The sequence below is a fragment of the Grampus griseus genome (genome assembly GCF_964374135.1).
Source record: "Grampus griseus genome assembly, chromosome: 1".
NCBI classification, from domain to species: Eukaryota; Metazoa; Chordata; class Mammalia; order Artiodactyla; family Delphinidae; genus Grampus; species Grampus griseus.
In genome coordinates, this window is record NC_139017.1 from 51,235,424 (window position 1) to 51,379,602 (window position 144,179).

General features: G+C 39.9%; 1 protein-coding gene and 1 pseudogene across 2 annotated transcripts; both read right to left on the bottom strand.

Moving 5' to 3' along the window:
- Positions 1–28,031: 28,031 nt before the first annotated feature.
- Positions 28,032–28,748, bottom strand: LOC309836538 (riboflavin kinase-like; annotated as a pseudogene). The gene has a single exon. The product of its transcript is annotated as a riboflavin kinase-like (transcript).
- Positions 28,749–34,235: 5,487 nt separating this feature from the next.
- On the bottom strand, positions 34,236–73,510 carry DPT (dermatopontin). Its single transcript, XM_082676623.1, has 4 exons — positions 73,145–73,510; positions 51,209–51,334; positions 38,994–39,101; positions 34,236–35,386 (listed from the first exon to the last, which is right to left on the bottom strand). Exons 1-4 carry the CDS (start codon positions 73,447–73,449, stop codon positions 35,320–35,322), a joined length of 606 nt encoding a protein of 201 aa, XP_082532749.1. The 5' UTR covers positions 73,450–73,510; the 3' UTR covers positions 34,236–35,319.
- Positions 73,511–144,179: the final 70,669 nt, after the last annotated feature.

Genomic DNA, 144,179 nt, shown 5'->3' on the forward strand with positions numbered 1-144,179 from the left:
AGTGAAAAGTGGCAAAAATAATGTAAGTGATACTTCTTTGCTGTTCATTATATTCTTTTATGAACAGAATCATAAAATGTGCATTTCTGTACATGGCTTTATGCAGATATATTTTCTATCAAATTTGGCAGTCAAATATATTCATTTTGAAAGTTAATATTTTTACCATATAAAGGGCTGTAAAAGCCAGGGAGAATTAAATACTTCATTCAGATTCATTTCACTATGATATAATCTGTTTTATGGGTCAACTTGCATAGGATAGAGTAAAAAGTTATTTAATTAAACACTTATCTAGGTGTTGTAGAAGTATTTTGTAGATGTGATTAACATCTACAATCAGTTGACTTTAAAGAAGATTGTCAGGGCTTCCCTGGTGGTGCAATGGGTAAGAATCCACCTGCCAATGCAGGGGACATGGGTGGGTTTGAGCCTTGGTCCAGGAAGATCCCACATGCCACGGAGCAACAAAGCCCATGCACCAAAACTACTGAGCCTGCGAGCCTAGGGCCTGTGCTCTGCAACAAGAGAAGCCACTGCAATGAGAAGCCCACACACTGCAAGGAACAGTAGCCCACCCTTGCCACAACTAGAGAAAAGCCCACAGGCAGCAACAAAGACCCAATGCAGCCAAAAATAAAATAAATTAAAAACAACATAACAAAAAAACACCATTCACTTAAAAATAAATAAATAAAGAAGATTGTCCCTGATAATCTGGTGGGCCTCATCTAATCAGTTGAAAGCCCTCATGTGCAAAACTGAGATTTCCATGAAGTAGAAGAAATTCTGCCTGTAAACTGCAGTGTCAGTTCCTGCCTTAGAGTCTCCAATCAGCTGCCCTGACCTACAGACCAGACTTGCCTGACCCTACTATCACAGAAACCATTTCTTGAAATGTCTTTCTCTCTCTCTCTCTCTCTCTCTCTCTCTCTCTCTCTCTCTCTCTCTCTCTCCCCATCTCATTCTCTCTCTTCTGGTTCTGTCTTTCTGCTAGAACCCTTACTGATACAGATCTTTTGGATACTGGGAAGTGGGGTGTTGCTTTAACAAATACCTACAAATATGGAAGTGGCTTTGGAATTGGGTAATGAGTAGAAACTAGAAGAATATTGAGAAGCATGATAGAAAATGTTTAGACTGCCTTGAAGAGACAATTAGCAGAAATATGAAAGTCAAGAGCAGAGGGCACAGAGCAAAGCAAGAAGAACCACAATCCTGCAGCCTGTGGAACAAAAACCACATTCACAGAAAGATAGACAAAATGAAAAGGCAGAGGGCTATGTACCAGATGAAGGAACAAGATAAAATCCCAGAAAAACAACTAAATGAAGTGCAGATAGGCAACCTTCCAGAAAAATAATTCAGAATAATGATAGTGAAGATGATCCAGGACCTCGCAAAAAGAATGGAGGCAAAGATCGAGAAGGTGCAAGAAATGTTTAACAAACACCTAGAAGAATTAAAGAACAAACAAACAGAGATGAACAATACAATAACTGAAATGAAAACTACACTAGAAAGAATCAATAGCAGAAAAACTGAGGCAGAAGAATGGACAACTGACCAGGAAGACGGAATGGTGGCATTCAATGCTGTGGAACAGATTAAAGAAAAAAGAATGAAAAGAAATGAAGACAGCCTAAGAGACTTCTGGGACAACATTAAATGCAACAACATTCGCATTATAGAGGTCCCAGAAGGAGAAGAGAGAGAGAAAGGACACGAGAAAATATTTGAAGAGATTATAGTGAAAAACTTCCCTAACGTGGGAAAGGAAATAGCTACCCAAGTTCAGGAGGCACAGTGAGACCCATACAGGATAAACCCAAGGAGAAACACGCCAAGACACACAGTAATCAAATTGGCAAAAATGAAAGACCAAGAAAAATTATTGAAAGCAGCAAGGGAAAAATAACAAATAACATTCAAGGGAAGTCCCATAAGGTTAACAGCTGATTTCTCAGCAGAAACTCTACAAGCCAGAAGGGAGTAGCATGATATACTTAAAGTGATGAAAGGGAAGAACCTACAACCAAGATTACTCTACCCAGCAAGGATCTCATTCAGATACAATGGAGAAATCTAAAGCTTTACAGAGAAGCAAAAGCTACGAGAATTCAGCACCACGAAACCAGCTCTACAACAAATGTTAAAGGAACTTCTCTAAGTGGGAAACACAAAAGAAGAAAAGGGCCTACAAAACCAAACCCAAAACAATTAAGAAAATGGTCATAGGAACATACATATCGATAATTACCTTAAACATAAATGGATTAAATTCTCCAAACAAAAGACACAGGCTTGCTGAATGGATACAAAAACAAGACCCATATATGTGCTGTCAACAAGAGACCCACTTCAGACCTAGGGACACATACAGGCTGAAAGTGAGGGGATGGAAAAAGGTATTCCATGCAAATGGAAAATCAAAAGAAAGCTGGAGTAGCTATACTCATATCAGATAAAATAGACTTTAAAATAAGAAAAGTTACAAGAAACAAGGAAGAACATGACATAATGATCAAGGGATCAATTCAAAAAGAAGATATAAGAATTATAAATATATATGCACTCAACATAGGAGCACCTCAATACACAAAGCAACTGCTAACAGCTATAAAAGAGGAAATCTACAGTAACACAATAATAGTGGGGGACTTTAACACCTCACTTACACCAATAGACAAATCATCCAAAATGAAAATAAAGAAAGAGAAGCTTTAAATGACACAATAGACCAGATAGACTTAATTGATATTTATAGGACATTCCATCCAAAACCAGCAGATTACACTTTCTTCTCAAGCGCACATGGAACATTCTCCAGGATAGATCACATCTTGGGTCACAAATCAAGCCTTGGTAAATTTAAGAAAATTGAAATCATATCAAGCATCTTTTCTGACCACAACGCTATGAGAATAGAAATGAATTACAGGGAAAAAACGTAAAAAACACAAACACATTGAGGCTAAACAATACGTTACTAAATAACCAAGAGATCACTGGAGAAATCAAAGAGGAAATCAACAAATACCTGGAGACAAATGACAATGAAAACACTACAATCCAAAACCTATGAGATGCAGCAAAAGCAGTTCTAAGAGGGAAGTTTATAGCTCTACAAGCCTACCTCAAGAAACAAGAAACATCTCAAGTAAACAATCTAACCCTACAGCTAAAGGAACTAGAGAAAGAAGAACAAACAAAATCCAAAGTTATTAAGGTAGCAGAAGGAAAGAAATCATAAAGATAGAGCAGAAATAAATGAAATAGAAACAAAGAAAACAATAGCAAAGATCAATAAAACTAAAAGCTGGTTCTTTGAGAAGATAAACAAAATTGATAAACCATTAGCCAGACTCATCAAGAAAAAGAGAGAAAGGACTCAAATCAATAAAATTAGAAATGAAAAAGAAGTTACAACAGACACCACAGAAATACAAAGCATCTTAAGAAACTACTGCAAGCAATGCTATGCCAATAAAATGGACAACCTGGAAGAAATGGACAAATTCTAAGAAAGGTATAACCTTCCTAGACTGAACCAGGAAGAAACAGAAAATATGAAGTGACCAATCACAAGTCTTGAAATTGAAACTGTGATTAAAAATCTTCCAACAAACAAAAGACCAGGACAAGATGGCTTCACAGGTGAATTCTATCAAACATTTAGAGAAGAGCTAACACCCATCCTTCTCAACCTCTTCCAAAAAATTGTAGAGGAAGGAACACTCCCAAACTCACTCATTCTATGAGGCCACCATCACCCTAAAAACAAAACCAGACAAAGAAACTACAAAAAAAGAAAATTACAGACCAATATCACTGGTGAATATAGATGCAAAAATCCTCAGCAAAATACTAGCAAACAGAATGCAACAACACATTACAAGGATCATACACCATGATCAAGTGGGATTTATCCCAGGGATGCAAGAATTCTTCAATATACGCAAATCAATCAATGTGATACACCATATTAACAAATTCAAGAATATGATATCTCAATAGATGCAGAAAAAGCTTTTGACAAAATTCAACACCGATTTATGAAAAAATCTCTTCAGAAAGTGGGCAGAGAGGGAACCTACCTCAACATAATAAAGGCCATATATGACAAACCCACAGCAAACATCATTCTCAATAGTGAAAAACCAGAAGCATTTCCTCTAAGATCAGGAACTAGACAAGGATGTCCACTCTCACCACTATTATTCAACATAGTTTTGGAAGTCCTAGCCATGGCAATTAGAGAAGAAAAAGAAATAAAAGGAATGCAAATTGGAAAAGAAGAAGTCAAACTGTCACTGTTTGCAGATGACATGATACTATACGTAGAGAATCCTAAAGATGCCACCAGAAAACTACTAGAGCTAATTAATGAATTTGCTAAAGTTGAAGGATACAAAATTAATGCACAGAAATCTGTTGCATTCCTATACACTAATGATGCAAATTCTGAAAGAGGAATTATGGAAACACTCCCATTTACCATTGTAACAAAAAGAATAAAATACCTAGGAATAAACCTACCTAGGGAGACAAAAGACCTGTATGCAAAAAACTGTGACACTGATGAAAGAAATTAAAGATGATACCAACAGATTTAGTGATATACCATGTTCTTGGATTGGAAGAATCAATATTGTGAAAATGACTATACTATCCAAAGCAATCTACAGATTCAATGCAATCCTTATCAAACTACCAACGACATTTTTCACAGAACTAGAACAATAAATTTCACAATTTGTATGGAAACACAAAAGACCCCAAATAGCCAAAGCAATCTTGAGAAAGAAAAACAGAGCTGAAGGAATCAGGTTTCCTGACTTCAGACTATACTACAAACCTACAGTAATCAAGACAGTATGGTACTGGCACAAAAACAGAAATATAGATCAATGGAACAGGATAGAAAGCCCAGAGATAAACCCATGCACATATGGTCACCTTATTTTTGATAAAGGAGGAAAGAATATACAATGGAGAAAAGAGAGCCTCTTCAATAAGTGGTGCTGGGAAAACTGGACAGCTACATGTAAAAGAATGAAATTAGAACACTTCCTAACACCATACACAAAAATAAACTCAAAATGGATTAAAGACCTAAATGTAAGGCCAAACACTATAAAACTCTTAGAGGAAAACATTTGCAAAACACTCCATGACATAAATCACAGGAAGATCCTTTTTGACCCATATCCTAGAGAAATGGAAATAGAAACAAAAATAAACAAATGGTTCCTAATGAAACTTAGAAGCTTTTGCACAGCAAAGGAAGCCATAAACAAGACAAAAAGACAACCCTCAGAATGGGAGAAAATACTTGCAAACGAAGCAACTGACAATGGATTAATCTCCAAAATATACAAGCAGTTCATGCAGCTCAATATCAATAAAACAAACAACCGAATCCAAAAATGGGCAGAAGACCTAAATAGACATTTCTCCAAAGAAGATATACAGATTGCCAACAAACACATGAAAGGATGCTCAATGTCACTAATAATTAGAGAAATGCAAATCAAAACTACTATGAGGTATCACCTTACACCAGTCAGAATGGCCATCATCAAAATATCTACAAACAATAAATGCTGGAGAGGGTGTGGAGAAAAGGGAACCCTCTTGCGCTGTTGGTGGGAATGTAAATTGATACAGCCACTAGGGAGGATGGTATGGAGGTTCCTTAAAAGACTAAAAATAGAACTACCATACGACCCAGCAATCCCACCACTGGGCATATACCCTGGGAAAACCACAATTCAAAAAGAGTCATGTACCACAATGTTTATTGCAGCTCTATTTACAATAGCCAGGACATGGAAGCAACCTACGTCTCCATTGAGAGATGAATGGATAAAGAAGATGTGGCACATATATACAGTGGAATATTACTCAGCCATAAAAAGAAATGAAACTGAGTTATATGTAGTTAGGTGGATGGACCTAGAGACTGTCGTACAGAGTGAAGTTAAGTCAGAAAGAGAAAAACGAATACCATATGCTAACACATATACATGGAATCTAAAGTAAAAAAAAAAAAAAAGATTCTGAAGTACCTAGGGACTGGACAAGAATAAAAATGTAGGCATAGAGAATGGACTTGAGGGCACCCGGAGGGAGAAGGGTAAGCTGAGACGAAGTGAGAAAGCGGCATGGACATATATATACTACCAAATGTAAAACCGATAGCTAGTGGGAAGCAGCCGCATAGCACAGGGAGATGAGCTTGGTGCTTTGTGTCCACCTAGAGGTGTGGGTTAGGGAGGATGCGAGCGAGACTCAAGTGGGAGGAGATATGGGGTTATATGTATATGTATTGTTGAAATACTTTGTTATACAGCAGAAGCTAACACACCCTTGTAAAGCAATTATACTCCAATAAAGATGTTAAAAAAATTAAAAATATTAAAGAAAAGAAATAATGGCTGAGAACTTCCCAAATCTGGGGAGAGATTTGAATATCCAAGTTCATGAAGCACATACGACAGAAATAAAATGAACTTAAAAAGATCGTCTCCAAGACACATTATAATAAATTTCCAAACTCAAAGGCAAAAAGAGAATCTTAAACGCAGAAAGAGAAAAAAAAATTTAAAAGCTTGTAACTTACAAGGGAACTCCCATAGGCTATCAGTGGATTTCTCAGCAGAGGTTTTACAAGTTGTCAGAGAGTGGGATGGTATATTCAAAGTGCTGAAAGAAAAAAAATTGCCATTAAAAATACTTTAACTTGTAAAGCTACCCTTCAGAAATGAAGGAGAGATAAGGACTTTTCCAGAAAAACAAAAGTTGAGGATTTTCATCACTAGAGCTTCCTAACAAGAAATGTTGAAAGGAGTTCTTCAGGCTGAACTAAAAAGACACTACTTAGTAACATGAATCATATGAAAATATATGACACACTGGTAAAGGTAAATATATAGTTAAATTCAGAATACTCTAATACTGTAATATGATGGAGTACTAACCACATAACTCCAGTATAAAGGTTAAAAAACAAGACTTAAAAATAACTATACTATTAAAAATTAACTATTAAGCTACGATAATTTGTTAATGGACAAAAAATATAAAAGAGGTAAATTGTGACATCAAAAACATAAAAGGGCAGGGGAATAAGAGGGTAGAGTACTTGTATGTGATCAAATTCAGTTTTTATCAGGGTAAAATAAACTGTTTTATCTATAAGACGTTTTATGGTTGCTGGGGTGGAAGAAATGGGGGGTTGTTGGTCAAAGGGTTTAAACTTTCAGTTACAAATTGGATACATTCTGAGGGCTTAATGTACAGCATGATGATTATAGTTAATAATACTGTATTATATACTTTAAAGTTGCTAAGACATAGATCTTGAATGTTCTTGCCACAAAAAAACATAACTATGTGATATGATTGAGATGTTACCCAATGCTATTTTGTACTCATTTTGCATAATATAAATATATTCAATTAACACACTGCATACCTTAAATTTACACAATGATATTTGTCAATTCTATCTCAGTAAAGCTGGGGAAAAACCCATTCATATACAAATAGGTACAAAGAGGGGAATAATTAAATGAATTACGATTAGTCATATGATGCACCATAAAAAATGGCTCAAATCATGGAGGATTCACTTCCAAGTTTAGTCACATGGTTGCTGTCTGGCCTCAGTGTCTCATTACTTGGTCCTCTCTATATTCACCTTCAAATCCTTCTAACATGGCTTATGTGTTCCTTCTGAATGAATGATTCAAGAGGGAGAAAGCAAGACAAAATACTCAAGCTGAAAGCCACAATCTTTTTATAACCTAATTCTCAGGATTAACACACTACCAGTACTGCAATATTTTACTCATTAGAAGTGAGTCCAGTCCACACTCAAGGGGAAGGTATTAAACCTCCACTTCTTAAAAGGAAGGTTATCAACAATTTTCTGCACTTGTTTTTTAAACTACCACATTCACATAATCTGCTGAAAGGAGACCATACAAAGATGTTAAAATATTGGGCTGACATAAAATATTTTTCTATGGCCCACAACAATAATAGTCATCTTTTAAAGACATGTCTAAGAGGGCTATCTTCTTTCATTTCCATAAAGTAAAATATCTCTTTAAGTGCTTCTGCATATTTAGAGAAAAGAGAAAATTGATGAAAAACTTTCATTATAAAAGCCACAGTTTCACAGATAGGAAATCATTACTTCTTCTAGCAGTGTTTTGTACAAGGTATATACATTTAGTAGGAAGATCTTTCCATTTTCTTCGGTAAGAAGTAAAGTTTACATTTTCACAGTCTGCCAAACATGCAGGTACATGAGCAAAGTCTAGTTTGTGTTTGGATAAGATGTCAACAATCTTTTTTTAAAAACATTTTCTGTGGTTTACATAATTCAAAAAGACACATGCAGGCTTCCCTGGTGGTGCAGTGGTTGAGAGTCCGCCTGCCGATTCAGGGGACGCGGGTTCGTGCCCCGGTCTGGGAAGATCCCACATGCCGCGGAGCAGGAATAGATTCCTGTATTCTAGATTCTAGATTCCACATATATACGTTAATATACGATATTTGTTTTTCTCTTTCTGGCTTACTTCACTCTGTATGACAGATTCTAGGTCCATCCACATCTCTACAAATGACCCAGTTTCATTCCTTTTTATGGCTGAGTAATAGTCCATTGTATATATGTACCACATCTTCTTTATCTGTTCATCTATCATTGGACATTAGGTTGTTTCCATGTCCTGGCTATTGTAAATAGTGCTGCCATGAACATTGGGGTACATGTGACTAATTATTAGAGAAATGTAAATCAAAACTACAGTAAGGTATCACCTCACACTGTTCAGAATGGCCATCATGAAAAAATCTGCAAACAACAAATGCTGGAGAGGGTGTGGGGAAAAGGGAACCCTCTTGCCCTGTTTGTGGGAATGTAAATTGGTGTAGCCACTATGGAGAACAGTATGGAGGTTCCTTAAAAAACTAAAAAGAGAACTACCATACGACCCAGCAATCCCACTACTGGGCATATACCTTGAGAAAACCATAATTCAAAAGGTACTGTAATCATTCTTATTTTCATTATCGGTACTCAGGAAACAGGGTGACAACAGTCACAATGTGAAAAAATTTAACTAGCTCTATATTGATACAAAGCACAATTGTTGATCCATAGGCAAAGTAAAAAATGGACTGTTAATTCTTATGATTACCATGCTCTTAAGTTGCACACTTAAGTGTTATTACATGGAGCAATGCAACAGAGGATGACCCATTATTGTGAACTCCAAATATGTAACCTAACCCTGAAGGTGAATGTAGGGTTCCGCCATTGGGAGGTGATTAGGACACAAGGGTCCTGCCTCTTGAATGGGATTAGTGCCCTTATAAAAGATGTCCAAGACGGGCTTCCCTGGTGGCGCAGTGGTTGAGAGTCTGCCTGCCGATGCAGGGGACGCGGGTTCGTGCCCCGGTCCAGGAGGATCCCACATGCCGCGGAGCGGCTGGGCCCGTGAGCCATGGTCGCTGAGCCTGCGCATCCGGAGCCTGTGCTCCGCAACGGGAGAGGCCACGACAGTGAGAGGCCTGCATACCACAAAAAAAAAAAAAAAAAAAAAGATGTCCAAGAGAGTTCTTTTGCAATTTTCTGCTATGTGAGGACACAGCCAAAATGCACCATCTATGAAGCAGAAAGTTGGATCTCACCGGACACTGAATCTGCCCATGCCGTGATCCTGGAATTCTGGTCTCCAGAACTGTGAGAAATTAATTTCTGTTGTTTATAAGCTACCCAATCTATGGTATTTTGTTAGAGCAGCACAGACTGAGAGAGAGATCATGGCAAAAAGCAGCAACAGTCACTATAGAAGGCACATAATGTGTTGCTTTCAATTGACACAAAAAACAGTGTTACTTTCAGCCCTGTGTTTTTGGTCACTGTATGGGTTCTGTACTTTTTCCCTAACTTTCCACACCTATGGCCATTTGGACTTTCTGCTTACTGGGGAAGAGTTTCTCCAGACAGGAGACTTTCAATGTTAAAACTGGATAATCCTGGGCAAACTGGGATGGTTGGTCATCCTACATTACAAAGAAGTCCCTATACTCCAAAAAAAAAAAAAAAAATCAAAGTTATTGCCTGGTTGATAAATACACACTGTGAGACCCTTTTTCCAATTTGGCATAACTACCTCTGCTCACCGAGATTCTGCCACAGGTTTCCCAAAGGATACCTTTCTCTCTCCACTCTGTTTCTCCTTTTCCCTCTCAGCACACTTTAAGCTGGCCATTCACTTAGAAGTAAATTAAAGATGTGTTAGTGAGCTTCACAACAGAAAGGAGAAATTGAGGCAGTTGTCTGGACAGTCTAGACAAAGAGGTTTGTTAATGTTGGCAACTTGAAACTAGGCAGAGGTGAGCATGGGCCATGAATAATCTGATCATTGCCATCTTCCATATATTTGGATACATGCAAAAGAAGGAGTTTGTCCTGAGCTAGAGCTGTCTGTGAAATGCTCCAATCGAGGCCAACAAGGAAAACAGGCTCTCTCCCTCAGGAGTGTTATTCAATATAAGAAGCTCTGGCTAGACCTCTTAAGAATCATCTTTGTTCTTCACTTCCCTGTACCTTTCATGGAATTCTTTATTTCTTAAGGGTCTGCCTACAAGTGGTCCTCACCACTCATCTCTAGAAATGAACTTCCCTTATTTCATTACTGATGAGGTCCCAATCCCATCTCTCCGCTTAAGGGCCTGAGTCAGGATGGAATGTGTTATGAGACACCTGGTTGGCTATAAAAATGTTTCTCCAAAACTTTGAACACTTCTATGAAAACAAAACAAAGCAATCTAAAACAACAACAAAAAGCAATCTATTCCCTGAATAATATTTCAGCCACACTGAATGACACCGTGACCTATGAGCATGTTTGTGGAACACAAAAGTACCTGCAGGGATGGCAAATGGAGTCTGGCTCAAATGGAAAGAGAAGATGCTGTCTAGCAAGGCTCGAAGGTTGTGACCTCCCTCATCCCCATGATACGAGGCTGCTCAGGCTAATGCAGCATGCATGCAACTTTCACAGAGAGGAAGAGCTGCTGTGCCTAGGTGGAATGGTTTTCCTTCGACATTGGGAGATTTTCAGTTTAGTAGTGGCGACAGAGGTGGAAATATCCAGAGCTGCCAGCTAGAACTCAGGACAATGTAGAAAAAAAATGTTGGGGTTATTAAAACCATATTTTACCCAGATGTCGGTAATGGAGACAAGATCTCACACAGCCCAGCAGTGCTTTTCTTGGTGCTGCCTGGAATCCCAGCCCCTGGCATTGCAAAAATGCTAAAGAAGGCCTATTAATTTGCTGCCAGGGATGTACTTGGTGCCAGGCAAGGATTCTTGCTTCTGCCTTTCTCAGCTTTTTTAATTTGCTTAGCAGTGGTTTTCAAACCAAGCTCCTACAGGGAACATTCCATGTTCCATGTCTGAAATGTTTAGCGCTGAAGTGTTCTGTCACTAAAATAGAATAATGGAGGTTACATCCCAATTCACAGAGAAAACAAAATTACAGAATAGCTATCCAATTTTAGCTGTTTCTCTCATAAATGTTTGGCGACCTTTCAACATCTGAATGGACAAGTATCTCATGAAAAAGAAAAAGTAATATTTGTTAAGATGATTGAAAACATCTCTTGGAATCCTCACTCATGTGGGCAAGTTAATCCACTGCTCTAAAGCTTCAGTTGGTTTTACCATCAGTAAAATGGGGATATAAAACTTAGCTCACTGGGTAGTTATATTAAACTAGATAATATGTTAGATAATATCTGTAAAGACCTTAGTATAGTTATCTTGGACAAGTTACAGACTCAAAAAATATTCATCATTTTTAAAAGAGATATGGGTACTTGAAAATATGAAATGTAATCCTCTAGTAAAATATTTTTTCCTAGTTTGTGTGACAGAATTAGTACTTGGGTGAGAATTTCATTGTGTTTGGTTTCACTGAATTTTCTATTCAACCATGCAGTCAACCTCACTGAATATGTTTTCTTATGCATTTGCCAATGTTTCCATCTTTTTCTAGGAAGATAGAAATCCTGTGCTAAGATCTTAATTTTGGATTCCATCTTTTTGTTTCTCTTCAATTATTTTGTCATTCCTTTCTGGTGTTAAAAAAGAGAAAACCAGCCCAAGGTGGAGTTGTTCATGCTAAGTTCCATGTCACCAGACTGAGACTTAATTATAGTTTCGGGTTTTCCAGGGATGAAATCTGTCAATCAAAAATTGCCTGATCAGCACTAGTTAGGTAAACTGCCTGATAGACCTCTACCATCCCCTAAAGGAAAGTAACTTTGCAATAACCAATGCACTATTTTGCCTAGTGTAACTTCCTTGTTGCATTCTGCCTATGAAAGTCTTTCATTTTGTACAACTTATCAGAGCTCCTTTCTATCTGCCAGATTGGATACTGCCCAATTTGTATCAATTTTTGCTCAATAAACTCAAACATTTTAAATATGCCTCAGTTTATCTTTTAACACTGGTCTCAGCTCAGGAGTGGCTCAACTAAGGGGTGAGTTTTCCCTTAGTTTAATCTCTCCAGATGCCCATATCTGCACCCAGCTCGTGTGCCTCTTTCACAAATTTTTGCCTCAGCACTGTCTACCCTCCACCTCTGCTATGTATGACTCCATCCAATAGGTCTCACCTAATTGGCTCTAAATCTACATTATCCTGATTTTTTCGGTTATCTTTTGTATACATACCTTCTCTATGACTAGATTATGAGATTCTTAAGGTTAGGATTACTATATATTTATTTATTTATTGTTAATCCTTGTAGCTCCTAGCAGAGTGTGGGACCCACACTTGGTACTCAACGAATACTTGCTTTCAAACTCTTTCTTATTCAAAGCTGAAAGCATTTAGGGGGTCTGAAAAGAAGGATTTCCTCAGGCAATCTTGAATGGCAGATCAGAATGTAAAATTAATACTAATAACAATATCAGCATTTGGTATTTATAGTATGTTTTATCATATCTAAGTTGACCCTCACAACAACTCATTGAGGCAGGGAGGAATTATTATAGTTATCTTCATCTTACAGAGAAAGACTTTAACTCATGAGGATTGAGTTACTTTTCCAAAGTTGTGCAGATTGAACATTGCAGAGGCAGAATGAGAACCAGGTAACCTGACTCTGTATCCCATACTCTCCCAATGGTGCTGAGCTGTTATCTTCCCAACCCAATTGATGAAATATTTCCCTACAAAATCTCTTCTATATCAGTACATCTGAACCAAGGCATGAGGAGTCATACTTTGCCCTAGAAACAAGAGCTCTCATTGTAAAGAAATTCTTTTTCTGCTTTTCTTTTCTGAACTAAATTTACGTAAGACTTGTGGTCTTGGTTAGGGGTGGATTGTTTTCATTTTAAGTTAAAATATTGCCCTTTAGAGAAAATGGTTGTCTTGGAATTTAGCACCTACACCAAGTGTCCAAGCTTGGAAGTCAGGACAAGGTAGAATGCAGCCAACAGGTGCCCAGGGGGCATCTCAGTAGCTGTAGTCCAGCACAAAGCTGTTGAAGGCAAAGAGGTTGTTACTCGTGAGGTACACTTAGGAGGTCTCTCTTGTTGTGCTATTTCAAAATCATCCCTAATAAAGCTGGTTCCTTGAGGAAGCAGGGGTACACCCTAGGGCAAAAGAATGCCCATACATACAGGAGTTGGATGAAAGCTGAACATTTGCCTCAAACATTTGACACTGTCTTCCCATCAAGAAAAAAAATGTGAAACTGGAAGTCCCAAAAGATTCCCTTCATAGCAATTCAGATTAATAGTTTAAGGCACACTTATAATGTCATAGAAAAGTGGAGAATTCTGTGAAAATTTAATAATTATGTAATGCTCGTCATAGCAATAATAACACATTCAGCAGTGTATTAAAAATTAAACAAATAATATGGTATTGTGTGAGAGTATAGAGATATGAAAGAAACCAGAAGAGACTAATGTGAATATTCTTGAGTAGCCAAAGTGAATTTTTTTAGAACATCTAATTGCCAAAATTCAGTTTTAATGAGGGCATGGTGCTGTTTACAAACAGGAATCCAGCGTATTGTATGTCATAACACTGAAAGAATGAGGTAATACTAAGCTTGGCCAAAAACTATGGTTTTGTTTCACTCTTAAATGGTTTAACCATTGTGCTTAAATCACCCAGTTAAATAAATCAGATATATTGTTTGTTTCTTCATTGCCCTGATTGGTTGCTTGATGGAACAGTTCAGTCATAATGGCTGAATTATGGCAAAATTGGTGCCCATAAATACGGTCTAGAGAGGATTATATTCTTTTTAGATTGGAAAACACAGTATAGATTTCCTTGTCCAATGTTTGTAATCAACTATACTTTTACAAGTATCGTCTATAAAATCTCATGCTGGAAGGAATTTGGAAGGACCAATGATACTTTTTGGCAAAATTTGACATTTGCCTCTTGCACAGTGCTGGAAAGAGCTTGGGCTTTGGAATCAGAAGTCTTGAGTTCAAGTCTTAGTCCTATCTCATGTAACTATGTAAATTCAGTCAAGTCCCAATCTCTGGGTGTCTACTTCCTCATTTGTAAAATAGGGGCAATAATACCTACCACACAGGTCTGTAGAAGAGCTATATGGTTGTTATTTTTTCCATTTGTATTATTTTTAGATTCCGCATATAAATAATATCATTTAGAAATGATATGTATTAATGATACATATTACTAAATGATTTAGTATTTATCTTTTTCTGTCTGACTTACTTCACTAAGTATAATATTCCCTAGGTCCATTCATGCTGCTGCAAAAGGCAATATTTCATTCCTTTTTATGGCTGAATAATATTCAATTATATATATATACACATATCTTCTTAAGCCAATTGTCTTTTGATGAACACTTGGGTTGTTTCCGTGTCTTGGCTATGGCAAATAGTGCTGCTATGAACACTGGGGTCCATGTACCTTTTTGAATTAGAGTTTTTGTTTTTTTCCTGGGTATATACCCAGGAGTGGGATTGCTGGATCATATGATAGCTCTATTTTTAGTTTTTAAAGGAACCTCCCTACTGTTTTCCATAGTGGCTGCACAAACTTACATTCCTACTAGCAGTGTAGGAGGGTTCACTTTTCTCCACACCCTCCCCAGAATTTATTGTTTGTAGACTTTTTGATGATGGCCATTCTGACAGGTGTGAGGTGACACCTCATTGTGGTTTTGATGTGCATTTCTCTAATAATTAGTGATGTTGAGCATCTTTTCATGTACCTGTTGGCCATCTGTATGTCTTCTTTGGAAAAGTGTCTATTTAGGTCTTCTGACCATTTTTTGATTGGGTTCTTTGTTTTTTTGATATGGAGTTATATGATGTGTTTGTATATTTTGGAGATTAACCCCTTGTTGGCTGTGTCATTTGCAAATATTTTCTCCCATTCCATAGATTGTTTTTTCATTTTGTTGATGGTTTCCTTTGCTGTCCAAAAGCTTTTAAGTTTCATTATGTCCCATTTGTTTATTTTTGTTTTTATTTCTTTTGCCTTGGGAGGCTGATCTAAGTAAATATTGCTATGGTTTATGTCAGAGTATATTTTGCCTATACTCTCTTCTAGGAGTTTTATGGTGTCATGTCTTATATTTAGGTCTTTAAATCATTTTGAGTTTATCTTTGTATATGGTGTGAGAGAGTGTTCTAATTTCATTGATTTACATGTAGCTGTCCAGGTTATTTGTTATGTTTGCATTCTTTGGTAATAAGCATGAATAGAATACACATGACTGGGACCAAACTAGCCCTTGGATCTGGAGATGAATTTGCACTGGACTCTTAGTTTCAATGCATACTTGATAGATGAATAAAGAGACAAACCAATGAAGCATATATTGACTGTCAAATCCTGTAAAAGATTTTTTTTCTATTCCCAGCTATCCAAATCCTTTCCACTTCCTCCGTTAAGCTTTCAGTGATTGCCTCCTTTCATCAGATCTGCAGTGGTCAGCTTCTGCGTTTTGAATTTATATATTATCTTTTATTGCTCTTGGGTATCTTTTTTCTATCCAAATAAAATGAGCTGCTTGAGTGTTGTTATTTCATTATTCCCCCACTGCAACCAAAAGGGTGCTGTCCCCACAAGATGTTTTTAATACATACGTGCTGACCAATGGACTGGAACCTTGCCTGATGATGGGGGACATTGTGTGGTGGCAAACAGTGGCACAGAGCATGTAATGGAATGCAATCTGCTGCTGTGCATACTAACCGATAAATGCGATGATGTTAACGTTACATGTGGTTATTTTGAAAATGCATATTAAAAACGTCTTGCTTTATAAAATTCATTGCATTTTATGAAGATTATCTGTACTTTTATTTGTTACTTTTATGGTATAATCAAATTTCAATTTGTACCAGAGTATTGTCTTCAGTTGAAAACTTTGGTGAGAAATACAAGTCCCCTACCATTCTGGGATACATTAAATTTAAAGTCTCCTGGAAGTTCTGATCTTTGTTCAAAAGTTTGCTTTGTTTTGCAACACTTTTCCTGCCATCTAACTACTCTGTCTGTTGTCAGGTAATATTAATTCAACACCCATTGGTGAACACCTGCTATAGGTCATAAACTGTAGTAGCTACCAAGGATTCAGAGATAAATATGACACAATCCCTGTCCTCAAGGATTTTACTGTCTGAGGGTGGGAATATCATTTTAAATAGTTACCATAAAGCATTGTGGCAAAGGCAGTGATGGTTCTGTACACAGTATTGTATGATCCCCCATGAAGACCTCCTAACCAGCCTGGGAGAGATCAAGGAAGGCAAGGAATGGGGAGACAAGAAGCAGAGGACAATCCCATGGAAGACAGTGATGCTTTATTAGGAAATGGAACTTAAACCCATGCACTATAGGGAGCATAGAAAGCAAGAGTTAAAGATCACTATGTTAGATCACTTTCCCAGCCATGTGTAAGTGAAATTTGAAGGAGGCAAGTCAGAATGGAGATAAGGAGACCAAATAGAAAAATGTTGCAGTAGTTTGGAAAAGAGATGATGAGTACTGGTTGTAGTTATTTTTCATGGAACTGTAGACTGTCTGGTGTTGGAAGGTACTTCTTTCATAGTTTAAATATTTATATAGTTAATAGTTAATAAACACCTACTGTATGTGGGACAGTGGGTACATAGGGACAAAGAGAACATTTAGTCTTTGTCAAAACAGGAAAAATGCAAAAGTATGACAAATGCTGTGAAGTAGGTATAGTTAGGTATTATGGCAGCACCAGTGAAGGACTACTAACTCACCCTGGGGAATCAGGGGTACAGCACTGTGAGACAGCCAGGGAAAGAAGGTGCAGGTACAGAGGAATCCAGGAAATATAAGAATGGGAAATAATATATAAAAGATACAAAGTCATAGAGGGACATGTCATGTTCTCTTCAGGGAAATGTGAATAATTCTGCATGGCTGGAGCAGAATTACACCCGAGGGGCACAGTGTGAAAGAATATATGTCACTGGTAGGAATATGTTTAGGAATCATGTGAAGATTTTAAGCAAGGACAAAACATATTAGATTTATGTTTGGAAAAATCTTCTTCCAGCAGATGGATAGATTTCAAAAGAAAACTGTAGCTAAGGAGACTGTGAGGCAATGATAAGGGTTTAAATAAATGTAGTAGTTGGAGATTAAATAAAATAGGTCAAATCCAAGAATTGCCCAGGAGGCAAAAATTATAACTGATGATTCCATAGTACTGGGAGCAAATGTGAATGTATGGCCCCCACTCAAGAGGAATGCAGGAAAAACCAGGATTTACTAAAAACAAGGAGGAGGCGAGGTATGAGTCTATGAAAATGATGGAAAATGTATGTTTATTTATTTTCTTTTTTTGAGCCATGGGATAGAAGTTCTAAGAGCTTAGGTAGTATAAACGTTTGGGGATGTGAGAATGAAAGCAATAGTGAGATAATATGATTAGGAGAATATGAATAAAGAGTATGGGAGAGAAGAGATAAATAAAGGGGCTGCCACTGAGGGCATTAGCCAAGAATAATCAACTGATTAAGCCATTCATTCACTCAACAAATACGTTTTGATCTCCTACAATGTACTAAGTACTCTGCTAGGTGTTGGGAATACAGTAATGGGCCATGTTTACCAGGGGAAGACTGACTGGCTTTATAGTTTCAGATGTTGAGTTGATTTGGTACTCTTGCTGGCTGAGGCCTCAAGTGGGGAGAGAAAGAATGAAATTAGTGGTCCACGGCATCACCTACAAAGAGCAGCATAGTGCAGTCTACATTACAATACTCATGCACTGGACTCAGCCAGGTCTGAGTCGGCTCTGATGTGTAGGGTATGTGGCCTTGAAAAAGTAATTCAATTTCTCTGTTGTTTTTCTTGTTTATAGAATGAGAATAATGATAGCCACCTTGTAAGTCTACTATGAGTATTCAAATGAGGTGCATTTAAGGGCTAAGTACCCAGCTCAGAGTATGTACAAAATAATTGTTATCATCATCACAATTTGGTACCTATATTTACAGCCACATGTAAATCAAAGACTTGGTTACCTCAGGACATGGAGACCGACTCTGAATTCACTGAGGCCTGTGTGGGCTGACGTGACACGTAAGGTCAAAGGCAGCTTCTTTAAGGACGACTGACTTCACGTGCAAGGACCTCAAAATTGCCACTACTGTTAATTTGCTTATTTTCTACTTTTCTTTTAGCAAGTGAGATCTTTACAATGTTTGATGGAGCTGGGACACTTTATTCTACTTCTTTAGATTAGGGGTCCAAATTCCTTCACTGGGATTAAAGCTAATAAAAATAATTTATATTTCTATTGAATAGGTTGTGATTACCAAATTCTAGTGATCAATTCGGTTTATGATGCAGGTAACCTTCATCCTTCACGATAATGTTGGAAAAGAGCCTCATGATAATGTTGGAAAGAACCTCTCTTCTCATGGAAAAAGAGCCTCATGAGAAGAGCTTTGATATCAGTCCAACACAGTTATCAGTCTGCTAACACACTGGGTATCCTGGGGTTTAATCAACTGAAGAGAACAGTAGTACTTATTAAGCATGATGATTCTCTAGGCAGAAATCTTCCCAGGGCACATGTGGCAAAGAAAAATGAGGCTGTGACTCTGTGTGGAGCTGAAATAATTGGGGAGGCTGGGGGACCAAGCAAAGATAATTATTGTCTCAGTTGTCAGAATAATCCTGCTTACTTGGGTTAGATTGAGCTTATGGAATTGAAGGTTTGTGATGTAGGAGTCATTTTAGAAGGCAGACAACAAAGAGTTATTGTAACTACAGGAGATGTTGAATCTGTTCCTGATTTTACTATGATGGGTAAAGTCTACAGTAATATGAAAAAGTAGAATAGTAATGCTATGATTTTCAGACCACTCATTTGGCTTTTTAGACCTCCAACCACGTTTCTCCACTTACTGTACAATGTATCTCTCTCTCCAAGGGTAATATGTAAAATATTGGAATACATCTGTAAATCTTTTCTTTATATTGTACAACATTCAGCTATGGAAAAATAAAACACAGAGTCTAAAAACTTTCTGTCTCCTTACTCTCACTGGAAACCCTTGACTCCAGGTTGACACAGCAGAGAGAAACTGGGTTTTGCAAACAGCCTGACTTGGGTTCCAAGTCCACTCTCACTAGCTGTGTGACCTTGGGCAAGTTACGTTCTATTTCAGAAACCCTTGAACCCATCTAAAAAATGACAGTAAGCAAGCCTACCTAGAGTAGCTGCAAGTGTTAAATAGGAAAGCCTGTTAGAGAGGAAAGCCTGTTAGAGCACAGAGTTCAAGGGCCTGAATCACCCTTTCATTTAACCTCACTAAACCACTGAACAGGGACCTGGGAGTGTACATAACTAATATCCCAGGCCTTGAATTCTAGATCCAACTTTGCCACTTATTCATGGAGTGTCCTTGAGCAAGTCGTTTACCTCAGTGGGCTCCAGCCTTCCATGGGTAAGAGGTAAGAATTGGACTAATGGGCCCCAGGGTTTCCCTCAGCTCCTTGAGAAGCACCTCACTTCCATATGTATGCCCAGACAATCTCCACTATTGGCTTGACTCTTACTCTTTTTTCACTTGTCCCAATGTCTTCTATTTCATCAGCCCATAGTGATCCTCCTACCTCTGCAATAGCATGAGATTTCCTGGGTGTATCACTCACCGTACCCTTGATTGTCACCCACTGGGCACTTGATTATAAGCAGCCTTCTTTTAATTTTTAAACTTTCTTGAATTTTAGGTCTTGGCTCCTTATCTAAAACAAAAATCTTCCTGAAGAAAGGAGTCTGTGTGTGTGTGTGTTTTGCTGTTTTTTGTTTTTTTTTTAATAACATCATTTGGTCAAGATTTACTTCAAGGTCTGAAAATATTGACTAATCGAAAATGGTCCCACTGCAGTTTCTTATAATATATAAATACTTAATAAAAAACTTTAAAAAATGTAGACACTATTAACTAATTCCTAAACCACACACTATAGGTTTTTCAAAAGCAATAGTAATTTAACAAAATGTAAGGTGACAACACAATATCAAAGAATTTTCACACCTAATTAGGACAGAATCAGCAGCAAGGTACTCGAACAAACACAAATCTTTTTTACACTTTCCATGTTCATTTTTAACTTTGTTTCATAGAGCCACTGATAATTGAGGCTTCTTTCAAGTATAGGATTTCTAACATTAAATTACATTTTCTAAGTATTTCTATAGAGGATAAATGAAAAGAACACATAGTACATTGTTTGCCGTAAATTCACACATCAAAAATTCAACGCAATCCAGCTGAATTTATTGCTGCTTCCCCCTTCTCCAAAGTTAGCTTTAGATGTTTTTCTAAATATTATATAAACTGTTTTGTTAAAATCAGTTCTCTCATTTATACGGATTAGGGGAAAATGGTTTTATAAAGAGTTATCTTTAAAATTAGCTTCTAGATAGCACTCTTTAGCCTTAAATTACATTGTGCACACACAACTACAACAGTTTGCATTTGCTCAGGAACATATAATCACATTAAAAACAAATAACTTTGTATTTCATAGTCTAGTTGGCTTTTCAATAGTTTTCCTAAGGGGGAAACAAGTATTTTGTGTTGTTTAAGAAACTGATACATATATAAATGAACTGCTAGGTGCTCATTTAAACTTTGAGGAAACCTAAACATGAAGTTTTGGGTGTTTTTTCCAAAATGTAAGAGCTATGCACTTGAGTGCTGCCAAAGGTCTGCAGAGAGAAAGATGCTGTTGTGCGGAGGTGAAGGGAATGACAACCACATGCACAGAAAGATAGACAAAATGAAAAGGCAGAGAACTACGTACCAGATGAAAGAACAAGATAAAACCCCAGAAAAACAACTAAATGAAGTGGAGATAGGCAACCGTCCAGAAAAAGATTTCAGGATAATGATAATGAAGATGATCCAGGACCTCAGAAAAAGAATGGACGCAAAGATTGAGAAGATGCAAGAAATGTTAAACAAAGATCTAGAGGATTAAAGAGCAAACACATAGAAGAATTAAAGAACAAACAAACAGAGAAGAACAATACAATAACTGAAAAGAAAAATACACTAGAAGTAATCAATAGCAGAATAACTGAGGCAGAAGAACGTATAAGTGACTTGGCATACAGGATGGTGGAATTCTCTGCTGCAGAACGGAACAAAGAGAAGAGAATGAAAAGAAATGAAAACAGACTAAGAGACCTCTGGGACAATATTAAATGCAAAAACATTCACATTATAGGGGTCCCAAAAGGAGGAGGGAGAGAAAGGACCTGAGAAAATATATAAAGAGGTTATAGTCGAAAACTTCCCTAACATGGGAAACGAAATACCCACACAAGTCCAGGAAGCACAGAGAGTCCCAGGCAGGATAAACCAAAGAGAAACATGCTGAGATGCATAGCAATCAAATTAACAAAAATTAAAGACAAAGAAAAATTATTGAAAGCAACAAAGGAAAAATGACAAATAACATACAAGGGAACTCCCATAAGGTTAATAGCTGATTTCTCAGCAGAAACTCTACAAGCCAGAATGGAGAGGCATGATATATTTAAAGTGATGAAAGGGAAGAACCTACAACCAAGATTACTCTACCCGGCAAGGATCTCATTCAGATTTGATGTAGAAATCAAAAGCTTTACAGACAAGCAAAAGCTAAGAGAATTCAGCACCACCAAACTAGCTCTACATCAAATGCTAAAGGAACTTCTCTAAGTGGGAAACACAGAGAAGAAAAGGACCTACAAAAACAAACACATAACCATTAAGAAAATGGGAATAGGAACATACATATTGATAATTACCTTAAACGTGAATGGATTAAATGCTCCAACCAAAAGACACACGCTCGCTGAATGGATGCAAAAACAAGACCCATATATATGCTGTCTACAAGAGACCCACTTCAGACCTAGGGACACATACAGACTGAAAGTGAGGGGATGGAAAAAGATATTCTATGCAAATGGAAACCAAAAGAAAGCTGGAGTAGCAATACTCATATCAGATAAAATAGACTTTAAAATACAGAATGTTACAAGAGACAAAGAAGGACACTAAACAATGATCAAGGGATCAATCCAAGAAGAAAATATAGCAATTATAAATATATATGCACCCAACATAGGAACACCTCAATAAATAAGGCAACTGCTAAAAGCTATAAAAGAGGAAATTGAAGGTAACATAATAATAGTGGGGAACTTTAACACCTCACTTATACCTATGGACAGATCATCCAGACAGAAAATTAATAAGGAAACACAGGCTTTAAATGACACAACAGACCAGATAGATTTAATTGGTATTTATAGGACATTCCATCCAAAAACAACAGATTACACCTTCTCAAGGGCACACGGATCATTCTCCAGGATAGATCACATGTTGGGTCACAAATCAGGCCTCGGTAAATTTAAGAAACGTGAAATCATAGCAAGCATCTTTTCTAAATGTAACACTATGAGATTAGAAATCAATTACAGGGGAAAAAACGTAAAAAACACAAACACATTGAGGCTAAACAATACGTTACTAAATAACCAAGAGATCACTGAAGAAATCAAAGAGGAAATCAAAAAATACCTAGAGACAAATGGCAATGAAAACACGACGATCCAAAATCTATGGGATACAGCAAAAGCAGTTCTAAGAGGGAAGTTTATAGCAATACAATCCTACCTCAAGAAACAAGAAAAATCTCAAATAAACAATCTAAACTTGCACCTAACAGAACTAGAGAAAGAAGAACAAACAAAACCCAGAGTTAGTAGAAGGAAAGAAATCATACAGATCAGAGCAGAAATAAATGAAATAGAAGCAATGGCAAAGATCAATAAAACTAAAAGCTGGTTCTTTGAGAAGATAAACAAAATTGATAAATCTTTAGCCAGACTCATCAAGAAAAAGAGGAACAGGACTCAAGTCAATAAAACTAGAAATAAAAAGAAGAAGTTACTATGGATACCACAGAAATACAAAGCATCATAAGAGGCTACTACAAGCAACTCTCTGCCAACAAAATGGAAAATCTGGAAGAAATGGACAAATTCTTAGAGAGGTATAATCTTTCAAGACTGAACCAGGAAGAAATAGAAAATATGAACAGAAGAATCACAAGTAATGAAATTGAACCTGTGATTAAAAATCTTCCAAGAAACAAAAGTCAAGGACCAGATGGCTTCACAGGTGAATTATATCAAACATTTAGAGAAGAGCTAACACCCATCCTTCTCAAAATCTTCCCAAAAAATGCAGAGGAAAGAACACTCCCAAACTCCTACTACAAGGCCACCATCACCTTGATACCAATACCAGAGAAAGATACTACAAAAAAAGAAAATTACAGACCAATGTCACTGATGAGTATAGATACAAAAATCCTCAACAAAATACTAGCAAACATAATCCAACAGCACATTAAAAGGGTCATAAATTATGATCAAGTGGGGTTTATCCCAGGAATGCAAGGATTATTCAATACACGCAAATCAATCAATGTGATACACCATATTAACAAGTTGAAGAATAAAAACCATATGATCATCTCCATAGATGCAGAAAAAGCTTCTGACAAAATTCAACACCAATTTATGAAAAACACTCTCCAGAAAGTGGGCATAGAGGGAACCTACCTCAACATAATAAAGGCCATATATGACAAACCCACAGCAAATATCACTCTCAATGGTGAAAAACTGAAAGCATTTCCTCTAAGATCAGGAACAAGACAAGGATGTCCACTCTCACCACTATTATTCAACATAGGTTTGGAAGTCTTAGCCATGGAAAACAGAGAAGAAAAAGAAATAAAAGAATACAAACAGGAAAAGAAGAAGTCAAACTGTCACTGTTTTCTGATGATATGATACTATACATAGAGAAACCTAAAGATGCCCCAGAACACTACTAGAGCTAATCAATAAATTTGGTAAAGTAGCAGGAAACAAAAGTAATGCACAGAAATCTCTTGCATTCCTGTACACTAACAACAAAAGATCAGAAAGAGAAATTAAGGAAACAGTCCCATTCACCATTGCAACTAAAAGAATAAAATACCTAGGAATAAACCTAGCTAAGGAGGTAAACGACCTGTACTCAGAAAAGTATAAGACACTAATGAAAGAAATCAAAGATGACACAAACAGATGGGGAGATATACCATGTTCTTGGATTGGAAGAATCAATATTGTGAAAATGACTATACTGACCAAAGCAATCTACAGATTCAATGTAATCTCTATCAAATTGCCAGTGGCATTTTTACAGAACTAGAACAAAAAAAGTCTTAAAATTTGTATGGAGACACAAAAGACCCCGAATAACAAAAGCTGTCGTGAGGGAAAAGAACAGAGCTGGAAGAATCAGACTCCCTGACTTTATGCTACAAAGCTACAGTAATCAAGACAATATGGTACTGGCACAAAAATAGAAATATAGATCATTGGAACAGGATAGAAAGCCCAGAGATAAACCCACACACCTTTCATCAACTAATTTATGACAAAGGAGGCAAGGATATACAATGGAGAAAAGACAGTCTCTTCAATAAGTGGTGCTGGGAGAACAGGACAGCTACATGTAAAAGAATGAAATTAGAACACTCCTTAACACCATACACAAAAGTAAACTTGAAATGGATTCAAAACCTAAATGTAAGACCAGACACTATAAAACTCTTAGAGGAAAACATAGGAAGAACACTCTTTGACATAAAACACAGCAAGATCTTTTTTGACCCACCTCCTAGAGTAATGGAAATAAAAACAAAAATAAATAAATGGGACCTAATGAAACTTAAAAGCTTTTGCAAAGCAAATGAAACTACAAACAAGATGAAAAGACAACCCTCATAATGGGAGAAAATATTTGCAAATGAATCAATGGACAAAGGGTTAATCTCCAAAATATATAAACAGCTCATGCAGCTCAATATTAAAGAAACATACAACCCAATCCAAAAATGGGCAGAAGACCTAAATAGACATTTCTCCAAAGAAGACATACAGATGGCCAAGAAGCACATGAAAAACTGCTCAACATCACTAATTATTAGAGAAATTCAAATCAAAACTACAATGAGGTATCACCTCATGCCAGTTAGAATGGGCATCATCAGCAAATGTACAAACAACAAATGCTGGAGAGGGTGTGGAGAAAAGGGAACCCTCTTGCACTGTTGGTGGGAATGTAAATTGATACAGCCACTATGGAGAACAGTATGGAGGTTCCTTAAAAAACTAAAAATAGAACTACCATACGACCCAGCAATCCCACTACTGGGCATATACCCTGAGAAAACCATAATTCAAAAAGAGTCATGTACCAAAATGTTCATTGCAGCTGTATTTACAATAGCCAGGACATGGAAGCAACCTAAGTGTCCATCAACAGATGAATGGATAAAGATGTGGCACATATATACAATGGAATATTACTCAGCCATAAAAAGAAACAAAATTGAGTTATTTATAGTGAGGTGGATGGACCTAGAGTCTGTCATACAGAGTGATGTAAGTCAGAAAGAGAAAAACAAATACCGTATGCTGACACACATATATAGAATCTAAGAAAAAAAAAAAAAGGTTATGAAGTACCTAGGAGTAAGACTGGAATAAAGACATAGACCTATTGGAGCATGGACTTGAGGATATGGGGAGGGGGAAGGGTAAGCTGTGACAAAGTGAGACAGTGACATGGACATATATACACTACCAAACAAAATAGATAGCTAATGGGAAGCAGCTGCATAACACAGGAAAATCAGCTAGGTGGTTTGTGACCGCTTAGAGGGGTGGGATAGGGAGGGGGGAGGAAGGGAGACGCAAGAAGGAAGAGCTATTGGAACATATGTATATGTATAACTGATTCACTTTGTTATAAAGCAGAAACTAACACACCATTGTAAAGCAATTATACTCCAATAAAGATGTTAAAAACAAAAAGAAAACAACAAAAAGACACAGGCACCCCAATGTTCATTGCAGCACTATTTACAACAACCAGGTCATGGAAGTAACCTAAATACCTATCAACAGACGAATGGATAAAGAAGATGTGGTACATACATACAATGGAATATTACTCAGACATAAAATGAATGAAATTGGGTCATTTGTAGAGACATGGATGCATCTAGAGACTGTCATACAGAGTGAAGTAAGTCAGAAAAAGAAAAACAAATACCGTATATTAACGCATATATGTGGAACTTAGAAAAATGATACAGATGAACCGGTTCACAGGGTAGAAATAGAGACACGTATATAGAAAACAAACATAAGGACACCAAGGGGGGAAAGTGGCGGGGGGTGGTGGTGGAATGAACTGGGAGTTTGGGACTGACATATATACACTAATATGTACAAAATAGATAACTAATAAGAACTTGCTGTATAAAAAAATAAATAAAATAAAATTCACACACAAAAAAAGTGAAAAGATTCTGAGAATGGGACAGGACCCAATCCCTTAATGGCTAAATAAATTATGATTCTCAAAGTAATTAATTAATAAAAATGGATGTGAAATCTACAAAAAAGAGCGATATGCATTTAATCGCTGTTTATATAGTGAAGGGATGGGATGGCACATACAGACGCAGATGAAACTCTACATTTTGTAAATGTCGAGTTGTAGGATATTCTAAATGGAAAAACTGACACTGACAATTGTTTACAGGAAGCAAAGGTTAAGAAAAATGTTGAAGAATATCTACTCTTAAAAAGAGAGACGTGTTATACGACACAAAAATGAGACCTAGAGATTCGAAAAACGCTCATTTTACTGTTTTAAAAGAAAAACAAAAAAATAATAGGCACAGAGTGTAGACCAATTAAAACTGAGGCAGCTGTAACAAAAATGGAACACAGTACAGTGATTTGAGCCCTTAAAGGAAATGACTAATTAAAATGAAATTTCGCAAGTCTACATGTCTATAATAATATATAAATGCACAAAATATTAAAAATACGAAGTCTGGATCTTTCCCCTTAGGTTTGTAATAAACTGTCAAACTTCTGCTTAATATAGTTGCTTTTATAAGCCTTCTGATTAGTAAAGCATGCTATGCAGGTACATGCACGTTAGAATTTTACCATGAGAATTATAGTTCTCATCTCAAACTAATGACTTGCCTGTTACCCATATTTATATATATTTCTTTTCCATTATAAAACACTTAAGACCTTTCTAGTGGTACATTTTAATCAACATATATAAAACAGAATCTTGATTTTTAAAATGAACCTTTTTAGTACTGTAACATGATGGGTTTAATTGAACAGTTGGAACATAATATGGTAACATTAAACTGTTTAAACTAATTCACAGCTGTAGGAAAATGTTTGATTTTTAAAATACAACCAAGATGAGACTGTAGAGTTATGAGCAGTAAAATATTAGAGAACAGTGAATGAATAAATAAAATGCTTTTCCATCAGTGGCCATTCATTATTTTGCTTTTAGGAACCGGGAAGAAATTGTTTTCTTTGAGTTTCAAATGTTCTGGTAACTCTAGTCGTTTCTTGGCTTCCTCAATATCACCTTGAATTGCTGAATCAAAGAATCAAAGTTCTCTTCTGGTCTGAGGTGGCCAACAATGGCCACATTAAGAATTTCCCCATAGAAGTCCTCTTTGAAAGTATGCATGATATGAGTTTCCCTGGACTTTTTTGTATTCTTGTAGTATGGGTTCCATCCTATGCTCACCACCGTCTTACGGACGACTCCACTTCCAACACCGGCCCAACCATGATAAATGCCAGTGGATACATCAGCTGGAATATTATCTACTACTTGTTCAGGAAACTTAGCTGTAGGGATGCCCGGCTGCTTGGAGCCGCGACCGAAGCCCCGCACCACTTGGCCGCGGCAGAAGTACGGCAGGTGCCTCATGACGTCTTCCGCTCGGGGTGCGGGCTGCGGTCCAGTCCGCGCGTCCGGCGGCGTCGCCGTCGAGGCGGTGCCCGGACCCCCCGGACCAGCCGGGGGATACGGGCTGGAGCTGTGCCGGCCGGCCGACCCGGCGAGCACACGGGCTCACAGCCGGCCGAGCCGCGCGGACCACACGCTGCGGCGAGACCCTCACGCCGCTGACCGAACGGAAGGTGCCGGGCGCCGCAGAGGCTGCATCTGGGCTCCGGAACGCCGGCGATCGCGGAAGTAAGTCAGGAGTGTGTTTTATGCTTTGTGGCTTCCTTCAGTTTGTTTCAGGAACAAAGTAGGTGATTAATGATACCTTGTTGGAGTAACAGTCAACATTAAATGCACAACAGCACAGATGTGTGAGATTATGGATTTAGAACAAGCAATGGCGCCATTCTGGGAAGGGCTGAGCCTGATGCCCTGCCCCAATAATCCACTCATCCACATCTTTCCATCTTTTTCTATCCGTCTGCAAGGACTTTTATCAAGGCTTACCTACGCAAGTGGAGAACTAAGCCTGCCTTCTCTCTGAATTTCTGGGAAGTCCTTCTCCAACTTGAACTGTGCTGTTTTACACTGTGAGAGATTTTCAATTCCTTTTTCCTGGGAGCAATGGGCAGAACTAATTTGCATGACATTCTGCGGTCTCGGTAGGGGACAGGCAGGTATGACTCAGAGCCTGTTTGATTTCCAAAACGTCTTTCCGAGGGGTTATGGCTAATGAGCTCACCTTTGAGTCTGCCAACAAAAGAGGCCCAAGGAGACACCCAGGTTAGTTGAAATCCACCAGTCTCAGAGAGGGAAGATGTGGCACACCAGCACGGCTTATGAATGCCTGCCAAGCAACCTTATAAACAGGAAACGCTGACTCTGAGAAACTGGCTTCACCGCTTCAGTCCAGCTTATCACCAGCTAATCCCACAAGTAACTCTTAGTGGGAATAACCAGGAAAAACAAGGGTCATAAAGTCTGTATTCATGAAATTTTAATCTGTGTTAGCATCAGTCTTAGGGCTCTACTTTTATTTATTCATCAAATATTTGTTGTATCGGGGATGCATCAAACAAAAATCACTGCCCTCCCACCCCCCTAGAACTCATATGCTGTTATAAGACTCAAAAAGCATCCAAATTCATACAGAGTTACACCAGTTTACCAACCTGAGCCCCTTTGCCCCTCAGCCCCCAGTCTCTTCAGGGCTTAGTTAACTAGGCTCTATCTCATGTGCAACAAATACTTAGCCCTGTTTTGCTGCTCAGATATTGATTTCAATATGGTTGAAAAGGTCATAAAAACACCAAAATTCACATTCTGGTCATTAGTGCGGTAACACACTTTCTGAACATGTGCCAATTGTGACTCGTGTGTTTTCCAACTCCCTCATCATTAGTGAGTAGCTCTGTAAAGGATGAAATTGATGATTACCTAATGATGCTGGGGAAAGAGCAGGAGATAGCATTAACCCCCCTCAAAACCACAGCAGCAGCATCATACCATGCCTCTTAATAGAACTACACAATTTTCAAAGTACATTTACTCATGTTTTCAATTATGGATTGCTTAGAGCTTTGGTAGGTTTTCCCAATAAAAACTGAAAACCAACTAGAAATCCAGATTAATTTTAAAACATATGTCTTGGATGTCCACTATGTGTAAAACACCTTGCCAGGCACTAAAAACCTACAAATGAACCAAAGAGGCAGGACCCCTGCCCTCATGAGAGTGAAAACAAAGACGTGGAGTACTGAGGGAGCCAGGGAGGGACCCTGAACCAGTCTTAGAAAGCACTGGAAGTTTTCTGGGGAAGCTGAGCCCATGCTTGGCCCTGAAGGGCAAGTTAGACTTTGGTGAGTGGAGGAGTTTAAAATATTAGTTTCTCATTGGCCGTATGACAGAATGAACATCTGTTCCATTGTCTCTGGGGATGGTGAGAGACGTTGGAAAGAGCAGGTAATTCTGCATATTAAATTATAATTCACTAGGTGGCCGGTTAGATGAAAGAGTCTGGTTTTATAATCTTTCTTTCCATGAAGTCACCATATGCTCACCTTTCAGCTGTAACACGGTCCTGGGGCTGAAATGCTTGGCATCTGGTGACCGTTTTTGTTCCATAAGATTAAAATTACTTTTTTAAAAAAATTATAAACACAATCAATGGGAATTGTTTTTTAAAGTTGGGAAAAGCAGAAAAGTATAAAAAAGAACAGAGAAATAAACAGTAATGCTACAACTCAGAGAATTCAGAGAATATAGGAATTTACATTTTTTAAAAGAGATTTCTATTCAACATTTTTCACTGATACAGATACTCATTCATTCACACAGACAACTGGGCTCCTTCCGGGTGCATTGGGAATAGGAGAAGAAGGAGGTCACAAATGGTACATTTCCAGTACTTAGCAAGGCACAGCGGAATCTAATAAATAGGTTTTAAAATACATAGGTAGTGTTGGTTGGTTTTTAGTTTTTAGGAGATGGTGGTTATTTCATCCTGTGAAAAGTTTAAGTTCCATGAAAATCTGTGCTATGCGTGAATACATTATTATTTAAAATGACTTTTTGAGGTAGGTGTGTTTTCTTATCCTTGCTTTACAAAGGAATAAGTTGATAAAATATATTCATTTCACTTACCTAAATGACTCTGGCTTCCAGAATGGTAACTAGGCTCTGGTACTACTTCTTAACACAGTGGTTTAACTTCAGAGAGCTAAACAGAAGCGCTAAACAGGTTTAATTAAAATTGATGGAAGCTTTGTAAGATTTTCCTTTTTTCTTTTCTTTGATTTTCTTTGTAAGAGTGGACTCTATTGACTCTATGGCCTTTGCTTGTGTTGGCCACCTTGATATGCATCCCTGTTTGGACGAGCAACCTTTTCCTTCATTAATAGGGGGAGAAGAATCTGGAAGTGTAAGAAGAGAATCAAGTAGGTTGGAAGCTAGATGGAGGACCAGCTAGAGAGAGGGAAAACCCCTGACTACATGATGGACAATAAAAAAAAAAAAATGGCAGAAGGAAATGTCTAAATTTTTAAGTTTTTTTGTTTTGTTTGAGTTTGTACATTCATTAATGCTTTTATGAGAATACATTCCTCTGAAGGGACTAAAAAAAAAATGTTGAGTTTCTGGTCTGGGTCAAAGCCGTTGATGGTAAAGATAATATATGTGGATGAACACCCAGGATGGAGAGAAAACTTCCCAGGCCCTGGTATTGTGCATATGAGAAGAATGGAGGAGCAGAGACAGGAGTTGATAAATTCCCTCTCCCTAGATTTCTAGGAGGCCCCAGCTGCAATCTGAGTTCTAGATAGATATAAAAATTGCAATGAATATGCATAACTAGTTTATGGTGCTGATGTGAGCACATCCTTAGGGTGTACAGTACATCCTTAGGGCATTATGACTGCATGTTGTGCCTCCCAGACACCTTGGTGACATCAGTGTTTCCCAGGGAACCTTTCCTAAGCGTATACATCTTTTTATGCCTTCCATGATGTTGTTTCTCTTGCCTGAAATGCCACTTTCCCTTTTCCCACCCTAACCTCTCACCACTCTCTATTGAAACGATACCTATTCTTGACTTATCAATCTGGACTGTAATGATTTGTTTGCTTGTCTGACTCCCTTAGTTTATAATCCTCTGGAATGTAGGAACTGTGCCTAGTACAGGGGTTAATATATAATAAGAACTTAATAATTTATTGATTCAGTGACTGAATATGAATAAACAAATAAATAAATGAATGAGAGCAAAACTTAAGTGCCACCTCTTTTATGAATTTTCCTATTCTTTATCTCTACTAATATCCAGCTTACCTGAGGAACATTTTTTCTAATATATACTAATAATATTCCATTCCTCTTACTACATTTATTGGGTACTTATTATGTATAATAAGTAAGTACATATAATAAGTATAATAAGACACTGTGAGATTGCATTTAATCCTTACAACAACCCCATGATGTGGGTACTATTATTGTCTTTACTGGTAAGGAAATAGAGTCTCAGGGAAGGTAGGTGACTGAGTCAAGGTCATGCAGCTGATAAGGGACGGAACCAGGATTTGTGCCCAGACAGTTGGACTCCAGAGCCCACACTTTTCCCACTCACCTCACAAGTTCTCCTGGTCCTTCAGGGCTAACCATAGGCTTGGCTTCCTCAGGAAACTTTGCTGCACTTGTGTCTCAATTGTCTATTTTCTCATCTCTCCCTACCAGACTGTAGACCCTGTGAGGCAGGAATCATGTCTCTTTTCTTCCCATTTTATGTGATCACCATCTTGTGAAGTTATTGGAAAAGGGATTCCTGTTCGTACCAGGCAGATGAAGAAAGGGCGGGCCCGGGGATTTGTCTAGCATTGCACAGCCACTTTCTGTCAGAGCCGAGGTTAGGACCTAGGTTTTCAACTCTCATCCCAGGCTTCTTCTCTGGAAGAAAATGCCTTAGCAAAGCCCTTTGTAAACAATTTGGGGCAGATGATAGCATTTACGGAATTCTAGGATTGCAAGAAAACACAATGATTACCTAGATAAATGTCCTCCTAGAGTGGAGAGGTAGCTCATCCAAGGTTGTGGACAAGTAAGTAGAAAGATTGGAGTAATGAGAGCACAGAGAGAGAACTTGCAGTCAAAAGATCTGGGATTTAGCCCCAGTCTGGCACCCAGTTCTTACTGACTGACATAATAGAAAGTATAAATTATTCAGGTTTGAACCAAGTTGATAATGTCTTTACTGTTATTGTCCTTGGCCTATATGCAAAAACAGCTTCTCTCATAGTTTTTCTCTCCATTTATTCTACTTGGCACAGACACTTATTGGATTGCTTTATTATTTTTTTCCTCGACTTGTGCTGTCTGGCAGTCTTCTGGACTGCTTCTCCCAGCTGCATCTCTCCAACCTCAGCCCTGGTGAGGTGCAACACCCCCTACACACCTTTGGTTTTCATCATAGCTGCTAAGTCAGCCCGTCTGTGTTGCTTGCCTCCCTTCCAGCTGTGTTCCACACACCCAACTAAGTCCATTTCCTGGCTGCCATCCTGACCCAGAGCTGCAATTGCTAAAATATTAATGATGCCCATTGTGAAACAACACTGTGAAGCTTGCTGTAAAGTAACATTGCCAGAGAGGTGGAAACAATGAAATGGAAGAAATAAAGCGAAACCATAATATGAAAGAGGGCCTCAGCATTAAGGCAAAGGAGGACATATCCTTAGCTCTGCCTTCCTCTTCCTAATACCAGGATCTCACTGTGGGAAATGCAGCATCACTGGCTGAGATTCACTATCTTGGCCACCTAGATGGCTTGCATAACAAGGTGGGTGACCCCTGTGGTTTTGCTTGGCTGCCTGCTCTCCTGGGTCCCCTGAGAGAGAAAAGAAGGGAAGGGCAGCATAGACCTGAAAAGAAAAGGCCAACTGTATGGGTAAAGGAAATAGGGGCTCCCTGTGGTTAAAAAGCATTGGTGTGAGGAGGATTTAAAGGCAGAGAAATGTGATTCCACCCTTTGTCCAATCCTTAATGGAATCACTTAGCCCTTTATAGTTTACGTATTGGATTTCTTAACCATATTCTGTCATTATCGTTATTGTATTCCTGGTGCCATGCATGGTACTTGGCACAATCACAACGCTAAGCTGTATTTTCTGAATGGATGGATGAATAATCAGAAAGGGGAGTGAAGCGAGAAAAAAGCTGACCCTTAACATTTGCAGCATAGTAAATGTTAATATGTTTATTCCTTTTATGACAAAGAGAGTGAAAAGGGCTGGGGACAGAGACATCACAGGAGGAGGAAAGATAATGCCACCTCTGCAAAAGACACTCCTAAACTACACATAGAAGAGAAGGAGACCCCCCAGGACAGGCCTTCCCATCCAGAATATTGAGACCAATCCGAGTGAGTTTTCCAGAGCTCTCACAGCTACAGGACGTATGCCAGCCTTTCCAGGTGCCAGTGAGTCAAACCCCTTTTTCAGTTTTCCAAAGCACCCTGACCACACTCCCTTTCCCTCCAGGTTCCTAATTTGAGTTCCATTCTCTGACCTCTCTCTTCTTTCTTGTTTTTGTCTTACTTGAAACAGATTCCCACAGGTTCCTCTGGTTCCGATGCTCATTTTCATTACTGGGTGTGCTAGTAGTCTTCTTCCGATTTAGGAAATTCTTCTAATCCTCAGTCTTTCAGCCCCCAAACTCTTCCACCTCCCCATTTCACCTCACAGTCTCCTCCCTCCTGGAGCACGGAGCTCTGTAGGTGAACTTCTAGGCAACCATGGCTCATGTGGTGGGGGAGAGTGGAAGCATGTCCCCTGAAGGCAGAAGGTCTGTTCTAGGTGAGGACCCTAGGTTTCCTTCAGACAGTCATAGCTGCAGACCTTCCTTCCCCTTCCTCAGTTTCTGCCCCTTCACTCCACTACTGAACCTGTTCACAGACACTGCTCAGCAACAGGCAGCTTATTGGGTAGTAAAAGCAGCAGCAAGGCTGTGACAGGTGCTCCAGCAGCCAGGCTTCTTTTTCAGGCTGTGAGCATGCACACAGAATACATGGTGTGCAACAGAGCCATTGTCACTCATATAAAATCGTTGCTATGGAACTTGTTGAAAGTGAGAAACTGTGGATTTTATTATAAGTGTGATACTAGTCAGAAGGGCCCAGATAGCCGGCATAGCAACTATCAACCAGCTCAGGGAGAAGAAAAGAGAGCGGTAGAAACCATTTAGGAGTCCCAACTGATGTTAACATAAGTGGACATCCTCAGGTCTCCTGGCCCCTTTCCCTTCACCCAGATTGGTAGGTTGCAAATCTAAACATTTTCAAATTCGCAGTTGTAGTCAGTCATCCGGCACATTATGAACTTCCACTGGCGATCCCTGTGGGGAGAGAGTCAGAGAGCTAACGTCAGTGAGAAAAGACACCTTAGGAAAAACCACTGCTAAGAGTAAAGGAGTGAAAAACCTTTGGAGCATTTAGGGCCAACTAATTTCACTTTCCTCTCAGAAGACACATCTATGAAGTCACTAGAAAACCTACAAGTAATCGTCTATGAGGTCAGGAGTCCTGGACACCGCCTCACCTAGTTCAAGTTGCACCTAGGAGGGGACTAGCTAGGTCACTGGCATGTCGAGGTCCTGTTTATCACCAGTGATCAGTTCACCACTGCTCTGTCTCAAAGGGACCTCTTGGACATATAGGTTAACAACTTGTAATAAAAGCATTTATTCAACATTGTCTCCATTTCACGGTAAAGAATCTTCTCTTACCTAGGCCATCCATCTGCTCATTCTTTCTTTTCCTAAATACCTATCATGTGCTACGCTCCATGCTATGCCCTGTGTGTTCCCCTTCAGAAGACACTATCATAGGGAAATGAAGGGAGGGGAAACAACTCTAAAACCCGTAAAGTGAAAAAGAAAATGCCTGCCATTCTTGTATAACAAATTGAATTGAGTATTTGTTTAAATGGTCAGGCATGGGTATGAGAGGACATAGAATTGCTCAATTTTGAAATAACATGGTGTGGATACATTTCAAGGAATGTTCTTTGCTAAGGGCTAGCCTAAGTTCTTTGTTCACCCATTTAACAAAAAATTTTTGAGATCCTACTCTGCACAGCACTTTTCTGGTCTGATTTTGTTTAACAATGTTAACAGTGATGGTATTGACAATTGTAACTACTATTTGCTGAGTCCTCCAATCTATCCAGCATTGCACTAGATGTTTTACATATTTTTTCATTTAATCCTCATGATAAGTCATTGTTAAGGTGAAGAAGCAGACTCAGAGAAATAAGTGGCCTTCATTAACATAATTAGGTGACAATTTCAGGTTCCAAGTTTGTTGAACTCAAATCTTCCTCTTTATCTTATATCAGAATGCCTCCATAACTTGATACCCATAATCCCATCGAGGACATGGGCTGTCACATCCTTCGCAAAGTCTTGATGAAGGGCAAAAAGAAAGAGTCATTCCATATACGATCACACAAATGCTTCCCAAGCACAGTGAGGTCATTCAACTTTAGAATATCCTTCTTCCTTTTCAATCTGAAAGGCCTCTTCCCAGATCAGTTTCTCTAAAACACCAACAGTGGTAAGATCTCCATCCATCTGGAAGGGGGGCTGACTACTCTCAGTTCTGGGAGATAACAGCAGCTATGGTACATGCTGCTCAAACAGCCTAAGGCAGGCTTTCTCATTTGAGTCTGCTGCTCCAGCTTCTTTGTGTAGAGTTATTGGGCATAGGGTCCTCCAGTACAGATCTTTAAGAGCCTGGATAACCAACTATTTATTAGTATTTATTCCTGCAGTTGGCAACAGAGGACATGGCTTGTTTTAGATGGAGGTTAGAAAATTGGTAGCATGCATATTTATCAAATGAATTTTATTACTGTAGACAAGTCTTATTTATCTCTGTGCCAACAGACACAGGTAAATGAGATCTTCAGCCAGGCATTCACGCTACTCTTTTACGAGGCTTTTAATTGATGCTAAGCAAAGTGTAGACTACTTGGTTGTAAAAGAATCAAGGTACCCAAATCAGGCTTAGTCGCTGATTTCTTTCCTGGACAGTGGTGCTCAAGCAGGGGCAGTTTTGCTCCCCAGGGTTCGTTGTTGCTGTTGTCACAACTATGGGTGGGGGTTGCTACTGCCAGCCAGTGTGTAGGGGCCAGGTGCTGCTGAACATCTAGACTGCACAGGAAAGGCTCCTGCAACAAAGAAGTATCTGGCCCCAGTTGTCGGTAGTGCCCCAGATGAGCAACTCCATTCCAGGAGGAAACCACTACGATTTGCATGTAGAGGAAAAGCTCCTGCCCAGTGAGTCCTGTGCACTGACAATATTTATCCAAGGTAGTGGCCTCAGCCTCTTTTAGCAGAATGGAAGAAATCGAAGTTGTGGACCTTTAAGCCACTGATTGTTAGTGACAGTAGCAAAATTACATGGGTATATTCATTTTAAACAAATGCATGACATAGTATCTCAGTTTTCCAAGATTTTGAGTTAAACCACATAACTGAAAATTTCCAAGCCAAGCAGTTGGACATTTTAACTGCCAAAATGTACTTATTTGCTGGAAATTTTGGATGGCATGCTTTCTTTACTGTATTCCTTCCTGCCTTCTTAAGGAGGAAATGCAGAACTAATTTTCATGATGACTTGGAGACAACATTAGGAATATTGAGCTCTCTGCTATAATGTTATCCAGTGCTGCCTGTTGGGGATACACACTCCTGCTAAATGTCACCGGGCTTCCATAGTCTTTGAGTTCTTAGGTCTTTCCTTTTCTTTCTTTCTTTTTCTTAAGTATGTTTTTGTGTGTGTCACATCATTCAGCTATTTCTTCTCACTGGTGAAGTGAGTCTCATTCTAAGTAATATCTTCCCTCTTTATTTTTTAATTTGCCCCTTCTAGAAAATAGTAACTAAGCTAGATAAAAACATATCTAAAATACAAATAATTAATGTGTGAGAACTAAGAAGTTCTCCTATGAGCAAATGTAAGCGTTTTTGTTCATGGAGCCGGCAACACGTATTGTGTCTTTTCAGAGCTACTTCATGGGTTTTTTTTTCTGTTTTATTTTTCTTTTTTTAAATTAAGGATTGTATCAGTTGTATTGTATTGTATTGTATCAGTTAGGTGTGATATCATTGCACTCAAAAGCATAAATATACACAAAACATAAGTCACACTCAAATTTGTCAATCTATTATTTAATGAGTTAGGTTTTGTCCTATTTGAAAAATATTTATTGCTAACTTTTCAGGAATTCATTTGCTGTGTAAAGTGATGATCACCTGACTAAAAGTAGACAGATCAACCTTTTAACACCTGAATTTATTCATGTCTCTTTATTAGTAGGGAGAAGAATTTTTATTTTCTTCTTCTTGTTTTGTTTTGATGTATTCAATATTTGTGATAAGATTGGGAGCTGATTGTGAGAGCAAACAGATTTAAAAAATTAGTGTCGTTTTCTTTTCCGTTATTTAAATTCTCCTTTTTTATTTCTAAATAAGGTTGGTAAGTTTTGTGTGTTTCTCCCCTCCAGCCCCCTCTCCTTCTTTTCTCTCTCTCTTCCCACAACCCAAAGTGGGGACCATATGGAGAAATGGCATTGGAGAGGGTTCATTTTGACAGTGGGTACTCTTTCAATCATTTTTGTACTCTCTTCCTAATGTTTGGTAAGGAAAAATGCTCTTTGAAATTGAATACAGGGAAAAGCTTAGAACATCATGGAATACCAAGTTGGGAATTTCCTGCTCTGAGCAAGCTGGAACACAACCTCATCTCCAAGGGTGAGCTGCTCCATGAAATGGGTTCAATTCTCATTGCTTTCCACTATCCCATCAATCTCTCAGTTAATCTTAGACCAAGTAAGAAACTCAAATAGGGAAAACCCCAGATCCAGGTTCCTGCAGGCATGATCCTTGGTGTGGAGCTAATTCCTGACCTCGCTAACCCTAGCCCATGGTGAAGGCTCACCTTTCCACTGGAGAGAAAGTGGTTGTTGCTCCTCGTATATAGTAATCATAATTGTAGGAAATCATGTCCATTTCCTCACCATAGTGGCCTGGATATTCTGTTGTCAGCCTATGTGGGAAGAACAAAAGGTTAGAGGGAAAAGATAAAACTATTATTGCTGGAGGCAAACAGGAGCAAACAAGAGACATACTATAAAGGAGAGATGGAGTTTGAACGTTATGGGAGACCCAAACCAGAGGTGGATGGCCTCCACCAAGCTATTCCAGGCTGCAAAATGATGGACAGCTTCCTTGCACTTCTCATATTCCTTCTTGCCGTTAAATTATACACTGAAAAAGATGTAGATAACTCCTCAGGCCTCGAGGAAATATTGATTAATATCAATATTAATCCATTCCATTCAAGTCCACTAGAACCACGTTTTCAAACTGTGGATTGTGACTTAGTTGCAGATCATGAAATTAATTTAATTGGTTAGTACCAGATGAACTTTAAAAAAAGAAGAAACAGAATAGAAAATATCAGAGACTGCATTGTACACACTAAAGATAAGTTCTTGGGTGTGTGTGTAAAAACTTTGTTTCAAGTATATATGCATGTTTGTATTTATATGATGTTTGTATTGTGTAATAGTTTAATATGCATTTTTTATTGTGAGTCATGATCTAAAAGGTGTTTGAAAAATATTAAAGTAAAAGGTAAGCTGTACAAGGGTGGTCTTTACCTAGTCTGCCATTGTTTCTTTGGCGCCTAAAACAGTTCCTGGTACCTAGTAAGTATTTGCTGAATAAATAAATAGCCTTGGGAGAGTCATTTAATCTCAGTTTCCTGGTCTATAGAAGAATGAAAGCTACCTTATAGGTTTGTCATTGGCAGTAATACAAATATGTGTGACACATGGTAGGAGTTGAATTATTAGAAGAAATTTTGTTTCTTCTTCCTCCTTCTCCTTTCCTTCTTTCTCCAAAATTACGTCAATCCTGGGCCTCTCTCTGAAGAGGTTCATTGTGGTCCACCCTGGAATAAATCTTGAATTTCCTGGTTCTTATAAGGCTAAACCACTGGGGCTCTTGAAGACCAAAATAGTCCTTTCAGTATGATGCAGGTTCCCCAAAGTCTTCATCTGCATCCCCAAGGCTGCTTGGGAAACAAATAGTGAGTGTTAGTAATTTAATGTGATTTGGGGTCATTGTATGTTGATGATAGAAACATCTCTCCCTGTGTAGTCCTAATACTGCAAGATTGTCATGAAATCTTAAAAAGATTGATTTATAAACTGGAAGGTCTCCCAAGAGAATCTCAGTGCTTAGATGCAACAAGATCAATGGTTAGCTCAGGGTAACCTGGGTTAGCCAGAGCCCTAAAAATTCACTGTCTTTGTTCATAACCATCCCTTTTCCCACATTATGCAGTTGTCCTTGTTCTCTGATTTTTCTCTTCTTAAGACATAAGCATGCTCTATCAGGATGCCAGACCCAACATGTTCATGAAAGGAAATAAGGCTAATGCAGAAGTCTATTTTGTGCTTCTAAAGAGACCCAGAACAGGGGCTTTATCTTTCTAATGAAAATGTTAAATGACTCATAAGTGGACCTAATAGGTTGTCATTTGGATTCCATTGGTTTATGATCCCTGAGGATCCTAACAAGTGCTAGATTCAAGTTTACCCAAAGAAAGAGGGATTGGTTGAGAATGTGGATAATGCAAATTAGGATTAAAAGAGATGGAGTAGGAGGTGTTTTTCTTGCATCAGGAAGCACAAAGTATTTTCCAGAACTTTTAGAGCATTCTTTAGATACAGTGTATAAAAGTTAATTGCCAAACATTTTAATACCTGCTGAGGCAAAATCTACACAAGGCAATACTGCATTAGGCTAAATCCAATTGCCAAAACTATTGGAAATAATTAGGCTAGTCTTCTATTTAAGTCTTTACTGATCTACCTTCAGATGATTTGGATAGTTAAATACATTTGGAATAAGTGGGAAAGAGGCTTGCATTTTAAAAAAATCATGACATTTTAAGCTTCAAAGGGGGACAAAAGTCATCCAACGCTTTCTCCAACGAGCATTCCCTATTGCTTCATTTTTGGAGGTGATCAGACCAAAGGGTCTGCTGTTCAACTGGGAGATTTCTCTGTGGGGGACTGCTGTTCAGTGAATTTCTAGAATGCCCTGGAGAAGGTATTATGCATGCTTATTTGTGTATTTCCATCTTGATCCCAGGCAAGTTTTTGTTTTTGCTTCATTTCTGGGGTTTGGTGTTGTTTTGTTTTAGTTATAAAATCATGAGATAAAGTTTAGACTATCTTACAGAATCCTAGATTAAAGAGGCTAGGGAAGGAGTTTGGATATTGATAGAAATTATCCCTACTTTATGAAACTGAAAATACAGAGGGAGAAAGGCCCCTTTCCTCCCCTTTGGGAGGAAAGTGAACCTCCCAAACACCATTCATAGAGGGAGCTGCTGTTTCAATACGGTCCAGGATTCTGAATTTTAGAACCAGACAGATGTGTCTCCGTTTAGTTCGTGATGACATCATGCACACACAAAATATTCTAATAAGTGAAAGCCCTAGTAATGGCTCCTCAGAGGAAAAAAAGAATTTAAACTTTCAGAACTAGGTATTGGGACAAGGGCATAGGGACTTGTCGGGAAATTAAGAGACTACAGGGAAGCAGAAGATCAGCGTTTCATAAGCTATGGCAATGAGCTTCCAGAGGGAGAGAGGGGGAGAGTTCAGTGTGGTTCCAGATTCCTTGTGAATTACCAGGTCACTTCAGGCAGCTTTTTGGCAAAACACACATCATACTGAGCATTGCCGTACATTCCTAGGCCAATTACAACAATCAAACAAGCCTTCAGCTTGGCAAGATGAAGGGAAAGTTCAGTCAGAAAGGTGTCTTTATTCAATTTACTGAAATGAGTCTATTACTGAAGCTCTTCTATCAGGAGCCTTACATACCCCTTTACAAAGAAGTACATATGTGTGTGTATGTGTTCCTCCTATCACTTTTAGATGAGTGACTATTGGGGTACAATTCCTCGCTTTACATTACTTTTTATGCCCTATGCAGGCAAGATGAGAGAGACAGAAAGTTGTTCCAAAGCTAAGTGAGAACTTGATAACATAGAACCACTTGTACAGCTTCTTGTATTAGATAAGGTTGAAGGAGATGGAAAGAAATTAGTTATGAACTGAAGAGAGCCCATACAAATGGAAGGGATTTTTAAGACTGATATAGGATTTTCTCGTCTAAGGTTATTAAAGCTCTGAAATTATCTGTAGATCCAACTAGAATCAATAAATGATTTCTCTCCAATACGTTACCACTAACTGAACTGCAGCTGATAGATGGCATTCTCCTTTGCTGTGAGAATAGGACATATCACAGAGCTTACTCAGATATATGTTATCACATTCATTTTAAAAAGGGGAGTAGAGATAGAATTTAGTTAGCTAAAGAGGACAATTTTACTTTTTGTCGGAGGTTTGCTTAAGAAATTATGCGGTTTTTAATAGTTAAAGGGTTTTGACTCTATTCTTTAACAGAAAGTGACTCAGTATAAGATTTTAACAAACTTCACCTTTATTATTGATTACTGAGACTTGAATATAAAGTCAGACTTCATAGCACCAGCATCTATCTGTTACTTGTCTGACCTGCTGGTAGGTAGGACAGCTGGATTATTTGGGGTCATCCTAGAGGCTCCACTTTCAGGCCATGCACCCCACTGGAGTGCACATGAACAAATGGGGCCATGTCGCATGACCCAAAGTCAGCTAGTGTCACATCCTCAACCTTATCCCACTTCGTGAAATGCCAGAGAGGCACACACTACAGACTCCTACTGTAAAAACTGGAAGAAAACTCAGCACTTACAAGTTAACAAACCAGAAGGGGGTACCTGAGGAAGCCATACTTCAGCATTTTTAAAGACAAGAGGAAACAATGTTTTCCATCCCATTGTTAAGAGCTCAGCCCATGCTCAAACAACATTTCAGAGAAGCTTCTTCTGGTCAGTCCAATCTCTAGTTCTGTTTTGCTCCTATTTTCTCCACTTCCTAATTAACACCTCATTTAAAATATCACATTCTAATGTTCTATTACTTGTTAGCACCACATATTTAGCATCTGATTAAAAACAGAATACTGTATAGCATCTTGTTTCACGATGATGATCAATACAGTGAACTCTTTGAGGGGTCATTGGTACATGGAGGTCATATACACCTTTATGATCTAGTTCAGCAGTGGGCATGGAGGAGAAATTCAACATTTATAGACTTGATGTGTTGAAGCTGGCCTACATTCTGCATCCAGCCAAAAAGAAGATGCCCCTTTCTGACAGGAAAATCATTGAGAAATGTCTTAAATAAACAGAATCTGTTTGTGATCAATCCTCTTGCATAATAAATGCTTTTCTAGGTAAGCTACAAGAAATGAGAAAACTTTAGGTTAGGCTAATTTGCCAGTTGTCTGGCACCCGCAATAGGTGCTGTACCAGAACCTGTTTGAATTACTTTTGCAAAAATGCGAAAAGTAAAACCCAATTGCACTTATGCATAAAGGAAAGCAACCTCAAGGGAACAGTCACCCTGGCTTCTACTGCAAAGAGCTGGGGAAAGTGGTCAAGTGAGACTAAATGACTCTGTAGTCACCAAAGTGCCCTTCTCTACAGAGAGACCCTGAACTCTGGGGGTATGAGAAAGAATGCAGTATGTTCATGTCTGTCCACTTGTGGCGGATTTTGGAGATCTATATATCAAACGGTTCAAATATGTATCACAACATGGGGAACACAGTTCCAGAGATATCTGTGACTTAAATTAGAAGAGGAAAGTCCCTAAGTATTTTCCAAATTATTCTCTTAGAACTGAGTTTCCAGCTCGCTGTCCAAGCTCAGGGCTGGTCAGCAAACACATTTGTTTTGATTCATGCTGGCTTTCACTGGCCAACTTACATCATGGTTGCCATGGTCCTGCAATCAGTGGGGGCAACTCCATCTGCAACATCTCCCCTTCAGCAAAAATAACCACTTTCTTCTCTGTTTTCACTACTGGGTGCCTACTGTATTGTTACCTAATACTTCACCTGTCCAGGTCTTATTTCCTTATCAACACTCAGAGAGCTCAGTTCTCTGCAAAGAACATGGGATTGGGAAGCAGATAGACCTGTTGGAATTGAGTTCAGTACTTTGAACAAGTCGCAATTTCTGCACCTCAATTCTCTTATCTGTGTCATAGTATCATGAGTTGCATGCATAAGAAATAAACGAGGCACAAGCCTCTTAGATAGCCTCATCCACCAGAGGGCAGCCAGCAGAAGCAAGGAGAATTACATTCCTGCAGCCTGTGGAAGGAAAACCACATTCACAAAAGATACACAAAGTGAAAAGGCAGAGGACTATGTACCAGAGGAAGGAACAAGATAAACCCCAGAAAAACAGCTAAATGAAGTGGAGACAAGCAACCTCCCAGAAAAAAAATTCAGAATAATGATAGTGAAGATTATCCAGGACCTCGGAAAAAGAATGGAGGCAAAGATCGGGAAGATGCAAGGTGTGTTTAAAAAAGACCTAGAAGGATTAAAGAAAGGATTAAAGGATTAAAGGATTAAAGAAAGAATTAAAGACCAAACAAGCAGAGATGAACAATCCAATAACTGAAATGAAAAATACACTATAATGAATCAATAGCAGAATAACTGAGGCAAAAGAACATATAAGTGACCGGGAAAATAGAATGGTGGAATTCACTGCCATGAAACAGAAAAAAGAATGAAAAGAAATGAAGACAGAATAAGAGACCTCTGGGACAACATTAAACACACCAACATTTGCATTATAGGGGTCCCAGAAAGACAAGAAAGAGAGAAAGGACCTGAGGAAATATTTGAAGGGATTATAGTCAAAAACTTCCCTAACAGGAGAAAGGAAATAGCCACCCAAGTCCAGGTAGTGCAGAGAGTCCCAGGCAGGATAAACCCAAGCAGAAACATGCCAAGACACATGGTAATCAAATTGACAAAAATTAAAGACAAAGAAAAATTATTGAAAGCAACAAGTGAAAAACGACAAATAACATACAAGGGAACTCCCATAAGGTTAATAGCTGATTTCTCAGCAGAAACTCTACAAGCCAGAAGGGAGTGCCACAATATATTTAAAGTGATGAAAAGGAAGAACCTACAACCAAGATTACTCTACTTGGCAAGGATCACATTCAGATTCAACAGAGAAGTCAAAAGCGTTAAAGGCAAGCAAAAGCTACAAGAATTCAGCACCACCAAACCAGCTCTACAACAAATGATAAAGGAACTTCTCTAAGTGGGAAACACAGAGAAGAAAAGGACCTACAAAAACAAACCCATAACAATTAAGAAAATGGTAATAGGCATATACATATCGATAATTACCTTAAACGTGAATGGATTAACTGCTCCTACCAAAAGACACAGGCTCACTGAATGGATACAAAAACAAGACCCATATATATGCTATCTACAAGAGTCCCACTTCAGACCTAGGGACACATACAGACTGAAAGTGAGGGGATGGAAAAGATATTCCATACAAATGGAAATCAGAAGAAAGCTGGAGTAGCAATACTCATATCAGATAAAATAGACTTTAAAGTAAAGAATGTCACAAGAGACAAGGAAGGACACTACAGAATCACCAAGGGATCAATCCAAGAAGATATAATAATTATAAATACATATGCACCCAACATAGGAGCACCTCAATACATAAGGCAACTGCTAATAGCTATAAAAGAGGAAATCGACAGTAATACAATAATAGTGGGGGACTTTAACACCTCACTTACACCAATGGACAGATCATCCAGACAGAAAATTAATAAGGAAACACAAGCTTTAAACAACACAATAGACCAGATAGATTTAATTGATATTTATAGGACATTCCATCCAAAAACAGCAGATTACACTTTCTTCTCAAGTGCAAATGGAACATTCTCCAGGATAGATCACATCTTGGGTCACAAATCAAGCTTTGGTAAATTAATTGAAATCATATCAAGCATCTTTTCCGACCAGCACACTATGAGATTAGATACAAATTACAGGGGAAAAAAAAGAAAAACCCCACAAACACGTGGAGGCTAAACAATACGTTACTAAATGACCAAGAGATCACTGAATAAATCAAAAAGGAAATTAAAAAATACCTAGAGACAAATGACAACAGAAACACGATGATCCAAAACCTATGGGATGCAGCAAAAGCAGTTCTAAGAGGGAAGTTTATAGCAATACCATCCTACCTCAAGAAACAAGAAAAATCTCAAATAAAAAGCCTACTCTTATACCTAATAGAACTAGAGGTAGAAGAACAAACAAAACCCAAAGTTAGTAGAAGGAAAGAAATCATAAAGATCAGAGCAGAAATAAATGAAACAGAAACAAAGAAAACAGTAGAAAAGGTCAAGAAAACTAAAAACTGGTTCTTTGAAAAGATAAAGAAAATTGATAAACCTTTAGCCAGACTCATCAAGAAAAAGAGGGAGAGGACTCAAATCAATAAAATTAGAAATGAAAAAGGAGAAGTTACAACAGACACCACAGAAATACACAGCATCCTAAGAGACTACTAAAAGCAGCAGTATGACAATAAAATGGCCAAGAGGCACATGACAAGCTGCTCAACATCACTAATTATTAGAGAAATGCAAATCAAAACTACAATGAGGTATCACCTCACACCAGTTAGAATGGGCATCTTCAGAAAATCTACAATCAACAAATGCTGGAGAAGGTGTGGAGAAAAGGGAACCCTCTTTCACTGTTGGTGGGAATATAAATTGATACAGTCACTATGGAGAACAGTATGGAGGTTCCTTAAAAAACTAAAAATAGATTTACCATATGACTCAGCAGTCCCACTGGGCATATACCCAGTGAAAACCATAATTCAAAAAGACACAGGCACCCTACTGTTCATTGCAGCTCTATTTACAATAGCTAGGTCATGAAAGCAACTTAAATCCCCATCTACAGATGAATGGATAAAGAAGATGTGGTACATATATACAATGGAATATTACTCAGCCATAAACAGGAACAAAATTGAGTCATTTGCAGAGACGTGGATGGACCTTTAGACTGTCATAAAGAGTGAAATAAGTCAGAAAGAGAAAAACAAATATCGTATATTAACGCATATATGTGGAACCTAGAAAATGATACAGATGAACCAGTTAGCAGGGTATAAATAGAGACACAGATATAGAGAACAAATGCATGGACACCAAGGTGGAAAGCGGGGGTGGTGGTGGTGGTGGGATGAATTGGGAGATTGGGATTGACATATATACACTAATATTTATAAAACAGATAACTAATAAAAGCCTGCTGTATTAAAAAATAAAATATTCAAAAAAAAGTCAATGTGTTAACATGATAAGTGCTCAATAAATAAAAATCATCATTATCATCATCGTGATCAACAGGAACTGAATCAAATTCTATGAGTTGTACTTATTTTATATTCATTTATATTCAGTCTGATTAAATGAATTCATGAATAGAAGAATGAATGATTATTTCTAGAAAACAGTAAAGGAGAGCAGACTAGAGAGAACAAAATGACAAATCTGGTCTCAAATTGCGAGGTTTACTTTGTTCTAAAGGAGCAAGTAGGGCCTGGCCTTCGTTACCCAATACTTACTAGACAACCAGCGACATCTCTGAAATTTCTGCTCTTGAAGTTTGTGCATAAGAAAGGAGGCAGCACTGATATGCACGCAGCAAACACATTTCTGTATTATAAATATGGCACAGTAATTACGATGGCCACCCCAACTGATGAAAGGTATGACTGATTTTGCTCAAGCTCAGAGGGGCCATTGTCTCCCGAATGAGTGCTTTGTGCATCACGCAATGCCAGGCAATGGTTGGTGCAGGGCACCAAAGCATCTAAACTCAATGCAAGCTGCTTTAAATGTTAACATTCAGTCCTATTTCTCAAAGTGTGTGTGTCTCCATCTCTATAATAACAGCTTCCCACCTGCTCAGAAGAACCAGTGTAGAAGCTGCCCTTCCCACCAGACCTCTGGGAACAGTGCCGCAGCAGGCATCTGAGCTGGGGCGGGGGTGACAGACGCCACAGTGGAGGTGCCTATGAGGTCATTCTTGTCCCTGCCACGATTTCATGGGGAACAGTCATGCAGACACTATCCATCTTGTATTAAAATCTGAACAATGAGAGTAGGAGTTAAAGATTAGCTTTGATGGAGTGCTTTGGGGTAGACAGAGGAGAATGTTATGATGAACTGATTTTCTTGTTGTTGTTAGCTAGAGCTATCTAGGAGTTAAGAAGAAAAATTCTGTGGCTATGACTTGAGCAGGGGAGAGGGGGACAAGGCAGCGGAAAATAGAATGCAACATCTGAGAGTCATAGAAACTCAAGGCTGAAGGAAAACTAACGGGTTATCTATGTTAATTCTGAAGAAGGCCATTATTTTTTTGGTCAAAACATATTATCCAGTGAACCTGATGTAAGGTCACGAATCTGGAGAAGAACCATTTAGGAAAGGAAACACATGCTCAATTCAAAACTGTCGGTTCCTGGGACATATTCTCCACATGGACAGCCTTAGCATGCTGATGGGGGACAGCCTGGGGCATGGCATGCAGCCGCTGGAGCCGTTTGGAGACTGAGGAATTATTTCAAACAGTCTGTGAAAGGTTGTGGCTTCCTCAGTGACGTGTTTGTGGTTTGCAGATGAATGGACTAAGAATTAATTCTCACATATAAATAAATATGTGTAACGTTTACATATGTATCCAATCCCAGTGGGGACCGGTGAGTGACGCCATGTCTGCATCTATCAGGAATTCGCTTTCTTGCCAGAGCTCAGTGATGCTGTATTATCTCATGAGAAACTGCAGAGACTGAAATGGGAGCAGCACCTTGGTTCCCACCAAACAAATAAATCCCGCACTTATGTGGGAGTTGGTTGGATGATTTTTTTTTTTTCCTGTGCAGAGTGGTGCTATTCCTGAATCCCTAAAAGCTTGCAAGCACAGAGAGGATAGATGCTCACTTCTCAGTGTCAAGCTCAATGCTGCAGAATGGCCTTCAAAGTGGGAAGAGAAAAATGTCCCCACCTACACATGTCCAGTTCCCTGGGAGGTGATTCAAGCTAGTTAAAGTGATGTAAGGGAAGGTTTCAAATAAGAGAGTTATCAGGAGTTTTCACTGTGGGAAGGTGTGGGAAAACAGTTCTCACTCCAAAGAGCTGTTAAAAGGATCAAATAAAATGATGCTCGTGAATGAAGTCTTTTTCCGCTATAAAACATCATCATATCAATGTCAGGTTTCACCACTGTTACAGTTCCTATGCGCCTGTGATGTTTCGTTATTCATTCGAGAAATGTATTAAGGGCCCGCTTTGTGCCAGGCGATATGCTGAGATGCTGAAGAACTATGACCTAATTCATGCCCTAGAGGTTTCATTCAATTTAGAAAAACATATACCGTCATGACTCCGGAAATGTAAAGATGCCACTAAAATGTCTAGACACACCAGTGGGATAGTGAGTCATGCACTGCTTACCATGGTGATATGGCAGCCTCGTTCTGCTGCTGCTCCAAGTGTCCCTTTGAAAAAGTACCATTTCCTTGACAACCGTGGTAGCTCTCAGCTCTAACACCACGCAACCGGAAAGAGGTGCAGTAAGTGAAGCCTTCCTTAGAGGGACCGCTTCTAAGTTGACTTGCTGTGTCTTTCTGAGTAATTCTCTCCTTTCTCCCCCCACCCTTTGGTTCTACCATCCATCAGTGACATGTCTGGGTGATGTAGTGGGATGAGGAAGGGGCAGGGTAGGGTGGTGAAGGAAGATGGGCAGACCATTGCAGACCAAAGCCAAGGATAAATATGGCTACCAGAGATTTGAATGTCTTGGGCAACTTAAGAAAAGTTGCACATCTCTATCTGTCAGTCTTTGATATCAAGACTTTGTGCCTACCTACATAGTTCCATGTTCATTAATTTCCTAGCATCTTAATGATTGGTGGGCTCCTTCTACACTACCCCAGAATGTGAAGCCCCTTCGGCCTTGGATTCAGGACCTTTCACAGTTATATCCTACACCCTAGCCATGCCTGTTTGCCTGCTGTGGTGGAGTAAGAACAGCTTTATGGAGGCATTTTGGAAAGCTGGACGAGGTCCCTGCCCCATCAGATAGCTACTGATATCAGCTGACGTTGATCTCTGAAGTTACCATTTATCATTGCTTCAAACAGAAAAATGTTAAGAGTTTGGAGATGCATATCCTTAGAGACATTGTGCCCCACGTGGGCATCTGTGGAATAATGCTCTCTGGTTGCAGAGAATAAGCATAACCCACAAGGCTGTTCTTCCAAGCACCACTCTGAGGAGAGATACATCATTTGAGTCAGCCAACCTTCAAATGTTGACACTTTTGGATTCCTTTGTCCAAAGCAGAAATGTCTGACTTGTTTGCAGACTGAAGAACTGGGGACAAGTTACGTTGTCAACATCCAGTGTAAGTTATCAGGGTAAATAAATATATACACATTCTCCTAGTCAACCCAAAGTCTAGGTCAGGGGATATGTGGCATCAGCCCAGGGAGCCGGAAAGGAACAAAATTTCACAGACTGGAATTACATAGTTATCTAGAAAGCACTAGCCTCCTTTTTCAGTCTGTAATTATATACTATGTTTGCCACTCTGACCTGGAACAGGGTTGGCTTCTTCCAAAGAAGTCCCGTGGGAAAACAAAAGTTCCCAGATGGGTTCAGCAGCCTTGGATGTGATGAGTAGTTACTGTGATAGAGGGAAAAGAGCACTAAAACAGGAGTCAGTACACTTCAGCTTAGAAGTGAACCCCCATGAAATAGCTGGGTGGTTTCGGGCAAGTCACATCCTTGCTCTATTCTGTTTGTTTCCTTTTCTGCCAAAAGAGGGATATAGGAGCAGTGGGTTGATGACTTGTAAGGTCTCTCCCAGTGTGAGTATTATTCTGACATTTTCTTCCACTCATCCATCCGTCCATCCATCCATCCCCTTCTATAGGCTAGATGCTATATTTAAAACTTGTTTGTGACAGCCCAGGCTTATTTGAAGCCAGAAACCTGGACCAGAGCACCGCCCCCCACCACCCCGCAAGCTCCTCTCCAGCCCCAGAAGCAGTGAGGAGTTGCGTTTGGCTGCTAAACTCACCAGCAGGAATATGGGCATCTCTTGCTGTAGCGACAACAGTAAAATTGCCACTCCCGATCCAGCACTGACTCGAAGTAGCGGCTCTGGAATCCTGCCACCAGTCCATTGTTGGAGCACGTCTGGTACCTGAAGAGAAGAGAACAAGTCCAAGTCATCCAACCACAACGATGCACAAGTAGAGCCCCCCTTTCCAAGATCCCAGCTCCCTCAGTTATTGAGTCATGACACTCTTTCAATGACCTAGATTCTTTACAATTTATTCCATTTTTATGCAAATCATAAAAAAACTTTGTTTTACTGGTAGGAATGATGTATACTCACCATTAAAATTCAAATGATTCACAGTCTTTCAACCGAAGGAAAATTGGGAAACTCTGCTCTTGTTAGACCTCTATGAATATATTGTTAGATGGAAGAATGCATAAATAAATGGATATAGAGGCATCTAGAATTTTTACAAATGCAATATTATATTGTTCATGCCATTTAAAATAAAAGATAATGTAATTCACATTACTTGCATTAAAATAAAAAGAATACAAAGAGAAGCTTTCACAAGACCTTCTTAGAAGCATAAGCCTGGAGACGGAGCACAAGGATACTCAGCAGGCAAAGCCCAGATGGGCACAGCGATTTGCACAGGGTGACCCAGTACAAGCTGTGGGGAGCTGGGACCACAACCCCAAGTTTTCACAACTTATCCAGGAATCTTTCTATTGCCCACTAGACGGCAAGCTCTACATGGTCAGGGAGTGTTTGGTCAAAATTCTATCCCCAGTGCCCACTGTGGGTCCTGGCATATGGAGGCAGTCCTTACAGAGTGGTGACGGGCCACCTGAACTCCTCAAACATCCTCTAAGGGTCCCTTTCCTGTCTAAGCTGCTCAGTTCTAATTCTTCTAGTCTACAGACCCTCCCTGCAGTCACATGAATTTTCACTGTTTCATTCTATCTGGGCTGCTGTTGGTCTAGGAATCAGCCTGTTTCATCTTCACAGCACCTTGCTAGCTAAGTGTTGGCTTAGAATAGTGTAATCATTTCTCCCTTTGTTCCATCTCCTGTCCCACTTTCTCCCACTCCTTCCCCATATCCCACCGGTGCCTTAAGGCTTGCTCCTTTTGCTGTGTTGATGAGGTTGCTGTTCTCCACCTGGCCACAGTGGGCTCCCACCTTGCGCAGAGTGAGAGCTTTCATAAAACCTTCCAAAGGAGGTCTTTAGCTACCTCTGCTTCTTTGTATTTTTACCCACCTGGCCATTGATCATGTTCCCTCTTATGAGTAAGCAGAGAAGGCAGTTGTCTCTGTGTCACAACCTGACAGCTGCTGGAATACAACCCTGCTTTTCAAGGAAAGGTAAGTTTCCAGAAAATATAATAGATAAAGTAAGAATAAGTACCTGATGCTGATAGGTGAGAGGGACCTTGCTGACACACAAACTATAAAACCATCAGTGACTGGATTTCATTTCATTCTTTTTAATTATTGGAAATGATCTTCTGGGTCTGACAAAACTAGATATTAAATATATTTCATGTCTGGTCAGAAAGCATCTGTGCTTTTCATCATTTATTATTCATTTATTCATTTATGCTTATATATATTCAAACATGTATTTATTTATCCATTCATTCATTCAACAAACTTGTACTCCCTCACTATTCTGTTTCAATCACAGTGCTTCTGTGTGGAAAGAAGAATTGAGAGATGGGCTTGGTACTCGGTCACCATAAAAACTGGCTTGAATTCCAGGTTCCCAGGACCTGTAAGAAGTTCTGAAAGACCTTAGAAAGCTCAACTGTAGGAGAGCAATAGTGCAATTTATGACATAAATTGAGACCTGTGCCCTTTGATGATCTAGTCTTCTTTGCTCTACCAGTACTCGCATCTCATCAGGAGTATTACCGCCTTGGAAAACACCTGGTATGTATCAGGAAGCCACACACTTGGAATGAACAACCAAGGTCTGAAGGGTAGCCTTGGGGGCTGATCTTCTAGCATGGTCTCATTCTATCCTAATCCTAGCAATGCGAGTGAAAGCCAACTTCAACAGAAAACTCTAAGAGTTGTAAACAAAGCTCATATGTGTCCAAAGAGAGACGGTGCAGCAAACTGGTGCTCTCTGTGAGCTTCCTCCTTACCATCACTAAAATTCTGCCTTCCTCTAAAACAGCCCTTTCAGAACTGAGCCAGGCTGTGGTTTCCCTGGAGCTGTTGTTCCATTGTCTTGGTTTGTCCTGTGCACTCAGACTATCACGGGGATAGCATTCCCAGGGTGGTGAGTTCCCATAAGCAAAAATAAATGTAGCAAGATAAGCTGAATGGTTTCACGGGGTACCAGTTCTGAAGGCTATCCAAGTTCCATGAATTCTCCGCCGGCTGCCAGCCAGGCAGCTGACCCCATAGTCCTGTATGGGAAGTGTGTGTGTGTCACTCTTTCACACACCACCTCAGATAACACTGCCCTGTGAAGATTATTTGGACACTACAGGCCCAGGGCCTAAGAACATATGATGAAAGTTAGACAACCAAAGAGAGCTCACCTCCCCCAGCTTCTGTCCCATTGCACTCACATTTTAGTAGAGTGAGCCTGCACTGGAGTTTGGCAGTACATGAGGCCAACACAATGAAATTATTCCTTCTAGAATTGGATTTTTGTAAGGGTACATTTTCACACTCATGTGGGAGCAGTATAGCAGGGTGGTTAAGAGCATAGGCTATGTTGCTGGACTGGTGCTCCAACCACTTCTGACTGTGTTACCTTTGACAGGCTTCAGACCCTCTAATGGTCTCAGTTTCCTCATCTGTAAAATGGGCATAATAACAGTATGTACTTATTAAAGTTATTGTGAAGACCAAATAAGGCAATGTATATACAACTCTGGGGATAGTGTCTATTAATGATTAATAAATTACTTACTATTGTCATCATACTTTCATTTAGTCCACACGGCACTTGTGAGTATACTCTGTGAAATCTGCCCTTGGCTTCCCAGTCTCCATCAGTGGAAAGCTGGTGGACTCATATGTGTTCCTTGAGCTGCTGTTTCCCTAAAACAAAGCTCACAGCAGTCAACTGTCTTAGTCACTGACACACCCACTTTGCAGCATAGATATTTGAGTATGACTTATTGCCCCCAATAGATGGTAAAGTCCTTGAAGGAGAAAGATCACTTAATCTTCAATTTGAATTCCCCACAGTGCCTGACAATGGGGTCTAGCAAATGTCTGATGGAAGAATGATGAACAAATGAATGATCAGGGCATCTTCCATTATCAGAGGCAGAATGGACTTTTAAAAGCCCGTCATTCAAATCCAGGAAGGGCCCTGAAACTCCCTCCAAGTAGTTCTCAGGAACTCACGTTGAGCAATCCATCTTCCCACTTCCACCTTCTCTTTCAGGAACAAAGCCTACTCCAGGACGAGGGTGAAAAATGAATATAGCTTTAGGCATTTCTCTCCCTTTCAATCACCTTTTTAAAAAGTACCTTATTTAATAAGACTCAGTTAAACATTTGGCCACAAACTGCAGGATTGTAAACACAGGAACCAGGCAGGTGAGAAAGGGAATGAGGGCAGCCTGTCAATGGGAGCGGCGGGGGAAGTTGGAGAAAACTTGAATCATTAAAGTGATTCAGATTCAATTTTTTTTAAAAGAGTTTTATTAGCAACTAATCAAGATGCCTTTTTTTTTTTTTTTTTTTGCAGTACGCGGGCCTCTCACTGTTGTGGCCTCTCCCGTTGCGGAGCACAGGCTCCGGAGGCACAGGCTCAGCGGCCATGGCTCACGGGCCCAGCCGCTCTGCAGCATGTGGGATCCTCCCGGACCGGGGCACGAACCCGTGTCCCCTGCATCGGCAGGTGGACTTTCAACCACTGTGCCACCAGGGAAGCCCCAGATTCAATTTTTTAAAAAGGTTGATGGTGAAAAGACATTCTTGAGGATCTGCTTTACTTCCCAGCACTTGGTTGTTGCTCCTGAATGGTCCACAGAAAAGAGTTTGAGCCCAAGACTGTAGCTTTCCTGGTGTACAGTGACAGGACCCCAGCTGAGCCCTAGGCACAGACTCCCTGAGAACATTCCCTCAGAGTCTCAGTACCCTGGGGTGCCCTCATTCAGGACTCTCTCCTCTCCATTTGAAAAGCCATATTTTCTTTCTTATCATCTCTTTGAAGCTTGGAGGCTCAGTTTCACAAACTGGAGCACTGTTAGCTGTGCTCCATCTGACACTAGAAACTTTCTACTAGGAAAATCAGCAGGCAGTTACTCCTCCTCTGACAATAGTCATGGACATTTTCTGAGAAAGTGGTCTTTCTGAAAGTGGTTTCTCTCAGGGCCTTCACCCTAAAAGCAAAGACAAAACCTTCTCCTGTGTCCACAATAACAAAACATGGAAGTGATAGGATGCAGGGGAAAGAGCCCTTATTGAGGAATCAGCAGCATGAGTTCTGGTCCTAGCCCTGACCTTCACATGCTGTGTGGAGCCTCATCTAAGTCACTGTGAGGATGAAATAAAATGATGCCTGCAAAAATCTTGGCGAAGATAGAAACAGGAAGATCCAGGATCCAAACTCAGATTTTTCTGAGGCCAAAGCTCCTGGTCATGAACTTTCAGGGAGCACAAACTGCTGCTCCAGGATTGTCATTCTGCTTCTGGTCCAATCTCCGGCCAGGCTTTCTCACTGTTTTTTTGTGTTCTTCATTGGGTCCAGGGCTGTTGGTCAGGCCCAATGATGGAGGCCAGGACTGGAAGGTGTGCACATATCTGGTTTTGCTGGTGAACTCCTCTGTGAAGTTTTAGTCTCTCCTTCCAGTCTCTGCTGGTCTCAGTCCCAACTCAAAGAAAGTCCAAACTCTTAGCAAGTTGGGCGTGGCATTGGGTTGAGTGGAGAACAGGGTAAAGGAAAGCAGCACTATCTTGGTTAAGAGCTTTTACAGTCCCATCAAATGGGTGGGCTGGTTGTGCTGGTAGCTTTCTTCCAGCTCTATAAACATACAGACGTGTTTCCAGGACTGTTCTCCAGTCTTCAGCTCCACGGCAAATATGAAATAAGAGCAGCTTTGATCATCATCCAGGCTGGTGGCCACTCCATGTGACTGGGAGACCATGTGGCAAAGCTCTTACTCCCCAGTGTTTCTCTCCCAACCCAGCTTGATGAGGGTTTAAATTCCACCAAGGGGGACTCATTCTTTTAGAGTAAAGTTTGACTCCTGTAAATTCTATTTTCCCCAGAATAATCCTTTGAGTTGCTATCAGACATTTATAACATGGGTCACAGAGTTTCAGAATGTTTGTTAAGTTTTTCAACAAATAGTCATTAGAACCTACCTATGTCAGGTGCTGTACTTGGTCTGCAATCCTTTCCAGACAACTGTGCTAATAAGAGACACCACAACAATACAGATATTGGAGAGAAGAAGTAGATTTGTAGTAAAGAGAGAAAAGAGAAACAAGAAACTGGCTTGGGATGGTGGGGCAGTGAAATGGCAAGGGGCAGAAGTAAACCAATTTGGGAGCACGTTTGCCTACTTAAAGGAGCTTTAAAAGTTCTGGATTTCTCTCTTAAGCCCCAACAGAATGACTCCATTCCCCATCTTGTCCTTTCTGCTGACATTTATACCTACTTCCACAAAATGGAGATGACAATTTCTACCCTGATAGTATTACATGAAGATTAAAGAGAAGCTATATGTCAAGTGTCTACCCCAGAGCATAGCACAAAGTTTATTATGAAGGGGCAGGAAAGGAGCTCTCCCAGAGATCTCCCTCTGAACGTTAAGACTGAGCTCCACCCAACAGCAAGCAAACTCCAGTGCTGGAAGCCCAATGCCAAACAATTAGCAAGACGGAAGCACAACCCCACCCATTAGCAGAGAGGCTGCCTAAAATTACAATAAGGTCACAGACTCCCCAAAACACACCACAAGACACAGTCTTGCCCACCAGAGAGAAAAGATCCAGCCTCATCCACAAGAACACAGGCACCAGTCCCCTCCACCAGCAAGCCTACACAACCTACTGAACCAACCTTGCCCACTAGGGGCAGACACCAAAAACAACAGGAACTATGAACCTACAGCCTGTGAAAAGGAGACCCCAAATACATTAGGTTAAACAAAATGAGAAGAAAGAGAAATATGCAGCAGATGAAGGAGAAAGATAAAAATCCACCAGACCAAATAAATGAAGAGGAAATAGTCAGTCTACCTGAAAAAGAATTCAGAGTAATGATAGTAAAGATGCTCCAAAATCTTGGAAATAGAATAGACAAAATGCAAGAAACATTTAACAAGGACCTAGAAGAACTAAAGAGCAAACAAACAATGATGAACAACACAACAAATGAAATTTTAAAATCTCTAGAAGGAATCAACAGCAGAATAACTGAGGCAGATCAATGGATAAGGGACCTGGAAGATAAAATAGTGGAAATAACTACTGCAGAGCAGAATAAAGAAAAAAGAATGAAAAGAATTAAGGACAGTCTCAGAGACCTTGGGGACAATATTAAACACACCAACATTCAAATTATAGGGGTCCCAGAAGAAGAAGAGAAAAAGAAAGTGTCTGAGAAAATATTTGAAGAGATCATAGTTGAAAACTTCCCTAACATGGGAAAGGAAATAGTCACCCAAGTCCAGGAAGCACAGAGAGTTCCCATACAGGATAAATCCAAGGAGAAACATGCCAAGACACATAAAATCAAACTATCAAAAATTAAATACAAAGAAAAAATAGTAAAGGCAGCAAGGGAAAAGAAACAAATAATATACAGGGGAATTCCCATAAGGTTAACAGCTGACCTTTCAGCAGAAACTCTGCAAGCCAGAAGGGAATGGCAGGACATATTTAAAGTGATGAAAGGGAAATACCTACAACAAATATTACTCTACCCAGCAAGGATCTCATTCAGATTCAACAGAGAAAATAAAACGTTTAGAGACAAGCAAAAGCTAAGAGAATTCAGCACCATCAAACCAGCTTTACAACAAATGCTAAAGGAACTTCTCTAGGCAGGAAACACAAGAGAAGGAACAGACCTACAAAAACAAACCTAAAACAATTAAGAAAATGGTAATAGGAACATACATATTGATAATTACCTTAAATGTAAATGGATTAAATGCTCCAACAAAAAGACATAGACTGGCTGAATGGATACAAAAATAAGACCTGTATATATGCTGTTTACAAGAGACCCACTTCAGACCTAGGGACACATACAGACTGAAAGTGAGGGGATGGAAAAAGATATTCCATGCAAATGGAAATCAAAAGAAAGCTGCAGTAGCAATTCTCATATCAGACAAAATAGACTTTAAAACAAAGACTACTACAAGAGACAAAAAAGGACTCTACATAATGATCAAGGGATCAATCCAAGAAGAAGATATAAAAATTGTAAATATTTATGCACCAAATATAGGAGCATCTCAATGCATAAGGCAAATGCTAACAGCCATAAAAGGGGAAATCAACAGTAACACAATAATAGTAGGGGACTTTAACACCCCACTTTCACAAATGGACAGATCATCCAAAATGAAAATAAATATGGAAACATACGCTTTAAATCACACATTAAACAAGATGGACTTAATTAATATTTATAGGATATTCCATCCAGAAACAACAGAATACACTTTCTTCTCAAGTGCTCATGGAACATTCTCCAGGATAGATCATATATTGGGTCACAAATCAAGCCTCAGTAAATGTAAGAAAACTGAAATCGTATCAAGCATTTTTTCTGACCACAATGCTATGAGACTACATATCAATTACAGGAAAAAAAATGTAAAAAAATACAAACAGATATAAGCTAAAAAATACAATACTAAATAACCAAGAAATCACTGAAGAAAGGAAAGAGGAAATAAAAAAATACTTAGAAAAAAATGACAATGAAAACATGGCAACCCCAAACCTATGGGATGCAGCAAAAGCATTTCTAAGAGGGAAGTTTGTAGCAATACAATCCTACCTCAAGAAACAATAAAAATCTCAAATAACAATGTAACCTTTCACCTAAAGCAATTAGAGAAAGAAGAGCAAAGAACCCCCCAAAGTTAGCAGAAGTAAAGAAATCATAAAGATCAGATAAGAAATAAATGAAAACTAAATGAAGGAAGCAATAGCAAAGATCAATAAAACTAAAAGCTGGTTCTTTGAGAAGATAAACAAAATTGATAAACCATTAGCCAGACTCATCATGAAAAAGAGGGAGGAGACTCAAATCAACAGATTTAGAAATGAAAAAGAAGTAACAACTGACACTGCAGAAATAGAAAGGATCATGAGAGATTAGTAAATGCAACTATATGCTAATAAAATGGACAACCTGGAAGAAATGGACAAATTCTTAGAAAAGCATATTCCGAGACTGAACCAGGAAGAGCTAGAAAATATAAACAGACCAATCACAAGCACTGAAATTGAAACTGTGATTAAAATTCTTCCAACAAACAAAAGCCCGGGACCAGCTGGCTTCACAGGCGATTCTATCAGACATTTAGAGAAAAGCTAACATCTATCCTTCTCAAACTCTTCCAAAATATAGAGGAGGGAGGAAGAATCCCAAACTCATTCTATGAGGCCACCATCACCCTGATACCAAAACCAGACAAAGTTGTCACAATAAAAGAAAACTACAGGCCAGTATCACTGATGAACATAGATGCAATAATCCTCAACAAAATACTAGCAAATAGAATCCAATAGTACATTAAAAGGATCATACACCATGATCAAGTGGGATTTATCCCAGGAATGCAAGGATTCTTCAATACATGCAAATCAACAATGTGATAAACCATATTAACAAACTGAAAGGTAAAAACCATATGATAATCTCAATAGATGCAGAAAAAGCTTTCAACAAAATTCAACACCACCTTATGATAAAAACTCTCTAGATAGGAGGCAGAGAGGGAACCTACCTCAATGTAATAAAGGCCATATATGACAAACCCACAGCCAACATCGTTCTCAATGGTGAAAAACTGAAACCATTTTCTCTAAGATCAGGAACAAGACAAAGTTGCCCACTCTCCCCACTATGATTCCACATGATTTTGGAAGTTTTAGCCACAGCAATCAGAGAAGAAAAAGAAATAAAAGGAATCAAAATCAGAAAAGATGAAGTAAAGCTGTCACTGTTTGCAGATGACATGATACTATACATAGATAATCCTAAAGATGCTACCAGAAAACTACCAGAGCTAATCAATGAATTTGGTAAAGTAGCATGATACAAAATTAATGCACAGAAATCTCTTATATTCTTATACACTAATGTTGAAAAATGTGAAAGAGAAATTAAGGAAACACTCCCATTTACTATTGCAACAAAAAGAATAAAATACCTAGGAATAAACCTACCTAAGGGGACAAAAGAGCTGTATGCAGAAAACTATAAGACACTGATGAAAGAAATTAGATGATACAAACAGATGGAGAGATATACCATGTTCTTGGATTGGAAGAATCAATATTGTGAAAATGACTATACTACCCAAAGCAATCTACAGATTCAATGCAATCCCTATCAAATTACCAATGGCATTTTTTATAGAACTAGAACAAAAAATGTTAAAATTTGTATAGAGACACAAAAGACCCTGGATAGCCAAAGCAATCTTGAGAAAGAAAAATGCAGCTGGAAGAATCAGGTTCCCTGACTTCAGACTCTACTACAAAGCTACAGTAATCAAGACAGTATGGTACTGGCACAAAAACAGAAATATAGATCAATGGAACAGGATAGAAAGCCCAGAGATAAACCCACACACATATGGTCACCTTATCTTTTATAAAGGAGGCAAGAATATACAATGGAGAAATGACAGCCTCTTCAATAAGTGGTGCTGGGAAAACTGGACAGCTACATGTATAAGAATGAAATTAGAACACTTCCTAACACCATACACAAAAATAAACTCAAAATGGATTAAAGTCCTAAATATAAGGCCAGACACTATAAAACTCTTAGAGGAAAACATAGGCAGAACACTCTATGACATACATCACAGCAAGATCCTTTTTGACCCACCTCCTAGAGAAATGGAAATAAAAACAAAAATAAACAAATGGGACCTCATGAAAGTTAAAAGCTTGTGCACAGCAAAGGAAACCATAAACAAGACAAAAAGGCAACCCTCAGAATGGGAGAAAATATTTGCAAATGAAGCAACTGACAAAGGATTTTTCTCCAAAATTTACAAGCAGCTCATGCAGCTCAATATCACAAAAACAAACAACCCAATCCAAAAATGGGCAGAAGACCTAAATAGACATTTCTCTAAAGAAGATATAAGGGTAGCCAACAAACACATGAAAGTGTGCAACATCACTAATCATTAGAGAAATTAAAATCAAAACTACAATGAGGTATCACCTCACAGTGGTCAGAATGGCCATGATCAAAAAACCTACAAACAATAAATGCTGGAGAGGGTGTGGAGAAAAAGCAACCCTCTTGCACTGTTGGTGGGAATGTAAATTGGTACAGCCACTATGGAGAACAGTATGGAGTTTCCTTAAAAAACTAAAAATAGAACTACTCTTTGGCCCAGAAATTCCACTAGTGGGCATATACCCTGAGAAAACCATAATTCAAAAAGAGTCATGTACTACAATGTTCATTTTAGCACTATTTACAATAGCCAGGACATGGACCCAACCTTAGTGTCCATCGACAGATGAATGGATAAAGATGATGTGGCACATATATACAAAGAAATATTACTCAGCCATAAAAAGAAGCGAAATTGAGTTATTTGTAGTGAGGTGGATGGAACCTGTCATACAGAGTGAAGTAAGTCAGAAAGAGAAATGAAATACTGTATGCTAACACATATATATGGAATCTTTAAAAAATTGGTTCTGATGAACCTAGGGGCAGGACAGGAATAAAGATTCGATGTAGAAAATGGACTTGAGGACATGGGGAGGGTGATGGTAAGCTGGGACAAAGTGAGAGAGTGGCATGGATGTATATACACTACCAAATGTAAAATAGATAGCCAGTGGGAAGCTATCATAGCACAGGGAGATCAGCTCAGTGCTTTGTGACTACCTAGAGAGGTGGGATAGGAATGGTGGGAGGGAGATACAAGAGGGAGGGGATATTGGGTATATCTATACATATAGCTGGTTCACTTTGTTATACAGCAGAAACTAACACAACAGTGTAAAGCAATTATACTCCAATAAAGATGTTTAAAAAAAAAAAAGGCAGGAAGGCAGGAAAGGTAGTAGTTTTTATTATTACTATTATCATAAATATTTGCAATTAAATGGAAAGAGAAGCTACATTCTAGTCTCCACAAAACTCTTTCTGTTGGAGCCTACATTAGGAATTATCAAGGTTGAACCCTTCCAGTGGGGCAGTAAGATTAGCCTCAGAAAGTAGATGATAAAACTTAATTTGAAGCTCACCTGCTCCAAGAAATCTTCCTTTCTGGACAATTGTAACTCTTGCTGATTTTTCTTCCTCATGATACATTGATGTCACCATCACACATTTCACCTAACATGTACTATCTCTGAACCATCTCATCGTGGGATAGTGCAGGGGTTTTGAAGGTAAATACTGTACCACTGATTACTGGTCCCCCTGCCACAATGATGGGGATATGAACAGTCTCTTTAAATAATGCTGAGTTATATGCTGTCTGCTCTCTTCCTGCCCACATTTGGGTAAGAGTTCTGCTATCTTCTCCATGTCGGGTTTTAATTCTGCTAGTATATAGCAGGTTTCAAGATGGTGAATCAGAAATGAACTGCTGAACAGCTTCTCTGGATAGAAAGCCATAGGACAGGACAAGGGAGAAATAGAAATTCTTCCCAAAACACAAACTCCTGCCCTGTTTTAGAAAAATACAAGCAGTAGAGGCCAACCCAAAGGCCTCTGAGAAGATCCAGGTTATATTATGAGATGTATTTATGTCCTGAGATCACTTTTGGCCTGAGCACAATTCCAGGTCACGCAGGGATTTCAGGCTTAATTAACCACAGGAGCTCCTGAAGTCAATTATTTACAATATTTGTTAACCAAGCGATCTAATACTACCGCTGTGTTATCTGAAATGTGAAAAATATTTGACATTCATATTGTACACTTAATATGTATACTGAATTATATGTTCCCGAAACGAAATGTTACCTGTCAGTGGTCTTTGTAATCTAGCAATTTGTATATTTCAACTCCAGCTTTATAATTTACCGTGTGACATTTCTCTCTTTGAGTGTCAGTTTCCAGAGAGTAGTCATTATAGTAAGGATAAATAACTCTTATATAGGACTTACCATGTGCCAGCCATTGTGTTAAGCACTATACCTGCATTATTTATTTTAATCACCAAAACAATCCTGTGAAATGGGCTTGGATAATCAGTTCCCCACCACCACCACCATTTGATGGATAAGGAAACTCAGGTTTAGAGAGGTTAAGTAATTCCCCAAAGGACACACAGCCAATAATACATATATATTATCTCATTTAATTCTCACAACAATTCTGGGGCATTGTCTTTGTAGAAGTAGAAGCTGAGGCTTAAAAAGTTGACATGACTTGCCTAAAGTTAGTAGTGGGGCTGCATTTTGAGAACTGTTCTGTTTGTCTCCGAAGTCCATATTCTTTCAATTACTTCAAGATACCTCGAAGAAACACACACATACACACAGAGAGAGAGGAGAGAGAAAGGTATCCTAATTCTGTGGAAATCTCTTATTCATTAGGAATATTATATCTGACAAGTATGCAGACAGAAGCAAATCTCCTACTGGGAGGAGTGAACGTTTACCATCCTATGAGCACAGCCAAGAGCCATTTTGCAAAGCCCAAGTTCCCTCAGACAATTGATTCCTAGATCTCAGGACAGTGACCAAGATGGAAAGTTGGCAAGAACCCTAGATCTGCTATAACTCTATTCTCCCACACTCAACCTTGTTTCCCTCAGAGGTCAATCTTACAGAGGTGTGATATCTTCTTTAGCCCAGAACTGACTACAACTTTATTCAAGACCAAAAATACCACCAACATTTAATATTCACCGGCAGCACTGTGGTATCAGCACTGTGGCTTGGGTTCCACCTCTGCACTAGCTATGAACAGGCAAGTCTCCTAATGCTTCTGAACCACGTTCCTTCATGTATAAAATGGGGGAAATAATAATGCTGCCTTGCAGTATTATTGTGAAGATCAAATAAGATTAGACCATGAGTAGCACAAGGGCATAGCCTGTATGTTATTTATCTTCATAATCTTGGAGTCTGGCAAAGTTTGTGATAATAAACATTTGGTAGTGAATGAATAAGAAAATGAATGTATGACTGAGGAATACTTTATAAACTATAAAGCACCATATCAATTAGGTTTAAGATAATGGCACTTATACTTAATGTACTTGTTTCACTGCTTTTTCAGTTGCTTCACTCTTGGCTTTAATTCCTAATCTATGATGTAGGGAGGTTGTTCTGGATGTTACATGAGATCCCTCCCAGTGCTGAGATTTTGTGATTCTGTTACACTCTGCCCTTTAAACTCCCAATATGTACTCTACCAGCCTGCCTCCTTATTTTTTAATCTTTTAATTCTGAAATAATTTTTGAGATACAGAAGATTTGTAAAGATAATACATAGGATTCATGTGTGCCCTTCACCTAGCTTACCCTAAAGTTATCTTTCGTCACTCTGGTGCCTTTATGAACACTAAGAAATTAACATTGTACATCACTAAACTCCAGACTTCATTTAGGTTTTACCAGGTTTTCCATTAATGCACTTTTTCTGTTACAGGATCCAAACCAGGATACCATGTAGCATTTAGCCCGTATGGCTTTTGCAATAAAAAGTTTTGCTATTGTATTTTTAAAAGCGTATTGGGACATTAAGATTTGTGGGATAATGGAAACCTAATAAAGAATTTATCCTGAGCTAACAAGTGTGTCAGCCATCCTCTGCACATGGTTTAGAGAACTTCAGGAAGTCAAAAAAGACCATCCTGCATGGTGGTGAATGCAAGAAGCCAAAATGAATTGTGTACAATAAAATTGAGCCCCATATTATAGACACTGGAATATTGAGAATCAAAAATGTAAGCATAAGTTTGTTTTTGAAGTCTGTGAGTCTGTCTGTTTGTAAATAAATTCATTTGTATCATTAGATTCCACATATCAGTGATATCATATGATATTTGTCTTTCTCTGTCTGACTTATTTCACTTAGTATGATAATCTCTAGGTCCATCCATGTTGCTGCAAATGGCATTATTTCATTCTTTTTTATGACTCAGTAGTATTCCCCTGTATATATGTACTGGGGGGGAGGGATAAATTAGGAGTTTGGGATTAACATATACACACTACTATATAGAAAATAATCAACAAGGACTTACTATACAGCACAAGGAACTCTACTCAATATTCTGTAATAACCTATATAGGAAAAGAATTTGAAAAAGAATGGATATATGTATATGTATAATTGAATCACTTTGCTGTACACCTGAGACTAACACAATATTGTAAATCAACTATACTCCAATATAAAATAAAAAATTAAATTATAAAATGTAAGCAAAATGGTTTCCCTTGCAGGAAGATCTCAGGTTTCTTTGTTTAGGGCACTGTGAGATGCTCGATGCACTAACTAGTCTTATTTGGTCTTATGCTACATATTTAGTGGGGCCCACTATGTGCCAGCGTTATTCTAGTGCTGGGCAATATTTTATACAGTGGTGAATGAGACAAAGTCCCTACATTCATGAAGCTTATAATCTGAAGGGGACAAACTATAAATACAAATCATGTAATGACAAGAGCACTGCGGGAAACGTAACGCAGCTTGGGGAGTAGAGTGTGAGAGACGTTGGTTTAGAGGAGGTGGTCTGGGAAAACGTCTCTGAAGAGGTGAGCACTGTGTGTACTGAATGATCAGAATAATGAATCAGGACGGATTGCTCCGTACTAGACAGAACCTTGGTCTCAGTTAGAATCAGATTATGGAAAACTGAGTTCCTACTGTAAAAAAATTAATAAGCAGAAACCTCAGTTAGAGTCAGGAGACCAGAAAGGGGTGCTCTCATACCCTTCAAAGATAGCAGAGCCCAACAGAAGAAGAAAGATTTCCTCTTCTTGCCTGACAAGAGCTCAGCCAATGAGAGATTGTCATAATGCAACCAATGAAAAGCCATGAACTTTGTTTCATATAGGCCCCCCCAACTTCCTTTTCCCCTCTATAAAAGAGTTTTCTCCTCTCCATTTTGTGGGGGACTTGTGCATGCCTCACTATAGTTGTAGACCCTAAATTGCAATTCTTTGCTCCTCCAAATAAACCCATTTTTTTCTGGAGTTATAACTGGCTGTCTATTTGTTTTAGGTCAACATTTTGTTGTTCCATATGTGGGTCCAGTGAAGCCTGGATCTGAGCTTCATCCTCTTTGCGTTTTGAAGCTCTCCAGGTTTTATTTGGGATCTGTTTTAAGGTTTCATCTTTTTTGGTTAAGACCTTGTTCTGTATGCAACTACTCATTTGGCACTTCGGCCTGATTTTTGAAATCAGACTTATCCAGCTTGAACTGGCTAGCCACCAGTCCATTCCTTCAGGAATAGGGGCTATTCTATTGGAACTGTGCTGAGCAGCTTCCTGCCTGGCTCTTCCAGGACTAGACTGTTCCCTTAGAACTGGCTGGTATTAGGCCTGCAGGCTGTTTGAGCTATTTGAGCTGCTTAAGTTGTTTGAAAAGAATTATTTTACTCTAGAGAAAAAGCTCTGAGAAATAGGATCCCAGTTATCTAAATATTTTGAGGGTACCCCTTCCCTACAGGGATCCTGGCCCATTTTACGTTTGAAAACCAAGGTCCTTCTTCATGTGCATGTCTAACCAAACTGGACTGACCTAACCGAAAGCAATTTAGAATGGCAATGACCATTATGAGGAACTTTTGAAATCCCTAAACGTACTTTTCTTAAAACCAAATTGGACAACCATAGCTCTAAAATTTCCAAAACTAAATGGAATGCCTATTTCGATTGGTATTTTTAGGCTTCCAAACATTATCAGCAGCCTAAAATTGGATCTTTGCAAAATAAGATTTTAAGATGAACTAAGGTAAACAATTAAAGAAAGGTAACATGGCTCCCAAAGCCTCAGGCTCTTCTTCCTTGGCTTCTCTGTCTCAGGCTCCATCTCCAGCACCATCTTGTCTCACTCCTCCTCCTGCTCAGGTCCCACCTCCAGTGCCAGCTTCCCCCTTCCCCTCTTTTTGCCTGCCTACACATCCCTTACATCCCCAGTTCCCCAATACTAATTCTCTTGCCAGACTTCCCCTTTTCTCTGAAACTCTCCCCACTCCCTTTTCCTCTGAACTTATCAGAACCTAACCCTTTAAAATTAAGCCTTTGGGGGATCCAGAGGACAAACCCTTAATTTCTTATATTTCCTAGACTAACACTGAACTGTGAGTCAAGGTCAGAGATTCTCCCAAAGTAACTGGAGATCCTCACAGATTTGCTGAATTAATATAGTCATTCAGATTTATCAACCTGGTTTCTAAGACTTAACGTCAGCTTGTTCATAAGCTTGTAGGTGAAGACCACGCCCAGCATTGAATGAAAACTGTTAGTAGAGGAAAGACCAGCCCACTAACTTATTTTATGATCAGACTCAGGCAATCAATAAGTGACTTTGTTGAGGAATTCCTAGGGCTTTTCCAAAGACTGTTGAATGGAACAAAATTCAGACTTGCACACAAAAATCTGATGAACCTGTTTATGACTATTACAATAGATTTCATATTATTTTTAAAGCAAATTCTGGTCTTTCTTCAGATGTTGATTCCACCCATGTAGCTTGTAACTCTATGTTTAGTCATAGGCTGACCCAGAACATCTTCCTTCTGGTAAAAAGGACCAGGACGGAACAGGAAAATTTGTCCACTCCAGATTTAGTTAATCTGATAAACCAGCTCTCTCATACTTTAACTGAGTCACCTAAAAGGAAGACTGACAAAATTCTTAACCTTCAACTCCAGCAAGTGAAGGCCCTTAAATGATCCCCCACCCACCCCGAGTTTCTGCTATTATTGCAAAAAGTCAGGACATTGGAAAAGAATTTGCTACAAATTTAAGTGCTTTAGGTGCCTTCAGCCCTCTAATCAGCCTTTTCCAACATCCTCCCGGTTCTCAGTGACTAAGCTCCTGGGAACTATAGGAGCTCTTCCCAATCCTCCCTCTTAATTGACTTGAAGAACGTTTCTCCAGATTGGAGATAAATCTCTTCCAGACCTCACTGACACTGGAGTCACACTCCTGGTACTCAACCCCTCTACTGTCAATCACCCCTTGCCTTGTAGCGCTAAAACAATTCAAATAGTAGGGATCTATAATAAACCTCAAGAGGTTTCTGTCCTTGGACATATTCCCTTTTGTTTAGGCCCTTTGAAAGACACATACCCCTTTCTCCTTAGTTTCTCTGCCCATCCATTTATTAGGTCAAGACTTCTTAGAGAAGTATATAGAATTTTCTTTCTCCCCAAAGGAGAAAGCAATTCTAGAATTGACAGTAGTTATCCAAACAGCCAACCAGGTGAATTAAATGACTCTTTGACATCTTTTATTTGCTTTGTTTTTGATGGTACCAGAGTTTATTCTGGAAACACTGATCATCTACCCCTATTGAATCAACTACCACCCTCCTTATGGGCAAAATCTACAGCTGATATTGGAAAAAGTCACAGCCCACCTCCCATCAAGATTCAGATAGATCTCTTAAAACCTCTTCCCAGAATTAATCAACATCCTGTAAGTAAAGAAGTCCTTCAAGACATAAAAACCATCTTAGAAGATTACAAGGCTCAAGGCCTCACTGTCCCTTAACTAGTCCCTGTAATGCTCTTATTTTACTGGTGAGAAAACCTAAGGACTTAGAGTTGAGGTTTGTCCAGGACCATTTCACCATTTCAGTAGAAGCTCTCCTGAAAATTCTCATCACACTCAACATTTCTCAGCTGCCTCACTTCATAAGAAGTCCTTTCGTTAGCTGTTCCTCACATCACTCTTTTATGTTGTAATAATCTTAATTCTGCTACTCTTCTCCCCTCTGTCACTGATGAAGTTCCTCTTGACTTCTTAACACTGATGGATCACCTACTGACTCCTTGTAAATGATCTGTAGGAAATTCTTTGGGTAATGTTGACTATTCATGGTTCACTAGTAGTTCTTATTTAAAAGGTGACAATGGCAAATGTTGTGCTGAGTATGCTATTGCAACTTCTTTTGATATTGTTGAGGCAGTACCTTCATCTATGGCTACTTCAGCCTAACAGGCTGAATTATATGCTCTTATGTGGGCTTGTACCTTAGTCAAGGATAAAACTGCCAAAATTTGGAGTAGCTCATGATTTTGGAATGTTGTGGAAGTAAGATGGTTTCCTCTTCTCTATCATGTGACTTATCTTTGGTAAATTCATAAATTCAAATAATTAGCTCTAAAACAAGCTACCATTTTGAAATATCTTCTTGGGAATTCTTTGAAGCCCTGGGGAAAAAGTGGATGTCAATATACTGAATGCTCTTCTTCTGAATTCAGACTCCATGTAAAGCTGGTTTGCCTCAAATTAGCCTCATCAAATTTCGGATACACAAAATCTCTATTGACTGTCCATGATGTGCCAAGAATTTGTTTTAGATTTAGATTTGTTTTAGAGTTCTCCTACACTTTCTCCTGTAAGCATCATGGTAACACCCTCTAACAGCTTGTGAGGTGGGTGTCACACTCTTTTCTTTTTTTCCAGAATGAGAAACTGAATGCCCAAGACCACAGAGCTCAGAGATGATAGAAACAGGAGCTGCAAGTCAAAGTTTCCTGATTCTAAGACCAGAGCCCCTTCCACCACACTCCAGCTCAGCCTCACTACAAAATTCCAGTTTCATCCTGTTCCACACAGGACCCACATGTCCTGCAGCCTGGGTCAACCCAGGTTTGAGAATACTCCCCAAGAACAACTGAGGCATGCTCTGAGACGGCAAAATGCCACTCATGGAACCCAGGTAAAGCCTCCAAGCAGTTGTTAGTGAGGGACCAGCATGCACACTTCAGAATCTGCCAACTGAAGAAGTGATTTTCAACAGAGAAACCCTAGCAAAACAGCAGTGTTACAAGTCACTCAGCCATGACGGAAGCACTTTTTAAAGACTGTGCTCCAGTTAGCAAGTGTCTTTAGCAGACCCTATGTACTGTTGTCACATCTGTGTTCAAGATTCCTCGTCCCCTCTTAAAATAAGCCTGAAAGCTAATGTAGTTATACAAGGCAGCCAAATTGCACAAAACTGTCAACTCTTCCTCCGGAACAGATTAAGACCCTGCAGCCAACGGGAAGATATAACTGCTCCCCAGTTTATGAGCAATTTCTTTCCTTCCAGATTTTTCACTGAGACTGGAGTCTAAACTCAAAGCAATAATCATCCAACAAAAATGCCTCTGGAATAATTGAGATCAGTCTTGGGACAGCTGAGTCCTACTGTTTTTCATGTTTGTACATTTTTTACTCTGTGATTAATGGAGGAGGAGATGAGAGAACAGAGGGTGGAAAGGGAGAAAGAAAAAAAAAATATCACTTGACTCTGCATACTCAAAAATGTGGAAGAAGAGAAGGTGGAAGAGAGATCGTGCCTGTAAGTCTCTCATTCGACTTGCATTGGTCAAACAAAATCATATAATTTCTACTCCCTCTCATACTTTTCTTCAAACAGTTTGGGAGTTAATGACAAACCAGTCACACTCTGGCAAGTTTGAAACTAAACATAATTTGTCTTCTCTCCCTAGCAGGGGTAAACACAAGAATCAACAGAATGAAAGAAAAATCCAACTGTCTTTTCAGAGCCAAGCAGAGGAAAGAGAACTGGAGGCACGGAACCTTGCGAGATCATGCAGTCTGACTGCTCACTTTCCAAATGTGGTGGGAGCCTAGAGAGCTGAACCCGTGGTTCAAGGTCACCCAGCAAGTTGTCTTTAGAACCAGGATCTAAATCCAGGCCTCCTGATTCACAGCCCAGGGCTCTTCCTTTGGGACTTAAGAAATCATCTGAGTGTGTTTTGCTGTGGCTCTACAAGGGGAACATTAGAAAGGGGCCCCACCCACATAATAGCCCCCTAAGTTGGAGGACTAGACAGACAGTTGTAATTTGGGCATCCCCATGCTCTGTGCCAGGCAACTGGCCTGGCTACAGGGAACCACTGGAGACTGTCAGTCATTGAGGTGAGGCTGCATTCGGAGTCAGCCATCTGTCAGAAGGGGGTTTGGATAATTAAATCTGCTCACTAGAGGCAGTGAGGGGGATGAGAAAGGCCCAATAATGGGGCCCCTGACCTGAAGCTGCCTGTGTGACCCTCTTCCCATCCCTTCCACAGGCTGGCTGAGCCCCTCCTCAGTCATGGTAGTAAACAAGCTGGTCCAATCCCTCCAGGGCTGGCTTCTGCTGTGATTTGCAGAGCCCTCCATCCTCAGGATGAAGAACTGCCCTGAGTCCAGTCCTGTGGCCCTGGCTGTGCTGACTGAGCCCACAATGGGCAGAGGGAGCAGACTCTCAAGTCTGTCTCACCCATCACCAGGGCTAAGCACATACACTTTGGAGCTGAGACTCACTGAATCCAAATCCTTGCTCTACCACTTCCCGGCTGAGGAAAACCCTGATCTCTAGACTGCGTTCTATCTACCTATAAAATGACTTAGAGATTTGTTTTGAGCATTAAATGAGATAATGCATAGAAATCCCCCAGCATGGTGCTTGCTCAGGGTAAGCACTCAATCAATGGCCGCTGTTTTTATTACTGAGAGGTCCCCTCCACCCATCAGTCTTTTCCTCTCGATCTCCCATCATTGTTCTGTGTGCTGCTGGAGTGACCCTCAGAGTTTTGTGCTTGACCATCCCTAACCCCCATTACACCACATGCATGCTGGGAGTCCTCAAAGAATCTTCTCTCTACAGTTACCATAAGAGCAGCCTGCCCGTTGGGCTTCCTCTTCCCCAGGCCAGCCTTCCACAGGGTCTGCTTCCACCCATTCCTCCGACCCACCCAGTGGTCCTGCTTTCATCCTGGCTGCTGTGATTAACTGGCCTCACAGACCATAGCTCCTAGGATGGGCTCTGACCAAGTACTAGGGTGAGACAGTCCCACCCCACAGTGAAGACACAGGCTCAGACCATTTCCATGTCATTAACCATGGCAGAGTCCAGTCAGAAGAGAACAGTCCTTCTCCCCAAAAGACTTTAGTAAACTATTTCCCAGCAATGAAACCCATTTTAAATTCAGACAGAGAGAAGGACCTTGGTACTCAAAACTGAGAGAGCACATTTAATCGGGGCAGGAGAGAGCTATTTAATTTCACTTCTCTTTGCCTAAGCTTCTTTGACCCCTCTCCCCACTCGTTTGCTCTGTATCAATATTTCTCAAACTGTCTGTGGTGAACGTCCCACTGTTTATTTTCCCCAAACTATTGGGTACCAATACTTTTGTAAAACAGTCAAAATAAATTACTACCAAACTAAAATGTCACTTGGATGTCACAATAATGTTAAATTGCTATAAAGTTCCGTAAATACTTTGAATTTCTGTACTTAACTTTTGGCGAACTGGTAAACGTTTCGCAGACCCCTACTAGTCCTGGACCAAACTGAGAGTAGGGCTGCTTCTGGAAGGAACAGAACCACAGAAGAGTCCATCTGCCATGGACACCCCCCCATTCTGGGTTTTTGTCCTGTAATGCGGTCTGCTCAGCAGTGACCCTGCCCCACCCAGAGCATGCAATGGAAAGGTTCCTGGTAGAACTTGCCCAGTCTCTAGTAAGTGCTGTTCCCTGAGCACCAAGCATCCCCCAGTGAGAGGGATATGCTGCGATAATACCGGCCGTGTGCAGCCCGCTGGCTCTTACCATTCCATTCCAGCCCTGTTGATCTCCTCCCACCAGCATTCTGTAGGCTCCCCCAGGCTCTGAGGTGTGGGCATGCAGGCGTAGTTCCACTGTCTGTCAGAACCTTCCTTCTTGTTGAAGATGCTCCTCACGGCCACCACCACCTGCCCATGGGGACACTGGTAGCTGAAGCCCTGCCGGTGCAGATTCACCCACCCATCATCACTATAGTCTTGGTACTGCTGATATGGGTACCCATAGTCTTCATACTGCCCCCAGGTCACGGTGACCAGTGGCAGAAGCACCCACAGAAGAGTGAGGTCCATGCTGTCTCGGTTTCTGGCAAAAAATGTCACCCTATGTCTGCTGGGCTGCTGGTTTTATACAGCTGCTGCTGACATGTGGCTTCCAGATGTGGGCGAGCAAGCAGGCTCCAACTGCAGTGTGTCATCGTTTAAGCAAAACTTTTCAGCGCCGAGATATTGGCCATAAGTACATTCAGTGTGTTTTAAGGTGGAATTCTAAGAAAACGTAAGGAACATGCAAATGGAAGAAACTCCCTAGAGGAGGAACAACTTAGCAGATAGATTATAAAAGCAGATGGCTTCACACACCTCAGAAACATTCACTTGAAAAAAGGAGCAAATTTGTCCCTCATCTCTTAGCACTTCACTTCTCTCTTCCCTACCCCCCCCCACCCCACCACTAACAAACCCCTGTATTTGTTCTCCAAACCAGCCTTCCAGGACCACACAAATATGCAGAAAGTGATTTCAAAACACCAAAATAATAGGTTGAAGGGTCAGAGTTATTCACATTTCTGCAAGGCTAGATACCTACTTTAAGTTCTCAGCCCAACATCTTTTAACCCTGAGTTATAAGCATGGAATGCCAGTTTGCAGGCTACTCTGAGAATTTTTAAGTCACATATGGAAGTACTATGGGCCCCTGGAGAGATAAGTTGGGCATTACTGCTACATTTAAACATCCTTCTGAGCTGCTGAAATTGGACCCATCTACACCTAGAAACCATGCTCGGCTGACAAATACGTCATGAGTTTAATTTGAATACAGCCACTTTTTATCCTTCGGTGGTTTTCCCCTCTGTGTTGAGTTTTCTTTTTAATGAGGTATAACTTACATATAATAAAATTCATCTCTTCTATATTCAGCATACAGTCGTTCAACCAGTACCATAATCAAGACACAGAACAGTTCCCTCAACCCTCTAGTCCCCTTATGCCCTTTGGTAGTCAAATCCTTCCCAATACCCAGCCCCTGGTAACCACTGATCTACTTTCCGTCACTGTAGTTTTGCCTTTTCCAGGATGTCAAATAGATGGAATCATACAATATGTTGCCTTTTGTCTGACTCCTTTCACTAGGAAAAATGCTTTCTGGATCCATCCGTATTGTTGTGTGTTAGTGTCAATAGTTCATTCCTTTACACTGTTGAGTGGTATTCTATGTTATGGCTGTACTACAGACTGCTTATACATTTACCAGTTGAAAGACATTTGTTTTTCTTTCCCAGTGTTTAGTAGTTATGAATAAAACTACTATAAACGTCCATGAATAGGTTTTTGTGAGAAGAAATTTTTATTTCATTTGGGCAAATACCTAGGAGTGAGAGTACTGGATTAAGTGTATATTTAACTTTGTAAGAAACTACCCGATTTCTCAAGTGCTGAACTATAGTGCATCCCTCCCAGAAAAATTGCAGTTTCTTTTATTTTAACCATTTTAACAAGTTACTAGTTTCCAGTAGTATTTCAGTGAGGTTTTGATTTGCATTTCCATAATGACTAATGATTTTGAGCATCTTTTCATGTGTTTATTGGTCATCTGTCTGTTTTCTTTGGTGATTTAGCTGTTCAAATTTCTTGAGCCCTTTGGGCATCTCCTAAGTGGGTAGTATTTCCCATTTTTCATCAGGGCTGTCCCTCAGGAAGTTTCTTAAAATTGTGGTTGTAGACCAATGATTTCTCAAGCTCCTGTGAAGATTGTTAAAATGCAGATTCCTGGGCTCCAGACCTACTAAATCATAACCTCACAGGTGATGCCCAGATATCTACATTAAAAAATTCTTCCACGTGATTCTTATTCACACCAAAGTTTAAGAACCACTTTCCTAAAGGAATGTGGATCCAGGGGAAAAAAATCACACTATGAAGTCCACCTCTTGTCAATTTATAGCACATTTACCAGATGGCATTCAGGCTAAATTAAGGTCACCTTGAAGGAGAAAGTTACACATGGGAGGAAAGCAAACGTGTGTGTATTTGTGTGTGTGTCGAGCGTGTAATTTGCTCTGAGGATGTAGTTATCAAAGGGAGGGGAAGAGGCTCTGGGCTGACTAAGCATGAGTCCCAGTTTGTTTTAGTACCACCTTCTCCAATAACAGGGGTCCCCAACCCCTGGGCTGCAGACTGTACCGGTCTGCAGCCTGTTAGGAACCTGGCCACACAGCAGGAGGTGAATGGCGGGTGAGTGAGCGAAGATTCATCTGTGTTTACAGCTGCTTCTCATTGCTCTCATTACCACCTGAGCTCCACCTCCTGTCAGCATTATGGTGAGTTGTATAATTATTTCATTATATATTACAAGGTAATAATAATAGAAATAAAGTGCACAATAAATAGAAAGCACTTGAATCATCCCGAAACCATTCCCAGCTCCCCCGCTCCCCTCCCCTGCCGGTCCGTGGAAAACCTGTCTTCCTTGAAACCGGTTCCTGGTGCCAAAAAGATTAGGGACCACTGTCCTATCACTCCTATCCCTAAGTAACTCCCCAGTGCTGGCAACTGGAGTCCTCCAAGCTTAGGGCAACCACTTCGGTTTATGATATGCTGGAGCAATTATTCTCAACCCTGTCAGCACTTAAGAATTACCTGGGGAACTTTTGAAAGACACCAGTGTCTGAGTCTCACCCCAGATCCCTCAGATCAGAAGCTTTTGAACCAGACCCAGACAAGAGTATCCTTTAAAACCTTCCTGTATGATTTGCATGTACAGCCAAGGTTGAGAACCACTACTGTAGAGGTTTTAAAACGGATCGTCCTGATGCTCATGAGTTATATCCTGCATTCTGGATACGTCTTAAGATTTAAAGAGCTCCAAGAGACAATGCAAATCATTGTAAGCACTCATCTTGATCACACGTTCATTTCCCAACACTTTCCAGGCCCTTCCTGTTCCCCATTCTCTGCAGACCTCTTTTATCTTACAGTTTACAGCTTCCATGGCTAGACACCCTGTAATGTGCACAAGTAAACATCTCTAGAGTTTAGTCTAGTTTGGGTATAGATTCTTGTTACTTAGAGTTGATAGCATCCTAACTCATGCAGTGTCGCAGGGGATTCTAGAAACTGAGGACTTGCAGCCCATTGCTAGAAGTTTCCCAGAGACTGGCTGTCCTGAGCAGACATTAAGAATGTACGTTTAACGCATATGCAATTTGCCATGTATTTTCAACTAGGTTATCATATTATCTTTCTCACAGCCTTGTATATATTGGTGAGGCATTATTGGGATTTGTTTTTCACAGGTGAGGAAACTGTGGTCAGGAACTTTTTTGGTTCAAATTCCTAGGGCCGCAAGGGCATGACCCCCAGGTCTTCTGATTCCTAGACTGTGATTCCTTTCATCATTTCATCAAAACTGCAGTCCACTAATTATATATCAACATTTAGAAATAATTGCCGGGCTTCCCTGGTGGCACAGTGGTTGAGAGTCCGCCTGCCGATGCAGGGGACACGGGTTCGTGCCCCGGTCCGGGAAGATCCCACATGCCGTGGAGCGGCTGGGCCCGTGAGCCATGGCCGCTGAGCCTGCGCGTCCGGAGCCTGTGCTCCACAATGGAAGAGGCCACAACAGTGAGAGGCCCGCGTACCGCAAAAAAAAAGAAAATAATAATAATAATAATCGCCAAATAAAATATTGATAAGATTACTAATATTAAATCACACATAGTAATTAATTTGCACTATGAATTTCTGCTGTTATTGGCAAAGTATGCTCAGTAGGCCCTGGGGAACGTCAAGAACTCAGTATTAGATCAGTAGTTTTCAAAGTGCGGTTCTAGGGCCCGCAGCATCAGCATCACCTGAAAACTTGTTAGAAACTCAAATTCTCTGGCCCGACTCCAGACCTACTGAATCAGGCATTCTGGGGTGGGGCCCAGCAAGATTCATTTTTACAGGCCCTCCAGGTGACCTGATGCATGCTGCAGAACCACTACACACAAGTTATCTCAGAAAACTCTACCTCAATTTCAGGAGTCACTTGGTAAGGAGTAACACAGTCATGCTAACGCCTATCTGACCCCAGCTCAATCATACTTATTCCAGAGCCCACAGCATAATCACTGGACTGTCTCATTTCCTAGTAGTAATGAACCTGAGATGTTTTGGAGAGACTCTGCCAATGAGTATTCCAATGCCTTGATGATTCTTCTTCCTTTTCCTTTTTGTCTCCTTTTCTTTCTTCTCCTTCTCCTCCTTCTAATAGCTTTATTGAGATATACTTCATACACCATACGATTCACCATTGAAGGTATATAATTCAATGACTTTTGGTATATTCATAGAGTTCTACCACCATCGCCACAATCAATTTTAGAACATTTTTATCATCCAACAAGAAATTCTGTACCCATTAGCAATCACTCTCCATTTTTCCTCAACCTTTAGCCCTAGGTAACCACAAAATTACTTTCTGTCTCTGTGGATTTGTCTCTTCTGGATATTTCATACAAAAGGAATCATTCAATATGTGGTCTTTTGTGATCGTTTTTTTAGTTAGCATTTTTTCAAGGTGCTTCCATGTTATAGCATGTGCCAGTACTTCATTTATTTTATTGTCGAACAATATTCCACTGTATGGACATACCGCATGATATTTATCCATCATAAATTGATGGACATTTGAGTTGTTTCCACCTTTTGGCTATGAACAATGTTGCTATGAACATTTACATGCAAGTTTTTGTGTGGCCGTATGTTTTCATTTCCCTTGGATGTGTACCTAAGAGTGGAGTTTTGGAGCTATATGGTAACTCTGTTTTTAACTTTTTGAGGAACTGCTAGGCCGCTTTCCAAAGCAGCTGCACCGTTCTACATTCCTACCAGCTGGGTATGAGTGTTTCAATTTCTCTACATCCTCACCCATACTTGCTATTAGGCCTAGGTTCTTCGGAAAGCTATGGAAAGCCACAGCTGCTCTGTTGAGACTTTTTAGAACCTGGATCCACTCCTACCTGGAAGCCTCCTCAGGCATAGAATCCCTTCTTGAGAAATTCTGAATATGCTGTTTGGCCTGATTTCAACGGGGAGCCTCCCCAAAGGCCTTCGAATCAACACATCCCTCTGAGCGAGTTACTTTAGGATTGGGGCAGATCCTGTTGTACATTGCGAGTTAAAACAGTATATACTCACGATGTCACTCTAGAGCAGATCTACACCTACTAGAGCAATCTGGATAAGACCTGTTGGCTCCGTGGACAAGCTATTGGAAAAGCAGAAGGCATGGCTCATCCTAGTGCCTGGGAGAAGGTGGTAGCCCCAGATGAACAGATACTTAACCTAAAATATTGACTGGAAATTATTGGAGGATTCCATTTGGGAGCACTTTCTTTTTTCCCTTTTAACTTCTGTGTATAATTAGGATTTGGCTGCAGTGCTATGTGGCCAAAGTACAGGGTCTTTATATATGTACTCTCAGGAAAGACGGCAAGTGTCTGCTGAACCGTTCATATTTTCCTCCAAACAAGAATATTTGCCAGCTTCACAGTTTAGCTGAGGAAGGTCTTGAATAGCCCTGGTATACACAGTCTGTCCTCCCCTTCCTCAAGCTTGCCTCTCTTTGTGTGATCCTTTTCTTTCCTATGATGGAACCCACATTTTTGCCATTTGCAGCTAGCCTTGAGAGCTAAAATGTTAAAAATGCTCATACTGCCGGCAGCAGAGAAAGTTAAAGAAGTTCAGGAAGAGCTGAAGTTAAGAAGAGAGAGGAGAGAAGATTGGGAGGGGTAGAATAAAGTGCACCTACTGTGTGCTGGATACTCAACCATGTGCTTTACATGTGACAGACCAGTTAATCTTCCAATAGTTCTAGGCTAACCATTTTATGGTTGAGGAAAATTAGGTTCAGAGAGAATTAATAACGACCATAATTTTCATAGCTAGCACAAAGCACCAAGGGAACTTCATGGAGTTCATCAGTCTTTTTCTCTTAATGTGGAGATGATATTAACCAAGGTAGTGGCAGGACCCGAAAGCCGTGGCACACGATGCTAAAAAGAGCAGGGGCTCCTGGACTCCAAATATCTGGGTTAGAATCCTGGTTCAACAAGTAAATGAAATGACATTAGACCAGAATATCTTGCTTGACACTATTGATACCTTGAGCCAGATAATTCCTTGTTGTGGAGACTGTCCTGTACATTATAGGATGTTTAGTAGCGTCCCTGGCCTCTATCCACTAGGTGCCAGTAGGTCTCCCCTCTCCAAAACGTGATAACCAAAAATACCTCCAGACATTGCCACACATTCCCTGGGGAATAAAATCATCTCTGGTTGAGAACCACTGAGTTAGACAAACCTGTTTTATTATCTGTAAAACGAGAGATAATAGCCACCATGCGATGATTGTGAGAATCATATCAAATTGTGGACTGGCAAAGACTTTGTAAATTATAATGCTGGACACAAACGTAGGTTGTCATTATCACCTCAGAAAAACACTAGACACTGGAGCGGAGGGGATCGTTAGGCAAATCGGTGTGATGTGCAGCCCGGGGCTCTGCAGGCAGCTGAGTATCCTTGTGCAGAGATGTGACTGGCGGAATTAGCCTGGGAATGAGCAAAACTGGGAGGGTGTTGTTTCACCACCCTCAGGGGCTCCGTTAGTCCATGTGAAGAGTGTGGATGGCAGAGGTCACTGAGAGTGAGTTGCAGGGCTGAGCAATGAGGGCAGAGAGTGAGGGAGGAGAATTTAGGAGTTCCGGAAGCAGCAGGCAGGAGGAAGCGCCTTCATGGTGGAGAAGGAGGCCTTCACGTGCACTGGAACCAAGGTTGGGAAGGGAGAGCCAAGCCATGTTTGTTCTGAGACGCTCATGGAAGGAAGCTGGTAGGTCTAAGTGCCGAATCAGTATCTGGGGATCTGTGAGGATGAATGAAGCCCAGAGACACGGAGGCTGCTGGAAATATCACTTTAGTAAATAGATTATGTGCTTGTAAGTGAAACAACATGTTGAAATCAGAATACATGTAATCAAGAGCTAATGATCTGCTAGAGAGCACTGCTGAAAGGAATGTCCCGTTGGAAAGATATGGATACAGATGAGGAAAAAAAGAAAATAATTCATTCAGAAAGCACTGACGTGGTGTCATTCCAAGTCACATTTCCTAATTTGAAATCGGCTTTTAAATGCTTAAAGCTATGCATATAATCCACATGATCTAGCAGCTAGTAGGCACTCAGTAAATATTTAGTCTCTTCCACTGGCAGGGCTGTAGCATGAATCAGTTCATCCTTGCGTTGATTGGAGGCGGGAAAGCTGGCCTTATTATTTCCACTTTACCAGTTTGGAAATGGAGGCTTTGAGAAGTAATGGCCCAACTTACAGACATATTGGGTGACAGGGTCTGGATATCAACCCATGTCTCCCACTTCCAAATTGAGGGTCTGAAGCACCCCACATTGCTCTGACAGTCAGTCCCATCACCCCTGCCGGGTTTCTCAGGGCTGTGGAGGACGTGGCATCGTGAGACTCGACGAATGTCTCCTGTAGCTCGTGCACATTTAACAAGCCCATTCTGAAGCAGGCAGGGGCAGGAGCCTCCCTGAAGGTGACTTTCCTCTCCAGGGAGACAGTATTTCCATTGTCTCTGCCAGTTGCTTCCCCAGCACTGTCTGTCTGCCGCTTCCTCTGATCTTGCCTGACTACCTTAACTAAGATTCACTCTCTTGCTCTCATTCCCGCAGGGACGCACTTGTACTTCCTTTGGGGTTGTACACTCACTTAACCTTTCTGGCCTGCAGATGATGGACTTGGTCACCTAGGAAACCTATTGTCTCTCCCAACTCTAAAAACACATGACCACTCCAAATCAGCATTTCTCAAAGTGAGGTCCACAGACCACCTGCAACATATTTATGGAAAAATGTGCTAAAGGCAGATTCCTGGGGCCCCATCAACCCTACTGAAGTGCAATCTCTGGGGACGGGGCCCTGGAATCTGTGTTTTTAATGAGCTCCCCCACCCCCACTCCCACCGTGACTTTCATGCATAACAAAGTCTAGAACCACAGGGTTAGGTGCATGTTCATTCCCTGAGAATGAGTCTGATTTCATATCGTTCCCCGAGTGAGTGAGGCAGACCACGCAAGGCTCCCTCTGCCAACTACCCAGCTGCTGGTCCGGGTCCAGGTGTGTCCCTGGCTCCATGGCACGCGGGCTGCGGTGAGGGCTTTGCACTATAATCCTGTTTTCATGGAGCCCACCCTGGCTTCCTGCTCACACACCGCCCATGCAGACAGTGACAGAGAAGAACTGAGAACCACAGCAAAGGCTGCAGCCCAACCTTCCTCCCCTCCCTGTCAATAGCCTGGAGCCAAGCACGCTGGACGCTAATGACTGCTATTTCCTAACCCAGCTTTTTAAAATGCTGCAATATTAACATCTACCAAAATAATTCAACCCTCTTGGACGGTGGGGTTGCTTCACCTAAGCAGAAGCACTGATTGAATTGCCAAAGCCATGCAGGCTGTGTGTGTGTGTGTGTGTGTGTGTGTATCTGTGTGCATGCATGGGTGTGCCCACATTCATGCACTCATAAATATATGCACATACTTTACTTTTAATCTACACAAAATTAAATGAGACAGTATGTAGAAAGTGCTTGAAGAGAGGCTGGTATTAAAAAAATTAATGAGTTATGGTCTTGCAAGGTGATGTGACAGATATTCTTCATTTCACTTTCCAGAGTACTTCTCTTTCCTGCCGGGGGCCCTGAGAAGCATAATGCACTGCGTGAAAGTGCCCTCCGGCCCTCAGGTCCTCATTAGGCTTGGCCAGTGGGAGGCACCAGGGGAATATTAAAGGATGAGAAGAAAGGGGCAAAATAGTAATTTCCCTGCCAAGCCCTGGTAGGCAGTGACTGGGTTTCTCTCCATGAAGCCTCAGCTTCTGTTGGCTGTCCCCTCTTCTAAGACTAGGTTCCAGTAACATCACCCTTTCCCTGCCCCTTCAGGCCTGGGGGCAGTATTTCAACTGTTTCTAGTGTAGCTGACCTGGGTGTTCACCTTTAATCCTGTTCACACCTTTGCACATGGTTCTTTCATTTATTCTCTCCAGTCATCCCTCTTGAATATGTACCTGTTTCTTGCCGGGACCTGGCTGATATAAATGATAAGCACCTGGATTCAATACAAGGGCAATTCTGAAACATGGTGACTGTCCTCAGCGCTGGACATCTGTCTCCAGTTGCTTGTGGCCCTTAGCTACCCAGTGGGAGAAAAATGTTCCTTTCAGTTGCGGGATGTTGGGAAGCGTCAATGTGGTTCCTTCTTCAATGTGAAGCCAGCCCCACTTCTCTCCACCAACTTTCTACCCTCAGCGCTCATATCACTCCGTCCAAATGCCCACGTTTGCAACTTGTTCCATTTGCGGAGAGAGCAAAGCTTTGTGTTCCACCAGACTTTAAAACAGATTATCTGCACCAGCTGAGCGACCTTGGGCAAGTTTCTTTCTCAGCATCAGTCACCCCCTTTGAAAAACTGGGAAAAGTTGTCCTTCAAAGAGTGCAAAGATGACATTCAAAATCATGAGTATGAAAGTGTGTGCCACAGTTAGACATACTGATGTAAGTGTGCAGGTCTGTGAGACGTCAGTTTTCTTTGCTCAGGAAGATCTCCAGGGACAGAGATTGTATGGCCTAGTGGAGAAGCCTGACTCACATACATCAGGACAAGTCAAAGGGATTCCCAATCTGTTTTCTGGACAAGATTTACCTTTGACTTCCTGAATAGAACAAGTTGCAAAGGTGGGAATTTGACACAACTGAAAGGAGCACCCAGAGTCTCCCTAGGGTGCTGGAATCTTGGGGTTCTCCCTTACCTCCTTTGGAGAGATAATCCAGATCTGTGAATGTGGCCTCAGATGGGGTCTGCTCCAAGAAGACTTCATGAGAGAAAGGCAAAGGAGAATTTTTCAACATTTATGGTAAACCAGTGCAAAGTTCCTCAAACCCCACAAGGACTAGAATACCCCAAATACAAACTTTGAGGAAGGAGATCTATCTACAAATTTTGACTTTGAATCCTTTAAAAGAATAGTCCAGAAAAGGCCAGGGATAAATATCTGAATACAAATTGTTTTACATCTTGATAATCTCCATAAATATCAAACAATGATGCATTCATCCCTCCTGCTTCTAATAATTGCTATCTAATTTTGACTGATGAAATAAAGTTTCCATTTTAAGGCAGGACAAGAAAAAATTAAACATAAAATTCTCTCTGTGTGTTTATTTGGGCCTCCTCCCTCCCTGGTGTGCAGTGTGCATCTGCATTACACATTAACCACAGCTCCTCAAAGACAGGAGTGCCTGTTCAACCATAAAGATCAATTTTTGTTTTCTTTCTTCTCACACTAGCAATGTAACTTCTCCAAAGAATAGTGTTCTTTCCCAGGTCTGTAGGGAGTCATGGTGACTTGCTGCTTGCTTTGTACGTACTTACCTGGACTATATATCCTTGGTAAACTTTATGTAAAATGTCAGTATGTCATTCTGATGTATGATTCTTTGTCTCGAAAATGTACATGACTATGCCTTTGACTTCTAACAAGCGGAACAGTTCTCAGAGCTTTCTGAGAACTTGCCTCCCCGGTTATAATCCTCAGTTTGACTGGAATAAAATTCTTTCTTTTTCTTCTTGATAGCTAATTGAATTTTCATTGGCATGACAAAGTTTCTTCACTCTCTGAGTACAAATTCTTTCATTGTAAAATAAGGAAATCAGTATTCATCTTGGGAGATTATGGTGAGAATTAATCTACTCCCATTTCTTCCTAATTGCCAATTTATAATCCAGCTCACAAAAGGAAGACAATTTGATGAAAGGAATCTAGGCTTTTTTTTTTTTTCATTTGCTTTCTAGTCCTGGGTTGGAGAAAGGTAGGTGAAGGTATACTTACGGTCAAAAGCCCAGGAGTCTTTGATCAGTTTTGTGGAGCCTACACTTCCCCTAGTGGATTAGAGAGGTTGGAAAGGAATCATCAGGACTTGAGATCAAATCTCTGCCCTCCAATATCCCTTGAAGCCTCAAGTAAGTAAACATAACTCTCTGAGTCTCCTCAATTATAAAAATTAGCATAATAATATCCAGTTCTCAAATGTATTATGAGGATGAGATGATAATTGAGTCTGTGAAGTGCTCAGGCAGTGCCTGGCTCAGAGGAACCACTCAGGAGTTGAGGACAATCCCTATCCTCTTTTCTAGGCTGCACAGTCCTGTCCTCTGACACTCCATTTCCACTGCTCACCCAGTAGACATAGAGGTGCAGCCTGGGATGCTTTCAACTCCTGCTGATTAGAGAACTTACCCAAATAAGCAGGTGCGTGGTAGAGTGGTGAGGTGAGGGATTCTGGAGTCAGCAAGAAGAACTGCCTTTGGCAGTTGGTTATTTGAACTCTACGTTTGTGTTTGCCCAGTTGTAACATAGGGATAATAGTATCTACTTCATAGGATTGTTGTGAGTATGAAAGGAGAAAATGCACAATGCTTCATAGTAGGCATTCAACAAAAGATACCCGTTGACTATTTTAGGCAAAAAAAAAGCTCAACTCACATGCAGCCTCCTCTCTGAAGAGTTTTCTGATCACACAACTCAGATGTCATTGCTTTGAGCTGCCATAACACATTGCCCGTATTTCTTTTTAGCATGAAATTGTCATGCTGCCATGTGTTAAAATTAGCAGCTTACACGAGACTCCCACACAAAGTTGTGTGCTTCTTGAAGACAAGGACTGCTTGTTTCAGCCATGAGTTCCTCAGAGTCAGTGTGGGTACATAGTAAAGGCTCAAAAGCCATTGTTGAGCTGAACTGAAATGATGAATTAAAACAGAAAACTCCTTCTGCCAAACACGATACCTAGGAAGAGAGGTGCCGTGTCTCCCCAGCAACAACTAAAACGGTAAGAAACAAACCAAATTTAACAGTCGCCCTGACATGGGTGGTCAGGAAATTGATTGAGGATGAGAAGTGATTGAAACACACAAATAAAAATTCCATTTTATAGGAAAAATAACTGAGAAAAATATGAGTAATGATATTAAACAAGTTATTTGGAGAGCATCGAGATCGATGAATTGGGCAATTTTTCCCAGGTTTGCCAGGAAAGGGAATAAAGGTCACTCAACTCCTGACAGTTTTTTTTTTTTTTTTTTCCTTTGGTACACGGGCCTCTCACTGTTGTGGCCTCTCCCGTTGCAGAGCACAGGCTCCGGACCTGCAGGCTCAGCGGCCATGGCTCATGGGCCCAGCCGCTCCGCAGCACGTGGAGATCTTCGTGGACCGGGGCACGAACCCGCGTCCCCTGCATCGGCAGGCGGACTCTCAACCACTGCGCCATCAGGGAAGCCCAACTCCTGACAGTTTAACTTTTCAAATTCAACTTTATTTACTGTCACTCAGCTAAAGACAAATCAGTTGACACACTGAGTAGAATAAATATTAAATGGTGGATCACTTAAAACTCTGATTTATGGACCCTGTACAGCTTGTAGTATGTACGCAGATAGCATTGTACTGACAGACTCTGAGAGGGGTGGGGACGAGGTGAGGAGAGGAGAGATGGGAATTAAAGCTCTGCAGGTTTCCACTCATATCACTTCCTCCTCGTCTAGGAAATTTTATCTTCTCCTTATAGTCCAAGAAACTGTTGTGCAAACACCTCACACCTGACAGACCTGTTGGATGAGAACCATGGTATGAGGTTTCAGATATCAGGGCAAGATATGGCAGTAATTTTCCATGAAACAAAAGCAGACAGCATCCCTCAACTCCAGGGCTTCATCAGAAGAGACCAAATACTTGCCAACGGCACTAAACATGCGAGCAGGATGCAGCGCAGGAGAAAGGGAGGGAGGGGGTGTTTATTCCAGCACATATGCAGCCCCTGTCCTAAATCAGAGCCAAACTGGATGCCAGTAAACCTAAGTGATGCAGGGTTTCACTGATACAATTCCAGCTCCTCAATGTTAATGAGCCATTTACAATTACGATGAAAAATAATATTTTTTAAAACTAAACTTAGTATCTTTCGTTTGCTTAAAAGGTCCAGAAGATACTGGTGTTAGTGCAGATGGTTCTAATTCTTATGCTCCTGAAGTCCACAGACTTTCATCTATGCCTGGGATCTGCCTTGTGCTCATGCAGACTGTCAGGCAAGTTGCTTAACCGTACAAGTTTGGGAGGGAGTGGGCAGTTTCCCAACCGGTAAAATGAGGAGGTCGGTGTAGCTTATCTCCAAGATTGTGATTCTTAACATTCTAAAGATCATAGACAACTTTGAGAATCTGATGAAAACACTAAACCTTCCTTCCAGAAGGAAGTGCATACATTAGACTTTTAACATACATTTTCAGGGACGTTATGGACACCTTGAATCCAACCACAGACCATGGGTCCCTGCTCCAGAGGATTCTTTCCTAATATTTTATGACTATGAATTGCTACCAAGAGAGGATAAACCACAGGGCACTGCTTCTGCCTTCAAAGACCTAATTTTAAATTCAATATTCTAGAGAGTATCACGTTAAAAATGTAAAAATCTGATATTTTCTGAATTTTAACCCATACAGTATTATAACATTTTAATCAAACAACTTCAGATAAGCCTTAGGTTCCTTTCTGTATATTTGTAAATAAAATTAAATTTTCTTAATGAACCAGACTTTCTACTTGAATTATGATTTCAAAGGTATTTCCCTAGGAAAAAAAAATTGACCCTAGACTGTAAATATAAACCAATAATCACATTTTGATAAGAACTAATATTCACCTGTGAAGCCTTATTATAGGCCTGATTGAAGGAACCACCCTGATGTGACCATTTTATTAAAATGCCAGGAAAACACACTTAAGGGTTGACCACTTAGCAGAAGCACTGTGTCAGTACAATCACAAATTCCCTTTTAAATGTCTACTTTGTGACCTGGAGCATTTTAAGGATTGATCCAAGAGGTCAAACAGGAAATGAGTTAGGTGGGTGGTGAGAGGTGACAAGCATAGGAGATTTCAACACAGGGGGAAATATTAAGAAAATGAAACAATCATAACATGGCTAAAAGCTCTATTGGGAGGAAAAAAGTATTAGGTATCTTAGCACCTTCCAAATCACATCCTTTTTTCTACTTAAAACGTGTTCAGACTGTCTTATTCATTTACATATTTCCAAAGCCCAAGTCAGCATCTGGCCCATTGTTCTTTCTGCAAATGTTTTGCTTCCTTCTTCCCATCTTTTGGCCAAAAAAATGACAGAGTAGGAAGCAAAAATATCTGTACATACCTCCTCTTCCTATTGCAGTGTCTGAAGTCCTATTAGATTCTGTTCCTTGGGCCAGCGTGTACAGTCCCCAACCCGTCCCTGTTTATGCTGTAAATATTTCTCAGATGATTAAGACTATAATGGGATTGTAATCATTAATATGATGTGAAATGTGGTCTCCCAGTTCAATTTCTCATAGTTAGCCGAGGCTGGGTCTGGAAAAACCAAAGACAATGAGCAAGGACAGGTAAGTTCTGACTGACATCCGGGAGAGAGGGAGACCCTAAGAGATGACTAAGGACACTTGTGCTGAGATGGGATGTGCTGGGGGAGAAGACACCTGGCGGAAAGGGAATGCTGAAAGAACCAGTTGAAAACGCACAGGGAAAACTACCTTCTTTTCAGTTTTGACCCAAATAATTCCAATCACTCTAGTCTGGATGTGGCAGTTGTTTTACTTTGAAAACTTTGTACATGGGAGGCAGTAAAAATATCTGTGGAATGAACGAAATTATCACCCACACCCCTGAGCCATATGATAACTAAGTTAAAAATCCTTCTCATACAAAATGCAGCACTAAAGCCGAGGCCCCCTTAGAGCTGACTGACTTTCGTCAGTGACAGTGTGGCCATCTGTCTGAAAAAAATGCTTTTAAGGTCATTCTCCATAATTCTGCAGCCCATGTTTCTTTCTAGTCATGCAATCTGTGCATTTCATTCTATCATTATTTCCTTTGCTTTTCAGTGTGACCACATTGAGAATACAACTATTCTCCTATTCACTGTATTGGTAGCATTTATGGAGCATCTAACAAGTGCCAGGCATTAGAGAAAGTATCTGAAAATGCATTTGTTCATTTGCATCAGGTTATATTAACACTATTCCCATTTTACAGATGGGGCAATTGAAATGCAGGGAGTTCAAAGCCCTTCAGTTAGTAAGCCCTGGCTCAGGCTCCCATTCCCTACTGTGTGCTTCAAAGGCAGGACTCTAAGTCCGTCTGTGCAGCTGTGCTCTGCAGAGAGCAGGCACTCAGTCAAGGTTGCTGACAAGTGAGAAACAGTTCACCATATTAACTGCAAATCACAGGAGAGCTCAAGTCTCCCCAGGAATAATAAATGCCAAGGCCCTGGTGCCATGTGGGCTCCATTTAGTCTGGACTTGGAGAACTCTCACTCTTCTAAAGCTGTGCCCCTGAGAGCCTGCTGTTCATCAGGCAAAATACAAGGAGGGGGATCTGGCAGGGCTGGGTGCCATTTTCACACTCTGCTCAAAGGTGTGGGTGATGTATCAGAGGCCTGAAAGTGGCCTCGAGAAGTAGACAATTTCTCTCCTACCCCTTCCCATACCCGGGGACTCTGTAGCTCCACCTTGCAGGTTGCTGCTTTCTGGGCAGAGCAAGGCGGCCTGGTGCTGTTTTCCCAGGACATAATCTCACCTTGAGCAATTCCTGTTCTCACTGCTTCATTCTTCTACGCTAGCCTGGTAGAAACTACCTCGTGCCAGCTAGTGAACCGGAACCATGACCTATTCCTTCCTGTAGGGCAGTAAAGGCAAGGTCTGGCCTATGCTGGTAACTACAAACCAGCCTGGGCTGCCCTGGGTCACCTCATCCCCCAGTGAAGCAGCTTGGCTTTCTGATTGCTTTCTGAGTCCCAGCCATCCCAGAGCTGGAAGGTCAAACTACCTGCTCTGAGATTGGCCTCTTAATCATAAGTTCTTGTAATCATCATCACCGTGCTGTGAAAATGATCAGAATGTCTCTGATTTCCCAACTGGGAAGCAGTGGCTCAGCTACGTGAAGGAACATACCCGAGGCACACCCTGGAGAATGTCAGAAAGGAGGCTGAAACCTAGCCTGTCTGGCTGTGCAGTCCACGCTTTCCCCGAGACCACACTAGCTTACAGCCTCTCTCTCCTGCTCCTCTCTGCAGGACACTCAAGCGAGAGGCTCCTCTTTCCAGCTAGGGCTGGATCCCTGCACTATTTATTCCACTGAGCCAGAGCAGGGCCCTGAAACTCTTCCTCTCGAACCCACTTCCCACTGCAACTTAATCACATTCGTTAAACCAGGAACAACTGGCTTTGCAGCAGCATTCACCTGAGGCTAAATTCACCTTCAACCATGTCCTGTGCACTGCTCTCTGAAATCCTGAAACTTAATCACAGGTTTTTCAAAACCCGGTACCGTTTCCTTATCCCACAGTGCAATCTTCTAGGCTAGAGATCAGAATGCCTGGTCTTGATGTAGTGCAAAGAGCATAGACTCCGGAATCATACAGGATGATCCCAAACCTTAATCACTCTGTGACCTTTGGCAAGTCACTTAACCCCTCTGAACTTCAATTCGCTAATATTTACCTCCCAGGGTAGATGTGAAAATTAGCGATAATGTTTATAATAAACCTAAGAGCGAGGGGACATAGTAGATTCTTCACAACCAGTAGCTATTTTTATTATATGCACCACTTCATTGGTATGTGGCATAGGGAAAAATCTATGCCTATGTCATGCCTCAGTTTCCCCATCTGCAGAATGGAAATAATCTGAGTCTCCTGCCTAATTCAATCTCACAAAAGCTGTAGAGATAGTGTACCTGTTTACTGGCAAAGATTGAGTTCCCTCAATGAGTAAAGGAGAAAAATTCTGGCCATGCGTGACCCACAGCCATTATATTATTATGCAACTTCTTTTTTCTCCAGAGCTTCTTGCACTTGGCAAGCATTTATTTATTCATTCTCTCATCTTCCCTTTTAGCATCATACACTGAGGACTTTAGTAAGCTGTTCCAGGAAAGCAATGCACTTCCTGCCTCTCATTAAACACATGATGAGTCTGGGATGTTGTTAGTTATCCAGAAATAAATCAGGTCACATATAAGCCAGATTTTCTGGCCATTTTAAGGACCAATTCAAAGAACCTCTTGTTGATCTAATAAAAAAACTTACCTAATGATTTTGGGTTGCTTCAGGGATTCATTAACATTTATTGAACACCTATGAGGTGGTGGTAGTTTTATACGTGTATATATATAACATAAAATAAAATATAATATAATATAATTGATATAATATAATATAATATAACAAGGCCTAATGAAGAAACATGAGGATAATTTTTTTTTAATTTTTATTGGGGTAAAATTGCTTTACAATAGTGTGTTATTTTCTGCTTTATAACAAAGTGAATCAGCTATACATATACAAATATCCTCATATCTCCTCCGTCTTGCATCTCCCTCCCGTCCTTCCTATCCCACCCCTCTAGGTGGTCATAAAGTGCTGAGCTGATCTCCCTGTGTTATGCAGCTGCTTCCCACTACTTATTTATTTTACATTTGGTAGTGTATATATGTCCATGTCACTCTGTCACTTCATCCCAGCTTACACTTCCCCCTCCCTGTGTCCTCAAGTCCATTCTTTACATCTGTGTCTTTATTCCTGTCCTGCCCCTAGGTTGTTCAGAACCTTTTTTTTTTTTAGATGCCATATATATATATGTTAGCATACGGTATTTGTTTTTCTTTTTCTGACTTACTTCACTCTGTATGACAGACTCTATCCACCTCACTACAAATAACTCAATTTTGTTTCTTTTTATGGCTGAGTAATATTCCATTGTATATATGTGCCACATCTTCTTTATCCATTCATCTGTTGATGGACATTTAGGTTGCTTCCATGTCCTGGCTATTGTAAATAGAGCTGTAATGAACATTGTGGTACATGACTCTTTTCGAATTACGGTTTTCTCAGGGTATATGCCCAGTAGTGGGATTCCTAGGTCGTATGGTAGTTCTATTTTTAGTTTTTCAAGGAACCTCCACACTGTTGTCCATAGTGGCTGTATCAATTTACATTCCCACCAACAGTTCAAGAGGGTTCCCTTTCCTCTGCACCCTCTCCAGCATTTATTGTTTGTAGATATTTCGATGATGGCCATTCTGACTGGTGTGAGGAGATACCTCATTGTAGTTTTGATTTGCATTTCTCTAACGATTAGTGATGTTGAACATACTTTCATGTGTTTGTTGGCAATCTGTATATCATCTTTGGAGAAATGTCTATTTAGGTCTTCTGCCCATTTTTGGATTGGGTTGTTTGTTTTTTTGATATTGAACTGCACAAGCTGCTTGTAAATTTTGAAGATTAATCCTTTGTCAGTTGCTTCATTTGCAAATATTTTCTCCCATTCTGAGGGTTGTCTTTTGGTCTTGTTTATGGTTTCCTTTGCTGTGCAAAAGCTTTGAACTTTCATTAGGTCCCATTTGTTCATTTTTGTTTCTATTTCCATTTCTCTAGGAGGTGGGTCAAAAAGGATCTTGCTGTGATGTATGTCATAGAGTGTTCTGCCTATGTTTTCCTCTAAGAGTTTTATAGTGACTGGCCTTACATTTAGGTCTTTAATCCATTTTGAGTTTATTTTTGTTTATGGTGTTAGGGAGTGTTCTAATTTCATTCTTCTACATGTAGCTGTCCAGTTTTCCCAGTACCACTTATTGAAGAGACTGTCTTTTCTCCATTTTATATTCTTGCCTTCTTTATCAAAGATAAGGTGACCACATGTGTGTGGGTTTATCTCTGGGATTTCTATCCTGTCCCATTGAGCTATATTTCTGTTTTTGTGCCAGTACCATACTGTCTTGATTACTGTAGCTTTGTAGTATAGTCTGAAGTCCAGGAGCCTGATTCCTCCAGCTCCGTTTTTCGTTCTCAAGATTGCTTTGGCAATTTGGGGTCTTTTGTGTTTCCATACAAATTGTGATATTTTTTGTTCTAGTTCTGTGAAAAATGACAGTGGTAGTTTGATAGTGATTGCATTGAATCTGTAGATTGCTTTGGGTAGTAGAGTCATTTTCACAATGTTGATTCTTCCAATCCAAGAACATGGTATATCTCTCCATCTTTTTGTATCATCTTTAATTTCTTTCATCAGTGTCTCATAGTTTTCTGTATACAGCTCTTTTGTCTCCTTAGGTAGGTTTATTCCTAGGTATTTTATTCTTTTTGTTGCAGTTGTAAATGGGAGTGTTTCCTTAATTTCTCTTTCAAATTTTTCATCATTAGTGTATAGGAATGCAAGAGATTTCTGTGCATTACTTTTGTATCGTGCTACTTTACCACATTCATTGATTAACGCTGGTAGTTTTCGGTAGCATCTTTAGGATTCTGTTTGTATAGTATCATGTCATTTGCAAAGAGTGACAGCTTTATTTCTTCTTTTCTGATTTGGATTCCACTTATTTCTTTTTCTTCTCTTATTGCTATGGCTAAAACTTCCAAAACTATGTTGAATAATAATGATGAGAGTGGACAACCTTCTCTTGCTCCTGATGTTAGAGGAAATGGTTTCAGTTTTTCACCATTGAGAATCATGTTGGCTGTGGGTTTGTGTTACATGACCTTTATTATGTTGAGGTAAGTTCCCTCTATGCCTACTTTCTGGAGGGTTCTTATCATGAATTGGTGTTAAATTTTGTCAAAAGTTTTTCTGCATCTATTGAGATGATCTTATGGTTTTTCTCCTTCAATTTTTAATATGGTTTATCACATTGATTGATTTCATTTGTGTATATTGAAGAATCCTTACATTCCTGGGATAAACCCCACTTGATCATGGTGTATGATCCTTTTAATGTGCTGTTGGATTCTGTTTGCTAGTATTTTGTTGAGGATTTTTGCATCTATGTTCATCAGTGATATTGGCCTGTAGTTTTCTTTCTTTGTAACATCTTTATCTGGTTTTGGTATCAGGGTGATGGTGGCCTCACAGAATGAGTTTAGGAGTATTCATCCCTCTGCTATATTTTGGAAGAGTTTGAGAAGGATAAGTGTTATCTCTTCTCTAAACGTTTGATAGAATTCACCTGTGAAGCCATCTGGTCCTGGGTTTTTTTTTGTTGGAAGATTTTTGATCACAGTCTCAATTTCAGTGCTTGTGATTGGTCTGTTTATATTTTCTATTTCTTCCTGGTTCAGTCTCAGAAGGTTGTGCTTTTCTAAGAGTTTGTACATTTCTTCTAGGTTGTCCATTTTATTAGCATATAGTTGCTTGTAGTAATCTCTCATGATCCTTTCTATTTCTGTGGTCTCAATTGTTACTTCTCCTTTGTCATTTCTAATTCTGTTGATTTGAGTCTTCTCTCTCTGTGCCACCCTCCTGATTTCCCCCTTTTATTACTGTTAGTGTTTGTCTTATGTATTGAGGTGCTCCTATGTTGGGTGCATAAATATTTACAATTGTTACATCTTCTTCCTGGATTGATCCCTTGATCGTTATGTAGTTTCCTCCTTTGTCTCTTGTAAGAGACTTTATTTTAAAGTCTATTTTGTCTGATATAAGAATTGCTACACCAGCTTTCTTTTGATTTCCATTTGCATGGAATATCTTTTTCCATCCCCTCACTTTCAATCTGTATGTGTCCCTAGGTCTGAAGTGGTCTCCTTTAGACAACATATATATGGGTCTTGTTTTTGTATCCATTCAGCCAAAGTATGTCTTTTTTTTTGGAGCATTTAATTCATTTACATTTAAGGTAGTTATTGATATGTATGCTCATATTACCATTTTCTTAACTGGTTTGGGTTTGTTATTGTAAGTCTTTTCCTCCTCTTGTGTTTCCTGCTAAGAGAAGTTCCTTTAGCATTTGTTGTAAAGCTGGTTTGGTGGTGCTGAATTCTCTTAGCTTTTGCTTGTCTCTAAAGGTTTTAAATTCTCTGTCGAATCTGAATGATATCCTTGCTGGGTAGAGTAATCTTGGTTGTAGTTATTTTCCCTTTCATCACTTTAAATATGTCCTGCCACTGCCTTCTGTCTTGCAGAGTTTCTGCTGAAATATCAGCTGTTAACCTTATGGGGATTCCCTTGTATGTTATTTGTTGTTTTTCCCTTGCTGCTTTTAATATTTTTTCTTTGTATTTAATTTTTGGTAGCTTGATTAATATGTTTCTTGGTGTGTTTCTCCTTGGATTTATCCTGTATGGGACTCTCTGCACTTCCTGGACTTGATTGACTGTTTCCTTTCCCATATTAGGGAAGTTTTCAACTATAAACTCTTCAAATATTTTCTCAGTCCGTTTCTTTTTCTCTTCTTCTTCTGGGACCCCTATAATTCGAATGTTGGTGCATTTAGTGTGTCCCAGAGGTCTCTGAGACTGTCCTCAATTCTTTTCATTCTTTTTTCTTTATTCTGCTCTGCAGTAGTTATTTCCACTAGTTTATCTTCCAGGTCACTTAACTGTTCTTCTGCCTCAGTTATTCTGTGATTGATTCCTTCTAGAGAATTTTTAATTTCATTTATTGTGCTGTTCATCATTGTTTGTTTGCTCTTTGTTTCTTTTAAGTCCTTGTTAAACGTTTCTTGTATTTTCTCCATTCTGTTTCCAAGATTTTGGATCATCTTTACTATCATGACTCTGAATTCTTTTTCAGCTAGACTGCCTATTTCCTCTTCATTTGTTTGGTCTGGTGGGTTTTTACCTTGCTCCTTCATCTGCTGTGTGTTTCTATGTCCTCTCATTTTGCTTAACTTACTTTGTTTGGGATCTACTTTTCACTGGCTGAATGTTCATAGATCCCATTGTTTTTGGTGCCTGCCCCCAGTGGCTAAGGTTGTTTCAGTGGATTGTGTAGGCTTCCTGGTGAGGGCAACTAGTGCCTATGTTCTGATGGATGAGGCTGGATCTTGTCTTTCTGGTGGGCAGGACCATGTCCAGTGGTGTGTTTTGGGGTGTCTGTGACCTTATTATGATTCTAAGTAGCCTCTCTGCTAATGGGTGGGGTTGTGTTTCTGTCTTGCTAGTTGTTTGGCATAGGGTGTCCAGCACTGTAGCTTGCTTGTCATTGAGTGGAGCTCGGTCTTAGCGCTGAGATGGAGATCTCTGGGAGAGCTTTCGCCATTTGATATTACATGGACCTGGGAGGTCTCTGGTCGACCAATATCTGAACTCGGCTCTCCCACCTCAGAGGCACTGGCCTGACACCCAGTCGGAGCACCAAGACCCTGTCAGTCACACAGCTCAGAAGAAAAGGGAGAAAAAAGGAAGAAAGAAAGAAAGCAGAAAGAAAGAAAGAAAGAAAGAAAGAAAGAAAGAAAGAAAGAAAGAAAGAAAGAAAGGAAGGAAGGAAGGAAGGAAGGAAGGAAGAAAGAAAGAAAGAAAGAAAGAAAGAAAGAAAGAAAGGAAGGAAGGAAGAGAAAAGTTATTAAAATTAAGAAATTATTAAAAATAAAAAATATTAAAAATAAAAAAAGAAAGAAGAGAGCAACCAAATCAATAAACAAATCTACCAATGATAATAAACTCTAAATACTAAACTAAGATAAACATAAGACCAGAAACCAATTAGATGTAGAAAGCAAACCCCAAGTCTACTGTTGCTCCCAAAGTCCACCTCCTCAATTTGGGATGATTCGTTGTCTATTCATGTATTCCACAGATGCAGGGTACATCAAGTTGATTGTGGAGATTTAATCCACTGCTCCTGAGGCTGCTGGGAGAAATTTTCCTTTCTCTTCTTTGTTCGCACAGCTCCTGGGGTTCAGATTTAGATTGGCCCCGCCTCTGCCTGTAGGTCGCCTGAGGGCGTCTGTTCCCTGCTCAGAGAGGACGGGGTTAAAGTAGCGGCTGATTAGGGGGCTGTGGCTCACTCAGGCTGGAGGGAGGGGTACAGAATGTGGGGCGAGCCTGCAGCACAGAGACCAGTGTGACGTTGCAACAGCCTGAGGCACACCTTGTGCTTTCCCGGGAAAGTTGTCCTTGGATCACAGAACCCTGGCAGTGGCGGGCTGCACAGGCTTCCGGGAGGGGAGGTGTGGATAGTGACCTGTGCTCGCACACAGGCTTCTTGGTGGCGGCAGCAGCAGCCTTATCATTTCATGCCCGTGTCTGGGGTCCGTGCTTATATCTGCGCTGATAGCCGCGGCTTGTGCCAGTCTTTGGAGCTCGTTTAGGTGGAACTCTGAATCCCCTCTAGTCGCGCACCCCGAAACAATGGTCTCTTGCCTCTTAGGCAGGTTCAGACATTTTCCCGGACTCCCTCCCGGCTAGCCTTGGCACACTAACCCCTGCATGTTGTGTTCACGCCACCAGCCCCAGTCCTCTCCCTGGGATCCTACCGAAGCCCGAGCCTCAGCTCCCAGCCCCGCCCGCCCCGGTGAGTGAGCAGACAAGCCTCTCGGGCTGGTGAGTGCTGGTCGGCCCTGATCCTGTGTGTGGGAATCTCTCCGCTTTGCCCTCCGCACCCCTGTTGCTGTGCTCTCCTCCACGGCTCCAAAGCTTCCCCCCACGCCACCCCCCGTTTCAACCAGTGAAGGGGTTTTCTAGTGTGTGGAAACCTTTCCTCCTTCACAGCTCCCTCCCACTGGTGCAGGTCCCGTCCCTCTTCTTTTGTCTCTGTTTTTTCTTTTGCCCTACCCAGGTACGTGGGGGGGTTTCTTGCCTTTTGGGAGGTCTGAGGTCTTCTGCCAGCGTTCAGTAGGTGTTCCGTAGGAGTTGTTCCACATGTAGATGTATTTCTGATGTATTTGTGGGGAGGAAGGTGATCTCCATGTCTTACTCCTCCGCCGTCTTGAAGGTCTCTCCGGGATAATTGTTAAGTAATATGAGTACTTTCATAAGGGTATGAACAGTTTTATGGAAATGCCAAAGAGGAAAAGTAAATTCTGCAACGTGAGTGAAAAGGCAGAATATCTTCATAGAATAATGATAACAGATATTTGCTGAGATCCTTCCTAAGTGCCAGGAAAGTACACAGTACTTTACAGGTATTATTGTCTCAAATATTCACAACAATCTTTTGAGATGGAGGTTAGTATTACTCCAATTTTAAAACGAAGAAACTAAGGCTCAGAGACATTAAGTACACTGTATAAGGTCCCGCTTCTGACCACATACGGACGAAGAACCTGCACTTGGCAGTACTGTGCTGTGCTACCTTCCCACCAGGAAGTGACAATTGCATACTTAGTGTGTACCTGGTGGTGTACTCAACACTTTACATGTATTGAATATTATATCATTTAATCCTCACCACAACCCTGAGAGCCGTATGAGATAATAGTTTATTATTCTCATGTAACAGATGAAGAAACTGAAGCTCAGGGAGAACATAAGCAAACTTAGTTCTGTATGTTGTCAATAAAATAAGTTGAGATTTGATTTCACCTGTCTGATTGCAGAAACCTTACTCAATCATGGTGCTATTTTGCCCTTAAATGCAGTGGTGACACTTGAGCCCAGTTTTCAAAGGGGAACAGAATTTGGCCAGAGGAGACAAATATTCAAGTCAGGAATGTAAGTCTGGGTGAGGGGAAGAGACTCCCAGAATCACAAAGCAGATGGAGTAGAGAAGTGCTTCTCAAATCTGAAATGCATAAGAACCAATTCAGAATCTTTCTATAATTACAGGTACCAGTACCCTACCTGGACCTGCTAAATCAGAACCTCTGGGGCCAGATACCTCTGCGTCATTAAAAATAGCCTCCAGAAGTTCTGATGCTCACAATAGTTTGAGACCAGCTAGTGTAGAGCCGTATCTAAAAGACACTGAGGAAAGGAGATGTTGGAGAGTGCCCATTCCCTGGATCAATCCTAAATATGCCTTCATGTTATAGCTGTGATTTCAGATCATGGATAGAACTAAACCACTGGGAACACAGCACTGGGCTAATAGAACTCTTTCCTCAAGCAAGAAGGGGCCCAATGCTGACTCAAACATTGCTAACGATGGTCATAATTGTCTCCAAGGTCCTCGTGTGAAAGGAAGCCCGAACAAGTAAATGAAGGCAGAGTGGAGCAGGGCTACCAAGCACAGGATGAGTGTGACCTTTGGAGGTGAAGGTAAAGGAAATAGAGAAACATTGAAGCAGGAAACTATGTTTGATTTGCTCACCGGTGTATCCCTGGGTTAGGGGACACTGTGATGCATTGCCCATGTCCCACCTTCAGGATGGAAGCATAGACTTTCCCTAGCTGCTGGGAATGCTGGCTGCTGACGGTTCACAGCTGAGTGCCTTCTCAGGCATTGCCCCTGGTAGAAGAAAGTTCCTTGCCCAAGGTTTTATCCCCTCTACGGTCGCAGACCAATGGCTGGTCAGTACAGTGGTACAAAGGCCTGGGGCCCTTGCCTCAATTAAGACAACTCTGAAGGGCCATCCTTAGCTCCAGAACTCTCTGTATGACTAGCTGAGGCCTTCGTTGATACTGGGTCAAAATTCAACTTCTACTTTTTCCCAATCCTGCCTTCCTCACTCACTTACAGGTGTCGTAGCCAAAAGCATTTGTCAATAGACCTGCCAGCAAAATCTGTTTCCTAGGGAGCCCAACCCAAAAAGATACTCATTGTAGGGTTCAAATAATATTTGTGGAAGTCTGAGTGAACACTGGAAGGGGGTAGAGCTGCCAGTAAAATCAATTCAATTTAGTATAAACATTCCTCCAGAGATGGGAAAGAATGGAAACCATGGCCACTTTCCATAGTTTTATAGGCAAACATTTCCTAAGATATAGGACAGCCTCCAATTAATGATGCTGTCATAATTTATTATTTCTTTGAAAGACAGACATTTAAATGATTGCTGCAGAGCACAGTAAACAAAAAGTCCAAAGCGGCCATAAACACATAACTATTCATCAAAAAACTTTTAAAATCCTTTAAAAGTAATGGTGTTTTGCCATGTGTAAAATCCAATAGACCTAAGAATTTTCAAATGGACATTAAGTTAGCATTACTTTTCCTCTGGCCAAATTAACCAAAAGGAGAGAGGGCAATCTTATTGTCATGTCTATCGGTGTCTATCAGGCCAAGTTCAAATTATATTAGTGTAAGTGGATCAGGAACTTGTGAATTAAATTACCCTTTGGATGTTGTGTATGTAATCATTAAGACCATCACCCTGGCAGATGGAAAATGCTTGCGTCACAGCGCAAATACCACTGAAATCAGACTCCTTGTTACTCTTCAAGAGCCTGTATAATAATAAAACTTGGTCTCTTGATTGAGAGTCCTATCCTGTTTATTATTTCTTTAAGAGGCAATCATTCATACATGAGATGTGTCGTTTATGCTGCCAGGTCATTTCTTATTGAGACACAGATGGAGAAAAAAATAAATTTCCTTTACGACTACCCTCACCCATAGTATAATAGTGTGTGGACTCCAAACCGGTTCTCTCCTTTGTTACTATCACTCTGGGCTAAGTGAGCAGCAGACCTGCCTTGACGTGGCCAATTTGGAGTTTTTTAAGATTTCAGGACATTTATCTCAAGGGAGCCTACTAATAAAACTTGTAATGGCTGCCAATGTTTAATAGACAGGCAAGGTCTTTGGTTCTAGGCACTTTGCAGTCATTATCTTGAATCTTATTGAGAGTCAGATATGTAGATAAGTATTCTTAGTTATGTTTTAAAAATGATAAAACTAATTCAGAAAAGCAAATAGATTACCTAAGTTTGCATAATGATTAAGATAGCAGACCCGGGATTCAAACCCGAGAATAGACTAACAAGCATCACTAGGACATTCTGCTCCTTTATTTTTTATAAGTGATTCCAACTTGATAAAAACAAAGAAAAAGCAGGAATCCGAAAGCAGAGTAAGAGTTAAACCACTGGCTGTCTTGGAGATATCAGCTAATTCTTGGTGATCTGGGTGACCACCCATGTTGTAGGAGTCCATGCAAATCAGAGAGGGTAAGGAAAGCCGGAACCCTAAAGACCATCTACTCTTCACAAAAGAATAAACTAAGTTACAAGAAAGAAAACACACACACACAAATAGGGCCCACAAGGAAAATTGCCGCTTTAAACTTGGCCACAGATGGAGAGGAAAAAAAGTATTATTCCCCGAAATAAGAAATCTTAACTGAACATTGGCCCTCTTGGGATTTCTTGCCAAATTCATATTACCTATTTAGTTTAAAAAAACTGCAAGTTAAAACTTTATTTTTAGATTGTATTCCATCTGTAGCCCCCTATCATCTGGCTAAACAAAACACAATTTCTTTATGGAAGAATATAGCTTCACCAGGACCCTTTTCCACATAAAGTTAAATCAAACAAGAATATAATCAAAAAGCATGGAAAAAACAGGGTATCACGGATGAGAACCAGCAGAAGCAAACAGGTTGTAGAATCAGATGCATGAGGATTTCAGATATTGGATTTGTTAGTTGTGGTATATAAAGTGTGTATATTTAATATGTTTAAATACATTTTTAAAAATTTTGCCCGCGCTGTGCAGCTTATGGGATCTGAGTTCCCTGGCCAGGAATTAAACCTCGCCCCTCGGCATTGAAAGTGCGGAGTCCTAACCACTGGACCTCCAGGGAATTCCTAGTTTAAATACATTTTTAAAAGTGCCAGGGGCTTCCCTGGTGGCGCAGTGGTTGAGAGTCTGCCTGCTGATGCAGGGGACACGGGTTCATGCCCCGGTCCGGGAAGATCCCACGTGCCGCGGAGCGGCTGGGCCCGTGAGCCATGGCCGCTGAGCCTGAGCGTCCGGAGCCTGTGCTCCGCAACGGGAGAGGCCACAACAGTGAGAGGCCCGCGTACAGCAAAAAAAAAAAAAGGTGCCAAAAGTATGAGCAAGAAATAAGAGACTACAAAAGTGACAAAGGAGAGTCAAATAAGATCAAATATAGCTCCTATAAAAGAAAGTATACTTGAAATTTACAAACTCATTGAGTAGGCTGAGCAACAGATTAGACACAGCTGAAACGATAAGTGAACTGAAAGCATCAATTTGCAGAAATAAGCCAGGATGTAGCACAGGGAAACAATGAGATGGGAAACATGAGGAGTATGGACCATAGAGACTAGATGACTAACTTAGGTCTAATCAGAGTTCAGGAATGAAAGTGGAGAAAAGGCAACACTATTTTAAAGAATTGATGATTGATATGAACCTTTAGTTTCAGAAAGCCCAAATGTACCCCAATCAGACTTTAGCTTTTGTTACCTTCAGTGCACCACCAGCTCCGGATTCTTCTAGCATCATCTTTGGTGACAGTTGGCAGCCTGAAAGTCTTCCTCAGTGTTCCTGCACCACCCAAACCTGCTTTCCTGTGCCCTTGTGATTGAGAGCATCTCATTCCTTGCTTCCTCCTGATTCCCAGCACTAGACTGTTGCTGATTGTTGCTAGGGGCTTGCTAATCTGCTCTAGGCATGCCCTGGGTCTCAGGTTGTTAGGGTGGGTCTTTCTCTTTGGTCCTGCCCTACTCTCAGCAGTGGGATTCTTATAAAAACTGGCCCAGGGAGATTTCCATCCCCTTACCCTGGGGCTAGTGTTTTTTCTTTTCTTTTGCTTTCTCCCAGCCCCAATGGGTCTTCAATTTTTTTTTTTTTTTTTTGCGGTACGCGGGCCTCTCACTGCTGTGGCCTCTCCCGTTGCGGAGCACAGGCTCCGGACGCGCAGGCTCAGCGGCCATGGCTCACGGGCCCAGCCGCTCCGCGGCATGTGGGATCTTCCCGGACCTGGGCACAAAGCCGTGTCCCCTGCATCGGCAGGCGGACTCTCAACCACTGCGCCACCAGGGAAGCCCTGGGTCTTCAATTTTGACCTAGGGGTGACAGAGTTAGCTGCCTTCCCACAAGCAACCGCAGGTTTTTGTTCGTTAGAGGAGAGGGTGTGGGTGATGTTTCATGCTTTATCTGCAACTGGCCTGCACCATCCATGGACGCTCCCTTGGGTCGGTCCCTAGCCCTAACTTCAGACCTTCCATGAGCACCCAGTAGATGTCCAGAGGGAAGAATCTCCAAGTGGATGAATACGGCCTTAGTGTCTCTGGCTCCCAGGGGTTCCATCTTTCACAGTAGCCTACACTCGTCCTCTAATAACTTGTTAAAAAACATTAGCTGCCTCCTTACACGCAAGATATGTAGCCCCGTATTCCTTCTGTGCTTGGCCACAGGTGACTCAGTGCTCATGTCCCATCTCTCCTGGGAGGCCCCCTCTCCACGCAGATCAGTCCAGGATTAGTGAGAACTAAGACAGCCTCTCCCTTGAAAAGCCTTCCTTAGACCTTTTACCTTTGTTACAGACCAAGATGAGTTTCACCCTCTCTATGGAGGAAAATTTGAAGAAATAATACACCCAAGAGAACCAATAAAGTATTATTCCTTTTTTAAACCCAACTCCTGGGTACAGTAGCAAAATTTCAGTATATATATAAGTTAAATGAATGAGTCAAGAGGAGATTGCTATTGTTTATTTAAGATAGAGCAGCAGGCCTAATAGGAAGTGTTAACAGATGTGTACCACACCTAGAGAAGAATTTGCAACGTTTAAAATCAATGGGATTAATACATTATAAAAATAATTCCTATTAATCATTGAAAAAATAGAAGATGAGTAAAAGATATGAATACAATGCACAAAAGGAGAAACCTGGACGACTAAAGTTAAAGAGATTCTCACCCTTACCTGTAATAAGAGATATAAAAATTAAAACAACAATATTATGTCACTTAATACCCACTTAATTAATGTCTCTTATGACATATTAATTATGTCACTTAAGAGATATAAAAATTAAAACAACAATATTATGTCACTTAATTGAAAAAAAATTAAAACTTAGAAGACTCCAAGTTTTCAGCAAGTTGGGAGAAACAGGAATCCACATGCCTAGCTGGTGGGAGTGGGAACAAACACAGTCTTCTTGGAAAGTCATCTGGCAGCTCTGAGGGGAATTAGGAAGTCTATGCACCCTAGCTTATTAAGGTAAAATAAAGTTAATAAATGTGGTCCTTCCATAGTCCTTTGCTCTTAGGTTGGGTTCTTCAGGAGGGAGACTCTGGAGACATGGAAATCTGTGTGCTGGAAGTTTATTGGGGAAAGTCCTTGAGATCAAGACCTGTGAGAGAGTAAAGGAGGCAGGGTTGGGTTAAAGGAGAAGCTGAACTATGGTGCAGTCTCCACAAAGGCCTCAGCTGATCCCACAGGAGCTCTGGGCTGCACTGTCCCTTCAGAGTTATCCCGAACTGAGGACAGAGAACCAGGTCTCTCTTCCCTTGCATCAACCAGTCACTCCTCATAATCAGAATTTGGTTCATGGAGGAGCCTGTAGGACTAACCTGCTAAAGTATTTGGTAGTTTATTATCAACTGCTTTTTCGCAACCCAAAGACGGTTATGGGTTTTTTTTTTAATAGATCTTTATTGGAGTAAAATTGCTTCACAATACTGTGTTAGTTTCTGTTGTACAGCAAAGTGAATCAGCCACATGCAAGATGGCTATCTTGAATGAAGCAATTCTTTTAGAAAATATTATTTGCAAGACACCATGGCAGGAATGCAAATGTGTTCATCACAGTTAATGTATTTGGGGGAACTGCGTTTAGATCACGTGTCTGATGCCATGTAACTTAAATTTAGAAATAAAACGAAGTATGCAGAAGTAAATCCTTTGTAAAATGAGGGCAGTAACAATATCTATCTCATAGGGTAGATATGAGGATGAAAAAGACCGCCACAAAATAAATGCTAAAAATCCCCCCCAAAACCAATGTCCACCCCCAAGAGATCTGGATTTCATTCATTTAACTTAAAGTATAGGCCATTCTAAAAAGCCCTCCAGGTGATTCTAGCGTAATCAGGGTTGAGAGCTACTGCACACAGTTAATTCTCCAGCCTCATGAGTTACTTGCCTCTTAGTAGTTGTAGTGAATAATCCACACTTCGTTGAATGGTGATATTCTCTCAAATTTCTGCCTTTCACAGGTGCTGGACAGGCCTTTCTCCCCTTCTTTTCTTCACCTAGGCCTGAGAGTCCATCAAGTCTGTCAACACTTGGCTCAGACGTCGGAGTCCCTCCAGGACGGGGCTGTGTGCCTTCCTGGGTGTTTCCCACTGTCCCGCTGCTTTCCTCTAGCATGGCCTTTGTCCCAATGTGTTGTAATTGTCCAGTCAGTCTTCATGTATATATGGTGAGTCTCTTGAGGTACATATTATATCTTAAAATCTTTTGTGTCAAGAATAGTCCCAGCAGTAAACATTCGAAGGAATCACTGGATCCTGGCTGGAGCATCACGGTGTTTTAGACGAAACACTAATCTATATCTGAGTCCTTTCTTCACTACTAACTAGGTATGTAGGCCACCTCGAAGATGATTCCTCAGTGAGCCCTGTCTCCTGCAGTTCACGCCCCGCTGTAATCCCCTCCCCTTGAGCATGGTAGATTTATTGTCTCCCCTCATAAAACACAGAAGAAATGACAGATGTCACTTTCAAGGTTAGGTTGTAACATGACTGTGGCTCTGTGTTGGGTGCCCTCTCCCATGCTCTCTCTGTCTCACTGAGGGAAGCCAGTTGCCCCATTGTGACCTGTCCTATGGAGAGGCCCACACAGCAAGGAACTGAGGGAGGCCTCTGGCTAAGAGTTAGTGAGGGACTGAGATCCTTAGGCTAACAGGCTGCAGGGAACTGAATTCTGCCCCACAGTGAGCTTGGAAGCCAACCGTCCCCCAGGTGAGCCTCCAGGTGTAGCCTTAGGATAGACTCTGAGCCAGAGGCATCCAGCTCACCTGTGCCCTGATTCTTGACCTACAGAAACTGTAAGATAATAAATGTTTGTTGTTTTAAGTCTCTAAGTTTCTGGGTAATTTGTTACACAGCAATAAATAAAAAATACACTGGCTGTATATTCTTAAGCAGTGATTTAATTCATTACACTCCCGTTTATTCATGTGTAAAAATGGAGATAATGCCATCCACTCCACAAGGGTGTCATGAGACTTAAATGATATGATGCAGATGAAACCTATTCTTACAGTATTAAATGTGACATAAAAGCTAGATATCCATCTCCAGGAACATCATATTTTAGATAGAGGTCTTTTCAATCTTGTTTAATATCATGCATTATGAGCTCCCAGAATTAATAAGGTAGAGGTATATGCTTAACTTTATTATATCTGCTGGGATGACACTGAAGTGTCAAGCTGTGCATTTAATTAATTTAACATTCAATGCCTATACACATTTCTCTTTTCTCATTTCATTCAGCTCACAATTAACTCCTGTAGTAAAAATCACAGCATCCTCAATGGGTGTTTTAGTTCTCTTCTGTTAAACCTAAGGACTGCTTTTCTCAAAAGAATTCAGAAAAGGAGAAAGGAGAATGGGTCCTGTATTCAAAGCCTTAGCAGCTGCCTCTGCCTGGCCCCTGTGCCATGGGATGGGCAGAATGGTGGTGGTCAGCAATAACCGTTTGTGAGGGCCTTGCCTTTGCCCTTGCCCTGTGTTATGCTGATGCCTGAGGAATGAAGAACCGTAAACGTGGACTCAGTTTCCATGGAGCTCACCACCTAATGGGGGTGTAGAGCCTGCAAAGTCACATGTGCAGTAGAACCAGGAAGTGTTATGTAGACTATATATCCTACAGTCTTCAGTGGAGAAAATAACCAAGATGAACCCCAAGAACGGAGGCCTGTTCACTCTGCTTTATAACAGAAAAATAGGAAGTTACGATATTTAGATAGAATTTTAAAATTTTCACAGTGGTTCCTATCTCTTGACTACCTCATAGTATTTAACAACAATCAAGGGACTTCCCTGGTGGTCCAGTGGTTAAGACTTCACTTTCCAATGCAGGGGGTGCAGGTTCGATCCCTGGTTGGGGAGCTAAGATCCCACAGGCCTCGCGGCCAAAAAACCAAAACATAAAAACAGAAGCAATATTGTAAGAAAGTCAATAAAGACTTTAAAAATGGTCCATATCAAAAAAAACCTTTAAAAAAAAAAAGCTTTAAAATTTTTTTTAAAAAAACAAGCATTCCTTCAAAAATTATATTTGGGTACCTATTATTTGCAAAACACTATGCTTAATGTTGTGGACATAAAATGTATGAAAAAAGATTCTGTTCTAAAAAAGAGGTCTTCCCTGGTGGCACAGTGGTTGAGAGTCCGCCTGCCGATGCAGGGAACGCGGGTTCGTGTCCCGGTCCGGGAAGATCCCACGGAGCGGCTGGGCCCGTGAGCCATGGCCGCTGAGCCTGCGCGTCCGGAGCCTGTGCTCCGCAGTGGGAGAGGCTACAACAGTGAGAGGCCCGCGTACCGCAAAAAAAAAAAAAAAAAAAAAAAACTAAGATAAAAAAGAAAAAAATAATAATCGTACCACACCACCACCACGAAAACTACAACAGCACAAATTATTAAGTGCCAGGCATTGTATTAAGATCCTTGATACGTTGATCCCCTTTAGCTTCACAAAACTTTAATAGGAAGATAAAAATATTTCTATCAAAGATGAAGACTAAGACTCAGGAAGGGGAAACCATTTTTCCAGGGTTATATCAATACAAGTAAAAAGTCATAGCTAAGACCCAAGGGGTCTGTGCGTCCTCAGACCCTTATTCTGTACCTCACCACCTCCCAGTCTGTCTTTACTTTGGTTGTTGATAGCATCAAGTGACATTTTATAAAGTATTGTATGATTCTACAGAAGCATCTTCATACATCATTTATTTTCATGACAAACCTCAAATCAGTAATACCCTGTTTATAGATAAGAAAATAAGGCTCAGGCAGCTTAAATGACTCATCCAGTCTATAAATTTGTGGACTGACAGTTGTTATGAGATTCAGACCTGAGCACACAAGAATATTACTATTTAAGATGGATTCATGAGAGGTAGGCTGTCAGGTGCTACATAGAGCAGGGTAGAGAGGGATCATCATGGGAAGAAATGAGTCATTGGAGGAAGAGTGTCTTTAAGGATGAAAGCGGCAGGCGAGAGGTGCCCAGAAGCTACTTCTGCAGGGAAACAGTGCGGGGGCATCTGTGTTGAGGAAGGGGTAGTTGGCTAAGGGTGCCGGTCCCAGCTCTACCCTGTCCTGTCACATGTGGCACAAAGGTGATAATGCTTATCCAGTACCTCAGAGCTGTTGTGACGGCTGAAGTGTTAATGTAAAGGGAGATTGAAAGTTGTAAGGTGCTTTACAAATATCAAGCCTTGTTATCCTGACTTTAGATGAGACAAACTTGAGGTTCAGAGTCTTGAAGTCCTTGCCCAGAATCAAATAGGAAGGTCCAGCAGGACCCGGGTGTCAGCACCAAACTCCTGAAGTACCCGCCAGCACTGCAGACCCTGCCTAGTCAATATTTGGAGAGACACCGATTGCTGAGCTTTCTGTCTATGAGGACATGCTGCTTTCCAGGAACGTGAAGAAATAAGCTAACCAAAGAGAGACCTCTACCTGCACATTCACTGGTCTGAGCAAGGTGGATAGAAGGAGGTTTTCAGAGGGCACCTTATGTTCAGGGTCCCCATTCTCTGCAGAGGTCGGTTTCAGTTACCTTCTCTGTCCCACTTGCAAAGAGAAGTTACCTCTAATGTATAGCTTCAAGGAGAGGTTCTCAAACTTTTCTATGGTAAAGCCCATGTACTCTTCTCAATAATGTTATTAAATATATCAATTACATTGGACTACAAAAGAGACAAATTATATTGAAATGCACTTAGCAAAATATTAAAATCTTTTTATATAGTAATTATATTTGTATCTTTATGGAAGTATTAGATAAAAGATTTAGCAGTGGGTCTAATAACTACTTCAATTTCTAAGTAGAGATATGCACAAATGATATTTCAAGTATCTGTCACACCTGTACAATAATATTAAAAAATATGCAATTTCTATTGATGACAAAGTCATCAATTAGATATTCATAAATACTGCAGTAGTTTGTTGGCAGTATTTGTCATTGAAAAACATATTGCATTTCAATTAGAGATCAGTGAAACAAAAATGCCATTTTTTTCCTCTCTAAATCTTTGTACATCCTCCTTTTTCCACCCCGGAATTCTATCATGAATCCTTTGGGACCCAAGATTAAGAATCCCTGGTTTAGAGGAAATTAAAGAAGGCTTTTGAGTGGAAGACAATAAATTGTGGAGGAAATAACACTTATGATGGCATTTAATGTTTACTATTTTTCATTTACTAGTAATATATTTACCAACTTCAATTATACTTTACTGCAGATGTTAATTATATTAATTATTTCTCACTGTAAATATTAGTAAAATAAATGGCTGGACAATTAAGAAGTAAAATATGTTTTTAGGTCACAAATATATCACAAACTGTTACCCTAATGAATTTATACTCTGTGTTTCAGTTTCCCCAGATCATAGATGATCAGGGTAATAGCAGCAAAGAGTATAATGTAAGGGTCAAGTGTATGGCATTTGGAGCCTGAAATAAATTGGTTCTACACCACCACGCACTAGCTGGGTGGTCATAGGCAAATTAATTGACCTTTCCTGTTTTAATTATATAAAATAGGAGTAATGATATTAACTTTTGAGGACTGTTAGAGTGTCAAATGAGACTATATACATATATAATATATATGCATATATTTTGTACATATATACATATATATTATATATATATGTACACACATAGCATTTGCCACTGCATCTAACACGTACTAAGTGCTTAACTAGAGTTTGCTATCACTGCAGCTATGATTATTATTACCTGTAATCACCGGGCATTTTGGCTATCAAATGAAAGTCAATAAGCCTGACATATAACAATGACAACCTACAGGCTCCTTATCAGCAGAGTCCTCAGGTAGACTTAGAGGTAATGAGAAAGAATCAAAACCTGTCCTGTGCTTTGGGACCATCAGCCTTAGCTAGAAAATGGCATAGGGAACAGCCCTTGTGTGATTAGAGAGGACTGACCTTTGGTGTGTTTGGAAAAAATGGGTTCTGTTTGCCTTGGAGAATCTCTTATCACCCTTTCAGAGAACTCTCAGTTTTTGTCGACCCCCTCTCCTATAATCCAGGATCTCTGGTGTCCAGGCTTCTCTCTCTAACACTCCACTGTGTACCTCATGCAAGACAAGAAGGGAAGGGAATTTGTATCGATTGGGCCTCTCCTATGTGATGCACTATTTGGTTCTCCTTAGGTGATGAGTGGTCCCAAGCTTGGAAGCTTTTTATGTTTTCTGTGCTTCATTCTTTCAAAGTCCTATTTTTGAGTCCACATCTGCCTAATTTTAACCAGTCAATAATACTGAATGTTGAGGATGACTTAGTTTCCAATTTGCTGCATAAAATATATCTATATCTCAACAGAAGCTTTTAATACCAATACTGAGATGGTGTGAGACTGTACACATGGACCCATGTAGACCTGGGTTGCATTTTGGATCTGCTGTATCCTAGCTGTGTCCCTTTGGGCGAGGCAGGAGCCCCTCTGACACCATTTTTACTAGTAAACTAGGAATGATAAGAGCGTTAGCAGTTTGGTTAAAATTATAAAATGAGACTTCGTTTATAAACATCTTACAACACTATACATATTTTAAATGATAGTTACCATTAATAAACATAATGGGACTTTCAGCTTGTTGGAGAACATTTGATGTGAGACTAGAAGAACCTTCAGATGTCTCTTATCACCCTGTGTGGGAACATGCTTGCTTTGTCAATGAATGTTGACACACTGAAAAGATAATCACACTTCAATCTTTTCATAAACACAGCACCCATAAGGAAAATGTTACCCAACTGATCTTCAGATCCAGGGTGCAGGTGAGGCAAGGTCTAAAATACCAACATATACCTATCCTGGAAACGCTTCGCCTCTTGCTCTTGAAACACCACATATCTGGGCCTCCTGGCACAAGAACAAAACTCAAAGTAAGGCCGGCACACAGATTGAGAGTGACTGAGCGCTTCCAGCCTTTTCCCCTCTTGCTTACAAAGGCTTGAAGAGGCAGTCAGTGTAGCCTCTGAGTCCTCCTTAAAGTTTGGGACTCTTCAGCCTTGGAATCCAAATTACTCTTCTGGATGCTAGCCCAGAGCAAAGCTCTGGCTTCAAATTCTCTGGACGGCAGCCATGGTAAAGACATTTGCTACTGCCAGCAGTACAGGAGAAACATGGAAAACACTGCTCAGGCAAGAACACAGTTGAGCGTTTCTAGGATACCTCAACCAGGAGATAGCTTTGTCACCAGCTTCTCAGGATAGAGAAACCAAGCCCTCTGCTTCCCACTTGGCTCATCATCACAAATATAGCAGAATTGAAAGGAACGTCAAGGGATCGAAGACCAGTCTGGGAGAACCACAGTTCATGATTAAACAGAGTCTCAGTCCTCATTTTTCTCTCCTGAGGGTCTCAAGAGTTTCCATGTGCTTAGGTAAAGCACATATGGGGAACCAAGCGTGCCTTTGGTAACACTCTGTTCCACGTTGCATGTACCTTTTCCCCCCTCCTTTTTAACTTTTTGGATTTTAGGTGCAGAGCTTTGATTTAATCAAACACCTTTCTTAATTCATAACACACTATTATGTTTGGTCCCACAAGGTCCCTTTCTTATTTTATTTTAGTTTTCCCTGCATCTCCCATTTCCTATTACTATTCCTTACCATTGAGAAGTCACCTCCTTTATGATGTTTAATATACGTTCTTCATATGTATGTATCTGCAGAAAATATGTGGTGCTGTTTTGTGTATGTACATGCTTTCGGCTTCCATAAGGGTGTCTCATTGTATTTCTTACCTTTTTACTCAATATTATATTCTAATGTATACCCACTAGTTAATTGCTTTTGACGGCTGCATAATATTCCATCTAATCATGGAGAGCTATTTGCTGCTACAAATAATGCTGCTGTGTACATTTTTCTACATGGTGCTTCATGGGCTTGTGTGAGACTTTCTCAGGCATGTTCTCAGGAGAGAGACTGCTGTATTGTAGGGTGCATAGACTTTATAATTCCCCTCAGAGCTGCCAGATAACTTTCCAAGAAGACTGTGTTAGTTCCCATTCCCACCAGCTAGGCATGTGGATTCCTGTTTCTCCCAACTTGCTGAAAACTTGGAGTCCTCTAAGTTTTAATTTTTTTTCAATTAAGTGACATAATATTGTTGTTTTAATTTTTATATCTCTTATTAAGTGACATAATTAATATGTCATAAGTGACATTAATTAAGTGGGTATTAAGTGACATAATATTGTTGTTTTAATTTTTATATCTCTTATTACAGGTAAGGGTGAGAATCTCTTTAACTTTAGTCATCCAGGTTTCTCCTTTTGTGCATTGTATTCATATCTTTTACTCATTTTCTATTTTTTCAATGATTAATAGGAATTATTTTTATAATGTATTAATCCCATTGATTTTAAACGTTGCAAATTCTTCTCTAGGTGTGGTACACATCCTTTAACACTTCCTATTAGGCCCAAGTTGAATAGAAATCTTTAATGTTTGTGTAGTCAGATCCAACAATTTTCTACCTCACAATTTGTGTTTATACAGTCTTGTTTAAAAAAACCTTTTTCCACCCTAAGGTCATATTTTCTCCTATTAGCTTTAAAGTTTCACCTTTTATATTTTGGGCTTTAAGCCATCTGGAGTTCATTGTATACATGGCATGAAATAAGAATGTATATATTTATTTCTCATAAGTGAGCCAGCTTTCTTAACACCATCTACTAAACAATTTATCTATTCCCCACCTCTATTATACTCCATTTCTTTACACATGTGCTCTGTTCCTGGGCATTCTTATCTGTTCCATATTTTATTTGTCTGCTGCTGTGCTGTTATATACTATTCTCTCTCCACTCTTTGTATGTGAGTGTGTGTGTGTGTATGTGTTTGTGTGCACACACATGCACACACAAAATTGACAACTCTTTGTGAAACCTAATTTTTCAATATAGACTTTAGAATCAGTTTGTCAACTTTTTCAAAAATTTCAGCTAAAGTTTATATTGGAACATGTTAGATATATACATTAATTTAGGGGAGAGCTGACAAATTTATAATATCAACTAATTCCACTTCATTCATTATTTATGTCTTCTATGTCTTTTAATAGAATTTGAAAGATTTATCCATAAAATTTTGTCATTCCTTGTTATTTCTATTCCTGGAAAGTTTAGAGATTCCTGATATTGTGAATGCCATTTCAATTTCTATTACAGTTTCTTGGTGGTTATTGATAGTGTAAGTTGAATTTGTACCTGGCACCTTTGCTGAAGTCTTATTAGTTTAGTAGTCTATTATGCTGTAGGTTTTTAACACGTATCTGACTCCTTTTATTAGGTGGTACCTTGAAGACAGATGTATACTTGCTCTTTACACTTTTTATCACTAAATCTCCTTAAGCCTTTTCCATGATGGCTGACCCTGTAACAGAAATTCTGGCTATCAATTTTTAGCATTTATTATGCTAGATACTAACCTAAGCACTTTACATGTAGTGTCTTACTAGTTCCTTACAAAAACCCTACTTGATTTTATTTTTATCTATACTCTACAAATGAAGAAATGGAAGCTAAGACAGTAAGTCGTCTCAGGTCACCCAGCCAGTAAGAGACTGAGACAAAACCAGCTATCTTTGACTCTAAAGCCAAGGTCCTCTACAGTGGTGCTATTCTAAATTTGGGCTTCAGAACTTTTCACAATTAGCTAGGTAAAGTCTATGTTATTCACCTACACACACACTTTCAATGAAAACATGAGGATAGTTTTTATAATTTTACCTATGCTGTGCTTGTTCTGATTATATTTATTTAACCCTAATTTGATATAATACCTAACATAATTATAATAAATATATTTATATTAACTATAATAATATATATATATTATGTTATATAATATATAATAATATATATATAATAATAATATATATTAATATATAATAATAATATATATTATATATATTATAATTATATATATATAATATATATATATGTCTATATATATAGACAAAACTATAATAATAAAAAATAAAAATTGTCTCTAATAGTAAATGCAAAATTGGGGCGGGGGCTTGTCTTTGGCATGTCTTTGTTTTTTAATTTATTTTTCTGATAATTATTTTTATTGTCTTATAAAACAGTTGAAGACATTTTGGAAAAACAACCAAACAAACAAACAAAAACCTGGTTCTTTACCACTGATTGCTTGAGAAGCTGTAATCTAGAGTATGTGTCATTTCTCTATAAAGGTGTCCCTTGCTGGCTTAAGTGCCTGAAGATGCAAATAGGATGGATCAAACGTTTTGAACTAGTCTGTATTTGGGTGCCTAGTTGTCTCAATCATTTTAAATGGGTGATTTGTATTTCTGAAATACTCCAGTCAAATGAGAGCCATCCTGATGAAAACCTTTTCCTACAGAGAAATCATTATACTGTTCCCACCTAGCCCTCTCTGCTATTTCAGACATCAGTGTCCATTGGATCTACAAGGCAAGAGTCTACTGCTGGCCCTAGAAATACCAAGCAATGCCTGAGCTCTGAGCTGGAGCAAAGTCTTTTATTCTAATAGGAAACTACCAAACTTTACATTTAAATCTCCTTCATTTGGAAAAAGAAAATTGTGAGTATGAGCATGACAGTATCTGGAGGTTAATTATGTAGCTGTTGACAATGAAGCTGTCTTATTTAAAATAATAAATGCAGTATTTGACCATAGATTGGAGTATTTAAGCCATCAGCACAGGTGAGCTTGTATAATAATACTGAAATAAAGCATTGAATCTGTGAAGGAAGATATAATATCTGTAGAGAACTATAGAAAAAGAAAAAAAATTAAGATCAAATCACATTTCTTAGAAAAAGTTGTGTAGGATAGTCTGACAGATCATTCAAAATGATAGGCAATTCAATTAATTTTCAGTCTGGTTGCTTTAAAATAAATTATCTGGCTGTGTTTTTGAGTACATAATGTTACCATATTTCAAGCATAATAATTAGTAAAGCTGGAAGAAGTAATATGGATTTTACATTTAGATTTTAACTTTCTTGTATGTCACTTGTACAAAGATTTTTATAGAGTGCTATTTAGCTCATGGAAAAAAATGGGAAAAAATCCAAATATTTAACAATAAGAGAATTTTTGCTAAGCCACCTTTATAAGTATAATGAAATAGTTATTGCATAATCTTTAAAAATAAGTAAGCAGAGTATATCAATATAGTAAACAAAGGATCTACAAGAGAGTATTGAGTGTAAATCACGAAATCGAAAGATGATGTACATATACAAATTACAACAGCATAAAAATTTGTTCATGAATTCAGAAAAATAACTGGAATTTAGCTAGATGGAATTCATTGTATGTATTTCATCTGTAAGTTTATGACAAAAATATTTTTTAAAATAAAACATCTTTGTGTTGCAAATTTTTTAACTTTACCTCAATGTATAGATAGTTTATGCAATTTGGAGACTTTCATAACTCTCAGATAATATAATAAGGAGTACATAAAAATAAAAGGTAGTGGGTGGGTTTTTTTTTAATTTTGAATTTTATTTAGTTTATTTTTTATATAGCAGGTTGTCTATTAGTTATCTATTTTATACATATTAGTATATATATATCAATCCCAATCTCCCAATTCATCCCACCACCACCACCACCACCACCACCACCCCCAACTACTTTGCCCCCTTGGTGTTCATACATTTGTTCTCTACATCTGTGTCTCTATTTCTGCCCTGCAAACAAGTTCATCTGTACCATTTTTCTAGGTTCCACATATTGCATTAGTATACAATATTTGTTTTTCTCTTCCTGGCTTACTTCACTCTGTATGACAGTCTCAGGATCCATCCACGTCACTACAAATGACCCAATTTCGTTCCTTTTTATGGCTGAGTAATATTCCATTGTATATATGTAATACATCTTCTTTATCCATTTGTCTGTGGATGGGCATTTAGGTTGCTTCCATGTCCTGGCTATGGTAAATAGTGCTGCAGTGAACACTGTGGTACATAACTGTTTTTGAATTATGGTTTTCTCTGGGTATATGCCCAGTAGTGGGATTGCTGGGTCATATGCTAATTCTATTTTTGTTTTTTTAAGGAAACTCCGTACTGTTCTCCATAGTGGTAGTATCAATTTATATTCCCACCAACAGTGTAAGAGGGTTCCCTTTTCTCCACACCCTCTTCAGCATTTGTTGTTTGTAGATTTTCTGATGATGCCCATTCTAACTGGTGTGAGGTGATACCTCATTGTAGTTTTGATTTGCATTTCTCTAATATTAGTGATGTTGAGTATCTTTTCATGTGCTTCTTGGCCATCTGTATCTCTTCTTTGGAGAGAGTTCTATTTAGGTCTTCTGCCCATTTTTTGATTGGGTTGTTTGTTTTTTTAATATGGAGCTGCATGAGCTCTTTATATATTTTGGAGATTAATCCTTTGTCCATTGATTCATTTGAAAATATTTTCTCCCATTCTGAAGGTTGTCTTTTTGTCTTGTTTTTAGTTTCCTTTGCTGTGCAAAAGCTTTTAAGTTTCATTAGGTCCCACTTGTTTATTTTTGTTTTTATTTCCATTTCTCTAGGAGGTGGGTCAAAAAGGATCTTGCTGTGATTTATGTCAAAGAGTGTTCTTCCTATGTTTTCCTCTAAGAGTCTTATAGTGTCCGGTGTTACATTTAGGTCTCTAAGCAATTTTGAGTTTATTTTTGTGTATGGTGTTAGGGAGTGTTCTAATTTCATTCTTTTACATGTAGCTGTCCAGTTCTCCCAGCACCACTTATTGAAGAGACTCTTTTTTCTCCATTGTATATCCTTGCCTCCTTCATCATAGATTAGTTGACCATAAGTACATGGGGTTATCTCTGGGCTTTCTATCCTGTTCCATTGATCTATATTTCTGTTTTTGTGTTAGTACCATACTGGCTTGATTACTGTAGCTTTGTAGTATAGTCTGAAGTCCGGTAGTCTGATTCCTCCAGCTGTGTTTTTCTTTCTCAAGACTGCTTTGGCTATTCAAGGTCTTCTGTGTCTCCATACAGATATTAAGATTTTTTGTTCTAGTTCTGTAAAAAATGTCATTGGTAATTTGATAGGGATTGCATGAATCTGTAGATTGCTTTGGGTAGTATAGTCATTTTCACAATATTGATTCTTCCAAACCAAGAACAGGGTATATCTCTCCATCTATTTGTATCATCTTTGGTTTCTTTGATCACTGTCCTATAGTTTTCTGCATACAGGTCTTTTATCTCCTTAGGTTTATTCCTAGGTATTTTATTTTTTGGTTGCAATGGAGAATGGGATTGTGTCCTTAATTTCTCTTTCTGATCTTTTGTTCTTAGTATATAAGAATGCAAGAGATTTCTGTGTATTAATTTTGTAACTTGCAACTTTACCAAACACATTGCTTACCTCTAGTAGTTTTCTGGTGGCATTTTTAGGATTCTCTATGTATAGTATCATGTCATCAGCAAACAGTGACAGTTTTACTTCTTTTCCAATTTCTATTCCTTTTATTTCTTTTTCCTCTCTGATTGCTGTCACTAGTACTTCCAAACTATGTTGAATAATAGTGGTAAGAGTGGACATCCTTGTTTTGTTCCTGATCTTAGAGGAAATGCTTTCAGTATTTCACCATTAAGAATGATGTTTGCTGTGGGTTTGTCATATATGACCTTTATTATGTTGAGGTAGGTTCCCTCTATGACCACTTTCTGGAGAGTTTTTATCATAAATGGGTGTTGAATTTTCTCAAAAGCTTTTTCTGCATCTATTGAGATGATCATTTGGTTTTTATTCTTCAATTTGTTAATATGGTGTATCACATTAATTGATTTGTGTATATTCAAGAATCCTTGCATCTCTGGGATAAACCCCACTTGATCATGGTGTATGATCATTTTAATGTGTTGTTGGATTCTGTTTGCTAGTATTCTGTTGAGGATTTTTGCTTCTATGTTCTGCAGTGATTTTGGTCTGTAATTTTCTTTTTTTGGAGTATCTTTCTCTGGTTTTCATATCAGGGTGATGGTGGTCTTGTAGAAGGAGTTTGGGAGTGTTCCTTCCTCTGCAATTTTTTGGAAAACTTTGAGAAGGATGGGTGTTAGCTCTTCTCTAAATGCTTGATAGAATTCACCTGTGAAGCCATCTGGTCCTGGACTTTTGTTTGTTCGAAGATTTTTAATCACAGTTTCAATTTCATTGTTTGTGATTGGTCTGTTCATATTTTCTATTTCCTCCTGGTTCAGTCTTGGAAGATTATACCTTTCTAAGAATTTGTCCATATCTTCCAAGTTGTCCATTTTATTGGCATAGAGTTGCTTGTAGTAGTCTCTTAGGATGCTTCGTATTTCTGTGGTGTCCATTGTAACTTCTTCTTTTTCATTTCTAATTTTTATTGATTTGAGTCCTCTCCCTCTTTTTCTTGATGAGTCTGGCTAAAGTTTTATCAATTTTGTTTATATTCTCAAAGAACCAGCTTTTAGTTTTATTAATCTTTGCTATTGTTTTCTTTCTTTCTATTTCATTTATTTCTGCTCTGATTTTTATGATTTCTTTACTTCTACTAACTTTAGGGTTTTTTGTTCTTCTTTCTCTGGTTTCTTTAGGTGTATAGTTAGATTGTTTATTTGACATTTTTCTCACTTCTTGAGGTAGGATTGTATTGCTATAAACTTCCCTCTTAGAACTGTTTTGCTGCATCCCATAGGTTTTGGATCATTGTGTTTTCGTTGTAATTGTCTCCAGGTATTTTTTAATTTCCTCTTTGATTTCTTCAGTGATCTCTTGGTTATTTAGTAACGTATTGTTTAGCTTCCATGTGTTTGTGTTTTTTATGTTCTTTTCCCTGTAATTGATTTCCAATCTCATAGCGTTGTGGTTGGAAAAGATGCTTGATAGGATTTCAATTTTCTGAAATTTACCAAGGCTTGATTTGTAACCCAACATATGATGTATCCTGGAGATCGTTACATGTGCAGTTGAGAAGAAATTGTAATCTGCTGGTTTTGGATGGAATGTCCGATAAATACCAATTAAATCTATCTGGGCTGTTGTGTCATTTAAAGCCTGTGTTTCCTTATTAATTTTGTGTCTGGATGATATGTCCATAGTGTAAGTGTGGTATTAAATTCCCCCACTATTGTTGTGTTACTTTCGATTTCCTCTTTTATAGCTGTTAGCAGCTGCCTTGTGTATTGATGTGCTCCTATGTTGGGTGCATTTATATTTATAATTGTTATATCTTCTTCTTGGATTGATCCCTTGATCATTGTGTAGTGTCCTCCTTGTCTCTTGTAACATTCTTTATTTTAAAGTCTATTTTATCTGATATGGTATTGCTGTTCCAGCTTTCTTTTGATTTCAATTTGCATGGAATATCTTTTTCCATTCCCTCACTTTGAGTCTGTATGTGTCCCAGGTCTGAAATGGGTCTCTTGTAGACAGCATATATATAGGTCTTGTTTTTGTATCCATTCAGTGAGCCTGTGTCTTTTGGTTTAATGGTTTAATCCATTCATGTTTAAGGTAATTATTGATATGTATATTCCTTTTACCATTTTCTTAATTGTTATTGGTTTCTTTTTGTAGGTCCTCTCCTGCTCTTGTGTTTCCCACTTAGAGAAGTTCCTTTAGCATTTGTTGTAGAGCTGGTTTGGTGGTGCTGAATTCTCTTAGCTTTTGCTTGCTTTTAAAGCTTTTGACTGCTCCATCGAATCTGAATGAGATCCTTGCTGAGTAGAGTAATCTTGATTGTAGGTTCTTCCCTTTCATCACTTTAAATATATTATGCCACTCCCTTCTGGCTTGTAGAATTTCTGCTGAAAAATCAGCTATTAATCTTATGGGAGTTCCCTTGTATGTTATTTGTCATTTTTCCCTTGTTGCTTTCAATAATTTTTCTTTGTCTTTAATTTTTGTCAATTTGATTACTATGTGTCTTGATGTGTTTCTCCTTAGGTTTATCCTGCCTGGGATTCTCTGTGCTTCCTGGACTTGGGTGGCTATTTCCTTTCCCATGTCAGGGAAGTTTTTGACTATAATCCCTTCAATACTTTCTCAGGTCCTTCTTCTCTCTCTTCTCCTCTGGGACCCTTATAATGTGAATGTTTTTGTGTTTAATATTGTCCCAGAGTTCTCTTAGGTTGACTTCATTTCCTTTCATCGTTTTTTCTTTATTCTGTTCTGCAGGAGTGAATTCCACCATTCTGTCTTCCAGGTCACTTATCTGTTCTTCTGCCTCAGTTATTCTACTATTGGTTCCTTCTAGTGTATTTTCCATTTCAGGTATTGTATTGTTCATCTCTGTTTGTTTATTCTTTAATTCTTTTCAGTCTTTGTTAAACATTTCTTGCATCTTCTCGATCTTTGCCTCCATTCTTTTTCTGAGCTCCTGGATCATCTTCACTAGCATTATCCTGAATTCTTTTTCTGGATGGTTGTCTATCTCCACTTCATTTAGTTGTGTTTCTGGGTTTTTATCTTGTCCCTCCATCTGGTACAAAGTCCTGTGCCTTTTCATTTTGTCAGTCTTTCTGTGAATGTGGTTTTCCTTCCACAGGCTGCAGAATTGTTGTTCTTCTTGCTTCTGCTGTGTCATGGGTGTTTTATATAGCCATCTTGATCAAGGGTCAGTGACCATGGCCTGTGCCAAATTCAGCCTGCTGCCTGAGTTTTTAAGTAAAGCTTTATTGGAGCACAGCCATACTCATTTATTTATGCTCTGTGTATGACTGCTTTCCAGCTATGAGGGAAAAGTTGAGTATTTGCCACAGATACCATTGGGCCTGAAACCCTAAAATATTTACTATGTGGCCCTTTATAGAAAAAGATGCCATCTGCTAATCTCGATTATTGGTTGAGTTGATATGAATTAGAATCTATTCTCATTCACAAGATTTCCATTTAAACAACAGCTATCAAGGAAAGACCCAAAACTGCTTCAAATTATTTAGGTTTATGTCTGTAAAGAAGTGTAACTGATTGATGATAGGCTGAAGAAAGTTTGAGAAACAACAATGACAGTATTTTCAGAGTTGAGAAATTTTAGAGTGATGGCTTTTTTTCTAAGCAAAGTATACATGAGTGTACCAGAGCTATAAGACCTGAATTTGGAGTAAAAGTGAATGAATAGAACTCAAATGATAGCCTGGGCCACCTGGGCCCTACTGTCAACGTTCCTCTAAAAGCTTTTTATTTTTCGTGCAAGGCTATTTTGTAGGAAGCTATCTTGTAGGAAGCTATGTCCTCTTAGGGACAAAAAATGTTTTTATGGTAGCATTAAGTTAAAATCTGTGAATTTTCTGAAGGTGTCAGAGCAAGAGTGAGTCTCAGGAGAGTCTAATAAACAGTAAACAGGGTGAACTGCAAAGTCTGCTTCTACAGAAGTTGTCCATACTTGCTGGTTTTCTGTTTCTTCTGCTACATCATCCAAGTCCTTCCCACCTTCCCCCTCCCTCATTTCTGGAAAGATGGTTTTCTGTCTTGGGTTGCAGGTGACTTGTTCCAAAATGGTTTTACATTTTAATCCCTGGAATAGGCCATTAAGAAACTTCATACCTGACTGTCCCTTTGTCCTAGAATTTTGGAAAATGTGTCAGCCTGCTTCCAGAACAATTAACTCTGTTTTGAGGTCACCTCTGTGGATACAATTTCAAACTTTTATGAGAGAAATGAAGTTTACCAGTTTAGTAGCTAGAGAAGAAAATTAGTCATTTTTAGTAGTTTCTGCAGTGAAGCAAAAGTCACTTTCTGAACTCTTCTTTTTCTTAGTGATCACAAGTAAATCTGTATTAGTAACATGATAGAATTCTAGAACACTTCCTGTATGCTATGTATATACTTCCTATACACTGAATACCATTTACTATATACTAGAATACTAGAATGTAGGCTACTTACTATGCAGATACACACACACATGCACACGCATACATTCACACGCATACATGCACACACATGCACTGTGGCTGACAATGACCCCAGAAAACGTGACACTGAGGACAAGAAACCTGAGGAGTTTGGTTAGCTGTGGGGTAGAGAGCCTTTTAACTCAATGAGGATGCTTTGATATCCCTTTCTCTCCCTTCTGTGCCTGTCCTTATCTTTTTATCCTCCTTTGTCACTCTGTTCCCCAAAGCATCCCCAACCCAGCAGCTGGGTGCTCACACCAATTCTCCTGTGACTAAAGAAAGTTTTCTGATTATTTTATTAGTATATTTTCCGATTAAAGTATCCGTGACTCAGGTATGATCCCTCTCAAGGATATTTACATTAAAAGGACCAAGAGGAGAGGGCAATGCATTACTGAAATAAGCATATTTCTAGTAGTTGTATTTCCATACCATAGTGCCTGGTGGGGAAGCTTTTTTTTTTTTTTTTTTTTTTTTTTTGGCATGATTGTGGGGAAAGAGGTCTCTAACATGTCCCTCAGATCACTATATCCAAGGTCTTTTTTTTTTTTAATTCTTTGGGAAATTTGTATAAAATTGGATATTTCTTTCTTAAATGTTTGGAAGAATTTATTGTATTTGTGGAAGTATTTTTTTTGAATTTTATTTTATTTATTTTCTTATACAGCAGGTTGTTATTAGTCATCAATTTTATACACATCAGTGTATACATGTCAATCCCAGTAGCCCAATTCATCACAACACCACCCCCATCCCACACCGCTTCCCCCCTTGGTGTCCATATGTTTGTTCTCTACATCTGTGTCTCAGTTTCTGTCCTGCAAACTGGTTCATCTGTACCATTTTTCTAGGTTCCTCATATATGTGTTAATATACGATATTTTTCTCTTTCTGACTTACTTCACTCTGTATGACAGTCTCTAGACCCATCCATGTCTCTACAAATGACCCAATTTTGTTCCTTTTTATGGCTGAGTAATATCCCATTGTATATATGTACCACATCTTCTTTATCCATTCACCTGTTGATGGGCATTTAGGTTGCTTCCATGACCTGGCTATTGTAAATAGTGCTGCAATGAACATTGGGGTGCATGTATCTTTTTGAATTATAGTTTTCTCTGGGTATATGCGCAGTAGTGGCATTACTGGATCATGTGGTAATTCTATTTGTACTTTTTAAAGGAACCTCCATACTGTTCTCCATAGTGGCTGTATCAATTTACATTCCCACCAACTGTGCAAGAGGGTTCCCTTTTCTTCACACCCTCTCCAGCATTTGTTGTTTGTACATTTTCTGATGCTGCCCATTCTAACTGGTGTGAGGTGATAACTCATTGTAGTTTTGATTTGCATTTCTCTAATAAATAGTGATGTTGAGCAGCTTTTCATGTGCTTCTTGGCCATCTGTATGTTTTCTTTGGAGAAATATCTATTTAGGTAATCTGCCCATTTTTTGACTGGGTTATTTTCTTTTTTAGTATTGAACTGCATGAGCTGTTTATATAATTTGGAGATTAATCCTTTGTCTATTGATTCATTTGCAAATATTTTCTCCCATTCTGAGGGTTGTCTTTTCGTCTTGTTTATGGTTTCCTTTGTTATGCAAAAGCTTTAAAGTTTCATTAGGTCCCATTTGTTTATTTTTGTTTTTATTTCCATTACTCTAGGAGGTGGATCAAAAAAGATCTTGCTGTGATTTATGTCAAAGAGTGTTTTTCCTACGTTTTCCTCTAAGAGTTTTATAGTGTCTGGTCTTACATTTAGGTCTCTAATCCATTTTGAGTTTATTCTTTTGTATGGTGTTAGTGAGCATTCTAATTTCATTATTTTACATGTAGCTGTCCAGTTTTCCCAGCACCACTTATTGGAGAGACTGTCTTTTCTCCATTGTATATACTTGCCTCCTTTGTCATAGATTAGTTGACCCTAGGTGAATAGGTTTATCTCTGGGCTTTCTATCTTGTTCCATTGATCTATGTTTCTGTTTTTGTGCCAGTACCATATTGCCTTGATTACTGTAGCTTTGTAGTATAGTCTTTGTAGTATAATCTGAAGTAGTATAGTCTGAAGTCAGGGAGTCTGTTTCCTCCAGCTCTGCTGTTTTCCCTCAAGACTGTTTTGGCTATTCAGGGTCTTTTTTGTCTCCATACAAATTTTAAGATTTTTTGTTCTAGTTCTGTAAAAAAATGCCATTGGTAATTTGATTTCATTGAATCTGTAGATTGCTTTGGGTCATATAGTCATTTTCACAATATCGATTCTTCCAATCCAAGAATATGGTATATATCTCCATCTGTTGCTATCATCTTTAATTTCTTTCATCAGTGTCTTATAGTTTTCTGCATACAGGTCTTTTGTCTCCCAGGTAGGTTTATTCCTAGGTATTTTATTCTTTTTGTTGCAGTGATAAATAGGAGTGTTTCCTTAATTTCTCCTTCAGATTTTTCATCATTAGTATATAGGAATGAAAGAGATTTCTGTGCATTAATTTTGTATCCTGCAACTTTACCAAATTCATTGATTAGCTCTAGTCATTTTCTGGTTCCACCTTTAGGATTCTCTATGTATAGTGTCATGTCATCGGCAAGGAGTGACAGTTTTACTGACTCTTAACTCCCTCCTCCCCTCCCTTTCTGTATCTACCTTCCTTAGGTGCTGAGAGCACTTACTCATGAGCCCAAAAAAAGACTGCAATTTGAGGCACAGCTCCCCCCACCTCCAGGCATGCATCTTCTAGATCTACAAATGTCCAGAATGACAAATGCAATGCAAGGAAGATCAGCTAGCCAGCTGGTGAGGAGGTCATGGCTCTACTTTGCTTTCTTCTACTCACACCATCTCTAAAGAAAGACAGAAAGCATCTGGGAGAACCACTGACTGAACCAGATCAAAGAATTCATTACCGAGGGCCCATCACTGGGCAGATAAAGCTCAAGAGAGGAGCTAGAGTGAGGGAGATGCGAGGACAGAGCTTGAAAGTGAGAATGTGCTGGAGAGAAAAGGTGACAGGCGTCAGAGCTGGTTCAGGGCCAAATGCTGAAGTCAAGTTTATTTGGGGGGTCCTCATTTTCTTAAGCTTCACTGTGCCCTCAAGCTGGCAGTCCCTTCCTGGAGCTAGCCTGGCCTGCCCCAACTTGGTCCAGACCTCTCTCATCTTTTCCCTTCAAAAGATACCTGTTCTGAAATAACCTTCACCCACCCTCTTTTTTTTCTTTCTTTCTTTCTCTTTCTCAGGTCCTGTCTCTCTCTTTTTCTGAGAAAGGAATCTGTGCTGAGACTTTAGTGAGTAATAATGAATCAGATAGTTGACTTTCTCAAATAAAATATTTGCATTTTAAAAGGAGCCAAAGAAAAGGTAGAATTTCAAAGAAAGCTCCCTGAAATTCCACCCCACCCTCCCGTCCCCATGCTGAGCTGTTCTTGCTCATAAGTGTCTCTATCTCTTCCTCTCAGGATCTTTTTAGGGAGCACAATAATTTAGGGCTACAGAAACTATAACTTGTTCTTGCGTACATTTGTGATACCTGTGAAGGCTACAGAAGTTGAACCCTAGATTTATAAATAGCATTAAAGTTATCTTTTTAGTGACTTTAAGCTGATATTTTGTTTTTGGTTTTTGGTCTGAATCCCTAATCCAGATTCTCAGTAGTATAGTTATATGAGTTCGTTGAGAACAGGAGTGGGGAAACACACAAAGGGAAGAATCAGTGGATGGTTAAGTTTTACTAAAAAAGTCTTCTGGACCCCAGTTTGAGGGAATCAGTTGTGTCATCTGCTCTTAATATAGACAGATGGCTAGACAAAGCCTCTCAAGCCTGTTTCTTTTCTCCTAGTTACCATTAGTCTCTTGATGGCAACTACCATAATCGCTGGGGGTTTTCCCATGAAGCGAACCTAGTAATTGAGAACACATTGGATGAAAACTTGTTTCTCTCTCACAACCGTGGGCGGAGATTTCATAAGGGATAACATTAACTATGGATCTCCTCTACCAAACCTCCACACTCATGCCCATAGAAGGAGATGTTCTAAGCTATTTTTAGATTTGTTTAGAGATTGGGAATGGACCAAACAAGGTATTGATCCACTCCCAAGGGGAGTATTTCAAGGGGGAGAAAAAAGTTAGTCAGACCATATTTTATGGCACTTGCTTTATAATAATCAACATAATGATCACATAAATATGTATGATATGCAAACACAAAGAAGAGTCATCAAACAAGTAGGAGGCTGAGAAGAGATTGACATCTGTGCTTCTGATCCTTTCCTCTGTGCCCCATTGTCAGGAACGTTTTGTGGGTCATTGTTGCTCCTCAGCCTCTTAACTGGGCCATACCAGGTCCTCCTGGTTGACAGCACAGTCAGGTAACTAGTTCCTCATAGTATAATGTGAAGCAAGGGGACATTAGCAAATTAAACAGAATACTTAGCATACTTGGAAAATTTTCACTAAAATAAAACAAACCTTTGTTGATTTTTCCATCTGACCTAAGATTTCTGATAGTTATTCTGCCCTCCCCTCTCTGTCTCAGTCTATAGATAGAACTACCCCATCACTGTGAAAGCAAATCAATATTTACCTCCATTCTATGCCAGGTGCCCTGAACTCACACGTTGATGAAGCACAGAGAAGAGTTATTGTTATCTATCTAGTTTTCAGGTCTAAAGATGGTAATAGCACCTGCATGTCCTTCTATTAGAGAGAAGATATAAAATATGTATTAAACATCAAAAATCTTTTGATTACTTTCTAAACACCCTCAGGAATCAAACCACCTGCAAAAGACCATCAGGCCCAACTCCATTGAAAGTTGTTTCTTGACAAAGGAATTTGTCACTTGCTTGTGGGGGTCATTGATTTCTGTCATGTAGTTTCAACATCAAAATCATATCATGATTTTCTTCTCATTAGCGCAAGTTCTCTTTCTAAAGATATTTCCTTTGATGTACCCACTACTTCTATCTACAAGTTGTTTAAATTTTTAGTCTTTATTCTTTGTCATTCTTGCATAGCAGGAAAGGAAATCTTAATTGCTGTGTATTTACAGTCAATCTCTAGACTGTTGGTTTAATTCATGCATCAATTCAATAATTCATTTGATAAATTTGATTAAAATCACACTTGTGCCATGCACCTTGATAAGGATCCAAAAATTGAATAAGACATTTTGGAAATAGAGACTGGTGATAGTTGCACAGCACTGTGAATGTAACAAATGCCACTGAATTGTATGCTTAAAAATGGTTAAAATGGAAAAGTTTATGTTACATGTATTCTACTGCAATAATAAAAATGCTTCGCTCCCAAAATTGAATGAGACAGTCCTGGTCCTCCCACTGCACAGAGTTTAGTAGGAAAGACCAACACATGCAATAAAGAGTCCTTGGTGAGAAGATAGATGTATGTAAAGGGCATGCTGGATGGAAAGGAGGAAGGAGTGAATTAAATTTAACATTTCATTTATTTTTGTTTTATTTTTTAGTGGTGGTGGTGGTGGTGACTACAAAAGGCCTCTAGAGCTGAGGCTTCAAAGGTGAGCAATTCTTCTCCAGAAGCCAAAGGCTCAGTCTTCCCTCAAACGCTGGATTCGACCATGCAGGCAAGAACATTTGGATAGAAGTAGAAACCTTGGGTAGCTTAGTCTTTTTTTTTTTTTTAAGATTTTTTTGATGTGGACCATTTTTAAAGTCTTTATTGAATTTGTTACAATATTTCTTCTGTTTTATGTTTTGGTTTTTTAACCCCAAGGCATGTGAGATCTTAGCTCTCTGACCAGGGATCAAACTCGCACTTCCTGAATTGTAAGGTGAAGTCTTAACCACTGCACCGCCAGGGAAGTCCCATGGGTAGCTTAGTCTTAAATCCAGTACTTCTTTCTACTATCATTAACTCATCCTACCCAGGGCCAGATTAGAGTGAGACAAGAAAGGCATCTAGGATGCAAAATTTAAGGAGTTATTAGCTCTTACAGCCTATCAAGTGCCAACTCTTCACTTGCATGGCCCTGAGAAGGAGTGACCTCCCTAAATGTCCACAGCTCCATTGTAGTACTTAGCATCCTGTTCTTTAGTTGCCTGTTTTCTCATAGACTATAAACTGTGTCTTGTTCATCTTTGTATCCCCTGAGGCTAGTACAAACTGAAGCACATAGAAAGCACTCAATTAATGATGACATGTATTTGTGAGTATTTTTAAAATAAATAAATGAATGACCATTCTTCACCACATACCCTAAGGACAGTGTCTTCAGCCTGTGTCTTCTCCTCAGCTCCCATCTGTGTCCTGTCAAATTGAAGTTTTTTCAAGGTTCATGCTCCCTGAAGGCCTCCCAGTAGATACTTCCTCTGTGCCTCTGGAGCCCTTCCCATCTTCACCTTTTTTTTTTTTTCAGGCTTTTTTTTTCTCTCCTTGTGACTGATTTTGAACAGTTGCTCTGTCTTCAAGTCTATGGTGTTTTCCCTTGGGTCTAATTCACTGCTGATCCCATCCAATTAAGTTTTTATTTTGGATATTGCATTTTTCATCTCTAGAGGTTCCATTTTGTTCTTTTTAAAAAATCTTCTATTTATCTCCTCACTATGTTTGGGTTTTCTTTATATCCTTGAGCATATAGAACATGTTTATAGAAAATGTTTCAATGTCCTTGTTCACTAATTTCATCTCCTCTGTCATTTCTGGATCTCTTTCTACTACCTGATGTTTCTCCTAGACACAGTTCACATTTTCTTACTTCTCATGGCTAGAAGTAGAAGACAATCCTCACTATTTTCTTCATACACTTTCTTCAACCTTATTTTTTTAAAGCATATCTGACTTTTTCTTAATGATAGAACTTCCCTCTCTTCTTCACCAAGCGCATCTTTTTTTCAATTCCTTCCTCTCTTAGGTCCAGGAAGAGTGGTTAGAACTGACTTTGCTACACTGTTGTTTCTTGGTCATGGTCCACCTGCACTGTCTCTTTCGACATACACAGAATGTACTTCTAAAACTCTCTCCTTTTCTCTTTGATATGTCTCTTCACCTCCTGGATACTCTATCTTCCTTTTTAGAGGTTTCTAGTATCTGATTTTTGGTTTCCTTTTCCTGATTCCCATGTCCTTTCCTATTCCTTCTGTTGCCATAATCAATGCTGACTTTAGCGTCATATACTTAGGGATCCTTTCAGCATCCTGGGGTCTCATTTCCTCTCCTCAAAAGCCTCAGAACCAACACAGCCTGGAATCCTGCTGCCCAGGAGTCCTTTGATCCATCCACACTTTACACTCCAAACTTCTTCCACAACACTTATAACATATGTTCCTACCCTATTCTTAAATTCTAAATACATCTTCATACTCTTCACTTCTAGCAAATTATCTTACCTTTTACTTCACGTAGAAAATAAAAGCCAAATGTGAATTCCCACTACCTCATTCATCTCTAAATTTAATTTCTCTGTACCTCTATTAATATTCTCTATCTTTGGGAATATGAACATTCTTATTTCTTAAGTAATGCCTTCCATCTATGCCCTTGAGCACATCTCCATGTATTCTCCTGAACAATGCTCCTGAAAACATGCTCCCTTCCTCTTATACCTCCTGCTCACCTATAGCTATTTAATCCCTCAAATAGAGGTATGCTTTATTCTCGGTATATCAGTAATAGTTATCATGCAATGTGCCTTGATATATGCCTACTACTTTGCCAGGTGTTTTTCCTGTATTCTCTCCTGTACTGGGGATGCACCTCAGTCTAGAAGCTCAGCTGTGAAACCTCCAACTCCAGCTATGGCACATTAGCTTATCAGGGTAATCTTCCCGTCAAGTACTTCTAGGAAATCTGGATGAATATATTCCTAAAAATGTGTTTGAAGGCTTTAGAGAACAATAAAGCCAGTGAGGACTTCAGGGCCTAAGATCCTGGAGACATGGGAGCCCAGAGAAATGAGTCCAACATTTAAAGCCTCCTTTTCTTTGATAGATCGCCAATTCTAAAGCAACAGCTGAGAGGCTAAGAAGTAGTTAGAGTTCAGAACCCACCTAGAAGGAGGAGCCCCAAAAAATATACTCCAGAATTTTACCTTAACTCCAGAAAGGATAGATCAGACCAGACTTAGCTTCAAATCACCTCAACTCAGGACTGGATTAAGGTGACCTGCCTCTTTTTTAACTGCTGCTAGAAGTAAGTGTAGATCCTCCTGGGAGGGAGGTAACACCATCTGAAGTCTGGGCACTTGTCACTATTCCACTGTCACCCCCCTTGTGCAATTCAACCTCTCCTGTCACATTGACTAATGCGACAGCTAACTGATCTCCTTGCCTGCAGTCTTTCTCCTCTTCTGTCCACACGATAATACATCAGCATGCTCTTTCTAAAGCACAAATATTATTGTATCACCCCTCCCTTCTCAAATACTTTCCTAAAGTTCATTAACTTTTATAAAGTGATATTAAACTTTATAAAGTAGAGCCCAAAGGTTTTTTTAATGGTTGACAATGGTAGACATGACATTGCCCTGCTCGTCTTTCCACCTCATATCTTCTTTTTTCCTTTGAACTTGAGAGGAAAATACTCTCCATCCTCTGTATGTTCCCACTTGCTCTTCTATCTGCAGGGAACACCCTTCACCTGATTAACAACTTCACCTGATTAACAACTACGAGGTCTTCACAGCTGTACCCAGCGTTGGGTTTCCCATTCCTGTACCAAGATAGACTTTCCTGCTGTTTATACCAAAGGTCTCTCTTTTTCTATTTATAACTCTCAACTCATCTTATTACTTTTTTTTTATTGTTTATTTTTCTTTTAAAATCCCTCGAATGTGACCTTTTTCTTTCACTTTTTTTTTTTTTTTTTGAGGTACGCAGGCCTCTCACTGCCGCGGCCTCTCCCGCCGTGGAGCACAGGCTCCGGACGTGCAGGCTCAGCGGCCATGGCCCACGGGCCCAGCTGCTCTGCGGCATGCAGGATCCTCCCGGACCGGGGCACAAACCGGTGTCCCCCGCATCAGCAGGCGGACTCTCGACCACTGCGCCACCGGGGAAGCCCTCTTTCACTTTTTTATTTTTAACATTTGCCTCCCTACCAGACAATAACTGTGATAGCAGAAAGACAAGCTACATAATTTTCAGGGCCCAGTGCAAAATGAAAATATGGGGCAACAAGTTCAAAAATTATTAAGAATTTCCAGACAGTGACAAGTAGACCATTAAACTAATCATGGGGCCCTTCCAAGCAGTGTCTTGTGTGACTACACATGTTAAACACCCACAAAACTGGCCCTGGATGGTAGAAACAGGTTTCACTAATTAACTTCTGGAACCCCAACTCCTACCACTGTGCCTGATGCATATACACACTTAATAAAGTTTCGTTGAGTGAATAAATGAAAGAAGGAATTCCTCTCAGCAACTCTTTCAAAACTTTCAATTGTTCCTCAAAACCCTCACCCCACGACTTCTATATTTCAACCTACTCCCTCAAGTGAGAAAACTGAGGCAATGTGTTCATAATTCCATAAATGTGCCCATCACTTTCCTTTATTCTCTCCCATCCTAGTGGAAGGGGTTTTCCACTTCTAAAATCGCAGACTACTTCCTGCTTATTTGGGTCTCATCCTTTCCAATCTCCTGGTGTGCTCTCCATGACCGCTTCCTTCTGTGTCTTCAACTTTTCAATCGCTGTTTTCCTTCTGTCATAAACACATGTTATGCCTTCTCAGTCCTAAAGCAAATGAAAAATAAACAAAACCTTCCTTGACCACCTTGTCCACCTCTTGGTAGTACCCTATGATTCAATTTCCCTCCATAGGCAAGTGTCTTGAGAAAACAATCTACCTTATCTTCACAGAGTAGTGTCCCTTGCTACACATGGGTCCTTAACACACTACAGTCGTGTTTCTGCTCCCTTCCTCCATTTCATGGAACAATTTTGGCATGAGTTGGCAAATATTGCTAAATTCAGGACTTAGGTTCTTATCATTAGCTACTTGCTTCTTCTTGCCAGAAATTCTATCTTCCCTTGGTTTATGTGAGCACCACTTCATCCTGTTTTTCCTTACTTTTGCTCAGTTTTCTCTGTTTGTCTCCTTCCATTTTAACCATTGTTTCCACATTAATGACTCCCAAATTGATCTCTAACTCAGACCTTTTGGAGCAATTCTTTGTGCGTGACCTACAGACCTTAAACTCTATACTCCAAAACTGAATGAATAGTCCTACCCTTGAGATCTACCCTCAAATGCCTTTTAGTTGCTTAAAATGGGGATTCATTGTAGTGGTTGCTGTGAGGTGCCACCCAGATTCTCCTTCAGGACTGAAAGGTGTATTCCCCCAGTGCAGACAGACCTGAGCTATCAGATCTCTTCAGAATTGCCTGAATTGAAGAGAGTTGCCTTGCTGAAGGTCATGGCAGTCTTACTTCAATGAACAATTGATACAGAAGTATAAATTCCAGCCTTTCCTCAAACTCAGGATGACTCTGAAGTGCCATCTCAGAACTCTCCATATGGCTGGCTGAGGTCTTCATTGAGACTGCATCAGAGCCCACCTTCTCTCTCTGCCAAATCCTGCTCCCTCCTCTCCCTTCCCTTCCCTTCCCCTCCTCTCTCTTCCCTTCCCTGGCCCTCACCTTCTTTTTCCTTCCCTTCCACAGGTTTTAATGCCAAGAGCACTCCCTCATAAACTTCTTGCACACTAAACTATTCCTCAGAGTATGTTTCCTGGGAAACCCAACTTGTGATAGTCATCCTAGACATCTCAATTTTATTTGCTTACTCATCCAGTTAAATACCAAGTTATATAGATACCAAGATTTACATGTTTTTTCTTCTTCAATGAATCTGTTTTCTTCTCTTAACTCTGTTTTCTTCAGCACTCCCCCTGACACTTTACTTCAGACTCTCATGTAGTTCCCCATAGTACTACTTCTGTAGCCTCCTAGGTAATCTTCTTGCCTCTGGTCTGATGCTTTTCCAATTCATCATTCAAGACTGCTCCCAGCAGAATCTTTCCAGAATATAAATGTAATCTAGAAAATCATCTGCTTCATAAGGACTTTTGATGGCTCTTCATGGCTGGCATTCATTCATTAAGTCAGTCAGCCAGTTTTTATTGGAAGTTCATCATGTGCCAGGCACTGTAATCAGTTCTAGTGATAGGAAGTTGAACAAAATGAACAGAGTCCCTGCCCTCATGGAGCTTATAGCAAAGGAAGCATTATAAACAAAGATATGTGAGGTAAATAAGCAGAAGCACAGAGGGCTTACAATCTGGTAAAGGGGAAAGACGTGGATCAAACAACTGATCATATAGGCAAACTGAAATTAACATCGTAAAAAGCTCCACATAAGAGAGATTCACAGAGCTATAAGCACTTATAAGAGAGTATGATCTAATCACAGAAGCCAAGAAGAATTTACCAAAAAAGTGACATTTGGGGCAAAACTTAAATGCTTTAGCTTGGAACAGAAAACTTTATATTCTGATCTCAACCTCCCTACAGCTTTATTTTCCATCAATTCATCCCAGCCCACCGACTATATCCATTTACCCTTTACCCAAGTTTTATGGAGACTTCTGTGCTTCTCTTATTCACCTCACATTCCTTTGTTTATAATCTTCCCTTTGCTGTAATTTTCTCTCTCCTCCACCCTGCTCCACCACTTTCTTAATCAAGCTATCTCCTACTCATCCTTTAAATATAGATATAGTTATTACTTTCTCTGGGAAACCTTTCCTAATCCCTTAGTATGATTTATTTTTTTTTCTGTATGCGGGCCTCTCACTGTTGTGGTCTCTCCCATTGCAGAGCACAGGCTCTGGACGCGCAGGCTCAGCAACCATGGCTCATGGGCCCAGCCGCTCCGCGGCATGTGGGATCTTCCCAGACCGGGGCACGAACCCATGTTCCCTGCATCGGCAGGTGGACTCTCAACCACTGCGCCACCAGAGAAGCCCTCCTTAGTATGATTTTGATGTTGTCCCTTAGCAATATTCTTTCTCCATAATCATACCTTTATCAAGTTTAACATGCTATATATTTAATATATGCTATATATTTAATATATAATGCTATATATTTAAGTTTATTGAGAGACAGGATCATGTTTGAGGTTATAGTCTCCATGCCAAACATGGTATATGGCATATAAAAGATAAAAATTTATGACTGAGTAAATAAAATAAATGAAGAATGAATAAATAAATAAAAGGAATTTGCATACATATATGACTCCACATGTCCTTTTATAAATTAATATAAAATTTAGCACTAAATTAGCTACACATCAGGTATGATAAATAAAAGTCTTCGAGTAAGCAAGCTTTAGGCATCCTTTAAGTTTTTAACTGAAAAGTGATCATGTAGTATTAGATTCGTTTTAGCCATTTAAATGGTCATAACCAAACGAGCCATCCACTTTCCAGTCACCTCATATGATGGCTATTTGAAGATCCTTTCCATTTCCATGCAATATATCAGCCAGCAGTTAATCCAGGGACTTATTGCAGTACAGTCAAGGTTTAAATACTGTATTCATCCTTCCGTGTTCTATGGAGCACAGCTTGGTGGGATCCCAGCTGCTACATTTCATCCACCAAATGATGTTAGTTGTAATCAGACAAGACAATCTATGTACCACTTAGTTCTTAGTTAGAAAAGACTGAGAATAAACAGAATTTTTCTAGTTCAAATTGTCAAACTGTAAATAAATCACTAAATGTAGATGGAATTCACCCAAGAATTTGAGGGAATTCAAGGGTGACATTGAAAAACTATGGCCATTTTCCAAAAGTGATTACCAACAGCTCCACAACAGAAGGTTGTCTTCAATCTATTAGGACATTTTCCAACAAGGCACTGCAGAGTTGCTTCACTTTCATACTGAGGAAGGATATAGATCTCTGATAAATGAGGAAGACTTTGGAGATTTAAGGAAGCATAACCTTCTGAGAGAAAGTAGCCTGCTTTCTGCCGGGAAAAACCTTGGCTAACTAATTTACTTAAACTTCTTTGGGATGGTAAATTGAAACACAGAAAAAGAATAACCAGAGAACTTATTCTAATGAAAGTTTCTCCCCCAAAACATTTTAATAGTTCTAAATTCTAAGATTAATAAAATAAGTGGTATTAGTGGAGGAGGGTAGGGAAAGTATCCACCAACATAGAAAAAAAATCAGCCCAAATCCTCATCTTATCCCCCATGAGTATTATCTTACTAAAACATAAGTCTGATCATGCCTCTTCCCTGATCAACACCTTTAGTAGTTTTTCAGAGTTGACAGGATAAAATGGAATGTCTCAGAATGGCATAAAAAGATCTTCAGTATTTGAGCTCTGTTTTACCAGCTATATCTCCTGCCAGGCTTCTCCAGTATTAAATTAGTTGTTTTTGATAAACTTGCCATTTTCTTTTTTCCCTCCAAGGTTTACACATGCACTTTCCTCTGCCCAGAATGTCCTCCTTCCCTTTCTCCTACTAACAAATTCCTGATCATCTTTCAAAATCTGGTTCAGAAGTTAACTCTTCCATCAAGTCTTCTCTGCCTCCATTTTAGCTTTGATGACACTTTAACAAAACCCTTGTACTCTAGCTGAACATATCTTCCTAGAATTACAACCTAAACATTGGTTCAAAGAACCATCTAAAATTAAAATTCTAAGGGAGAATTTTAAAGAGAAAAATGACAGAAGTGAGTCTCATGACCTTTGAATATGTTATATTATACAACCATTCTAACCCTGACTTTTTTACCTACAGATTGGCAGCTTTCCTACAACCCCAGTAAGAGATGACTCAGGAAACATAAGTAGGGCATCAAACTCATGAGCTCTGGAACCAGGCAGACCAGGATTATAAAGGTTGAAATATGGACCAAAATAAATATGCTAACATTTGTTTTCTGTAACAAATGTATCTCAAATTTTATTTTTTAAAAATTATTTATTTATTTTAGCTGCATTGAGTCTTCGTTGCTGTGCACAAGCTTTCCCTATTTGGGGCAAGCAGAAGTTACTCTTAGCAGTGTGTGTGGGCTTCTCATTGTGGTGGCTTCTCTTGTTGCGGAACACAGGCTCTAAGCACGTGGGCTTCAGTTCTTGTGGCTCATGGGCTTAGTTGTTCCGCGGCATGTGGGATCTTCCCAGACCAGGGCTTGAACCTATGTCCCCTGCATTGGCAGGCGGATTCTTAACCACTGCACCACCAGGGAAGCCCATATCTCAAAATGTTAATATAAATTAAAAACCAGCTACATGGAAATTTAATGTATTTCATGCTGTGTGATCTTCCTCTTTCTAGGTCCATAGATGGAGGCTAGGGAGTGAAACAAAGTAAAAAAGGGGAGGAGCTTCAAGATGGTGGAAGAGTAAGACATGGAGATCACCCTCCTCCCCACAAATACATCAAAAATACATCTATATGTGGAACGACTCCTATAGAACAACTACAGAACACTGGCAGAAGAACTCAGCCTTCCCCAAAGGCAAGAAACTCCCCACGTACCTGGGTAGGGCAAAAGAAAAAAGAAAAAACAGAGACAAAAGAATAGGGACGGGGCTTCCCTGGTGGCGCAGTGGTTGAGAGTCCGCCTGCCGATGCAGGGGACACAGGTTCGTGCCCTGGTCCGGGAAGATCCCACATGCTGCGGAGCAGCTGGGCCCGTGAGCCATGGCCGCTGAGCCTGCGCGTCCAGAGTCTGTGATCCGCAACGGGAGAGGCCACAACAGTGAGAGTCCCGGGTACCGCAAAAAGAAAAGAAAAGAAAAAAAAAGAATAGGGATGGGATCTGCACCAGTGGGAGTGAGCTGTGAAGGAGGAAAGGTTTCCACACACTAGGAAACCCCTTTGCCGGCAGAGACTGCGGGTGCCGGAGGGGGGAAGCTTCACAGCCATGGAGCAGGCGCAGCAACAGGGGTGCAGAGGGCAAAGCGGAGAGATTCCCACACAGAGGATCAGTGCCAACCAGCATTCACCAACCCGAGAGGCTTGTCTGTTCACCCGCCGGGACGGGTGGGGGCTGGGAGCTGAGGCTCCAGCTTCGGAGGTCAGATCCCAGGGAGAGGACTAGGGTTGGCTGTGTGAACACAGCCTGAAGGGGGCTAGTGCGCCACAGCTAGCCGGGAGGGAGTCTGGTAAAAAGTCTGGACCTGCCTAAGAGGCAAGAGACCATTGTTTCAGTGTGCAGGAGGAGAGGGGATTCAGAGCACCACCTAAATGAGCTCCAGAGATGGGCGCAAGCCATAGCTATCAGCGCGGACACCAGAGACGAGCATGAGATGCTAAGGCTGCTGCTACAGCCACCAAGAAGCCTGTGTGCAAGCACAGGTCGCTATCTACACCTCCCCTCCTGGGAGCCTGTGCAGTCCACCACTGCCAGGGTCCCATGATCCAGGGACAAATTCCTCGGGAGAACACACAGCGCACCTCAGGCTGGCCTCTTCTGCACACTCGCCCTGTACTCTGTATCCCTCTCTCCCCATGGCCTGAGTGAGCCAGAGCCCCTGAATTAGCTGCTCCTTTAACCCCGTCCTGTCTGAGCGAAGAACAGATGCCCTCAGGCGACCAGAAGAAGAGGCAGGGCCAAATCCAAAGCTGAATCCCAGGAACTGTATGAAAAAAGAAGTGAAGGAAATCTCTCCCAGCAGCCTCAGAAGCAGCAGATTAAATCTCCCCAATCAACTTGATGTACTCTGCATCTGTGGAATACCTGAATACACAATGAATCATCCCAAATTGAGGAGGTGGACTTTCGGAGCAACGATATATATATATACATATATATTTCCCCCACATTTTCTCTTTTTGTGAGTGTGTATGTGTATGCTTCTGTGTGTGATTTTGTCTGTATAGCTTTGCTTTTACCATTTGTCCTAGGGTTCAGTCTGTTCTTTTTTGTTTTGTTTTTTGGTTTTTTTCCTTTTAGTATAGTTTTCAGTGCTTGTTATCATTGATGGATTATTTTTTTTTTTAGTTTGGTTGTTCTTTTTTTCTTTTTTTGAATTACTTTAAAATTTTTTAAATAATTATTTATGTTTTTTATTTTAATAACTTTTTAATTTTATTTTATCTTTTTCTTTCTTTTTTTTTTTCTCCTTTTTATTATGAGCTATGTGGAGGACAGGCTCTTGGTGCTCCAGCCAGGCATCAGGGCTGTGCCTCTGAGGTGGGAGAGCGAAGTTGAGGACATTGGCTCCCCAGACACCTCCCAGCTCCACATAATATCAAATGGCAGAAAGCTCCCAGATATCTCCATCTCAATTCCAAGACCCAGCTCAACTCAATGATGAGCAACCTACAGTGCTGGACACCCTATGCTAGACAACTAGCAAGACAGTAACACAACCTCACCCGTTAGCAGAGAGGCTGCCTAAAATCATAATAAGGTCACACACACCCCAAAACACACCACCAGACGTGGACCTGCCCACCAGAAAGACAAGATCCAGCCTCAGACACCAGAACACAGGCACTAGTCCTCTCCACCAGGAAGCCTCCACAACCCACTAAAACAACCTTAGCCACTGGGGGCAGACACCAAAACAATGGGAACTACGAACTTGCAGCCTGTGAAAAGGAGACCCCAAACACAGTAAGTTAAGCAAAATTAGAAGACAGAGAAAGACACAGCAGATGATGGAGCAAGGTAAAAACCCACCTGACCTAACAAATGAAGAGGAAATAGGCAGTCTACCTGAAAAAGAATTTAGAATACTGACGGTAAATATGATCCAAAATCTTGGAAATAGAATGGGGAAAATACAAGAAATGTTTAACAAGGACATAGAAGAATTAAAGAGCAAACAAACAATCATGAACAACACAATAAATGAAATTAAAAATTCTCTAGAAAACATCAATAGCAGAATAACTGAGGCAGAACAACGGATAAGTGACCTGGAAGATTAAACAGTGGAAATAATTACTGCAGAGCAGAATAAGGAAAAAAATGAAAATTGAGGACAGTCTCAGAGGAATCTGAGACAATATTAAATGCACCAACATTTGAATTATAGGGGTCCCAGAAGAAGAAGAGAAAAAGAAAGGGACTGAGAAGATATTTGAAGAAATTATAGTTGAAAATTTCCCTAATATGGGAAAGGAAATAGTTAATCAGGTCCAGGAAGCACAAGTCCGATACAGGATAAATCCAAAGAGAAATACACCAGGACACATATTAATCAAGCTACCAAAAATTAAATACAAAGAAAAAATATTAAAAGCAGCAAGGGAAAAACAACAAATAACATACAAGGGAATCCCCATAAGGTTAACAGCTGATCTTTCAGCAGAAACTCTGCAAGCCAGAAGGGACTGGCAGGACATATTTAGAGTGATGAAAGGGAAAAACCTAAAACCAAGATTACTCTACCAAGCAAGGATCACATTCAGATTTGACAGAAAAATTAAAACCTTTAAAGACAAGCAAAAGCTAAGAGAATTCAGCACCAACAATCCAGCTTTACAACAAATGCTAAAGAAACTTCTCTAGGCAGTAAAGGAAAAGACCTACGATAACAAACCCAAAACAATTAAGAAAATGGTAATAGGAATACACAAATCAATAACTACCTCAAATGTAAATGGATTAAATGCTCCTACCAAAAGACATAGACTGGCTGAATGGATAAAAAAAACAGAACCCATATATATGTTGTCTACAAAAGACCCACTTCAGACCTAGGGACACATACAGAATGAAAGTGAGGGGATGGAAAAAGATATTCCATGCAAATGGAAATCAAAAGAAAGCTGCAGTAGCAATTCTCATATCAGACAAAATAGACTTTAAAACAAAGACTACTACAAGAGACAAAGAAGGACACTACGTAATGATCAAGGGATCAATCCAAAAAGAAGATATAACAATTGTAAATATTCATGCACCCAACATAGGAGCACCTCAATACACAAGGCAAATACTAACAGCCATAAATGGAGAAATTCACAGTAACATGATCATAGTAGGGGACTTTAACACCCCACTTTCACCAATGGAAAGATCACCCATAATGAAAATAAATAAGGAAACACAAGCTTCAAATGATACATTAAACAAGATGGACTTAATTGATATTTATAGGACATTCCATCAAAAAACAACAGAATACACATTATTCTCAAGTGCTCATGGAACATTCTCCAGGATAGATCATATCTTAAGTCACAAATCAAGCCTTGGTAAATTTAAGAAAATTGAAATTGTATCAAGTATCTTTTCCAACCACAATGCTATGAGACTGGATATCAATTACAGGAAAAAATGTGTAAAAAATACAAACACATGGAGGCTAAACAATACACTACCTAATAACCAAGATATCACTGAAGAAATCGAAAAGGAAATCAAAAACTACCTAGAAACAAATGACAATGAAAACACGATGACCCAAAACCTATGGGATGCAGCAAATGCAGTTCTAAGAGGGAAGGTTATAGCAATACAATCCTACCTTAAGAAACAAGAAACATCTCGAATAAACAACCTAACCTTGCACCTAAAGCAATTATAGAAAGAAGAACAAAAAAACCCCAAAGTTAGCAGAAGGTCAGAAATCATAAAGATCAGAGAAGAAATAAATGAAAAAGAAATGAAGGAAATGATAGCAGAGATCAATAAAACTAAAAGCTAGTTCTTTGAGAAGATAAACACAATTGATAAACCATTAGCCAGACTCAACAAGAAAAAAAGGGAGAAGACTCAAATCAATAAAATTAGAAATGAAAAAGGAGAGGTAACAACTGACACTGCAGAAATACAAAGGATCATGAGAGATTACTAAAAGCAACTCTATGCCAATAAAATGGACAACCTGGAAGAAATGGACAAATTCTTAGAAATGCAAAACCTTCCAAGACTGAACCAGGAAGAACTAGATAATATGAACAGACCAATTACAAGCACTGAAATTGAAACTGTGATTAAAAATATTCCAACAAAAAAAAGCCCAGGACCAAATGGCTTCACAGGCGAATTCTAACAAACATTTAGAGAAGAGCTGACACCTATCACTCAAACTCTTCCAAAATATAGCAGAAAGAGGAACACTCCCAAACTCATTCTACAAAGCCACCATCACCCTGATACTAAAACCAGACAAAGATGTCACAAAAAAAGAAAACTACACCCCAATATCTTTGATGAATATAGATACAAAAATCCTCAACAAAATACTAGCAAACAGAATCCAACAGCACATTAAAAGGATCATACACCATGATCAAGTGGGGTTTATTCCAGGAATGCAAGGATTCTTCAATATATGCAAATCAATCAATGTGATACACCATATTAACAAATTGAAGGAGAAAAACCATATGATCATCTCAATAGATGCAGAGGAAGGTTTCGCCAAAATTCAACACCCATTTTTGATAAAAACCCTCCAGAAAGTAGGCAAAGAGGGAACTTACTGCAACACAGTAAAGGCCATATATGACAAACCCACAGCCAACATCGTCCTCAATGGTGAAAAACTGAAACCATTTTCACTAAGATCAGGAAAAAGACAAGGTTTCCCACTCTCAGCACTATCATTCAACATAGTTTTGGAAGTTTTAGCCATAGCAACAAGAGAAGAAAAAGAAATAAAAGTAATCCAAATTGGAAAAGAAGAAATAAAGCTATCACTCTTTGCAGATGACATGATAAGATACATAGATAATCCTAAAGATGCTACCAGAAAACTACTAGAGCTAATCAATGAATTTGGTAAAGTAGCAGGATACAAAATTAATGCATATAAATCTCTTGCATATCTAGACAGTAATGATGAAAAATCTGAAAGTGAAATTAAAAAAACACTCCCAGTTACCATTGCAACAAAAAGAATAAAATACCTAGGAATAAACCTACCTAGGGAGACGAAAGACCTTTATGCAGAAAATTATAAGACACTGATGAAAAAAATTAAAGATGATACAAATAGATGGAGGGATGTACCATGTTCTTGGATTGGAAGAATCAACATAATGAAAATGACTATACTACCCAAAGCAATCTACAGATTTAATGCAATCCCTATCAAACTATCCCTGGCATTTTTCACAGAAGTAGAACAAAACATTTCACAATTTGTATGGAAACACAAAAGACCCCAAATAGCCAAAGCAATCTTGAGAAAGAAAAACAGAGCTGGAGGAATCAGGCTCCCAGAATTCAGACTATACTACAAAGCTGCAGTAATCAAGACAGTATGGTACTTGCACAAAAACAGAAATATAGCTCAATGGAACAGGATGGAAAGCCCAGAGATAAACCCACGCACATATGGTCACCTTACCTTTGATAAAGGAGGCAAGAATATACAATGGAGAAAAGACAGCCTCTTCAATAAGTGGTGCTGGGAAAACTGGACAGCTACATGTAAAAGAATGAAAGTAGAACACTCTGTAACACCATACACAAAAATAAACTCAAAATGGATTAAAGACCTAAATGCAAGGCCAGACACTATCAAACTCTTAGAGGAAAACATAGGCAGAACACCCTATGACATAAATCACAGCAAGATCCTTTTTGACCCACCTCCTAGAGAAATGGAAATAAAAACAAAACTAAGCAAATGGGACCTAATGAAACTTAAAAGCTTTTGCACAGCAAAGGAAACCATAAACAAGATGAAAAGACAACCCTCAGAATGGGAGAAAATATTTGCAAATGAAGCAACTGACAAAGGATTAATCTCCAAAATTTACAAGCACCTCATGCAGCTCAATAACAAAAAAAACAAACAACCCAATCCAAAAATGGGCAGAAGACCTAAATAGACATTTCTCCAAAGAAGATATACAGATTGCCAACAAACACATGAAAGAATGCTCAACATCACTAATCATTAGAGATGCAAATCAAAACTACAATGCGATATCATCTCATAGTGGTCAGAATGGCCATCATCCAAAAATCTACAAATAATAAGTGCTGGAGAGGGAACACTCATACACTGTTGGTGGGAATGTAAATTGATATAGCCACTATGGAGAACAGTATGGAAGTTCCTTAAAAAACTAAAAATAGAACTACCATACGACCCCACAATCGCACTACTGGGCATATACCCTGAGAAAACCATAATTTAAAAAGAGTCATGTACCACAATGTTCATTGCAGCTCTATTTACAATAGCCAGGACATGGAAGCAACCTAAGTGTCCACTGATAGATGAATGGATAAAGAAGATATGGCACATATATACAATGGAATATTACTCAGCCATATAAAGAAATGAAATTGAGTTATTTTTAGTGAGGTGGATGGACCTAGAATCTGTCATACAGAGTGAAGTAAGTCAGGAGAAAAACAAAAACCGTATGCTAGCACATATATATGGAATCTAAGAAAAAAAAATGGTCATGAAGATCTTAGGGGCACGACAGTAATAAAGATGCAGACCTACTAGAGAATGGACTTGAGGACACGGGTAGGTGGAAGTGTAAGCTGGGGCAAAGTTAGAGAGTGGTAGTGCACATATATACACTACCAAATGTAAAATAGATAGCTAGTGGGAAGCAGTCGCATATCACAGGGAGACCAGCTTGGTGCTTTGTGACCACCTAGAGGAGTGGGATAGGGAGGGTAGGAGGGAGGGAGATGCAAGAAGGAGGAGATATGGGGATATATGTGTATGTATAACTGATTCACTTTGTTATAAAGCAGAAACGAACTCAGCATTGTAAAGTAATTATACTCCAATAAAAATGTTAAGAGAGGACTTCCGGGAAGATGGCGGAAGAGTAAGACGCGGAGATCACCTTCCTCCCCACAGATACACCAGAAATACATCTACGCGTGGAACAACTCCTACGGAGCACCTACTGAACGCTGGCAGAAGACCTCAGACCTCCCAAAAGGCAAGGAACCCCCCACGTACCTGGTTAGGGCAAAAGAAAAAACTAAACAGAGACAAAAGGATAGGGACGGGTCCTGCACCAGCGGGAAAGAGCTGTGAAGGAGGAAAAGTGTCCACACACTAGGAAGCCCCTTCGCGGGTGGAGACTTCGGGAGGCGGAGTGGGGGAGCTTGGGAGCCGCGGAGGAGAGCACAGCAACAGGGGTGCGGAGGGCAAAGCGAACAGATTCCAGCGCAGAGGATCGGGCCGACCGGAACTCACCAGCCGAGAGGCTTGTCTGCTCGCCCGCCGGGGCGGGCGGGACTGGGAGCTGAGGCTCCGGCTTTTGTCGGAGCGCCGGGAGAGGACTGAGGTTGGCGGCGTGAACACAGCCTGCAGGGCGTTAGTGCACCGCGGCTAGCCAGGAGAGAGTCCGGGGAAAAGTCTGGACCTGCCGAAGAGGCAAGAGACTTTTACGTCCCTCTTTGTTTCCTGGTGCACGAGGAGAGGGGATTAAGAACGCTGCTTGAGAGAGCTCCAGGGACGGGCGCGAGCCGCGGCTAAAAGTGCGGAGCCCAGAGACAGACATGAGACGCTAAGGCCGCTGCTGCCGCCACCAGGAGGCCTGTGTGCGAACACAGGTCACTAGCCACACGCCCTTCCGGGGAGCCTGTGCAGCCCGCCACTGCCAGGGTCCCGGGATCCAGGGACAACTCCCCCGGGAGAACGCACGGCGCGCCTCAGGCTGCAACGTCACCCCGGCCTCTGCCGCTGCAGGCCCGCCCCACACTCCGTGACCCTCCCTACCCCCCGACCTGAGTGAGCCAGAGCCTCCGAATCAGCGGCTCCTTTAACCCCGTCCTGTCTGAGCAAAGAACAGACGCCCTCCGGCGACCTACACGCACAGGCGGGGCCAAATCCAAAGCTGAGCCCCTGGGAGCTGTGAGAACAAAGAAGAGAAAGGGAAATCTCTCCCAGCAGCCTCAGAAGCAGCGGATTAAAGCTCCACAATCAACTTGATATACCCTGC

Bases quoted from the DNA above. Each gene is read 5' to 3' on its own strand.
- DPT (XM_082676623.1), bottom strand. From the start codon at position 73,449: ATGGACCTCACTCTTCTGTGGGTGCTTCTGCCACTGGTCACCGTGACC. The intron at 51,335-73,144 runs GTAAGAGCCAGC...TCTTCTCTTCAG, and splicing joins AACAGGGCTGGAATGGAATG to GTACCAGACGTGCTCCAACA. The intron at 39,102-51,208 runs GTGAGTTTAGCA...CTTCCCACATAG, and splicing joins AGATGCCCATATTCCTGCTG to GCTGACAACAGAATATCCAG.